The sequence below is a fragment of the Colossoma macropomum genome, unplaced genomic scaffold (assembly GCF_904425465.1).
Source record: "Colossoma macropomum unplaced genomic scaffold, Colossoma_macropomum, whole genome shotgun sequence".
Taxonomy (NCBI): domain Eukaryota; kingdom Metazoa; phylum Chordata; class Actinopteri; order Characiformes; family Serrasalmidae; genus Colossoma; species Colossoma macropomum.
The window spans coordinates 11828753-11972931 of NW_023494788.1; the positions used below are offsets into that span (position 1 = coordinate 11828753).

A 144179-nucleotide genomic window follows, 5' to 3' on the forward strand; every position below is an offset into this window, starting at 1 on the left:
CCATAGTTCTGTAGGTCATGGTACAAAAGACATGATATTTATTGTGAATCTAATAAGACATGAGGAAATGAAAACCCTTTGTAGTTTTAATATCTCCACATTCAGGCTCACATTATTCGTATAATGAGCAATGACAGTAATGCCACATCGAAAGGTCAGACAACTTAGCAGTAATAGAGGATGGACACCAAACAAAGGCAGCAACTCCTTAGCATTTGCATAGCCACTGCTACACACATATTAGAAGCAGATGAATACAATGGAGTTTAACCACACCGCTTTTGTATGCTTTCTGTTTGTGTGCATGTGTGTGTGAGAGAGAGAGAGGTGCAGCATCTGTTACTGTTTAGGTGTGTGAAATTGTGTTTAATTGTGTTTGTGTGTGAGTGTTTGTGTGTGTGCGTATGTGCGCACAGTCAGCATGCACATGCTTATTTGCTGAATTGGTTTTCACTGTGTGCAGTATGTGTGTGTTTGCATCTTCCAGACTGCTGACTTTGCTGGAATAAGAAAAAGAATTTCTACAAAATTGATCTGGTTGCTCCTCTCAGCTTTATGTCTGCTAAACATCTCCTGGCTTTACACCTGCAGACAAGTGTATTTACTCGTAAACCTCCACAGTGCATGCTTTGTTTGTTGCATGTATATATATATACACACATATACATATATATATGTATATGTGTGTGTGTATCTATCTATCTACATATATATATATATATATATATATATAGAGAGAGAGAGAGAGAGAGAGATACACACACACATATACATACATATATATATATATATATATATATATATAAAATATAATATTTAAACATTTCTGAATAATTCCATTGTTGAGATGTAAACAGTCTGATGTGAAATGTTTAATTGTAGAGAAACTTATTGTCTCATATTTTTACAGTGGTGGTGATGGGAACCAGGGGTTCTGATGTATACAACACAAATCTAGCCATTTTATTTACTATCCAAAACCACCACTGAACCTACACGTGTCTTCTGAGTATTTATCTGTAATGTAGATAGTGGTAAAATAGTGGAAAACAAAAATGATGTATTGTTAGGGGACTATTTTGCCTCACAACACCCTGCATGTACCTCTTCACCATCATTTTTTAGGACAAGACTTAATCTCAAAACTATCCTAAAAATGTTTTGGACATCAGGCAGCATATTCGTAAACAAATGTTTGAGACGTCTGGTTCCTATGGCCTCCACTGTGAACAACTTAAAATTTACTGGTTTAATTTTGAATGACAAATTTCCCTGCAACTGTTCTTTTTCTTTTATCATACATGTTTTAGCATCTTCCTTTTCTGCTTCCCATTGTACTGTGAGGCAGTAGTGTCCAAGCTGCACATGCAAAAGTCATGTGCAAAAGTTTGGGGGCCCTGGTCAAATGACACGTTTTGTTGATTTTCTAAGTGAAAACACATTCTCTACAGAGGACACACTTCTGCACACTTACTGCACAAGTACTGTTTCTTTGCTGAATTATCAACATATTGGGAAAAAAAGAAACCTAAACATGTGGCATGTACAAAGGTTATGTTATGTGTTAAGTCTTAACATATTAAATTCATCAAAATATATAGAAATTGTGCGGTAAAATTGTCAGAAAATTGCTATAGTCAAGTTTGTGTACTGTAACAGATGAGTTATTTTCACTATTTTTCACCAGACATAATTTAATCAGGCTTTTAGACGTTTGTATGCACACGACTGTACGTATGTTTGTTGTTTGAGTAATGTTTTGTGCACAACTGGAGACCAGAGACAGAGAAATTGCAATGAAAGGGAGGCAAAGAGCCAGAGAGCCAGAGAAAGACAGCAAGACAGCTGAAATCTCCCACTAGTGTGACATTTTCACATGACTGCAGTCAGTAAGCTGCCATACTCTTACCTAATATTGGGCACGTAATGATAAAGATGTCACACACAGCCTGACACGCTCAAATTGAAAAGAAAAACAGAAATACAGAGCTGAGCGAAGAGGGAAAAACAAAACCTACCGAGCCCCCTTGTACGGGGGCCAGACAGCACAGGCACTTTGCATGTCCAATAATTAACCAGTCAGCAATAGTTATTATCAAGTGCAAGAATAAGCATGTCTGACACGTAGACTTATCTATGTAATTAAAACCACCAGCCCGGAGAGAGGGAAGGAGAGAGAGAGAGAGAGAGAGAGAGAGAGAGAGAGAGAGAGGGAGTCAGAGTCTTTATGAGTATTAACACACCTATTATCACCCCGCCTCCATCCACACAGCTGACTTACTGTTTAGCCAGGGAAGTCATTACACTGGAACAGGCAGTAAGTGTGGGGGTAACACCCGGTCACACCCAGCTAAAAGTAGCTGTCTATGGGGTTCCCTGTCACACAGGCATTATTCTCCTGTTCTTAACGAATGTAGGCCATCAGTACTATGATACGGATGTGAGAATATCATCTGCAATTTGTTGCTGTCAAATCAAGACTTAAAACACTTTGCATGTTGAATGTTTATTAATATTGTTACGTTTCATGTGATTATTTATTTTATTTTAAAGCAAGGCAAGTTTATTTATAGAGCATACACTGCTGTCATTCAAAGTGCTTTACACATGAGAAAATAGTCATTTAAAAAAATAAAGGAGAATAGAAATTAAAAACATGATTAAAACAATAGATTTAAAAGAAATCATTACATAAAAAATCTAATTAGAAATTAAATTGGGATAATAAAAATCTAAGTCTAAGTCTAAAATTAAAAATGAAAAGGTAAATTAGGATAAAAATACATTTTTATACATTTTTTTCAGATTTTCTGAACTATTTGTTTTTTTCTTGTTACTTATATATTTATGTTGTTTATTATTTTCTTCTCTTTATGTACAGCACTTTGGTCAATAATTGTTGTTTTAAACGAGCTCTATAAATAAAAATGTGCTTACTTTCATTCTCCTTTTTACATCATTTGAAAGCACCAGCTGCATTTTACATTGAACATTTCATGATGAATGACTTATTCTGGACCAACAGATGTGATTCTATATTACTTTGTATAAAATTATCATCACAGTACTGTACAAAAGTCAGAGATCACCCTTAATTAGCTTAATATTCAGTCAAAACGATCATTAAGTACAAGTTATTTATTTTTTAATTGTCAGAAAATCTATATTCAGCAGAAAAAAAGCCTCAACAACTATTTTTTTCCCAGTATTTTTTAAAATGATCTCCAACCCTGGTCTTGGAGAGCTGCCTTACTGTAGAGTGTAGTTTCAACCTGTATCCAATAAGCCCCGCCCCTTACTTAACTCAAATACTTCTGATCCAGCCAATCAGGGACTTGGGAAGAGGTTGATTAGCTGGAGCAGGTGTGGCAAATTGTGATTAGAACTAGGCTCTGCAGGGGGGCAGCTGTCCAGGAGGTTTGGAGACACTGCTAAATATTGAGAGAAAATAATAGTTGTAACTTGCTTTCAGTTTTTCAAAGAAATGTGCAGGGATATTTTTCCACACCTCTAAAGTTCAGTCTTAGAAGTTGGTTGCATTTTCTGCAAGCACGTTCAGTGATGTTTAGGTCTGGACTCTCTTACTCCACATCTCAGATGTCCAGTTTTGGTGTTCTAGTGCAAATTATCTTCTTTTGTGTCTATTTCTTTTTCTCAATAACGGCTTGATGTCTACATCCTTTCAGACTCATAGTGTTAAGTTGTCTTCTCACAGCAGAAGGATCGACAGAAACTCCTGTGGATTTTTCAGACCTGAAGCAGCTTTCTCCTCTCTCTTAAAGATGAAAGCTTTAAGTGCTGTTTATCTGATGGTGTCAGTTTCAGTCTACCAGGTCTACCATGCACAGTTGTTAGGAGTCTTATTTTCTCTGCAGCTTTTGGAAAAATGTGAGCTCCGGTTTTGGAAACTCCTGTTTTTTTATTTATTTTCCTTTGACCTTCCTCTTACTTAGGCAAGTGGATTATCTTCTATCTAATCTCCTCAGAAATGTCACCTGAAAAATGAATAACTTGTACTTAGCGGCTGTTTTGACTGGAAATAAAATATTGTTCTCTGACTATTTACTATCTATACATTTTGGAGATTTTGTTATGACATTGGTGAATTACATACATAGAGTGATTAACAGGGAGCTAAAAAGAGTTTTTTTTTTTTTTTATCTTACCTTCAGCAAAAAGAAGTCTTCGTGTCCGTACCAGCTCCTGTCCTGACTAGCAGCAGCATGTTATTTAGACTCTTTGGTCAGTTCAGTGTGAACTCGTGAAGTCGGCTGGTGGATTTGACTAAAGCTGGTTCACTTTTGCTCTCAGAGACAATAAGAGCAGAACAGGAAGCTTAGTAGACGTGCTGAGATTTCTTCTTTAACATTACAGGGAGAGCTGGAGAGCAGCAGGAGACAGTAACACCCTGTAATTCCCAACCTGATCACTGGGTCACTTCCTACAGAAGTGGCAAAGCTTCAGAGCAGTGGGTACATACAGGGTGATGGAACTGACTGAGATCCTCACTGCTTTAAACGAATGGAGAAAGAATAGAATTATGAGTGTGACAAGGCATTATGATATCATTATATGGCAATATGTCAAAATATTCATAATGTGTCATATTGAAGTATGGTAGAAGAGGAGGAGACACACTAGTGAAATGTGAAATGAAAGGCACACACAGAAAGAAAGAGAGAGAGCATAGAAGGAGAAAGTAATGGCAAGAGAGACATTATATATATATATATATATATATATATATATATATATATATATATATATATACGTGTGTGTGTGTGTGTGTGTGTGTATGGGTCAAACGTCCACTTTTCTATCTATCCATAGGTGTCACTGGCGTTACCAATCCTCATTTAATAAAAAATGCATTTTAAAAAATGGCCGCTACAGAGCATCAAACCACATGTTGTCAATCAGGGAATATCCACTAATATATGTCATTTAATCCATTTGTATTCTATTTTTTCACAATTACCTAAGAATAAAGTAGGTCACACCAGTGACTTTGACTAAAAGCCTCACATGAAATCATGAGCTAAATGACAAAATGTCTGATAACTGAAAGACACAGTGGACTTACCATGTGCTTTTCTTCATAGATCTTCAGAAAATAGGTAAAAGGAAGTCAAGTGATGTCATCAGTGTGATTTTTATGTTAAAATTAAGAGAGTTTTTGTTATGCATACATTTTAGAATTTATTTGGCATTTGTTTTCTTTGTCATTTAATTTATATATTCCATAGTCATGTATAGATTATTTTAGTTAAAATTGCAGAAAAATGTTTTTTTCTTCAAAATATGGCAGTGACACTTTACACATGACTGTAAGGACAAGTAATTCTGTGGTGCTTGGAATTCTATATGATTGATTTAAAAACCAATATTGCTAAATTGATTGCTTTATTTTAAAATAATATTATAAATTATATAATATATTGTAATAAATTGTATATATATATATATATATATATATGGATAATTTGTTGTTTTTATTCTTTCTTCTATACATTTTTTCTTCCTTGACATTATTCCTGTATTAAGTATTCAGTTGTTCATTATCATTTGTGCCAATAAAGCTATTTGAATTTGACAGAGAGATAGAAAGACAGAGCGAGAGAGAGACAGAAGGAAAGCATGAAGGAAGAGAGGGAAAGAGAAGGTGAGGGGAGATAGAGAATGAGGCGGGGGGAGGGAGAAGCCAGACAGAGAGACAAAGAGAACGAGAGAAAGAGAGAGAGAGAGAGAGAATGCAGAAAGAAAGAAAGGGGTAGCAAGAGAGAAAAAGAGAACACAGAGGGAAAAAGAGATGGCAAGAAAGAAAGAGTAACAGAAAGAGAGAGAGAGAAAGACAGACAGACAGACAGAGGGAGAGATTAACTGGTGAATGTTGACCTTGCCAGCTGGTGGGTGAAAAAGCTACAAAAACAAACACACACACACCCACAGACACACAGACACACAAACTGGTGTGTATCTGGATCTAGACCCTCTGGAGTTCGCAGGCTGTCAGGTTGGCACTGTGACCGCAGTGGGGGAGGGGGTGAAGAGTGGAGGCCTCACTTTTAGCAGCTAGGACCCCTGAACACCAACTCCATCACATCCAACCCAAACAAATTACTGTGCCAGTACAGCTGCCTGGGCTGAGGAGCAGCGCTGCGATTCAATCACACTCATCATTGTAGCGCAACTGAGCTGTCAAGTCACTGGGAAAGTATAACTGTTCATACTGGAGGTGTGTTTTTTACTGATACACAAATATGATACAACCAAGTACGTGTGAAAACTCCACCTACCCCGCTATGTTCGTAACTTATTACCACAAATTGTTGCTTCTGGAAAGCTAGTCCTGTCTCTGAGACAATGAACTACATAAATTTACAGTTTGATTTATAAATACCATCAGGTGAAAAATATGTGAACGTTTTCTGTGAAATGTGTTTCCTCTAAATGTTTACTGATGGAATTCAGACAACTGCCCATTAGCTTCTACCATAGTTGTGTTTTGAATCTGTGGGTTTTCTGTTCTTTTCTAAAAGCAGGGAAACACTTTAAACTGATTTTCTGAGGTTCTGACAGTCATTCAGAACTGTCACAAATTTCTAAAAACGACAGAAAGCTTAGTAAGTAGATGAAGACCTAGTGAGGATATTAGAGCTGCGGCTTTTTTACGCTCAGTCGAGCTCTTATACATAAAGAACAGGCTCCATGTTTGGTGGGCTGAAATGAAGACTAGCAGATGTTTGAGAAATGGGTTAGCAGTAAACCTTTCCTGTTTCATATGATACAATTTCAGTGAAGATGTAACAGAAGTTACATATTACTCAGGTAACACACTTGTGGCACCATTTATAAGAGAAAGTCTGAATCCAGCAGCCTTTCCGGAGGAGATCATTCAGTGAACAAGACTGTCTTATGTTTTTTGCCTGCTTGCAAACAGATGCAGTTCAAGATTACCGGCATATGGATGCAAAGAAATAAGCAGAGAGCATATAAAGGTACCAATATATGGGCCATTTAATGTGAAGCAGAGAACATTAAAGGGGCCACATATTGGTCATCTGAATTTAAACTGGTACAAAAAGGTCATTCACTCCTCAGTATCATGTGATAGAAATGGAGCAGAAAAACAGTCAGTATTGAATTCATTGCTTCTGTGATGTCAAGAAACCAGTGCCTTTACATACATCTGCATATTCAGCCTAGAGCAGTTTAGTCCCACCCAATCACATTGAAGTTATAAGGGGTGTTTCAGCCTGCACTGCTTTTCGAATGAGGCACAACACAGGACAACCAATCAGATCAGATCACAAAAAAAAAAAAAACAGCAGCTGCTCTTTATATCGTGTCAAAGTTTCATGAAGAATGGATCAGTTAAAATGGTCCAATTTTACTCTCATTACATTGCCTTACAATGAAAGTAAGACACCCTGTTTGCCTTCTTCTGTTTTCACAGCCACAGTGTCGTCCTCTCAGAATTATATGGTCTTATCTACTTTAGATTAGACAGAAACCAGTTACTGTAATAAACTGTCCCAGCAAGTGAGTGTAGCAGGTCAGTACAAAGGCAGTGTGACATTTTGTTTTATATCAGAAATGTGACTCTAATGAGCCAAAATGTCTTATTTTGGAAGAAAGGAGAAAAAGAAAAGATGGATGAATGAATGAAATTAATGTTTATGTTGTAATTAAGACTCCATCAATTCAAATGTTTACTATTTAATTACTTTTAAGGGTTAACATTTATAAAATTTGAGACAAAGACTTTTTAAAGAGCTGTAAGAAGACAGTCAGCAACATATTTCATGTTTCATAAAGCTTTATGAACTTTTCCCGCAGTCACTGAGCAGAGCAGTGACATGACTAAGAAGCAAAACCTGATTGGCCCTCTTGTGTGTATTCGAAGTGCTGATTGGCTCGCAGATAGAACCTTATAAAAAAGTTAGAGTTTGAGTTTGGAGATAGAACCCTTTTGTTTTCTAGATCAAGAATCCAAAAATGCACACAACTTAAAAAACACCTCATATAATTTTAAGAATTTGTCACAGAATATGTGAAAAACAGTTTTGAAAGTGTCAGATAGAATCTTATAATTCCAAGGGGACGATATATTAGTCTTCAAGACAAATTATAATTCTAAAGGATGGAAAATGGTCATATAAAAATAAATGACTGTTTCTGGTACAAAAAACACACAAACATCATAAGAAAAGACAGAACACAAGAAATGTAGGATATAGGATCATTAAGAATTAATGTTTGGTTTGATGAACATCAATGTATTATATGTGTGTATTAATATAGTATATATGCTAGTCATATTATACATCACATACCCCATGCATGGGTTTGCTGTAGGGCTTTAATCTTATACTTGTCAGTATTTTTCACTTTGTGTTTCATCTGGGATTCAGGGATTCTGGCCTGTTTTGTGGAAGATGTTTCTAGAAGATGAAAGGATGGTTAGTTTTATAAAATATTCCTTAACAATTGGGGGAAACCGAGAAAGATTACTAGAATGAATGGTGCAGCAATTGGATAACTAAAAGGAAAACAGGGGATTTGGCTGTTTTTTGGCTGCCTGCCTAACATTAAAGGGGGAGGGGGGGAGTGTGTTTTCCTCTCTGAAAGCTCAGAGGAGAAAGAGTACATGCATAGTTATGGACAAACAAGGCCCTGAATGAAGAAGCTTAACAAACACTATCTGGGAAAGGTGAGGCCTACACTGCTCCCATATTCTGGAGCAGAAGAGAGGGAGCACTGAGAAAACTGGATAAAGCTGTGGCTTCATATGTCCGGTTAAGTTTGTTGCTCTTCTTTCACTGACCTACTCGATGATTTTCACATGGGTCAATTATAAATTCTCTATTATTGACAACCAATGTAACCTCCTGACAAAGTGATAAGATACTGTTAGGCTGTACTGCATTGTTATTGTACAGGTAATCCAGTAAAAATGTTCTTGTTTTTTCTGCTTTTTCTCCTTGTCACTTGAAACATGGGGAGCACAAAAGTGGCAGCGACTAGTCAGCAACAATGTTTCTCTCTGTTCTTGTTCCTTTTTCATGCATTCTTCTTTGTATTTATCAACTACAGGATACATTGTCATCATACAACAGATGGGTTCTTCATTTAAGATGTACATTTAGCGAGTCCAGGAAGCAATGAAAGGTTCATTTTTAAACATTCTATAAACTGTTTTTATAAAAATGTCACGTCTGCATTCATGTATTTCAACCGAAATGCACACAATGGGCAGCAGAAGCAGCGACCTGCAATCAAGTCATAGCAAGTCCCACATTTAACCTGCATAACAGCACCACCTGCTGGACAGAAACGATGCTGCTCCTCACCATTTAAATCTCACCAGTTTCAGCTTGGAGAGCATCAGAAAAATTAATAAATATAACCTGTAGGATGAGGTCGTGTTAAAATCTAGGGAGTGAGGGTAAACTATATTTTTCACAGGTGCCGATATTAGTTAGCTATCACATAAGAAGGCAAAAGCTATCCAACAAAAGTTTGGTTTAGCTACCGGTGCTGAAAAGTTTCTTTTTTGCCGTTCAAGCTAGGCTAACGTTAGCTTTGGCATTATTTCAGACAACATTACGTTTGTTTAGTTAAGAGAAATGCACGCCGTAGTTATTCACAGCCTAATATTCAAGTGCAAATTAGAGGCTGTAAAAATGTAATATTTCATGTAATTATTTCTTTTCCATTTACCAAGATGGAAAGTTACCAAATGTAACAACTGTAAAAATGTAACTTAGCAATGTAACAGACTAAATATATATATATCAATTGATTACTTTTTGCGGCACTGTGCCGACACCCTCAGCACCTACAGGACGGAGAGATGATTCCTGCTCTACTACACGCTGTAAGAGGAAATCAGAGAGAGGAGTGTTTGCGGCTTAGAGTACAAGTGTAAACAACAAAGAGATCGGTTACCTTAATACACCTGCATTATGCTTTGGTGCAGTCTGGGTGTGTGTGGACTGAAAGCACTTGTAGCAGAGATGAAAGACTGGAAAAGGCTGTTGATGGTGTGAATGGGAGTTCTTCAGCAAAAATGTCTTGTTTTATAGCGCCCCCTGCTGAAATAATTTGAGAATTATTTGGATTAAACCATAATATTTTTGTTTTGCCGCTGTTCAACTGACTGCTTTCATCTCAAAGAGCAAAGTCAAACTTAAAAGCTTTCGTGTGCATATGTGACCATCCCTAAATGCCCACTGTCAGAACATTACAATTATCGTGAATAGGTGGGGAAGCCCCCTGGTGTTACTACTGAAGTCACTATGGCTTGTCTTGCCTGCAAGAGTTTGATGTGGAATATAAACCCTGGTATAGGTTCAAACTGTTCTGTTCACTTTCTAGTCTATACAGTATATATGGGTGCAAAAAGAGCTTGTTTTGATTTCATTGTCTTACATGGTATCATCAAAAGCAATGCAATTTGACACAGTATCCACCTATTTAGCCCCCACTGTAAAAAATGTCACTGTAAAAAACGGTAAAGAACTGGCAGCAGGGTTACCAGGAAGTTATCGTTAAATTAGTGGTATCCTACTGTTGCACAAATGTACATTTTAATAGTATTTTTCTAAATATAGGCTATAACTGTAATTTAGTACGTTTACAGTGTAGAACTGTTAGTGCAGGGGTCAGCAACCCACAAGGAGCTCTTTTATTGCCCTGTTGCAGCTCCACAGCAGAATTAGATTTTTAGGTAAAAATAAAATAATCCTCCTTTGCAGTAAAATAAAGCTCAGCTGATCTTTCTGTTACAGTTTTAACTATAAATGGTCCTAAAAGCTGGAGTTAATGCATAACTGCTTAGTCACCCTTTAACCCTGAAGATTGCCGCACAGAGTGCTTGTCACTATGGCAATGCAGACCATAATCTCAGTTAGCTAGTAGTTAACGAAAACGCAAAGAGAAAGATTTAAGATGAACATCGATAATTTGGAGATTAATCTGAAGTCAGCTTCTGGTTTGTTTTTTTTCCCATTCCACCTTAAATGGTGCAGCAATCTTAAGGTGGAACAGAAAAAATTTTAACGAGAAGCTGGCGAATGAGAAGCTGACTTCAGCCTGGTAAAAAGTTGAACGTTAAGAGACATTTTACAAGAAACTATCCCACTTTTGAGGAAAGGTTTCCTGCCAGAGATGCGAGAAAAGTGGCTATAGCTGAGCTAAAGCTTGAAGCAGAGGAAAGTAAGTCTGTGTTTACGTTTATATTACTTTTTTAGCCCATACTAGCACATTAGCACATACTGACACATATTTACAGCCATGGTAAAATAGGCATAAAATGTTGTGGCTACCAAGGTGGTTAGATTTTTGCTTAAAAGGACAAAAACATATAAAAAATATATGTTGCTTGGTCTATCTGATGTCATGTCAGTATAAACAAATGAACTTTGACAATAATCGTTGTATAACAGTCTACAGCTATATGTCACGCTTCCTGGTTCTCATTCGGACTCCCAGACCACCAAGAACTCCACTTCCCAGAATCCTTCAGTTAGTCACGAGACTCTTCCAACCAATCACCAACCACCTAACAGATCACAGTCACCGGAATACTAATCATCATCACCTGTTGTACTCTGTATATATACCGGTTTGTTTGAAACATATCTTTGCGAAGAATTGCCCTTATCTAGTCTGTGCATACCGAGCCGTTTGTTTTTCTGATTGCTACTCCGTGTTTGACCTCGCTTGTTTTTTCGTTTTCGATTCTCGTCTCTGTCTTGGCTTTGTTGTTTTGGTTTATGTGCTATTTCTGGTTACGACCCTCGCCTGTTTTTTCGACTTCGCTTTCGCCTATGCCCCTGTATTTTGTCTGCTTGTTCTGGTTATTGGCCTGGTCTGGTGTTAACCCTGTTTACTCCCGTCAGAATAAATCTTCCGGATTAACTTTTATCCGCGTGTGTCTGATTTGCAAACCCTGCGTTACACTATAACTAATTTTGCTTTTCAAGCATCTTCAGCTGGCTTTGTGAAGTCGACACAAAATTTGACCACAAGCTTTCCTCTTCTACTTTTATTTATTATTTTTATTATAATTTACAATTTTTAATATTTATTTGTTATTAAAATTAGACCAAATCCTATTGCTAGTAGACTGCCACTGGAGCACACTTTGGGAGAGTGATGTCATCTGGTTGCACTGGACTCAGTACTTGGCTTCCTTTATTGAGTGAGAAATGGCAAGCTAAACATCTGGATACAACTAAGAAGGTTGTAAGAGATATTTAGCTTGTTGTTTCTCATGCAATAGACAAGAACCAAGCACAGTGTCCAGTGCAACCATATGACATGACACTGCAATAGTGACTCACTATTAGAGGCATTTTGTCTATATGTTCTTGTTCATTGGATTATGTTGCATGTGGCTTCTCTTTGATATTAAAAACTGAAGCTGTAGAATGTGGAAAATAGAGAAGCAAGCGTAGTCAAAAAAGTTGACTGTATGCCCTCAGAGATGACGTGTCCCTTAAGACTGACCATCAATACAGCTTGCTGTTTTCTCACCTGAAACAAAATAAATGGGGAGTTGAACAATGGCAGCAAGGATATTTTGCTAAAACGCAAAATTGTTGACTCACGCAAGTTCTTTATAAACATACAGCATACAAGCAGTAGCAGCCAAGGAGTTGCCAGTAGGATTAGCAATTAATGGGAAACTTAACTAAACCTTAGCTGATAGCAAGTTAATTAAGCTAAATAGCATGTGCCAGAATAGTATTATTAGCCATAGTTATAACTTTCATTTTCCATAATGGAGAACCATAGAATTTCAAATAGTCAATCTCATTGAACTAAACTTACACATCACAAATAACGTTAAGTTATGTAAATTTGCTTTTAAGTATATTACAAGGGGTGGTGCCACACCTCAAAAATAAATAAATAAATAAATAAAATAAGCGGCTAGCTAATTGACGAAATGCAATCATAGGTTGCACAAATGCAACCTATTCAGTGGTGGGTAGTAACGAGTTACATTTACTCAAGTACATGTACTTAAGTTAAATATTGTTGGATTTTTACTCTCCTGAGTATTTTCAAATCATATTACTTTTACTTCTGCTAAAGTGAGTTAAGGAATCTTTTTACTCAGCTACATTTTAGCCATTCATATTTAAGTACTAATTCCATTTTTTGTGTTTAATTTCAGTATGTTTTGATGGTGGCAGTATTTGTACTGCTGTGTGATTGATTACATCTCTGACTTTGGAGCTTTTTATTTTAGACCAAAAAAATCCCAAAAAGAGAAGAACAGAGCTGCATAATCGCAGTTCCTATGTTGATAAATGCTGGATGTAGTAAGAAGTTCCACTGCAGTACTCAGTACTAAAGTAGATTTTCAACCTGCGTCTTTTGTATTTCTACTCAAGTTGTTTTGGTGAAGGTATTTTTACTTGTGCAATTATTTTATGCAAGTATCAATACTTTCACAGTGTCATTGTTTGTTTTGATGTTGCTTCAGTAGGTGCAGCCTCAGATAGCAGTATTTGTTAGCTACAATCTCTGTAGAACCTCAGGCTGTTTTCATAATCAGTTAATTCTCTAAAGACCACACCTAGTTTTTTTTTTAAATCTCTTTGCTTTGGTTCGGATCGTGGACTGCAAGGACTAACAGAACTGTGAAAAGCCCGCTCGCTCGACATGTGGCCCTCTTCCTTCATTCACACTGTTGGGCCAAAACTTTCATGGCAGAATTGGCTCTTAAGCATAAATATGAGCTAAAACCATACACAGCTGTCCAGTATCTGGTCCAGTTCTGGCCCACATGCCTATTATCTATCCTGAAGTCAACCAACACTCGCATATGTAAGCCAGAATTGGCTCAGAACTGTCTACTATCTAGGCGGGCCACTAATGACATGCCAGACTTGGGCCAATAGTACTGAGGTGTAAATCAAGTGAGCATGAATCTGCCACAACTTAATTGTACCGTGGCCCTCTTCCTTCATCTATATTGTTGTGCCACAACATTCACGCCAGAACTGGCGTAGATAAGAGTCAAAACCTTACACTGTTGTCTAGCATCTGGCCCAGTTCTGGTCCACATGCCTAAATGCTACCTGGAAGTCAACTAATACTCGTGAGTGTAAGCCAATATCAGCCCAGAACTGTCTGCTATCTGGGTTGTGAAATTTGGCAAGTTTTCAGATTTACAAACATGCTACAGCACATGATAACATTTTTCAGACGACTGCTGGGCATAGTTACAGTTGCTAGGCTATGAAGGACCAACTGGGTGAACCGGTTTGCTGCAGAGGCAGTTTGCCAGTTTGCCTGAGGCAGACCAGTGCTGCTAGTTAGTTAAGAATACCAAAGACAGGTGTTGGTCGATCGATTGGTGGATGAAGCAGCTAAACAATGAGCCTTGCCTGAATTTATAATTCAGTATCTATTTTTCCCTAACAGACAGCTTAACATCATGATAAGTTTATTTTCAGGGATCCCCTTAGAATTTTGATTTTGAGACATTCAGGGGGTCTAAGAGGTTAATTAGGACCCCCTGTATTTTGCATCTTGGTTTTATGTGCCAAAAAGAGTCACAATTCAGTTTTCTATACCATGTTCAACCTCTCTTCATCACTTATAGTTAAACTGGCTGTTTTTGTTACGAAACCTTTGTTACCTTTAAGACTGATATATGTAAATGACTTGCTCGGATTGACTACCCTGCATAGCACCTCATTCAAAAAGCAGCCTGGCCTGCGGCACTCCTTACAACTTACAGCTGAATAGGTGGATTTATGTAAATGAGTCAGTTCTTGTTACATCACAGAAACAATAGACGGACAAATGGACAAACGAACGGACTGTTTATGTTGCTCAGTTTCCACACATGGACTGCATGGACTGGGGAGTGATCAGGACATTTTGGCACCTTAACAATGTTTACATTTTCCAAGATATGGGCCCTTTAAAGCTAGTTTAAAGGAAACATTTTAAAGAAATATATTCAGTCTTGCTTTAAATATTCATATTTTTGGTATGGTAACCATTGATGCCTTTGAAGTTGCACTGTCTTGCATTTCTGGGCTGCTCATAGCAGCACAGGCTGCACACTGTCTCACTCCCTGTATTTGAGAGTTTGATAAGCTTCTGAAGCACTGCAGGTGGGGCAGTATCGTCTGAGTGTTTCACTCTGCAGCACCAAGACACATCACAGGCTGGATTTAAGCCCTGACTGCTATGAAAGTCTACTGTAAAACAGCTAAGGTAGGTTTCTTTTACTTATTACCAGAGGTTTACTCAGTAGTAAAGATTTGTAGTGTTTCTCTGTAACCTTTAAGAAGTAAGTTTACTCAGCAGTTCTGGCTGGTAGGCTATCCAGACTAAGTTCCTTGTTACCTGTAGGCTCTATGATGATGTCAGGAGTCTAATTGTGGCTGAAAACATAGAGAAAAGTACCTGAGTTCCTATTTAAAGGCCTTTCTCTGTACATGGAGTTAATGTATACATCCACATACAGTGTCTAGCTTCAGTATTGTGTTTGTTCAAAGGCACTGTGTTGATCTGGCTCTCTGAAATTTCTGGCGTAAGTGCTTTCTTACTCATGTTGGTTTGCTGATCTAACAATTCAGGTTATAGAAAAGAATAGAATAGAACAGTTTTGTTTATTCAGGGCTGGGATTTTTTACTTTGATCTCAGCTCAGATACAGTCATCCACAATTCACACACACAGTCAGTCATACTACCAGTGAAATACTCCTGCTGCCTTTAATATTAAAACACTGGCGCAAAGCCCAGGACAGCCAAAAACATTCCACATAGTTTAAAAGCTAAATGTTTACCTTAGACACCTTTTCATTTCCTTGTAGTGGCTTCATTCATTGCACCTTTTTGTCACTGTAATGTGGCTGAAAGAAGAAGAAAAGCATGTGGAGCTAGAGGTGATGATAGATGATGACGAGGTTAATATGAACTCAGTATTTGATTAATATGGATTTGTATCTATAATCAGGAAAAACTCCCATATTTCAGATATCAACATAGACTCTAAATACATATACTGCATATGTATACCTAGATATAAATACATATACTGCATAGTATGTCTAGATACGCATATATATATATATATATATAAGCACATACAATGATTCTAATATGCTCGTCCTGTGCAGCTTCACAGGTTTAATACATCCAGAAAGCTGTAAATAAAACTGAAGAAATGCTAGATTTGTCCACAATGGTTGACTAAGCTTTAGAAGACTCTAAAATAACCGACACAGGTGTAGATCGTTCAAAATGAAGTTATAATACAATTATTATCTGGAATTCATCATATTTTAAAAGTGGAGATCAAATCTCAAGGCAGATCTCATTACAGTATGTTATTTATGATTTTATTCACTTGTGTTCACAAAAGTCTTGAAATACTGAACAAAACTTCTACATTATGGTAAATAGTTTGTAAGTTTTAAATCACACCATTATTTTTGCATATAAAATAACAAAAATATGCTGATATGGAAAGTGATTCCAAACTTTTGAATGCAGGTATTTATATACATAAACTCACATCTACATGCACTCTATGGAGACATACATACAGTCGTATGCAAAAGCTTTAACACCCCCAGTCGAATTACATTTAGTTTATTTTCTTAGTGAAAATAAGTTAATAAGTCACGTTCTACAGGGAACAAACTTAAATATAACGTTTTTTTTCTGCAAATTGTAAGGCAGTTATTATTTATTTGCTTTGAGTTTAATGTATTAGAAAAAAATATGACAATATGCCATAACTTTTGCACAGACCACATTTTACACACACACAAGTGTACATATGATTATTTATATGATGATTTGCTAATTTTATTGCACAAGTACTACTGAATGTAACATATTTATGTGTGTGTGTGTGTGTGTGTGTGTGTGTGTGTATTTTTTAAGTATTATATTTATAGTTTTAGTCCAGTATGCTACATTAAAACGTGCAGAACTGTGTTCTCTGTAGAGGATGTTTACTTATTGTCACTTAGAAAACGAACACAGCATTGAATTTGACCAAGGATGCGCAAACTTTCACACATGACTGCATACTTTACATATACACTCTTCATGGTTAAAACATTTCATTTGATCTGTTATCAAGTATCAACCAAACTGTGACCATTTGGCTTTGATGTCTTTCCTTCATATGCCAAAGTGTCTAAAGCCTCACTGAATGCATCTCTTTGTCAATATTGTCATGAAACTGTTCTCTAGGACTTGAATTGAATGAGAACTGCAAATGTTTTGCAAACCTTAGTCCATGCAATCCTGAAAGATGGATTGATGGATGGAGGAACACAGTAGATGTGGCATGACCCACACTGACCCACTTTCTTCCCTCTCTGTCTGCTTTATTTAAACTCTCTGTAGTTTGCCATTGAGGGTGGAGTAAGCGTTGTGAGTTTCTGAATGATGACTGTTCATGACGAGGTACCGGCATTGGGAGATTAGCTGCTGAGTTCTGGAGAAGGATCTGCATCCGTGGACCAAGAGGCAAGTACTGTTTGTTAAATACTTAAGTTCTTAAGACCTCTATATACAACAATGAGCAGGGACACAGAGCTGTTTATTTATAGCACCTTTCAGACCTGTGATTTAAACCTTAAGATTATTTATCTGATTATTTTTACTTTCACTGTAGTTTCACATTGTGAAGTTCATCTCACATTTGGAAGGTGAGCTACTACAGAGCAGGATTACATCTAAACCAAGGTTATATAAGAATAGATTCATGTAGTGCTTCTAGTTCCTAGTTTAGGACACAGTCACACATCTGCTGTTGCAACAACAAAGCCAAAATAAATCCACCCAAACAGTTGATTTAAGGATCATTATATTGACTTTCTTAGAGGAGTTGTCATGCAATGTGTAGACAATAAGGTAGGAATTTGATAACATGCATTTTTAGGGCTGTGCAGATCATCATATCCTAGAAAAACAAAGAAAAGTCAGATACCAGCCTTCATTTAGTTAATGTCCAGTCATTAAGTGCGAATTATTTAAGTACAAGTTTTTCAGCATCAAGAAAAAAAGGAGAAAACATGTATTTAACAGATAATTACACAGAAACCTAAACAACTAAACATGATATTAACACGATTAGCCTTTAGTGTGTCCAGCCTTTGCCTTTAGTACAGATTCCATTCTTTTCAGGAGATGTTTTTTTCAGTTTTTCAAAGAAATATACAGGGAAATTTTTCCACATCTCAAGAGTTCAGTCTTAGAAGTTGGTTACATTTTCTACTTTCCAAGGTCCAAATAATACCAAACACATTCAGGGATGTTGAGCTCTGGACTCTTACTCCACATCTCAGTTCTCAGTGTTCAAGTGCAATTTTCTTCTTTTTTGTATGTTTCCTTTGCTCAATAAGAGCTTCTTGACAGCTTTACCTCCTTTCTGACCCATAGCGTTGAGGAAGGATGGACAGAAACACCTGTGGATTTTTTCAGATCTGAAGCAGCTTAATTTTCTCCTGTCTCTCAAAGACGAAAGCTTTAAGGACTGCTTATCTGATGTTGACAGTTTTGGTGGTCTGCATGTTGTTAGGAGTCCCTTTTTCTCTGTATCTTTTAATCCTTTTTTCGAATTCCTGTTTTTCACTTCTTTTCCCTTCCTTATACAGTAGATTATCTTCTATCTAATCTCCCCAGAAATATCTCCTGAAAAACTAAAAAACTTGCTGTTTTGACTACAAATGAAACTAGAAACGTGCATTTCCTAAAGGAAACACAGAATGGTTGAGCAGCTTAAATAGTTCCCACTTCCTGCTAGATTGTTGCTAGTCTGTTACTATGGAATCCCAGGTGATTGCTAAGGTGTTGCTAGGCAGTTGCTATGGTATCCCATGCGGTTGCTAAATTGTTGCTACACAGTTGCCATGGTGTATGGGGTGTTTATTTAGTTGTTTGTAGGGAGTTGCCAAGTGTTAGCTAGGTGTTGTTGAAAATGAGTTAATATATGCAGTTTGGTGGCTACCAGGCAAAGGAAGAAATAGGACTGGGGTTTGGGCAAAAATAAATGGGACACTATGGGAGGAACGAGGGATGAAAAAATGCCACGTAGAGAAGTGCGAATCGGTATGGCTGTGTAATAGAGTTTGAGGTCCTACCCTTAGTGAGTACATGTAGTTTGGTGGCTGTCGGACAACGAAGTAGTAGAGTTTGTGTGGTGATAAAAATAAAAGGGAGTCTATGGGAGAAACAAGGGATGGAAAGAAATGACAAACAGATGAGGCTGGGTCAGACAACATTGAATTTGTGCTCAGGGGCCTACCCTGAGATAATATATGCGAAACGGTGTCTTTCAGTCGAGCAGAAGTACAGTAGATGGTTGTGCAACTTTTCACCCCATTCATTCCTATGGGAAAAAATTCGGAATTTAACGAAGATTGTGCGAAAACTGTGCATCCGGTCAAAAAGCTGTATACAAGCCCGAATTATACAATCAGACCGGACAATCTGGAGTTGGAACGGTGTTGATATCTCGAAAAACTGAGGGACAAGTTACATGGCAGAAAAATAACAATAAAAAGAAGAAGAAGAATATAAAACGAAAAACAATATAGTTGCTTTGCAATGTGCAACCATAATAAAGTAAGTGTGGTCTCTAACTTTTGCACAGTATCAATAAATGCTGGAAACACATTTATGGCGTACAAATCTGAAAGTGAAATACTTTTATTAGATTTATACAGTTTAATTACTGTAGAGCTTAAAGTGAAAGACATACAAAAACAGGTTAGTTCAGTAATGCTTAGATGTGCAGTATTTACGTGTATAACACTGAAACCTTCCACCTTCCTTGAATAGTACGTCACAGTGAGTCTTTAGAAACATTTAATCACAAAGTACATCTGATTAGATAAGAGTTTACAGTAGTGCATGCAAGGCAAGCAGTACTTTCAGTGTCCATTTCACCTTGCTGCAGTTGGAGTACATCGTTTTTGTTTGGCTACATCTGTGCCTAATCCTTTCTCTGGTGTCTAACAGTCTTTGTGTGCTTCTGATACTGATAAGAACTGTTGGTCCACACAGGCTGCAAGAAAAGCACGACATAAAAATGCAAAGCAATACAAGCTGCAGCGATGGTTATGAAGACCACGTGTCTGGAGTCCAGTGAATCAAGATAATCTGGTGGTCTTCTGTCATAATGAACACTACGACAGCCACGTTTACTCTGTCCAGTTCTTCCAATGGCACTGCAGAGCCTGCTGGGGCTTCCATCACCTGGAAGGGGGCCATGATTATGCTAATTACCATCCCTCTCTCAGTCATTACCATCATAGGCAACATCCTGGTCATCATCTCCTTCAGGGTCAACCCACTCCTCAGGACAGTCAGTAACTATTTCCTCTTGAGCTTGGCTGTAGCTGACCTCATCCTGGGCACCATCTCAATGAACCTCTACACAACGTACATTCTGATTGGCCGCTGGACATTAGGGAATTTGGCCTGTGACATCTGGTTGGCTGTGGATTACGTGGCCAGCAATGCCTCTGTCATGAACCTGTTGGCCATCAGCTTTGACCGCTACTTGTCCGTCACTCGACCTCTGACCTATCGGGCCAGTCGGACCACCAGAAGAGCAGCGCTTTTGATAGCCCTGGCCTGGGGCGTGTCCTTTATACTTTGGGCACCAGCCATCTTGTTCTGGCAGCACATAGTTGGCCAGAGGACAGTTCCTGAAGACCAGTGTTCGATCCAGTTCCTGTCTCAGCCTGTGATCACGTTCGGGACAGCCATTGCAGCCTTTTACCTGCCTGTCAGTGTGATGGTGGCTCTGTACTGGAAGGTGTACAGAGAGACAGAGAGACGCTCAAAGCAGCTGGCTGGGTTAATGGCATCTCAGGGCGGGGATACCAAGAAGTCGTCACAGGTGAGCTAAGAAGCAGACTGTACATTATATTTTTGAATAGAGATCAAACAATTGGAATCATTTAATGGATTCATTTTCTTTTATTTATACAGATTTATTTATTTATTTATTTACTTATTTATTTAGTTTGTTTGTTAGTTAGTTAGTTAGTTAGTTAGTCACTGTTTGTACGAAACATTGAATCTCCAAAATAGCAACTTTACAAGAGAAGCCAAAAAGAAATATCGACATTTATTGTCAATAAATTCAAGAAGATTTCATTATGTCAGTGTTATTACTTTACTATATTTTATTATATTATGTATATTATTATTATTATATTTACAACGTCATCTTGGACCATTTCTATTCATTCATTCATCATGAAGTTTCCATACAATTTAAACACCGGACAATTTAAACATTGAAATTTTAAAAATGTGTAAAAAATATAAAGAAATGACCAAAATGGTGATATAAACTTTTGTTCTGACAGTAATAATATAATATACCATTTTTTTTTTACTTTTTCTTTGGTAGTTATTTTATGTATAATAATAGTTTTAACAGTGTTGGTTCGTATTTTGCAAACTAGATGCAAGAAGATGTTTTTGTAACACTTTCTATGAAGGCTGTATTCATAAATAGTTAAAAATGTGCGCATAACTCTTTGTAACTTGGTAACAATGGTGTGTAAGCATACTTATAAACGCTAATAATGCATCAAAAGTCTGTAATAATGTGCTATAATTAATTCTTTGATGACTTATAAACATATTGTAACACAATTGTCACTGTCCGTTATAATGCCTTTAAAAGGGATAATGACCTGTGCATAAATATAAAATACCTATAATACTTGTTCACAGTTAAAAACATTATGAACATTTAAAATGCCATCACAAAGTGCTTCCAGTAAAGTGACTGAAGTTTTAGGTTATTCACACTTGAATGTTAAATGTGACTGTGTATCTGTCAGTGTGCAGCCTGTATACGGTAATATACTTCATATCATTTATTTTTCCAGGATCACCTGAAAAAAAGCTCCCTAAGGTCCATTTGATGCCACTTATGTATTCGGGTCATATTTTGATGTTGTAGAACAAACAAAAGTAGTAAATAACTGAACTTACTGTAGTCTTTTTTTTAGAACTTTAATAAGTTACAAAAACATTAAAGTTTTTTAAGTAATCATATGTTTGTGTTTTGTTTGACATTAAATGTCAACAAACAAAAAACAAATAAAGTTTACTAAAGTAAAGTTTATAGGACCATATTATATATTATATAATAACATAAAATGTCTCTCGCATTACTTGCAATTGGCATTTTTAATATTTATAGTAATTTTTATTTTAAATGTTAATATGCATTAGAGGTACTTTAGAGGTGCAGAGTTCATTATTCATTTAAAGGGTATTATAATGCCTTTAGTGACACTTGTGTTACATGTTTATGATGCATTATAAAAGTTTATAAATATGTTTACAATGCATTGTTACCAAGTTACAATGAATTATAAGTACATTACAATGGCTTATGAATGCAAGCTTAATAGAAAATGTTACCATTATATTTCTTTAACGTTTAGATATTTTGTGAACAATGAGAAGCCGATAAATGATGTACTTAAATTATCTATTTGCAGTAATTTTGTGAGAATTCTTCAGAATGAGTTTTGTTTCGTCAAGTATGTTACACATTTAAGGAATTTGTTTTGTTGAGTGCAGACATATGACTCACGTTTAACATACTGAACAGACCAGACACCCGAAACTACGCGTAGTGTCAACAAGAATTTTTTTAGCGATTCCTCAGAAGAACCATATAATAATCACATGCTGGTATGAGTGATATGAGTAAACAGTATGATATAGAAAATCTACGTTGCATAGTATAGTGTTGAGCAACAGACATATATGCAAGGTGCGAAATACAGGAGGGATCCAGGACCCCCATATTAACCTCTTAGACCCCCTGAATGTCTCAAAATCACAATTCTGGGAGGCCCTGAAAATAAGCTTATGGTGATGTTATGCTGTCCATTAGGGAATTTAGACGCTCACATACAAGTTCTGGGAGAGCTCATTGTTTAGCTGCTGCACTGGTCTGCCTCAGGGTGGCGCTGTAGCAAATTTGTTCACCCAGTTGATTCTTCATAGCCTATAACTGTAACTATGCCTGGGATACCTCTGAAAAAATTTACTATATGCCATAATTTGCAATTTCCCAAGACACTGGTGGAAAGAGTTAATTGCAACTCATTTTCCAAACCAAAGACAAAAGAGAAGATGTGTAAGATCTCAACTAATGTGAAAGGCCACGTTACCAAACTAGAAAAGAGCAATTTCTAAGGAAGATTGTTAAATCGAGCATTTTGCTGCTACTGAAGCCAGCTAACGCTGGGGTAGCCAGCCAACATGGGGTCAACCAAATACCAGGAGATACTTCGCACACTGCATATGACCCACAGCAAGAGGGATTGAAGGGTTCAGTCAAAAGAACAAGGTGTCCACTGTGGTCAGTGAGGGCTACAGCTCTGGGGAAAAAAAATATATATATTAACATGTCTAGTTGTTCTTGATGGCCCTGAATCTTTTGCCAGAGGGAAGTGGATGGTTGATGTCCAGGTTGAAAGGGGTTGGCTAAAATCTTGCCAGCACAATTCATGACCCTGCTGTTGTACATGTTCTCAAGTGTTTTGGAGACTCTTGTCTCACTTCAGGTTTCTGAATATATGGCTACACAGGAACATAACGCTGAGCTGAACTCCATGAACAGAACACAGGTCTCTGAGCTGTCAAGGTGCTGTATCAAGTGCAAGGCCAGGTTCACTCTTAAAAACAAAGGTGCCAGTAAGGGTTCTTTGTGTGATGCCATAAAATAACCACTTCTGTATATCTAAACAACTTTTCTAGAGATGTTTTTTTAAAAGACATATTTATAAATGAGATGTGTGAGGAACCTTTTTAATGTTTAAAGAAGCACCACATGATGTAGAAGTTCTTCACACTTGCAAAACACTTTCAAACATAATTCATCAGGGAACTAAAAGTGGTTCTACTGTGTCAAAGAATCATTTGTGTCACCTTTCTGTACAGAGCACCCATTTGCTCTGTACATGAACTGCAGTGGGTCCAGCAAGGGGTCTGTGATAGCCCCCAAATGGATGGGGACCAGGTTTTTAAAGATCTAATCACATGCTGGTATGAGTGATACAAGTATACAATTTGATATAGAAAATCTACGTGGCATAGTATAGTGTTGAGCAACAGACATATATGCAAGGTGCGAAATACAGGAGGGATCCAGGACCCCCATATTAACCTTTCAGACCCCCTGAATGTCTCAAAATCACAATTCCGGGAGGCCCTGAAAATAAGCTTATGGTGATGTTATGCTGTCCATTAGGAAATTTAGACGCTCAAATGCAAGTTCTGGGAGAGCTCATTGTTTAGCTGCTGCTGCTACACTGGTCTGCCTCAGGGTGGTGCTATAGCAAATTTGTTCACCCAGTTGATTCTTCATAGCCTATAACTGTAACTATGCCTGGGATACCTCTGAAAAAATTTACTATATGCCATAATTTGCAATTTCCCAAGACACTGGTGGAAAGAGTTAATTGCAACTCATTTTCCAAACCAAAGACAAAAGAGAAGATGTGTAAGATCTCAACTAATGTGAAAGGCCACGTTACCAAACTAGAAAAGAGCAATTTCTAAGGAAGATTGTTAAATCAAGCATTTTGCTGCTACTGAAGCCAGCATCAGTGCTGCTATGGTAAGTTAACAGCCAGCTAATGCTGGAGTAGCCAGCCAACATGGGGTCAACCAAATACCAGGAGATACTTCGCACACTGCATATGACCCACAGCAAGAGGGATTGAAGGGTTCAGTCAAAAGAGCAAGGTGTCCACTGTGGTCAGTGAGGGCTACAGCTCTGGGAAAAAAATATATATATATATTAACATGTCTAGTTGTTCTTGATGGCCCTGAATCTTTTGCCAGAGGGAAGTGGATGGTTGATGTCCAGGTTGAAAGGGGTTGGCTAAAATCTTGCCAGCACAATTCATGACCCTGCTGTTGTACATATTCTCAAGTGTTTTGGAGACTCTTCTCTCACTTCAGGTTTCTGAATATATGGCTACACAGGAACATAAAGCTGAGCTGAACTCCATGAACAGAACACAGGTCTCTGAGCTGTCAAGGTGCTGTATCAAGTGCAAGGCCAGGTTCACTCTTAAAAACAAAGGTGCCAGTAAGGGTTCTTTGTGTGATGCCATAAAATAACCACTTCTGGATATGTAAATAACTTTTCTAGAGATGGTTCTTTAAAAGACATATTTATAAATGAGATGTGTGAGGAACCTTTTTAATGTTTAAAGAAGCACCACATGATGTAGAAGTTCTAGGAAGTCCTTGGACTGGTATATTTTAACATTTTATGCTTCTTTAAAATTTCTTCACACTTGAAAAACACTTTCAAACATGATTCATTAGGGAACTAAAAGTGGTTCTGCTGTGTCAAAGAATAATTCGTGTCACCTTTCTGTATAGGGCACCCATTTGCTCTGTACATGAACAGCAGTGGGTCCAGCAAGGGGTCTGTGATAGCCTCCAAGTGGATGGGTACCAGGTTTTTAAAGATCTTCATGGATACATCAGTCAGAGCAACCGACTTGTAGTCATTTAGTGCTGTAATCTTTGTATTTTACAGGACTAGGGTAATAACAGAGGACCACTGATTGATGCAGTTAAATCCACAAACATTGAATTGTTTAATTGAAAATATTTTTCTAACTCTGTGTAGAGAGGAGAGGAGAGAGAGGGGAGAGATAGAGAGCAGTAGAGAATAAACCAAAGCCAGCTTCAGCTTATAACTGTGCACAACAGCACCACAGCTGGACAAACAAAATGGAACAGCCACTGTTTTGTGGGATGTTGGCCGTAGGATAGAAAAAAAATTCCATTTTTCCAAGAATCCCATGTCCTACGGGAACAGCAAGTGCAGATGCAAGAACCCATATAAAGATTTAATAAACTTTAAGCTTAAAATTAAAAATAAGTTAAACTAAGTTAAAAATCAAAGTCATTTAGAGTGTTTTGATGAGAAATGCTCTGTTCTGGAGAAACTCACTCAGTTAGAATTGTTCACAGTGGTGACGATAGTAACCAGACGTTTGAAGAGTTTAATGCCCCCAAAAGCAGAAAGTTCTAACATGAAATGGTTATGATTATACTGCATGATGCCTTTATTACAGTTTGCTGTAAATGTTTGTGAAACCAGGTACTGTTTAATCACAGCAGTGCTTTAGTGTGGATGATGAAACTGGGTCTGGGCCTCGAGCCATTCTCACCTCTTCCCTCCTGATGAGCCTGTAAATGTGCCACTCATTGATGGTGAGATGAGGGAGACGGTCATTTGCATTTTCAAATTTGCAGTAGAGCTGTTGGTGAACTGGCGATCGTTCAGAAGAAAGGGAGTTTTTCTCACTTTGTGGTCCGTGATCTCCTGGAGGCCTTTCCAGGCAGATGTTGAATCAGTAGCAGCAAAATAGCTTTTTAGCGTGTCTGAGTATTTTCTCTTTGTTGCTTTAATCCCTTTTCCAGACTGTATTTGGCATGTTAGAGGCAGAGGAATTTTGTCCCCACTCCTGAAAGCTGCCTTCTTTTTCACCTACAAAACTTCAGCTGAAGACCTGCTGCAACTCACTTGTGCAGCTGTCTCTATTGTCTCTAAATATTAACTTAGTATCTTAAAATAATGACTTGCTAAGTCAGAATAATGACTTATTTTCTTAATATTTTGAAAACATTATTCCAAGTGTTTACTTTCTTACTTACTTTTTTACTTACATTCTTAAAATTTAATGTCATTATTTTGAGAATCAAAGTTTTGGAAAAAAGTCATAATTTTGAGATACTATGTGAAAAATCTAACAGACTGCTGCCAGAATGAGTAAAAGAGAAATGAAACAGTTTATATTTTCTCTCTTGGCAAGAGTGGGCCTCCATACCCTGCAGATATTAGAGGAGAAAGATACTGAATGTGATCCAATTTTGTAACAAATCTAGCCTTTTGATACCAAGTCAAAACAACCTAGATACTTTGCAGCTTTCTCAGGTATTTTAAAACATCTACAGCTCTAATTTTTAGTATTTTGCCGGGTTTATTTATTTATTTATTATTGTTTTTTTTAGTTTCCTACTAGTTATTTGAAACCTGTGCAGTTGCACATTACATTGGAATTATTTTAACCATGTATCTCCAACCAAATTAATTTCATATTATGGAGAATGTTGATTCGAAGCTTTTGAACTTTTGATGTATTTTTACTATACGGACGATTCTACCAAATTAGTTCGAATTGTGGCCCCACATTTAAAAATATCAATGAGATATTCAGACATTTACAAGGATTATGTCATGATCTATTTAAACCTAAGGCGTTAATTGAGAGAGTAATAATCTAAATACATACTAAATCATCATGTATAGTGTAGTTTTTATTAGGAGGTGGCTGTCCCAAACCCCTAACTCCTAAATTTCAACTTGTGAAAATAATACTTAATTATTTTTTCAAAGTATTTTTATATTTTTAAAGTGAATTAGAAAAATTTTGATTTATCATGAGTTTAAATTTTAAATAAAAAAACTTAAATACTTTAAATAACTTTAAATAAAAAAATGCCATCTCATGTTTTCATGTCACTGATGAAACACAGAGTTTTAGTCCATGCAGAGAGCCTTATTTTAGCCATGACTCTGCTGTTTAGAACAGTAAGTTAGACTGAAACTCCCTCAGGGCCACATGGTGAGCAGTTAGATCTTTGAAGAGCTCTGAAGAAAACGTGTCCCAAATCTGAAAATCAGTGTGTAACGATTAGAATTGTCACTACCGAAACACAAATACAAACTGTTTTGTGTTGAATGAAAAAATATTATGATTTGTTTTTGAGTTATGCTCAAAATTTGCTAAAATTGTAACTACTACCGGAAACAGTCACTACCAGAACATTTGGTAAAGTTTTGGTAATGTTATTATAGTTTTGGTAGTGACAAAATGGAAAGTTCAAGCATTTGTTTTAATAAACTAAGCATAATTAAGTTCTATGGTCATTCAAAGCAAAAAAAGGTTTAATCTAAATCCAAGTATGAAACAGAGTTTCGAACTCTGGCTTTAAACCAATTTCAGTAGAATGATCCATATAGGCAACTGAGTAAACTGGACACAGAGATAAGTATTAAACTTGACCACTAAAAGAACAAGCAAAAAATAGGCCAGCTTGTCCTCATTAGGGTATAGTGTAACAATATTTTCTTTTTTGGATGTGCTCCTCACAGAGGTCCTCTCAGCACCAGTCCCAGTCCAGGCTTCAGGCAACTGCCCAGCAGAATCCAGAGCACAGGCCGAGAAGCCTCTGCCCCTCCATCACGCACTGCACAGCTGCATGGTGGAAGAAGAAGAGGGAGCACTACATCAGACCTTCCTCCCACACTGCCCTCGCAAACAGCCACCCACAGACTGGCACCAATGGCAGCCTCTGCAATAAAGACGAGGAGAACAACAAAATATACATTCCTCTAGTTCGGATAAGTAAAAGGTTGGATTCAGTGAATGATTCTGACATCGAGTCTGATACCCATGTGGAGGACTATCAGTCAGACAGCCAACAGTCAATCGGTCAGTCTAGCAGCTCCTGTCCAGACACAGACACAAGAACTTCTTCTCTTTCCCACGCAGCAGTGCAGAGAAGCCGCAAGCCCCGTAGCTGGTCTCTGATCAGAGAAAAGAAAGCAGCTCGGACACTATGCGCCATTCTTCTGGCCTTTATAGTGACCTGGACACCATACAACATCATGGTGCTCGTGTCCACCTTCTGTGAGGACTGTGTCCCTGAGGGACTGTGGCAGTTGGGCTACTGGCTCTGCTACGTCAACAGCACGGTGAACCCTGTCTGCTATGCACTCTGCAACAAGCAATTCCGGGTCACCTTCAAGGCTCTGCTGCTCTGCAAGGGGAAGAAGCAAAAGAAGGGGACATTTAGATGGACATTTTCACGGGGCAGCTAGTCACCTCACTGGAGTCCACATCTCTAAAGCATCATAACAGAGATGGCACCAATGCAATACCCATTATGGGGTCAATATCAACAGAAAATGCTGGACTGGGTGTTAGAGAATAAAAAGAACAAATCCAATCCAGTTTTGTAACAAATCTAACCGGAAATATGACTGTGATGTTACTTGTACTGCAACATGTTGTAAAGCTGTATAAAGTAGGTCACATGGTAACAATAGTAGCCACATGTAGCCTAATGTTAAAGGGGCGCCGGCCGAAATGAAGAAACCCAATTATTGCTAACTTACATCTGTTGTAAACGTGTCTACCTGCCTCCTACGGTGACGCCACAATAGACCCAAGAGATTTTCCAGTTTAAAGACTAACGTTTTCCTTGCTACCTGGCTAATGCAGAAGGAAGCAATGTAGCAAAGCGTTACTGCTAGGAATCTGAATATTACATCTGTATTTTATTTAGCCAGTGCATTTTTTATGGCTGTGTTGGGGGATTTCCAATTGTTGTATATGCGCAATGCATGCTGGGTATTGTAGTGAGAGAACGGTTGATGGATGAAAACACAAAAATGCAACACAGTTGTGAATTCTGTCAGCTTGATGAGGCTAAGGAATACGGTACTGCGCTACAGAACATTACATGACACACACCGATCAGGCATAACATTATGACCTTGTTTCTACGCTCATTGTCCATTTTATCAGCTCCACTTACTATATAGGTGCACTTTGTAGTTCTACAATTACAGACATTAGTCCTTCTGTTTCTCTGCATACTTTGTTAGCCCCCTTTTACCCTGTTCTTCAGTGGTTAGGACCCTCATGGACCCTCACAGAGCAGGTACTATTTGGGTGGTGGATCATTCTCAGCACTGCAGTAACACTTATGTGGTGGTGGTGTGTTAGTGTGTGTTGCGCTGGTATGAGTGGATCAGACACAGCAGTGCTGATGGAGTTTTTAAACACTGCTGGACTGAGAATAGTCCACCAACCAAAAATATCCAGCCAACAGCGTCCTGTGACCACTGATGAAGGACTAGCAGCAGCAGATGAGCTATCACTTCTGACTTTACATCTACGAGGTGGACTGAAAAGGTAGGAGTGTCTAATGGAGTGGACAGTGAGTGGACACAGTGTTTAAAAACTCCAGCAGCACTGCTGTGTCTGATCCACTTGTACCAGCTCAACACACACTAACACACCACCACCACATCAGTGTTGTGCTGAGAATGATCCGCCATCCAAATAGTACTTGCTCTGTGAGGGTCCATGGGGATCCTGACCACTGAAGAACAGGGTAAAAGGGGGCTAACAAAGTATGGAGAGAAACAGATGGAATAAGTGGAGCTTATAAAATGAACAATAAGCATAGAAACAAAGAGGTGGTCATAATGTTATGCCTGATCGGTGTAAATAACATGCTACTTTTAGATGCTTTTTAAGGTTAGAATGTCCCTTTAACAATAGCAAGTAGCTAGCTATCCAGCAAAGCATATGTGGGAGTTGTTATGTCAGTTGTGTGAATACTTTGTTTTTAGCTTTGTTATAGTTCTTAAAGAAAAAATACTGGATCCGTATCAGTCGATACTCAAACTTTCAGTATCAGTATCATCTCTAAGCACAGATTTCCAAAAGACATTTGGTCTTTCGCAAATACAAGTTACTCTGAACAATATCTACATGTGCAAAATCTACATTTGTTACAAACATCCTGCTGTATTGCATCTGATCGCTTAACTTATAAGAAAGCACTTGGACCTGGACTCAACCAAGAAGTACTAAAGCTTGTCTCATACTGTTGTGAATGCTATATCAGGTCATATTAAGTGGATGTTTTTTGTATTTTGTTAAAATAGTGTCCCAGTCTGCAGTCTTGGTTTACTGTATTTGTAGCAATGCTAAGATTTTCTGTGCTGTGTTTGAAAATGTGAAACTATCAACACTTGCTTATGTTACATGTATATTTATTGAGGAAAGAGCAATACACAAAAAACAAAAAACAAAAAAGACAACAGCATTACATTCATTACCAAACACTAACAAAGTTCCACCGTTTTATATATATATAAAAAAAAGCACATAACCAAATACAAAAAGGTTACAGTAAACAAACATTAAATATGGTTAGTATACCAGCTATATAATGTATATAATGTACAAAATTGTACTAAAAAAGATAAGCCTTCAGAAATTTCCCCATCAGGGTGTCTGTGCATGAGAGTACATCATATGCTCTTTACCATATGACTGATTTTGTTTTTAGATAATCACTGCATACTGCCCATCATACACATCTAGAGCAGAAACAATATGTGACATTTACTCTTTGAAATACCTAAAGGAAAGAAGGAACAAAAACAAAGCTGCTTTGTGAATTTGGACCTTGGCACCGTGAATTCCTGCAAGGAAAAGTTACAACAACAGAGGTAAACTTCAGATACATATAGATAATAAAATCCATCATATCTTGGAATAAGGCCATGTAGTTTGATTAATGACATGCACTGTAAACGAGCAAAATAAAAAATTTGGCAACAGATAAAACAGATGCTCAGTCAAATAAATCAGCTCCAGTATCAATCAATGAGGGAAATCTATGAAAATAATCCATTTCATTCCTTTTCTTAGTGTGCTCAGTAGAAATGTGTAACAGTCACAGAAGTACACTGAGACAGTGGTGAAGTGAAGGTCACGGAGCTTTCATTTCCAAATGGAAGCCTCCTTTCCCCTCTATCCTTTCGCCAAACTCCTTCAGCTGCTGTACAATCACTTCAGCCAAGCCATGCTTCTGGTCAGTGGCTGATGAAGGTGTTGTGAGGAGAGGGATCTGTAGAACACGTAGTGTAAAAAGGACTTTTATTGTGAGTAAGGAGGAAGAAGGGAATGTGTGTTCTTGTGTGGTTTCATGAGCAGTCCTGTCGTGATTACTCCATTGTAGTATTCTGGCTTTGGTAGATGGAAGCCTTGTCCTTCAGAAGATCCAGACACAAGCGACAACTCCAACTTCCTATATGTGCAAAAACACAAAATGACAACCAAGCTCAAATAGTAATTAGACTCTATGGTGCAGATACCAACTACAACAATGTGCCAGAACACTGGACGGATACAACAGGTTTGGGGGACAATCACAGCAGTAGTGGTACATTTGCGAGTGATAAACATTGTAATTTTTTTTTTAATACTGTTTCTGGCGTGTGAGCCTTGGTATGCAGTTAACTTCTGTACGTTTTATGTAAATATCTCAAGTTGTTTGTAGAAAACGATTATTTTTTTATGCATCTACAGATCACTGAATGAATGTATTTATTATATATGACCCAGGTGCTAAATCCATTCTGAAAGGTGCCCTGCAACTCTTTACAGATACTCATGGATTCAGCAATCAGCAGATTTTGTCTTTAGAATTTTACACAATGATACCTTAGTATTAAATTCTGTTAATGAGACAACACACAGGGCAGTGTTAAGTTCAATGTTCATTTCTGACGACGGAGATGAAACTGATGCAAAAATGCTCCAACTAAATACTTTAGCATTTATGTCTTGTTAAAACATGACAAATAACAGATAAAATGTGGCTAAGACAAAGTGTTCTTATTTTGTAAAGCACACCGGTCTCACATAAATCGGTGCTAATTAATCGGTGCTAATTAATTAACAGTCATCAGCATATTTAATTGAAGTTTATGTTCACTGCGCTCTTCAATTTCACGCAAAACAGTGTGTGGACCAGGCAATCTTAACACTAACAGTCGGTCTAGTCTATAATCTAAAGCACTCCACAGCATTAACAGTATCTTTATACAATTAATTATAGGAAGGTAGCTGCAGAGTTTCTACCAGTGAGTATAAAGGAAAAGATTCTGGATTGAGTTAATGAATGAAAATGTGCAGTTTATATTTAGAAAGCAGAGAACTTTAACCAGCTGAGAAAACTAGTGCAATAATTCAGTCATACTAACTAAAACTTACTAAAAAGGGTTTTGAATGTCTCAGTAATTATTTGGTTTGGAAAAACTGAGCTACGTGAGGAGGAAACTAACTATATACATAGCCTTAACATGAAACTCTTGGTGATTATAATGTCTCTAACTCAGTATTTCCTCTCCTCCAGGACCTCCCTTCAGGGAAAAGCCTGGAAAACTTAGAATTGAGCAGTTCAGGAATAGCATGTGTCCCCAGGACTCCGAACTTAGATCATTTTAATAACTGGAATTAGAGAATTCTTTTTTTTTAATCTTAAGTGTGATATTGTGATTTTTTTGTTCTATTTCTGTGTGACATATCTGAAAAAAAAATGATGGTAGTGTTGCGTATCTCTTTTATATGTGGTCTTAAGTGAGCATATCATGATAAATTCCAAACAAAACTTGGGGTTGTCATGGCGAATAATAAATATATTTTTTTGAAAAAATGCAGTTTTATGCATACTGTAAGGTTACTAAATTGGTGATTTCTTAACCAAAATGTATTTGATCATTTTTGTCTTCAATCAAATCAGCTTTAGTTTGGAACTACAATTAGTTATAGTAATTATGTGGTCAGGGGGGAGTTAAACAACAAAAACACCCTGAATTACCTTCAGTTGGATAATAACATTCAGCATATTCCATGTAATTTTCTACCAAGCAGGGCACTGCATGCATACAGTGGGGTCTGCTGTATGAGCAACAACAAAATATCAACATATCCCCAACCAATCCTGGTAGACTGATGTTTACCACAATATGAAGACTTGAAGTATTATATCCATAATATAGCTATAATTTAACACAACTAATAAATATGGTTATGTTGGTGTTGGGACTGTGTGAATTATTTACCTTCTGGAGGATCTGACATGGGTGGAGTGAGGCAGTACATGTGGTATCCTCGGTCACAGTCATCACAAAACAGGAGCTGGTCCTAAGTCATCACAAACAGAAGAGGATAAGTCTAAGAAGTTACATTAATCTGTATTAGTTTTGCTGTTATACAAGGTTATTAGGGATGCACAGTCAGAACTGGCTAAGACTGGGATCAGCAGATTTTTGCTCAAATTGCCAATTTATTGTTTTCTTTTGGTCAGATCTGTATTGCAGTTTTATGAGGTAAATGAGTCAGATAAGTGCACTCTTTTTGTATTTGAAAGCTGCTGCTACACCTGTACCAAAACATCTTGGCATAATTATACCTGACCCCTTGTGCTACACAGCTAGCTGCCGCTAATGTTGGTGTACTTTGATCAATGATGATGACGATGATATTTGATCAATGCTATTTAAATAGGCAACTGATTTAAAATTAAAATGCCAGTTCAGCCCATTAAAGAGCAAATAATGTGTTGGCCACTGGCCAGTTTGGCTGTAAGGAAATCAGATTCTGACATTAAAATTAATCATCAGTGCATCCCTAGTTTGCATGCATGACATGAGGGATGTGACGTGAGGGAGAAAGAGTGTGTTTATGCATGTATGGATGAGTGAACTCACATCATTCTCAGATGTGCCACAAACATTACAGCACTTGCATTCAATGCACTGCCACCGATATGTTTTCACTGCTGCCATCATTACTGCTGTAAACTGCAGGCAAGAAGGATGACCTGGGAAAGAGAAATATCACTTATGGTGCAGTAAGTAGTACAAAATAGTTCAACAATAGTACCACATAGAAAATACTGATATGCTGTATGGCATAATAGCTAACCTACAAACTCAATTAGTAAATTTGTGTTTTTTAGACAAAACCTACCTGAACGTCCACAGTCAGAGCAGGACACAAGCTCCTCGGACTGGCCTGTTTTCTGGTTCATGTTAGAGTCACCCAGGCAGAAATCACAGTAATCATTCGGTGGTGCCAAACCATTGGGTCCTTTCTTAGGAGCTGATGATGAAAGAGTTGATGTAAGTTCTCTATAAATGATTTTGAAACAGCTACGGAAGACTAATGTCTAACACGTTTGAAAGCATAATTTGCATTAAAATGGACTGAAAGGCTATCAGCTATAGTGGTCATTGTTATTTAACTACTGAGCACTTGGCACTGAATAAAAAAAAAATCTGCATATGCCTGAGAACACTTACTCTTGGTCTCCTCCTGTGGTGCAGGAGCATGGATCTCAGCCTCCTCTTTGTCCTCACCCTCTTCATCAGCCAAGTGAGAGTGGGTGTAGTGGTAACTCAGGCCTGGCCTATTCTTATAGCGCTTTCCACAGACTAGGCAGGTAAAATTAGTTCAAATGAATGTGCAAGTTCTCACAAACAGACAAAGCTTTTATCCAAGAAAAAAGCAACTTACTGTCACAGGCATAAGGTTTATCACGGTCTTCCAGCGCTGCTGCTGCAGCTTCCATTTTTTTCTTCCCATTTCCCACTCCACGACCCTAACAGACAAAGCACAGCAGTTCCCTCCTGCTTCAGACAAAATCAATCATCCAACTATTCAAAAAGGTACGAAACGTCACAGCATAAGCTACCTTAGATTTTCCTTTTCGTCTTTTTGGAGTCTCCTCTTCAAAATCTTCATCATCCAGGTCATCCAGATAATCTTCTGGTTCCAGTATTCTCTATGAAAAAGTGTGAAGAACCGCCATTAATAACAGAGTCATCTACAAATACCTAGAAACAATTGTCTAATAAATTTTTTCAGAAAATGATCTTAAAAAATTAGCTGTCTTATTAAAAATTCACACCTTTCTGACTCGTGTGGAGGTACTGTGGCTACTGGCCCCAGTGGTGCCTGTGATTTCTGCCACACTAGAGTCTTCCTCAGGGCCCCGGACTTCTGTAGGCGCTCTCTTATCCATTGGTTCTCCTTTCAGCAAGGCCTCCAGGCTGCTACCATCCAACGTCCCTAATACATCTTTCTTTAGCCCTAATTCTAGCTCCGCTTTAAGAAAGAAATAGAAGGGACATACAGAAGAACACATAAGCTATCAGATTTTATTTTTATACCAACTTTTATACCTATACGTTTTTATATATTGTGGCTCTCCAAAGAAAAACAAGTTGCCAAAATAGTAACTTCACAGGAGAAGGCAAATATGTTCTTTACTTTCAATGTAAATTAATGTGAAGATATTTTATTTCAGGCAGTTTTGCAGCATTTGTATTGGTCCAATCTCCATGAAATTTCACACAATGTAAATGACAGCTGCTAAGCTGATGCAGAAAAGTAAAAATTGAAAAAAAAAATGGAGATGTTTTTCTTTGGACAGCGACATATATGATGCATTACCATTATTATTATTATTATTATTATTATTATTATATAAGCTTATATCAAATACCTGCTTTGAGCGGGGGAAATACTAAAGCAGGATCTTCTGGGGGGTGTGCTCGCCTCTTCTTTCGCCAGCGGCGGGCAGGATATGTGTACAGCTGGCCTGGAGCTATGCCTAGTTAGGGACAAAGATTATAGTGAGAAACTACTGGGACTCAGTGAAACAATAGAGGTAAAGGGTACAAGAAGGTACTGGATAAAACAAAGCAGATCAAACCTGCACTCCTGTGTCTTTTCTCCATCCAGATGTAGCAGTTACTTTGAGCCACTCCTGTCTGGGAGTCCAGAAAAGGCATGAGGATGCTTCTCTCTGCACACAGCCGGGCATTATAATTGTGGCACTGTTCCATAGCATCTTTGTAGTACTGTTCACCCAACCTAAAGCACAATTCAAAAACAAAAGCAGGAAAAAAACTAAAACATTATGAACTCAAATCCTTTTACAAATAAAAAATTTACTTGGTTACTGCAGTCATTTTTTAAAGGAATAGTTCAACAACTCAAATGTACTCAAAAATTTGTCAATCAGCCAAAGACATGTTCGGTTTGCTTCTCTAGTTTTGCAGGGGAGCTTCAAGCTAATATAGGTTAAGTTAGCTAACAGGTAACAGTCCTCTATAATATTAGCCTCGTAACTCCACTGCAAAACTAAAGAAGCAAACTTTGGACACTGAACATGTCTAGGATAAGGGGAAAATTGTGTACATTAGATTTTGCTGAACTATTCTTTTAAAGGGAATTCCACCAGTGTTTCAAAAATGCTGCAAAATTAAATGGTTATGACATAAACAAAGTCATTCAGATTGGTTTGGTGTAAAATGCTTCGTTCTAGAGAAACTAACGAGGTCAGAATTGTTCACAGTGGTGGTCACAGGAACCAGATGTCTTAAGTGTTTATTGCCTCTAAAAGCTCCCTCACAGAAAGTTATTACATAAAATGGTTATGAATACTCAGTCTCGTGTCTGAAACATTGCTTTACAACAGTTGTGTGATAGAGTTTTGGCCTAAAACATATAGCTGAAGGGGTACACAAAAGGTGTTCTCAGGCAAAACAGTCCTCAAAGAAAACTCTTTTTTTGCTGGGATTTACCACTATTTTAGCATCACCAACGTTACATATAAAACTCAGACGACACGTCTAGATTGATTAGTGATTCAGGATAGTAACTAAATAAAATGGCTACATTTGTACTGTAGACTCGGGACCTCTGATTCCTATCACCACCACTGTAAAGAAAATCTGAATCGGTAGGTTACGTTTCTCTACAAATGCACCATTTCAGATCAAACCATTCTGAATGCCTTTGTATCTCAACCACTGAACCGTGCAGAAATTTTGAAAAATAGGTGGAATTCCCCTTTAATATCCCATTACCAGTGACGTTAAACAAAGAAACGCTCTTCAACCAAACAATAGCTAGATGAGCAAGTCTCCTACACGCAAACATAAAAACGTTCTTACCAACAACTACAAATTGCATAAAGTCTACACATTCAGTAAAGAGCACTTATAACTGTTTCCAGCTGAATATTACTCACACAGGCTAGACAAGAGAAAGGTTAATAACTAAGACCAGGGTTTGCTTCTCTTGGAAAACAATGAATGGAGAAGCTGCAGCTGGTTTGCTAGTTAGCAAGCCACTCTTTAAATCGATAACTTTACCTAACCAAATTCTTTCTCCTTTACATGGAACTTTGAGTACTGCACTATAAAACTACCCAATTCTATGAGGGTAACAACCAGTAAATTTTCATCCAAGTATTCAAAAAAAGGTAATTCAACTCACACTTTAACAACATTCTCAACGGCGGCCGCCATTTTTTGCTGTAATGGTGTGTTATGTGGATACCGCGCCTGCGCACTGCGGTTAAAGGAACTAACGCGTCACCTCCACCTCTTTATTCAAACACAGCCTGGTCTCCACTGAGCTCTTTGTTCTTTGAAGATGTCCGTCTTACACAGAAACCCTCTTGAATTAGGAATCTAGTTTTGTTTAATGGTTCTTATACATTTGCACCATAAATATCGCTCAAAACTGTAAGCGATTTACGAGACTTAAGTCAATGTTAGTAAAAATAGTCTACGAAGCTGAAGTCAGCTTCTTATTAGCCAACGTCTTGTTTTCCCGTTCTACCTTATATGGTGCAGCAGTTACATGCGCCAATGTGACCGCTGTACTATTTAAACTGGAAAGAAAAATTAAAACAACAAGCTGGCGAATTAGAGGCTGACTTTAGCTTCGTATGCGATTTTCACCAACGTTATTAGTAACACGCGACGGTATTTTACCCCAAGCACTATGCAGTATAAAGGGAGAAAGCATAAAAACATAACCCTGAAACAATTCCTGACAAAGCTATTAAATACATTTTTCGACGACCACCTGCATGAGACGTAAAGACAAGGGACAAGTTTTTTGTGATTGTTAATATAACTGTGTTCATTCATTCATTCGTTTTTTTGTTTGAACCTTAGCGTAACGTTAAGCTTAACCGTCATAACAAGAAAATGCACCATATTTCGAATAAATTTCTGTGTGTGTTTAATTAATCAGCTGTAAATATCTATAGTTTGTACCACAAAATTACCATTTTAACACTGTGTTGGGGGAGGTGCTTGTGATTTTTTGAAAATCAGGGTAGGGTACGACCTCCGGTGACGTCACCGCCTTTCACTCCGCCGCCATTTATTACAGCGTGCAACCGCCATTTTAGATACACGGATCACAGAGCTTGTTGGCGGCAACTAAACCAGCGTGGAAATGGAAAACCAACTCTGCAAGCTTTTTGTCGGCGGACTTAATGTCCAAACCACCGACGAAGGACTGCGCAAGCATTTCGAGCAGTTCGGGCAGCTGACCGACTGCGTGGTTGTACAAAACCAGCAGCTGAAACGCTCCCGCTGCTTCGGCTTCGTGACCTACACCTCGCCGGAGGAGGCCGACTCGGCCATGGCAGCTAGGCCGCACGTCCTGGACGGCAACACCGTGGAGATCAAGCGAGCGGTGGCTCGAGAAGACGCTGGAAAGCCAGAAGCCCTTGCTAAGGTCAAGAAAATCTTCGTCGGTGGTCTCAAAGACGACATCGAAGATAGTCACCTTATTGAATGCTTCTCGCGGTTCGGCCCCGTCGAGAAAGCCGAGGTGATCACGGACAAAGAGACCGGCAAGAAGCGTGGCTTCGGCTTCGTCTACTTCGACGATAACGACTCGGCGGACAAAGCGGTCGTGCTCAAATTTCACACCATCAACGGGCACAAAGTGGAGGTGAAGAAAGCCCTGACCAAGCAAGAGATGCAAACGGCTGGCGGTCGTGGTGGCGGCCGGGGAGGACGAGGCGGACGCGGCATGGGAAGGCCCCAGAACGGCTATGGCGGTGGAAGAGGCGGGGGCTATGGCGGCGGCTACGGAGGTGGCTATGGCGGAGGCAACGACGGTGGCTATGGCGGCGGCTACGGTGGTGGCTACGGTGGCGGGTATGGGGGAGGCTACGGGGACCAAATGGGCGGCTACGGCGGCGGTAACGGCTACAATGACTTTGGAAGCGGCTATGGCCAGCAGTCCTCTGGCTATGGGCCAATGAAAGGTAACGTTAATTACTCGGGCAGAAGCAGCGCTCCTTACTCCCGCGGTGGTGGTGGTGGTAGTGGGTACGGCAGGGGGGGTTACGGAGGCTCGTATTAAGAGCGCATTTTAGGTCCGAGATTAAGAGCTGCTCCTTCCCCAGGACTCGAACTCCATTCATACAAGAATCTTCAACTAATCCAGCCTAGCTACAATATAGGTAGGGCGTACCTATGCGGCCTATACTATTAAATCCAGCGATCAAGTTCTTACAGCAGCTATACAACAGTCCATCGATCTCTTCCCTAACATACTAGGCGGATTTACAGCAAGTTAATAGGACTACTACTCTGGATCTTTACTTTTATCTGACTTCCCTTGGGTGGCAGGGGCAGGTTACCTGTCGGAGAACTGTTTTTACAAAGCTTATGTCTGAATTAAGTTAAGATTAGTCCACTTGCTTGTTAGCATAGGCATGTGTTTCCTCTTTTTAGCATATTGTATTGTATCTTGTGTCTTTTATTTTTTCATTTTTTTACCTGAGTTTATGAAGTGTTAAATCTGGGACTTAATGTAACAGAGTTAGCTCTGTCAATTTCCGTGCAGTTAATTTAATTTTTAGCCCTTAGTTCTGCTTTAACTAGGCTTGTTGGTCACTAGAGGTGAGCGGGCTTGGTGCATCTTTTCGCCCTAAAACGGATGAACTCTCCCTCGAGCTCAGAACCTGGCTGTGAGCGCAGCATGTAGAAGGACCAGGTCATGGTTCGTTCTCGTGTCACGTTCATCAGATATTCTACTCATCCGTTATAGTGACTGACATGTGATTCCCAATAAATGTCAAATAGTTGATTCGTTATTATGGAAAATATTGTCATGTTAAAGTGAACCTGTGTTCGTTGAACAGCCTGATAGGATTGATCTCGGCTTTGCCGGTTTTTCTACTTTAGTTTAATTCAGAAGAGGACTTAAGTTCCTTTAAATGCTTTGTCTCACTGTATTACTGAAAGGTATTGACCTATTAAATATTGTTTTTCAGTTACACTTAAACTGTATGTATTTCTATTAATAAAAGTTCCATTAGCCATTGTTTTATTGACACGATGAGCCTCATTGGGTGATTTTGAATAGACTAAACACATTAGCTTAGTCTCCAACTTGTAGACGAGCCTGGTCTCAGCCTCATTGTCTTTGTACTTTGATCATTGCTTCATCAAATGAGTGGGGAGTTTAATATTTCCCCAGCCATTAAATAAGGATGTTGTCTTTACTTTAAAATATGTCTAGAGCTCTGTTCCAATACTTTTAGTGATCAGATAAGACGGATCTATACCTTAGCTGTGTCCACTACTACTACGTCATTGGATTCTCCAGGGGTACTCCAGAGCTGTAGAAACCCAGCTGAAAGTCCATAGGATATTCGCACCAGGTTTCAGGTTTGTAGAAATACTTTATACACAAGACATTACATTGAGTGTGTCTTAAACACCATATGGATCCACCTGGAACAACTGAACTACTTACATCAGGTATTTGCTAGATGATCCAATAAAGCGTGCATGCAACATAAGTTTAAACATTTTTATTATGAACGTAAGTTTATTTGAGGATCATGTGAATGACTAAAGTGGTAATTAGAATATACTGTTGAATGTGTGTGAAGCTGTGGTACTACGCTTTAGTTATGTCTTAATCCAATATTTTAGACAATTTTCAGTTTAAGGTCTTACCGGAGTGTGGGGCTTAGTTCCTGTTTACTTGATGCATTAGTTCCAGATATTATTGACACCAAATGCAAGGAGATCAGCATTTTTATGCAAGGTTTGTGGCTTCAGTTATTTACCTTACATCTTATCAATACCCCCCTCCCTCATCATCTCGGTGTTTTGCTTGTGTTTTGTCCCTATACATTAATGGCACACTGAACGGACTTGGATATTGTTGATTGTTCTGTGCGTTAAACTGTAGTAGTAAACCTTTCATGGCTTTTAAGTAGTTTTAATCAGCACTGGTCTGGCCTGTTGAACTGTGTGAATGTGTGCAATTGTCAAACAAAAAAAAAACTTGCATTTTACCTCCCTTCCATGAATTAAGCAATACAATTTGCCCTGAAGGAATGACTGTGAATGGGTTTGGCCAATAGGCCTATTTAGTAAACTACCTAATTATTTGATAACATAGTAACATCTCTCTATCTTTTTCCCTGCAGAAATGGCAAAACTGCTGGGATTAAGTAATTTCATGGTTTTAAATCAAGCTGGTGGATGAAGTTTGACTGACCTGATAGATGTGGAAATCTCTGCCAGTAAATAAGGTAAGCATGTCACCTAGGAGGGGTGTGTGCGTGTGTGTCCAAACAGGTATTAATTTTTAACTTCTTTGAAAGTTATTAAAATCCTTTTTTTATTTTAAAATCTACCAAAGGCAATCTTCAGAAAGCAGTTGCTCCTGCCCAGGAGTACCTGGAGAGTACTTGGACAACACAGCACGGGTAAAACCATTTTGCATTTAAAATATTAATGGTACTGGGTTTTATTTAGATGTTACAGAATTACTGTGGAATTGCTTATTCTAAAAAGCAGAAAAACAGCTGTAATGGTAACTTTGCAAATTACAATATTTGCATAAGAATATTAATGCAAGTGTTTCCCACCTAATTCTTATGTTTTTTTTGTTTTTTTTTGTTTTTTTTTGCCAGGCTGCAGAGGCTCATACCATCGTTCTGTGCAACATGCCATGGAAGTGAAAAGATATTGCTCTGCCAGATCCCTCAGTTGAAATTTGAAACTGGTTGAAATACCAGAGCTAATGGAGTTCCATGTAGAAAATGAACTGTACTTTTACATGTTTGATGATTAAATAAAATATATGAATAAAATTGCTTGTCTTTTTTTTTTTCTTCTTCTTCTGTGGGGTGGGGGTGGGGGATATCAAGAACAATGACGATAGAGGCTGATTAGTTAATGCCATTTCTCCTATGAGCTATGCTGAGTTTACAGCATTTCAGCCCATTTTTCAAGGTATTGCAGAATAAAAGTCCTGCTCCAAGAACAGTGATTTTTGTCTCGCATTGCAGTGACCTTGACTTATATCTGTAATTCGGAAATTAGTACTGGGGAGGAGGCATAGTTGGGTCTGTTTGCTTGAAATTGGCAACCCCTGATTTAGATAGTGGTATGAATTACGTGTTAATGTATGTAGCATTACCTGCAAGAATACGATGCAGTTTGAAAGCATTGACCCAAAAAGGAGCCTGTGGTCAGTTCATTGCTGTAGTTTAACATATACTGAATTCTAGTTCAGGGCAATAATTCGCACTGGTGTGGTTACTCTACATTGCGACTTTGAAAGAAAGTTTGAGGGGGTTTCTTTAGAAGCTCGCCCATGTTAGCACCTCAGCCTCCTACGCTCACTGTTTCCCGGGTGATCCTTAGTGCGTTACCCGGCAACGTGGATACGCGCGGATTGGACGGTGCTGAGTGAGAGGGCAGCGAGCAGAGAGAAGGCTGGAAACTGCCTCAGAGTCTAACACTCAGCATGTAAACATTAAGCCCGCAGACTGTCAAAAAGGGCTGCCTCAAACACAAGAAAAGACAACCGAAAGTGCAGCGATAGATGGTAGTACTTGCTGACCACTAAACGGTCACTACAAGGGGAGTAGGGCGGAAAAGAAATCGAATAGTTATGGGCCTCGGAGCCGCAGCGGGATGAGCCATGTAGCCAGCTAGCAATTTTAACATCGTTAGCCATTTGGCTAGCTGTATAGTACTCCGGAAACATGGACTTTGTCGGGTAAGTGCTTGTCCTGAGGGCAGGGATACTGTCAAACGTCTTTAAAGAGTTCAGTAATGAAAATAACGAAACATAAACTTCTTTTTGAACAACTTCATGGGAACGCTTTTTGTGACCGAGTGTTGCTAACGTTAACATTAGCTAACTTAGCCAGCTAGCTCGGTGCCAGGTCTGTTTATGGAGACGAGAGATGGATAAGTACTATAGAGAAATAATTAAGTATATTGGCTGAGCCCGTTCCTTCTTAAATATAAAACTGCCTTTATGTTACCAGCATGTTCAACCTTAACATTAAGACTGTTACCTACAAAACAATGAGCAATAGTAACGTTGCTTCACATGTATTTAAAAAAAGCAAACTTAACAGACGTTGGGGAAATTAGTGGCCAATGATTACCACACACTGACAGTCTTGCATGGCACACATTGCATGACGAATGTACGTAACTCGTGTGTAAGTTTTTCCAGGTTGCCAGATATCTCATTAGTGCAGGACTTTGTGTTCTTGAAGAAAGTTGAAGTTGCAGCTGCTGTTTGCGTGCGCTTTAACTCAGTTAGCTAGAGATTCAGTTGATATATGCTGACAGCAATGTATAGAGTATGTATGTACAGCAGTGCTCATGTCATTACCAGGAGGCGAGTTACAGCTCTGCCAGGGTTTGATTCAGAGGAGGATGGTAGAGACCCAGGGATGCACACCTTCACGCATACGCATATGAAGAAAGCCTTCAGGTTAATGAACGACTTGAGAAGGTTTGTGCATGGCATTTAAGCGTACCCATTAAGCACATGTTTTAAGGATCACCAGTGTCTTCTACCCTAAAATACTCTAATGTAGGTTGATGACCTGGATCAGTTATATACTAAAATTCAGTCTATTCATTTTTTGTTGAATAATATTCAAAATATATTTTATTTCTTTCCACTTATGATCACAGCAGGAGGATGCTTTGCGATGTGCTGCTAGTAGCTGGAGAAGTGGAGATTCCTGCACACAAAGTGGTTCTAGCTTCCTGTAGTCCCTACTTCTGCGCTATGTTCACAGGTACTCTGTTTAGTAGGAGCTGTCGGTCACATCATGAAACGCATACCAAAATTAGTGCAGTAAATTTAAATAGCTCAGCGTGTTTGTCAAAATGTGATGAGCCATAACTTTAAGAACTTGGCTAAGCTACCTGCTACTGGATCTTATACATAGGATGTTTCCGTGTCTGCTTGTGTACCAGCAGTGAACAACATTAATTTAAATTCTTACTAACTGAGCCCATGACATGTGTCTGGTATATTTTTTAGAGATCTGTGTTCTGCATGTGAAGTCTGTCACTATGACCTTGAAAAGTGTTTCATTATTATTTTATGCCAAGGCTCTTTCCATGGTAGTGTGTTGATTCTGTGTTGTGTTTGCTGTGCCCAGGTGAAATGAGTGAAAGTAAGGCACCACGTGTTGAAATAAGGGATATGGATGGGCAGACACTCAAGAAACTGGTGGATTATATATATACGGCACAGATTGAAGTATCAGAAGACAACGTTCAGGTAGGTTAAACACAGTCGTTGACTTTATAGTTTCAGAATCTTAATGCACACTAATTCTGTACACAGTGGTCTCTATGCTTGTAAAGTTTGGCTTATCCACTTGCACATGTTCCCTTAACTCTTTGGGATTTTGATTGTGCCCTCTTTCCTGACTGCTCAGGCTTTGAGCTGTTTGAGGCTTGGCATTTCCTGTCATTATTAACAGGGGAAATGTGTAAAGAGCAGAGGAAAGTCCTGCCTGTGTTTACCACAGTTGCTGTTGTGCACTGATTGTTCAGGAGTGAGAGTGTGTTATTAAATTATATAATGCTTTCTTGCTTTAATTTGATTATGTCTGAGTACAGGGAACTGCTTTGCTACATGGACTACAGCTGTAGAGAACAGATGCTCTGAAAAGCCACATGGAGTTCTCTCCTGAGATTTAAGTGTATCATGGAATAGGCTTTGTGAAGCCAAGGAAAACAGCCTAGTTTTTTGTCTGGCAGTATGTAGAAATGCAGCAGTGGGAAATGTGGCTTTTATTGAGGAAAGCTGTGTCTGTCTGTGTGCTTTTGAACAGTGATGGGCATAGAGCATCTCTCTGTGGCTGTATGCTTTTTTTATATTGTGTATAACCCTACAAAGAGGATGATTGTGACCAACATAATATAGGGCTGAATGACAAAACGTAAAGCGCATTTTTAAAGATTGCAAGAGCTGCAATTAATTACATTCTACATACAGAGCTTGTGAACTGGCAGTCTGGCACACTACATTTAGCATGCAGACCTCAAGCCCATAAATATGCATGTGCTGCTGTTCTTGAGATGAAAAATAACATTAAAATCACAATACTGGTCAGAAGAATCACAGTTAGATATTTTCCCCAAATCGTTCAGCTGTACCATAACCCAGTTGGCCTCTTTCTCAGAATGATCAGGAAGTTATTTCTAATTGACCTGTACATGCATTACATGTACATTTAATTTCCATGAATCTGTCTTACCAAACAAAAAAAGTTGTTGATTAGAATTCTTGAACAATACTGACTGCATAGCAGAAATTTCAAGAAGCTATGCTGGGACACTCTGATCACTTCCTGCTACTTTACTTCCGTATCAACAGAAAACCAGCCAAAAACTGTTAAATTGTGGTCAACAGAGGCTGTGGAGACTTTAAAGAGTTATTCTGAGTGCACACTGTGGAGGGAGCTTTTTAATATGAGTGTAACTCTTTGAATTTGTGCTTGGACCTCATCATATATTCACTTCTGAAAAGACCTGTGCATTACACTGAAACTGAAAATCCATGGCAACAGCAAATCTTGTTTTAGTAGAGAATTTTCTCTATGCAGGAAGAAACATGTATACAGGGAGATATTAATCTATATAAGATTGTATGACACTAAATACAAACTTGATGTGGCATTAGGAAAGCACTAAAGCTCGTTCAATCAAATCATTTTTTTCCTTTGAAAGCAGAACTTCTCTCTGTTATCCCCCTTCCCTACTTATGAATATGTCTCCATTGTTCACCATTGCAGAAGAAGAAGAGGTGGGAACTACTTTCATTAGGCTAAACAAAAGAAAGGCAGCTTGAACCCATCACCTCTCACCTTCAGCAGAGTAACTGTGTTGATGTGAAGACAGAAGCTAGCACAGGAATCTTTAACATCTCTTTGAGACAATGCTCAGTTACACAATATTTTGAGAGGTGTTTCATCATTTCTGTTCCAAAATCGAAAAAGTAATCACACTTCGACTACACACTTCAGGCCCATTGCCCTTGTATCTCTGGCTGTGTAAAAGTTTGAATGCATCATGAACTGGAATTATGCACTTCACCACATATGGATCAACCGTAATGCAGTAAGTGAATTTGGATAAAAAAAAATAAATATATATATATATATATATATATATATATATATATATATATATATATATATATATTCAACATTTGGAGTCTCAGAACATGTATGCTTTGATACTGTTGATAGACATCAGGTCTACATTTAATACAGTTCACCACGTGCAACTTCTTCAGACTCCTGATTCTGTCACTGAGCTATTGCAGCACATGCAATTCAACATCCAGTAGCAAAATCACACAGTTTTCAGGGTGAACAGTACAAGCTCTCCTATACTGTCACTCTTCATAGGGAACACCCGAGGGTTGTGTTGGGTTGTGTTCACTTGCCCATTCTTTAGTCTTTTTTCAGAAGGGATACGGCAGTTCAAAACAGTGCTGTCAAGTTTTTCAAATATGCTGATGACGCCAGTATTATTGGACTGACCTCAGGAAAAAATGAATCCTCCTGCCGTGCTGGTATATGCTGTAACGTGATGCACGAACAATGATCTCATCCTCAGTACCTCCAAAATAAGGCATCTAAAATAATCAGATGTGACCTGTTATCCGTACAATCTTTGTGTACACCATATAACTTCAAAGGGCTTCAAAATCACCTCTGACACTCTAGTATTTTATCTGCTTCTGGCAGACAATACAAATCATAAAAGTGTGCCACTTCAGAAACAGTTTCTTCCTCTCAGCTGTCAGAGCACTCAACTCTTAATTGCACTTCAGTGACTGCTGCTTGACACTAGTTCTTTCAGTTTGCACTATTGTAATGTTGACACACACTACAGGGCATTTTTCTGCGGTATTTGTACAACTCAGACAGGAGTAGTTTTTATCATCATTATATGATACATCAGCATCTATTATGTCATTACTTTAAACATGCCCTGTCCTGCACTTTATTCTTACACTATATTGTTGACCTAGTTGCTTGTTCTTCATTATAGATTTATGTGCAAGTTTAGGACCAAGTCACATATTGTATAATCTTTCTGCCCAGGTGCTACTGCCAGCAGCCAGTTTGCTGCAGCTGATGGACGTGAGGCAGGTGTGCTGTGAGTTCCTGCAGGCTCAGCTCCACCCCACCAACTGCCTTGGCATCCGTGCCTTCGCCGACCTGCACGCCTGCACAGACTTGCTAAACCATGCCCACGCATACGCTGGTGAGCTTTTGTATAGCTGTTCAGTTTGGAGCATGTGGGAATGGAGCTGGAGAATAGGGCAGCTGAGTAACACGTGTTTTTATGTGTTTGTTTATGTGCTAAACAGAGCAGCATTTCTCAGAGGTCATGCTGGGAGAGGAGTTCATGAGTCTTTCCTTGCAGCAAGTGTGCAGTCTCATCTCTAGTGACAAACTGACTGTGTCCACTGAGGAGAAGGTAGCTTTTATTTTTTGTGTTTTAGGGCATCTTCACATTTGTCCTGAATATTTTAATACACACCCAGGACCAATTCCAGGCTCCTTTTGGGGGAGGGACTCATCAGAGATTTTTCACACAGGAAAATTTCTTGGAACTATGAATCATTTGCACAATTCATATGTCACTATTGTGCACACAGTTTTTGGGTAGTAAATGATTGGCAATTAAAATAGGACCATGCCTTTATTGTTGTTATGTTCCTTTGGTAGGCTGCCAACAATCAGTCAGTGATGAACAGTGGTCAGTGGATGACTGGCAAGTCCTAGTGCTTTCTGGATCACTCCCAGGCTCTAAAACAGCTTTCACACTCAGCCAAACATATCAAACACTCTGGGTAAACAGCCCAATAAAAATCTGTGTGAAAACGCCATAAATACAATCGTCGTCTATTCAGCGTTGTCTATTCATTGGGTTATCCTCCCAAAGAATAGACACCAGTTATTGATTGACACCGATAATCATCCACCAATTATCAGTTGCATCACTCTGTTAAACCCAATTACTCAGTTAAAAAATGTACCTTCTCAGTGGTCACTTGGCAGGTGCATACTGATAATGTATATGTAAAACATATATCTAAAATGTTCCTACCAGTCAGTCTTGCAGTAAAAAGCCTGATGGACACATCCATTTATACACATTTTTCCCCACCGTGTCTTTTATACATACTATTTAATGAAGTCTTTTTTGATCTTTTTCTAATAAAATATTTTATATGTTTGAAAGTCTGTACATAGTTTATTGTTTAGTTATGTCTTATTGTTTTTGTTGTTTGTTCCTTATTGTTTGTTTCTTTTTAAAAACTTGTGATTACTTGATTAATAGTCAAAATAATCTGTAGCTTACTGGATAGGTCTCTTAATCATTGTGTAGAGCTTCATTGTTGGTCATGATCCCAGCCAACTGTTCAGTGTTGGTATACATAGTTTGTTGAAGAGACTGCTGACTGAAGGCTCTGTCATAAACAGTCTGACTCGCAGGGCCAGCATGCTGTGGTGCAGAGGAAGATGAGCTGTGCATCAGTCAGAGCCCTCACACAACATTAGCTGCTCTGTGTCTCGCCTCCCAAGTTCATGCGCTCAGCTGCTGCCAGCTGTCATCTGCTATCGGCGCCAGCTCAGTGACTCTTGCGTCATGGAGCAGGAGATGTTGGAGCTTAGAGCTTATGTCTTTTTGTTTTCTCTTGCAGGTTTTTGAAGCCATGATTGCATGGATAAAGCACGATAAGGAGGCACGATTGGAGCACATGCCAAAACTCATGGAGCATGTTCGGCTGCCGTTATTATCGAGAGATTATTTAGTTCAGGTAGTTCCTGAAGTTCGCTTATACCATGTTCTTTGATAGAACTTTGACACATATGTTTTATTAAGTTTACCCTAGAATTATAGAAATATGGTGTTCTATGTTTCCTTGAAACCCCCTGCTGTATAATTGGGATATGTGTGTCTGAACAGATTGTAGAGGAAGAGGCTTTGATCAAGAACAACAACACATGTAAGGACTTTCTCATTGAAGCTATGAAGTACCACCTGTTGCCTGCAGACCAGCGGCATCTGATAAAGACAGATAGGACACGACCACGGACACCAGTCAGCTTACCTAAGGTGTGAACTGTTGTTTGAGGATACACACTCTAGCGTGCTCAGCCACGTAAAGTTACATTGTGTCTAGTTGTTCTCTTGTACCTCCTCTGTGAAGATAAATTCTTTCACTCACAGTTTAGGTACTAAAAGCTTCTGATTAGGTGTAGGGATTGCCTATCACTCTGTGCTCCTGGCTTCCATTTTTTTTCCCTTTTAACAAACCCGTTTGGTGAGACATGGAACTTAACCGACCAACCAGATTATGTTGTAGTTTGTTAACATTAACCCATGACAATACCTGTTGTGGTGGTGTGGTGACTGTGGTGGTCCCCACTGCTGAGCTGGTGCACTGGCATCATAGATGCTGTTCAGTTCGTTAGTTTGTAGCTGTCACTCTTTAAAATAATGTCTTTAAGTTAAATAAGCTACCGTTACACTGAGAGGCTATAACTGTAGTAGCTAAACAGTTAACTAGTGACAATCTAGATTGGATGATGTCAGGACAGGCCAAATCATCCTCACAGGTTTTTGGTACTGAAGGATGCTTGTTAATTGTAAATACTAAGAATATACAGTAAACATGTTTGTTGTTCTGGCCACAATTGATTAATTATAATTATAAATTTTTGTATCTTGTCTACCCCTGCTTCTGATAGATGGAGTTGTGAGGAAGTAAAATCATTTCCCTGTTTCCCCCACCAGGTGATGATAGTGGTGGGTGGCCAGGCCCCTAAAGCTATCCGCAGCGTTGAGTGTTACGACTTTCAGGAGGATCGTTGGTACCAGGTGGCCGATCTGCCTTCTAGACGCTGCCGAGCAGGTGAGTCTCCCTTTTGTGCTCCTGTCTTTGCTCAACGCTCTCCATGTGGCTTTTTGTCCTTCTGATCCTTTGTGTGCATGTGTATATGCTGTACAGGTGTGGTGTTCATGGCTGGTAAGGTGTATGCAGTGGGGGGCTTCAATGGTTCTCTGCGTGTGAGGACGGTGGATGTGTATGACGGTGTAAGGGACCAGTGGAGTGCGGTTCCTAGCATGCAGGAGCGCCGCAGTACTCTTGGGGCAGCCGTGCTGGGGGACCTGCTCTACGCTGTCGGAGGGTTCGACGGCAGTACGGGTACAGCTAGTGTTTCCACGTTGTTATTATCTAGTCTTTCCCATCTTTATTATTACTGTACTAACACAGAGCATCAAACACCATGTTCTACACTGAAACATAAGTGGTGATACTTTGTTTTCCAAAGCCATTGCTGCACAATGCAAACTTTAAACAGATTACTACAAGTGCCAGCAATACAGAAGCGTTTGAATAAATGTAGGCATGGATGTCACTAAGATTTTATTGATACTACTGCTCTTATCAGTAAAGCTTATCTGTTTATCTAAGCTTATCTAAGCTACTCTTATCAGTTCTTGTTTTATTTTATTTTTATCAAAAGTACACTAACAGCACAACCATGTACACTGACTTTATCGTAGCCAGTGTTTTCCAAATTTATAATCGGTTCCCATTCAGAATCGGATACTGGGGGCATTTATAGTTGCATGAAAGGTGTTTATTGCTTGGCTTACTGGAACCGTGCTCCAGTAATATGAGCTGTATTAGTGACAGTGGATTACACTGAGCCTGGTTCAAGGCACGGCTTTGCTCTCAGAAATGTGATGCGTCATTGTTTTTGTGTATCTCTGATGTTTTTCAAGTGACGTGTAGGCATTACTACACATACGCATGCTCACTTGCTCCGGCCTCTCTCCAGGCTTGTCCTCAGTGGAGGCGTACAACCCCAAGACTAACGAATGGGTGTTTGTGGCTCCCATGAACACCAGGCGTAGCAGTGTGGGCGTAGGAGTGGTGGACGGTAAGTGTTCATTTTAATTGTCTTTTGCTGAACGACCAACTGTAGTCATAGTCAAGGCCTCTATGTTATCATAGAGACATTTATTTTTACGTGGTCATTTTTAACAGGACTTTGAAAGTTTTTTTGATGTTCATCAACATTGAATTTATTTCAGTATGCCATGCTGTGAAAATGGGTCAAGGTGGGTCAGATGATGTATGTGTTTTCAGGAAAGCTGTATGCGGTGGGAGGTTATGATGGGGCATCCCGGCAGTGTCTGAGCACTGTGGAAGAGTACAATCCTGTTAGTAATAAATGGGGCTACGTTGCTGACATGAGCACCAGGCGAAGTGGAGCAGGTATGACTGGCTGATTTGAAATGTTAGCACCAAACTGGAGTTAAACGAATAACAACTGGATTTTGTACTTAGAACTTGGTGTAGATATCTTCCATTTTTGAATAAGGAATTGACTCCTAATGACTGACATGCTGTTAATTGAATGTGTATACAATTTGTTCTGTGTGTGCAGGGGTTGGAGTGCTTAATGGACAGTTGTATGCTGCAGGAGGACATGATGGTCCCCTGGTGAGGAAGAGTGTAGAGGTGTATGACCCAGCCACCAATACTTGGAGGCAGGTGTGTGACATGAACATGTGCCGGAGGAACGCAGGTAAGCAGCTCCACCACCATGGAATCAGCTAAATACACAGAAGCAGGAAGTCCAGCAACCCTTTGAGCTCTAGTTAAGAGTTTATTAGTAGTACTATTACAAGCTATGTGCATCTTCTAATTGGACTTTGTTTGTATGCAGGAGTGTGTGCCATAAATGGCCTGTTGTATGTGATTGGTGGAGATGATGGCTCATGTAACTTGTCCTCTGTGGAGTACTACAACCCTGCTACGGATAAATGGAGCCTCATTCCCACCAACATGAGCAACGGACGCAGCTATGCAGGTTAGCTTCGCTCACTCTCCATAGAACCCCGGTTCTGAAACTGTCCTTTTTTTAAAGTAAGGTATCGTTTACAGTTAACAGAATAAACAACACACAAACAGAGTGACAGTAATCAAGCTGGAGGGGAGAGGTACATGTTCTGTAAAATCTTTTAGCCACATGAGAAAATTATATTTAAAAAGCTTTTTAATTGGACTGTTAGTGTTTCTTTTCTCAGAAAGAAAGCCACTATTAGAATAAATGGACACAATATTAATACAGTAAGAACTGATTGTATGTATGTATTCAACCTTCTCCTTGTGGCAGCCCACTATTAATTGTAGAAATCATCCTATACCTGGTTGGTCTACACAGCTCTTCATTAAATTACATCAGGTGTGCTGGTGGCAGATTTTAACAAATATATGCAATAACCGGGAGCATTGGGGAAAAGTTGTGAACCAATCTTAGTTCTCTGCTGACTAGCTCACAAGATATCAACTACTGTTTTTGGAAACAAATTCTTGTTACTTTGTGCTGCTTTAATGTGTTTCTTTTATTAATTGTAATACTATGCAGTAATATTACAAGCAAAACACATTTACTGCCCAGATAAATGTTTTTTAACTAAGACTTAGTTATGTACAGTTGCACAGTACTGTTCTGTAGCTTCTGTCTGTTTGTACGTTTTTACTTATTTCATTTCTATTTCAGGGGTGTCAGTTATTGACAAACCATTATGACTAAGGGCTCTGGTGAGCAGGACCCCACTGACATGCGTAGAGAATGGCTGTAGTAGACATACAGTCATTTGAAGCTAGTCTGTGGGAGCAGGCGTGCTGGGGACAGGCTCTTCCTGCTCTGGTCACTCTGACCCTGCGCTCACCATGAAAACAGCTTAAAGCACACCATCACGCAGACTGACCGCCAAAATGTAAGACCAGGCACGCACATGCTGAGCCCTGTGGCCTCTCTCTCTTCAAACGGTGCCATTTACCACCACTGATTATCTGAGAGGCCACATGCCCCCCTGCCCGTTTTCATGAGTTCACAGTCAGACTGAATGAGTTCTCAGATAAAGCAGCCTGCCTGACTGGAGCCAGCGGGTGCTAAAGGATGGTCTAAATGAAGTGAGACAGCTGGGGCTGGATTGGTGTGGGAAACTGGACTGCAGCTACAGAGCATGCCAACTCCTTCTCTGCTCTACTACTGATTTACAACACACTGAGGAAACCACTGCCTCTCAACCCGTTCTAAAAGTGATGAGGGCGTTCGAGGGCAGAGCCTAAAAATGGGTCCTCACGGTCTACAGCATAACTACAGTCTTACTCACACCCACAACTTTGGCACCTGTTCAGCCATCAGGAGAAGCATGTATCACAGCATATCATTCTCATAACATGACTGAGCTGGATCTGGACTGAAAACGCTACCATCACTCTGTTTCTGCTCTCATAAAGGGATTTTACTTTTCCTTTCTAACCGTGTGACTGTTTTTGATTCAGTGATAACAGGGTTTTAACACAGACTAAGAAGTACTGTAGAAACAACACTGCAAAGAAGTGAACACTAACTGGAGAGCGGTTTAAGCCAGCTGCTTTTTGTGCCATTATATATTTAATGCATAGTATATCGAAACTGGGACTCAAACACCTCATAATTGTGGGAAATGTGCCAAATATAACATGGATATGTCAACTGCATATAAGCACTTTTATTAACGAGGCTGTCAGTAATCATAAAACCAGAGCAAGACATCAGACATACGATGCTTAGATACATTACGGGGTCCAGATATTTGTTTTCAGGTTGATGGTTCACTCAGTCTCTTAAGTTACATACTGAACAGCAGTGACTTGTCTAATGATATTGCACTGTAATTTGATATGAATTTGAAAGAGCCAGTACATGTTTTAATGGCAGTGAAATGTCACTGTAGGTAAGGAGGATAATGCAACGTTATTGTAAGCACAATGGATTTTAAGCATTTTTTGGCCTGTATCTCTTGTCAGGTATTGGTTAACATTTTAATGTTCTTCTAACGATGTTAATTTTCATAGAAACAGGAGGTTCTGTTGCAGTAACAATAAAATCAATAAGGATTTGGAAGTCGCAGTTCACTAATGAGTTCTGGAAATCTAGATTTTAGACAGTTTTGCTATTTTAAGAAAACAATTAATAATTGAATTTGCTTAATGGTCTTAAAGTTTCTTGAATTATAGATTTTGGCTACATTTATTTAAGTGCACTGAAGAACCTGATCTTTAAGTGATTACATAACTGGAGCAAACTGATCTTTAGTTGTTAAAATATTTATTTAAATATAAATTTTCACTCCTTCCACTTCCACACTTACTAACCCTAAATCATGCAGGTTGGTTCACTGCAGCCTCAGCCGCTTTTTGAAAAACAGTATTAACTCAGTCCTTATATTTTCAGCACAGCAAGACTATGCAGTTAATATCACTCTAGATTGAAAGCTGCTGGGCCTGTCAGAACTGATGAAGTGTGACATAGATGTCTTAAATGCAATTATCAGAGGCTTCCCAGCTCTGTAAATGGCGTTCCGCTGTATAATCTATGGTTTTTGGATTACTCTAAAGTGGTGTGCACAATAGATTTTAATGTATTTCTAAATCAGTGTATCATTAAAAGAATGATTAAACACTGTGCTTTGCCTGGAGACTTTTCTTAATTAATCCATTTATTCCCATATTAATGTAATGTGTATTCATTATATTATGTTATGTTGAACACTGAATTTCAAGCCTCACAGCAGTGTTGCTGTCATCTCATCTGTTGGCCCCTAGAGGGCAACAGTCAGCTCTGTTTAATCATGAAGGTTTCTGCCACCAATGCTGTTCTTAGCATGAATTCCATGCCAGTTATGCAGAAATCTAATATATATGTGTTGTGTACATATATGTATCAAACACTGGCTGTATATGCATAATATATGGATCATACATATACGCCTGTTAGATGGGTGAACACACCCTGACCAGCCACTTCATTAAATACACCTCCTTGTTTCTGCACTCTTTGTCCGTTTTATCAGCTCCACCTATCATATAGGTGCACTTTGTAGTTCTACAGTTACAGACTGTAGTCTATCTGTTTTTCTGCCTAATTTATTACCCCTTTTTCACTCTGTTTTTTAATGGTCAGGACCCTCAGAAGACCACCACTGAGCAGGTGTTATTTGGGAGGTGGACCATTCTCAGCAATGCAGTGACACTGGCATGGTGGTGGCGTGTAAGTGTGTGTTGCGCTGGTACGAGTGGCTCAGACACGGCAGTGTGGATTTTTTAAACACTGTGTCCACTCACTGTCCACTCTATTAGACACTCCTACCTTGTCATTCCACCTTGTAGATGTAAAGTCAGAGACAGTAGCTCATCTGTTGCTGCACAGTTTGTGTTGGTCATCCTCTAGTCCTTCATCAGTGGTCACAGGACGCTGCCCACAGGATGCTGTTGCCTGGATATTTTTCGTTGTTGGACTATTCTCAGTCCAGCAGTGACACTGAGGTGTTTAAAAGCTCAGCACTGCTGTGTCTGATCCCCTCAGACCAGCGCAACACACACTAACACACCACCACCACATCAGTGTCACTGCAGTGCTGAGAATGATATGCCACTCAACTAATACATAATCTGTATTGGTCCTGTGGGGGTCCTGACCACTGAAGAACAGGGTGAGGGGGCTAATAAAGTATGCAGAGAAACAGATGGACTACAGTCTGTAATTGTAGAACTACAACGTGCTCCTATATAGTATGTGGAGTTGACAAGAAAGTGGACAGTGAGTGTAGATACAAGGCGGTCGTTGGCCAGTGTACATGCATAATATACGAATCATACATATACATCTGATGTGTGGTTGAATATATGCTAGTATAGTTATTATTGTTCCTGTTTTCCATTTGATTTTTAATATTAAATTATTAAAATTCATCAAGGAATTATATAAGTAACTTAATTGATTGAGTAATATGTGCCATCCATAAATCAATGTTTTCTATGATTTATTGTCAAATATATGTACACACATATGCTTGTATATGGTGATACATGGCTGAAATATGTCCCATATTTGAAAATGACCAATTTCAAATAAGTTGGCATATATGTTGTATATGTCTATGTGTGACTAATATAATTTAAATATAAGGAAAATCCATTAATGCCACTATACATCATATATTTGAAATCTATATATTGCCATGTATCACATTTCTGTTTGAGCTAGTGCTGGTTTAGCTGGTTATGCTGGTTAACCAGATACTAACATCCAGAAAACAAACTAACATCCAGCTATGCCAGTTTCTCCTCACTGCTACAGAACTGCTTTCTTGTCTCTGCCCTGTCCGTGAGGTCCAGCAGCCTTAATCATACCCTGCTATAAAACCTTTTCTATAAAAACAGTAGGGATGCACCAATATGGTAATTCTGGGCCGATGCCAATATCCAGTAACTTTCAACAACTATTGATGTGATGCCAATTCATAAACATTTATAAAATGTAGATATTGGGACTAACGTAGACTAACATTACAGAGAAATGTATTATTTATTTCTGTAGGGTTACAAATGCAGAAAAAGAGTAGACTGCAGACATTTTATCATAGAAGCCCAGCATCACCCACACATACTGCTCCTCCAGAGTATCATTTTGTTAAACTGTTTGCAATGTTAGTCAAATGCAGATAAAATTTAACAAATAACTGCAGATACTGATGTGATTGTAATATCTTCATGTGTCCCTGAAAAACACTCAACCTCTAGTTTTATGAAAATGGTCTTGCCTAATCTAGAAAAAGGCCAGATCCTAGAAGTAATGGAGGATATTCAGTCTGCTTTATTGGTACATATTCTAATTTTGTGTCAAAACAAAAATCAGAGCCAAACAGTGTCCCAGTGTCCTATGCAACATTTCTGCATTACTTTCACAATGCTTGCAAATGCAGTAATGAGTTATAGTATATATTTATAAACGAAAACAAATCATTCTGAAGTGTATCTGTAAGTCGAAATATAGAAACACACATCACTAAGCTAATAATATGAAATGAGTGGGTGGCAGCAGAAGGTTACAAATAGTTACACAACCTTCATTTTATCAGCCTCATCAAAGCCAACTAAAGAGCTAAGATTTGTATTTAACCTCTGCTGGACCTCTCCTCACTTCAGCTCTTCCTCATTTCTTTTACAAATCTTAGAAATCTACTAAAGGCCATGCAGACTTTCAATATGAATCTTCTGAGTATCAAAACAGTTGTCGTTGCCTTTTCTTATTTTCAGTAACTTTAGGGACAATGAAGATGAAGAAAGAAAAAAGAAAATAAAAGGATTGAATCACAAGCCATTTATTGAAAATGCACATACTGGATACAGAAGGCCTCTCATTCTGTTGATAAAGACCTCAACGCTAGGTTATTGCTTCTTTTCCATGGCACAAAAAATAGAAACACAAGTTTTTGCCATGCGAACACACTACTGACAAGCTTTTACAAAACAATAAGCAGATGCTTAGCAAATACAGGTACTACACTGTATAGATGCATCACTGCAAGTGAAGGTTAAAAAAAGTACAAAATAATGCTCATTACAAAAAAAGAACATCCTCATATGACCATCACAAAGTGATACACAGGGGCTTAACATGCGTGAAATTACCAACACGTCCTTCAGATACATGTAGTGCTTCAATATACAAGAAACAAGTTTAACAAAAACAATAATAAATGGGCTGCATTCTCAGAATGCTGTGCAAATAACGTTCATTAGCTCCCAAAGCCGCTCTAAACCCATCCTGTTTCGACTCACTTCAAAGCAATATGCTGAATTTAACTCAGGCAGTAACCTAACAGCTGCTAACCCATCGAGTGCATCTTTGGAGTACGGCTGCTCCCTACCGTTTGCCTTTTTACCCCAAGGAACGAACAGACACAGGTCACAGACGTCTTTACAGACCAAAGCACTAACATTTTCCCAGATTCATGACCATTACAAGTGTCCACTGTTTCTTCCTTAATGCCCAGATAACCTAATGTGAGTATTTCAACAGTGCCTTTCACTTTAGAGTTGCTTCTACACAAGCGAGGAAAGCTTAAACATGAACACATCTATATTAATGGTTAATGATTTAACTGACAACATGATAAATACATGACTGCTGCCCTGGCAAGGCTGCGGATTTGTGATTACCAACTTTAGGACATAAAAGGTCTCCAAGAAGCAGTGTACAGTAAAAAGACAGAGTGAAAGGTGGAGGGTCTTCCTTCCCCTTAGCTGGAGTTACAGTGGAACTGCAGAAATAGACTGAACTTCAACTCCGAATTATTCAAAGTGTCCTCCAAGAGAGCGAAACCTCAAAAAATCATCTGTTTAAACAGTCAACTGCAATAAGCAAGTGAAATTAACCGCAGGGCTTGGCATGCAGTCATGGTGCTAAGTTTCATTCTTGCTTAGCTTAAGTAATGTTGATGGAATGTAGGTTTAAGGTGAGCCAGTCATCAGTAAAGTCACCTGTGACTCCCGTCTCAAGCATCTGACAGTGTGCGCCCGTTTTCAGCTACATTTCTGAATTCTTAAGCATGACTGCAAGCCTTCCCGGATCAAAGTCGCTTGCTGACATTAAGCAGGGCTGGGAAGGGTTTATTGAGCGCCTCAGGAAGGGGGTCAGTAAAGCTGCTCCGTCCCAAAGGACACAACACTGTTCTACACTTTGAGTGCAGCAGTGTGGTCTTGTACCAGAAGTGCGTTTAACGACAACTCAGGAGTGAGATAGGAGTGAATACTCACTCCCAATTAACTCTCTCACTGACAGCGTGAACATGTCCTCTCCTCTTATCAATCTCATGCCATCTGCACCTGTACATTTGGCATATTCATGTTTCCAGTCTGTCACTTCCATTAAAGTCTTATACAGATATATCAGAAATCTGACTACTGAGCAAGAACACAGAAAAAAGGATATAAATTAAATACACATCTAGTTACATATCGTTAATATACTAATCAACCATGCAGCCAGAGAATAACAAATACTATATGATAGTCTATCTGGCTGCTTCGTTTTTTTTCGTCAGTCTGATACAACGCTGAGAATCCACGTGTACATTATTAGAAAACAAAAGTAAAAGAGCACCAACATATCCTTATGTATATCTTGTGTTAGAGAAAAAGAAAGAAAGAAAGAAAGAAAGAAAGAAAGAAAAAACACCGACATTCATTTACAGTACCGTGTCTGTCAGTAACATTTAAAAAAAGAGGACATACTGTAATATAGAAATATATGCATACATACAGTATGAATTTACATCGTGAGTTTAGAGATACGTATAGTTCTGTCCAAAAGAACGCACGCTGATAGCGTTAAAGCTCCCCGGTGTTCGGGGAGGTAGCTTGAATCCATGGCATGAGTCTGTAAAAGATGTTGACCGTTACTGCGGTCATAAGTTCTGCTCCAGAGACATTCTCGTGAGCTGGTTCCAACACCAAGCGTGTCCCTCTTCATTCCGAGCATTTCTCACTACAACACAACAAGGTCAACGTAACGAGAAAAAGAAAGAAAAACTAAAGTCTGAACACCAAATGTAGACGGAGGCAGAGAGTAAAAGGGAAGACAGAAAAGTTGAGTTAGATGATTGTTAAGATTGTTGGATGGTAGGTTGAGGATGTGAAATGTTCCCCTTCTTCAAGAGCACTGATGGGGTTTCTTTGAGATGATGGGGCAGCGGTAACGGGCTGTTGGCTGCAGGGGGATGGCGCAGGGCCAGGCTGATGCAGCATGATTGGCTCCCTGCGTTCTAGATGGACTTGGAGGAGTCTTGCTTGCTGATGAGGACCTCAAGCAGACGTAGTTTAGCTTTGATGCGTTTATACTCCTTGTACTCGTCCATCATGGGCATGCGGTCCTCCTTCTGTACGTTTCTGTGGAGACAGTAGGGTCCACATTAAGTGGCTTCATCGCTTCAGCTGGCCTACTGTTTACTTCACTGTAAGAGTATCATCCTTCTTGAATAAACACTACAGTGGTGCGCTGTCCAGAAGCTGGAACAGGGATAAGCCAATATCGCACTAATCTACTGCTGACGCTGTCTGCACTGGAGCTCAGAGCTGATGTGTGTCTATGTAGTTTGCGTGAGAAGACGCCCTCAACTTCCTGAGACAATTCTGTTTGTGCTCGATGAACCTGCTGACTGATGCTCATTCTAGAAAGCCTGATTCAGCTGTCGTACCCTTTGTACACATGATCTGTGACCTACCTTCCGTTCCGTTGGTAGAACTCGTCCTCAAACTCACGAATGGTCCTCCTCAGCTTCTTCTTCTCTGCTCTGGCTTTCCACAGCTGCTCCAGGAGCTCAGGCCTGCAGGACACAGAAGACGTTGTTACTTAATGTTTGGTGTCCGTCTATTTTAGAACAGAGCTTCAAGTCCATCAAAGTATCCTCAGATACGAAGAGTAAGTTTCCTAAATGATGAGCTCAGTCACTCCTTTGTTCGCAGGAAAAAAGGCAATTTATAAACTGCTTTAAGTTTAATATGTTGTAAGGGACATTCCAGTCAAAATGAAAAATGTAAACATTACTGCATCTGTTGTAAACATGCCTGCTTGATACCTAATGGCTGTATAATATGTACGTGTAAGAGCATGCTGGGTGCTGTAGTGTGAGAACACTGATGAACAAAAAACACAAAGGACACAAAATAAACAATTATGTCAAACCACTGAAGCAGAAGGATGCAATTCTGCTCTGCAGAATATTACATAAGATTTTTAAACGCTAGGTGTCCTTTTGACAGGCAGTGTACATGGAGCTTAATTGTTCAGGAGCCTTACACTAAATCAACAGGAAGTTGTGTGGACTCTAAGCTTTGCTGAGTAGTAAGCAGCATGACCTCCTGCCCACACAGCAATATTAGGTGTCAGGTGAGATCAAAGTGTAGTGCTGTGTGAGGATAAGCAGGTGACGAGGCTGTGTGGCACTTGAACTAGCTGGACTTGGGCCGAGCTGTCTATGTAGTCCATTTCCTTCTAAAGGGATTATGGCCTTATCCAGCTTGAGGCTTTGAGGTCAGTGACTCTTACAGACGACCAGGCCCTCGGCAGGTGCTTTAAATAGGCAGTCATATGATTTGTGCGTGAGAGGATTGCGGCCATGCGCTCGGGGTATGCAGGCGTGCAAAGCTAAAGCTAAGCAGCTTTAAAAACTGGCGTCTTGCACTGATCATTAACAATTTTGTTAAAAGGTCAGAATGCAGTTTGGCTGATTAATGACTGTATTGCTTATTTGTTGGTATTAAAGGGTCAGTGCAATTCTTCAAACTTACATGGATGAAGCATTGGAGCTGGACAGACGCAGGTCAAGGGTCAGCTTGCCCGAGCTCTCCTCCATCTTGGGCCTCAGGATGCTCTCCGGCTGAGGCTGCTGGGAGCTGGGGCGAGCTGCTGGGTCCAGGGCAATAATGACATCTGACCCCTCACTTTGCATTCCTCTGATTTCTAGATCTCCGCCACCATCCTCTTCCTCCTCTTCCTCCTTGATCTCATCACAGAAGTGGGCTGTCTCACCCTCGATTATGGGCTGCAGGGTCTGGTTGCGTCTCTTGCTTGAGGGGGAGGCCTATGAGGGGAGCGAGGGAAGGAGGGGTGAGGCTATTTTGGTTTTAAAGGCCCCAAGGCAGCTCATGTGAGATTTGAGACACATTTGGTTGGAAAGCATTTATTAGCAAAAAGATCAGGATAACTAATGTAGAACTGGCATGCATGCATGCATGCATGCATGCAAGTATGCATATGAAAGAGATGAAAAAGCCTTACAATGATGGGTGTGATGCTGACGCGAGTGAGCATCTGCTTCACCAGCCGATATCGGTCATATAAAGGCTTGACAATGAGACGTTCCTCACGCGTCACCTGCGGAAATATATGTGCATAAATCAGCACTGTTCTAAAAGAGAATATTGCACTTATACTGTGGGATCATGCTATAACCTCTGTGTGTTTGAATATAGTCATGTGTGGTCAGTGAAGCCATTTCCTGCTCAGGGTTTAGTTCCTTCCTCTCTGGGTTTATGAATGTGTGAAAGGGAGAGGAAGAGACACTTACAGGACGGCCATGCAGTCCCTCATAATACAGCAAGTTCTTCTGCAGCACGGTCTTCTCACAAGCAAGCTGCTCCTTGGTCATTTTCTGTCCAGAAAACAAATTACCATGAACAGATACTCCACATTAAATTCTCAATAAATCTTTTTCTCCTTATGTGGCTTTGTTAAACGTTAGATTTCTTCATACTTAAGTCAAATGGAAATCAAAATTTTTTGTTCATACCCGTATACCACTATGCCCCAGTAGGCAGAGAAAAATAACATTAATCAATAAAACCATACTTCACCGCCAAATCTTACCACCTCCACCAACCATCGAGTGAAAATGCTCAGCTAACTTGGAAATAATTCACAGTACGACTGCAAAATGCATTGTGATTTCTGTTGCAAGCTGACAAAGATTTCAGGGGGTCAATGACAAATTAGGCTTTTAATTCAAAGGATCATCAGTTCAACCACACATTAATAAAAAAAATGTACTTTATTTACCCTACCTCTGAATATGTGTTTGTACAAACTTGTGTAAGCTAGTCTTTGTACTTACACATGCACATAAACTGTGGTCCCTGAGTTCAAGTTTATACAAATAATACCTGCTCTGTGGTGGTCCTGATAATTAAAGAACAAGGTAAAAGGGGGCTAACAAATTATTCACAAAATGAGATGGACTGCAGTCTGTAATTGCAGAACTACAAAGTGCACCTATGTGTTAAGCGGAGCTGATGAAATGCACTAAGAGTGTAGATAGAAGGTAGGTGTTCTTAATGAAGTGGCCAGTCGATGTACGTGGCTAGACAGTGTGAGGCATGTGTTTATATTGATGAACTGAAAATGTGTTTATATAAAAGGTGGTTTTGTAGATTAATGTGATATGTGCCATGTATTTATTAAACTACTTAATAGGAAAATAATGGACACAAACATCTTTAAAAGATACTGTTAATGTTTAGGACAAAGAGTACATTGAATAGTTACAAAGTCACTGCAAAATATAGAAGCACTTCAGACTGTAATCTGAGTGTTGCTAACAGCAGCTATCAGATGACTGTCAGCATTATGCAAATGGGTTCACACTGCTAAATGGTCTCCACTGGCCTCTGCTCACTGTTCGCACTGATAGCATTTTGGATGAAGTATAACTCTAACAAGCAAATGACTGAAAGCTTGACTGAGCAAAAAAAATACAAGAGCATACAATGTGAATGGAGTGTAAGAAGAGAAGATGGAGCTGTGTGCTGGTACTCACTCTGATGTCCTCTGGCCATCCGTCCTCCTCTCTCTTGCTTTTGATACGCCGCTGGATGAGTTCAAGCGTCTCTTCGTGGGTGGGTCGCCGCCCCCTTGCCTCGCCCTCCTTCTCTGCAGAGCCCTCAGTAGCCGAATGCTCCAGCGTGGAGCCGAAGCTTTTGGGCAGCGTGTTGCTGCGCGGTCGTGTCTGTGGAGTCAGCTCGCTGTCGGCCTTGTGTTTGGCATCTGCGCCAGAACACACACACATACACAGACAGACAGAAAGAGAGAGAGAGGTGAGGGATGTTAGAAGTCAAGAGAAACAGTGTAGGCTGCCAGGATACAGCAGTGTAGCTCCATAAAATGGCTACACCAAGAAAAGTACAATGTTCACTTATTAAAAGCCACTTTAGTGTCTCAATCAGCAGTGCCACTGTTTACTTAGTAACAACATTTGAGGGCACACATATGTGTAAAGATATGAAAACTGTCTTAGAAAAACTGTGAGTAAAAAGAAGAAAAAAGTCAAAAAAGCACATCACTGGGGGTAGAGCGCCCCTAAATCTCACCCCCTTAAAAACAGGGCAAAAAAACACAAAATAAAAACAAAACAAAAAAAGAAGCTTTCTTCACATTAGACAAAAGAAACCATGACACGTGGCTGAGATTGTCCCCATGCAGGGAATTCGTCTACAAGGCCGCGGTCAGAAGCACAACCAAGGAAAGAGCATAGGAGAGAAGGCCACAAAAAAAGCTCAACAAGGCAAGGTCTCATGTCTACTTACTGCTGCTTGAGTGTACTTACAGAAGTGGGGTGCCTGTCTAGAGGCAGTGAGGGGGCGTGACAGTGTAAAATGGGGTGTGTTCGGGGCAGAGGAGTGACGTCTGTGTGACTGAAGCACTGCCTGGTGCCTCAAGGACCCTTTTGGTAAGAGGTGCTGTCGTCCTGCCGATGTGGGTCGTCCGGGGTTGGGGGTTTAGTTAAAGAGAAAGAGAAACTTATTCGGCAGTGCACCTCTGACGGGGCGTCAAATGGAAATGGATAATGGAAAGGGTGGGGGAGGCCAATCACAATGGACCAACACATGTGCGAGCGGGTGGGTCCCGTGTGAGATGAAGCAGTGATGGGGAGACGACTCCGCTCTGTCTGAGGGCCACACCGCCCACTGACAGCACACTACTGCTAATCACCAACCCGAGCACCAACCCGAGACCCAGCACCCCCTGCTCTCAATGAATACACTCACTCGCTTACTCACTGAGGGCTTACCTTTAAGCTGTTTGCGGATTTTGGTGAGATCAGTCATCCACTTCAGGACCTTGGGATTAGCTGCCTTGTCAGCATGAGATGGCTAAATTGAAAGGTGTAAAGAAAGGAATTAACATTCTTGGGCCTTACAGTTTATGTACCATTATAAGAGAATGCAGGACTACGATATAACAGTGCCAACCATATAGTTCTTGTCTTTCTCAAACTGCTCCTCGAACTGCTTGATTTTTTTCTTGAGGTTCTGAAGTTTCTTGGTGAGCTGCTGAGAGACAGAGTCTCCCTTCACACTCTCTTTGGAACTGAAGGAGGCCCTGCGAGGCCTGGATGAGAATGTAGAAAAAGATTCATGAGAAAAATCACAATGTAAAATTCTCTCTGAATTCTGAAGCTTGTTTATAAATAGTGAAGGATGAACTTCTACACACTGAAGGTTGTCTATGAATTGCTGATATCTGAACATTGTAGGCTGTCTATGAACTGTGTATATCTGAATAATGAAGGCTGTCTACATGTCCATCTGAATACTGAAGGTTGTCCATGAATTGTACGTATCATAATGGTCGCTTTACCTCCCACAGGACAGTGCTTTGCTGGGGGAGGTGGCGTCAGAGTCCTGCTGTAGGAAGCGCTGGCTGTGGCCAAAGTCCAGGAAACGTCGGGCCAGCAGTGGCTGAGCGTCCTCCTCCAGAGGCAGTGGCAGCATGCGACCTGCCAGCGGAGATAGTTGTGCCTCGCCTGACTCACTTTCCTCCTGCCATGACATGAACACTGGCACGGGGTCTACAGCACACACAGACAGAAACATAGATGCAGAGTCACTAAATAAAAATACTCAGCCTCTAAATGAGTTAGCAATCTCAATGTAATTCCAAAATTCCCTGGTTCGCAGGGATACACTAAAGCACTAAGGGACAGCTCGCACACAAAGCCCCAGGTCAGGGGGTCAGAGGAGGGTGAGGGGATCCACTGCTTCAGAGCCTGCGTAGGGTGTTTAGAGAGCAGTAGTGACGGTTATTAAGGGCCAGGACAACAGAATGAGGACCAGGGGTATGAGGTGGAAGAAAAAGAATCCACTGAGAGCAATGACTGGAAAAACAACCCAAACACGGTACACAGGGGTAAAGAGTCACAGTGTGGATTGGGAGTTGAAGGACACATGTTATTTGGATCTAGCAATGCTTAGCCCTTTCATAACAACTGTTGCAAGTTTGGAAAAGTTTTTGAAATTGTTGTCAAAACCTCAACCTAACGAGAAAGTGCAGTGCACAACTCAGCTTACATCAAAATACATGCATTTGAAATGCACTATTAGTTTCAAATTACATCTATTTTGTATAGGTGTCAAAGGCCACATTATTAGTATAGACTAGATGTTTTTTGGCTGTTTAATTATCCTGCCTTACTGCAATAGCTAAGTATCCATGATGGAATCATCTTCTTCAACTTCTAGAGGCTTTTAAATGTTAAAACAACTGAAGCTGGTAAGATTTTCTGTCTAGCTTATCAGACGTTAATCCCTAAAGATCTTGATTATACTCAAAAAGAATACCCTGCTTCACCCTAATAGTGTGACCGCCAATCAGTTTAAGAAAAACTGTACTTCTACAATTCAATGCTACAATTTATCATTAAGTTGAATGAGATGAGATTTCTTCTAACGATCTACAAAACTTGTTCACTCTAGCAAGTGGGCAGACCATAACGGGCAAAATAATTACTGCACATACACAAATCAGTCAAGGGGGAATGGAGAGAAAGTTCAGTGCTACTAAACTAGAGCCAGCAGAGGGCTTCAACAGCCACAGTAATGGAGTAAAAATCCACTTCTGCTGTGTAGCACCAGGCGCAGTGAAGCATGCTAACACTGTCGCTTTGGCCTGCAGGGAGATCTAGAGCTACATTCTTTGCCAGAGACAGAGAGGCCCCCAGAGCTTCCATGAATAGAGAGAATGTACTGGCCTGCGGCCCACCACTATGGAAACTTAGCTGGTCCACTTAACAGTTTCCATGTCCGAAACGGGCAATTCATTAGGGGAGAGCTAATGGGTTTGAAAAGGGCAGACTGAAACCAGTGGGAAACAGCAGTACTAATTGGGTGTAAGAAGAGTGGAGGGGGACACAGGTTAGGTGTGATCTCAGAGGGGGGATTAATGCCCATTAGAAGGAGGACAGAGATTGAAAGGAAGAGGAGAATGGCTGTGGAGCTACTACTTACCGTGCCCTTCCCTCTGCAGGTGCATACATGTGAAGTCTATGAGGGGGAAAGTGTTGGGGCATGATGCTGACCAGGCATGGGTGAGGGGACAGAGAGAGAAATAAGAAAGAAAAGAAAGAGAGAAGAGAGAGAGAACAGAGAGAGAGAAAGAGAGAGACAGGGAGATAGCAGAGAAGACTGAAGTGAGCTTATGTGTCGCCATCTATCACCATCAGGCCACACAAACAAGCAAAGACACACATATGTATGTAATGATATGGATTATGGCCGAAGTGAAAATGATTGACAAATTCTTCCTGTCAGGACTTCCTATAGGCATGTACTGCCTCTGGAAAATGCTAATGAGAAATTAAGCAAGGATACTTTATGTAAAGGTCACTGACAGCTGATCCATTAAAAATGGATTTGCCCCATTAACCTTTCATTAAAAGTTGATCTATTAAACCTGTTAAATCTGCCTGTTTACAGTTCTGGTGTCAAGGACAAAGGGTCACCTTATCTATGGGTCCAACATACACACAAAAAAAATACACAGGTCCAGTCAATCTCACTATTTGACTATGTGTATGCCTAAATGTGCCTTGTTATGTTTCGCTCTAGCGGGCATGAATTTACATGCTTTGTTAGCATTGGACCCTGTTCACAGTGCATTTCCAAAGGGGAATTTCCTTAAGGCCAAAGCTGATCCAAAGTAGGACTGTTCATAACAAGCATCACTAACTGGACATGCTGAGTTACCTTCCCACTCTCCATCAGTGAAAACGGAGCTGAGCTGGAGGTGGCTGGCGCTGGCCTCCAGGCCAGGCTGCTCTGCGGGTGTTAGCATTCAGATCACATATATCTGGAGCAGACTCCTATTATAGGGGAGAGTGGATTCAGTCATGTGGCCAAGCCACCTAGTACTGGTGGATTAGGGTTTGTCTAATGTCTGACGGTATACTCACAGAGGTGGTAACATCAGCCTGGTCCATGCGCTCACACTCTTGGTAGGTTTCTAGCCTGTGTTAAGTTAAAAGAACATAGGCTTGTAAACAGTTTTAACGACACTCATAAAAGTGTGCTTTCTTTATTGGTCTACATTCTGTACTGTGGTCACTGTGGAGCTCATATCAAGATATACTACTGGAGTTATCACCTGAAACATGAATAGAAATAGATGCAGAGGGGCATGAAAAATTGAGTGAATTGTTTAGTTTTTACAGCTCACAAAATCATAGATACTGATTGTGGATAATTATTCATTAAAATTACAAACTAACTTAAACTAAACTTTGTAAAAAAAAACAAAAAAAAACCCTTACACAGAGTTGCCTAATGATGGGCAAAGTATTTTAGTTTTAGTGCTATGAAAATACTAAATAAAAAACAGTATTACTTATTCCCTATAAAGACCTTATCAAAGACTTTGAGATTTTGGAGCTTAGCTGCCTCTAAACTGCCTTAGCAGAAGAACTAAAAAAATCAAAATTTAAGCTTCTAAAGACTAGCACTGTGCCAGTACTTCACGTCACTAATACTTCAAAGCTAACCTTGCAGTTGTTTTGATATTGTTCTCAGCATCTACAAGAGCCTCTGTGTCAAGGTCCATTCTGGAACTTTCCTCTGCTGCAAGGCTGCAGGGCTGGGAACCTTGAAATGCCTGGAGAAAGAGAAAACATGATTCTGTTTTATGTAGAAAGAGAATCTGTAAAGGTGTCTATTTCTGAAAGCTTAAGGAGCAACAGGAATTAAATGCTTGGGTGACTTTATGGGGGTACATATAAACAATGAATACAGATGAGATGGAGCTCAAGGCAAACTGTTCCAAGAGTACCTTAAATAAAGCAAGAAAGATATAACTGAGCAAAGGCCATGCAAATTGTCAAGGTCTACTAGTGATTAGAAGGTTCTGGTGGCACGGCTGTGTGTGTGCGTGGTGTTGCTGTGCAGATGCTGCTGTCAATTCCTTGGGGTGGTCTATTAAAAGAGGGTGACCCATTTCAGGGATGTGCAGACCTGGAGGCAGGCCACAGGTTTGATGGTGGTGGTGTAGAGAGAAGTGAAGCAGGACTAGTGATGGGGCCAAGCTTACGTTTGCTTGCTGAAAAACAGTGTGTGGCCTGTTTATCTGACAAAATGGCCCTTGTCTCACTCTCCTTTGGAGGCCAGCATGAAGAACAACAACAGCTTTGTTGTGTCCTGAGGCAAGGCTAAGCCTTGCTGATAGAGAATTTGTATTGGTGAGACATTGTGGCTACTGTGCAACAGTGCTTGCTCCTGGAGGCCCATTTCACAGGCATGAACGTCACGACTTTTGTGCTGCTCTGAAAATGCCCTACGCCTAAGCACTAGTGTCGATTTATGATTGTTAGAGCTAGGCCTTCGGATCCGGCCACAAATGTTAAAACTTTTTAGAAATGCTAACTTCTGCTAGTGCCACTATGAGATTTCTAGCAGTATGTTAGAAATAAACTAATGGGAATTCACATGAACATTTTTTGCTGTTCTAGATTAAACACAGAAACTTCAAGCTTGTAAAACATTCCATGCTTTATCTGAAGCTTGTAACAGACATTAAAATATTTACTCCACTGTAAAAAAGCCCTGGCACAGAGCTGCCACTGTTAACAACTGATATACCGCTCATACTGAAAGTAGGACTTATTTAGGACTTCCAGAAGGCTTAGAGAGACGTTTTATCCCCCTCCCAACTATTGGAAATCAAAAACACGACTGGTTGATTCCAGTGTCAGTTGCTAATTATATTAGCGGTCATCTGAAATGTAAGGCCTTCATTTTAGTTCTTGAAAGCATATCCAATGGGGGAGCTAGCTTCGTTGCATCTACCTAGATACCACAGATGAAAAAAAAATCCTGGAAATCCTTTTTCATTGGCCGGTTCAAGAATTTAACCATTTAATTTAAACAGTATTTCTACAACATTTGCAGAGTTCAAATACAAGGATAACGATTCTGTTCAACAAAAATTAACAAAAAATTACAGATATTTATGTTTTAACTTCACAGAAACCATAACGTTCACCATCCGTCCACAAACCTCATTGCCTTCTATAGACTGGTCTGCCTCTGTACCAGATGGAGAGTCAGCTTCAGCCTGATCTTCCTCAAGCTTTTCTGACCTTGTCATCTTCTCACTGGCCCCCTCTCTGTGGAGGCACAAAAGAAGGCAAATATGTTATAGCCAAACATACTCACATCTACAAAGACCTGAGATAAGCACCTGCCAAGAAAAACAGCCTTCCTAACATATTTTTAAACCCAATCAAGTGCTTGTACCAACAGAAATTAGTAAACATGTCAGGTTCTGCTGGAGTGTTTTTACCATGTTTGTTTGTACACACTCACCCCTGGTCAGGTTGGCAGGATGAACTCTGGTTCTCATAGCTGCTGAGGCCCTGGTCTATAGAGCTCTGCAGATCCAGTAAGTGCTGCTCCACTGCAGCACGGATGGTCCTCTGGAGGATGCTGTATAGACAAACAGCCATCATAAGAGTATGTACACGAGTAGTTACTAGTGGTAGGCATTTCCGTTCTTTTCAAACTCACTGCAATTGAAACGAAAACGAAAAAATAAGATTTCTAACATTACATTAAGACAGTAAATTGCTGCAAGACATGTTGATCATTTGCGTTTTTTTGTGTTAGGCAGTAGAGTGTTTCATCCTAGATAACCCGATCATAAGTATGAACAGGGTACATTGTGTTTCAGAGACATGTGATTCAATCTCTTGAATCACCTTCGCAGGTGGGCAAAGGCGCACTTAACCTCTGTAGTATGAACGCTGAAGCATCTTGATGCGTCTTCGAGCACAGATTAAGGACCGCCTTAAGCGGAAATGACAGCAGCAGCTTTGTAGTTTATTTTCTGCTTCCTCTCCTGTTTGTTTAGTAACCCATGCAAATCGAAACCTTACATTTATATAAACAAGAATTTTTGTCTACAAACAAGCACTGTGAGACTGACGTTATAAACGTGGGCGGACCCTTTCCTCCAGCCACAAAATCTCAAGAGATGTGAACAGGGCCAATGTTTCAGTATTGATATCCACATTAGAAATAATATGGCATCACAGACCACAGTTTCACATATGGTTCCTAGGTTTGTCATCATGCAACCCCTTTAAAGCTTCACAGCCAAGTTCAGTAAACCTTGGCAACATGTTCTCAATGTGAGGAAGCAGCCGTGTGAGCGCAGCCTTTAGTCCATAATGACAATCCGCCACCATAAGCAACTCACTCTCCTGTGCCTGGCAATGAGGGTATGTTGGGCTCGCTACACTTTCTCAAGTTCACAGCCCAGTATTCGGAGCTTGAACTGCCCATTTAGGGCAGAAGCCTGCACAGCTGCAGAATGAGGCGTGGACCTGGCTGTCGAAAGATCACGAGTCCTCCTGGTTTCCTGCGCTTTGTGCAGAACATGCAAACCCCAGCCCGGCCCGCCGGCCTCACAAACACACACGTGTCCAACAGGGCCATAAGCAGCTGCTGGGTCATGCTGCCACTTTGCGTGCCAAAAGGCCCACAGCACAAATCATTACTCATCTCTCAGAAAAGGCTTTGTTTACTGCCTGTAATGCTGTAGCAATCACTAAAGACCTGGGCCCAGGCCAACAAAGCCCAAGGCCTCCTGTGTATTCGTGCAGCACTGTCCCATCTAAGGGTGAGATCCACGGGCTTTGCTTTAAGCTACACTGTGCGCTGCAGCTACGCACCAGCTAGAAGATTAATGTACTGCTTGCACTGATGGCACAGCCCAGCTGAAATAGCAATGCACTCCCTGCTGTGATGGTGCAATAACTGCAATCTCCCTTTTGGAAAACAATCCATCAGCACATGCATTGTGCCACACATTTTTCTTTTTTGTTGCTATGGACCAACACCACAAAGATGTCTAACCACTAAAACCTCATATAACACATACAGTAGCAACCACTCCTTAAAATAAACACTGTACTTTTGTTGTTAACCATTACCTAACTGTCATACTTTATACTACAGCAACTCTCCAGTTCATGCAGCCCTCCCTTTGTTCTGTGACTAAGCTGTTTTACTGTGACCTTGAACAGTATTACACCTCAAATGAGGTCAAACTATTCTGAGCCCCTAAAATATGAGCCATTGCAAATGATTTAAAAGTGCATGGTTTTCAATTCTCATCACATTACTAACCCCTCTCCCACCATACCCTATTTGTTTTCACAGTGCTGACACTTTCTCGTCCCCTGCCTGAAGCCCAAGCTTATCTGGGTTAAGGTCTATAATCTCATTTATTCAGCTTCATCTTGTCTTCCATTTCAGGAATGTTTATGGTTTAATTCTGTGCATTTGGTCAAGGTCAACATCATAACTCAATAAAACTATAATTAAGCATAGCTGCAAGACATTGTGGCAGAAAAGATGCAAGCCGTATCGGGCGCTGTTTGCCTAAAGTCAGCATTAAAGTATTTTAATTTTGCATTATGAAGCTTTCTATAATGACCTTTTACTTCTAGAATGATTTCTATGACAAAAATGTGCCACCATCTTTTTCCAATTACCTATTTAATTGACTAATAATTGACTTGCATTTGCTCAAGGTCATAATTCAATACAAACATAAAAAAACAGAGCTGTCTGAAAACTGCTGGTGCAGGGGCAAAAAAAAAAAAGCAATGTCAAACGTGTTTATCTCATGTCTAACAATTTCAATCAAATACAAAAAAGAAACATAAAACCCAATGTTTGAAACACTATACTGTTAAATAAAACTAAATAAAAACTGTGCACCTATTTTAACTGTGCTTTTGAGGCTTGTTGACGTTGTAATTCTGGGAGACTGAAAATGGAGACATACTATATAAGGTCTTGTATGAGGCATTTCAGGCATATCATTTATAGCACTTAGTAATAGCACAGTGGTTAACACTGTTGACCTCTACATGGCAGACTGTGGTTTGATTTTCGGCACAGGCAAGTACACCTCGCTATAGTAAGACAGTCTTTGGGCAGGACTCCTAATGCTACATTTGTTATCTGTGTGTAACATAATGAAATTCTAAGATAAACGTTACAGCTCAGTTTTCAAAGACATGCTACTTTGTAATCTTTTGTCTCTAAACTATTTTTGTATTTATATATAATCAGAGCTCTGTAGGACCAAACGCTTTAAACTTACAAAATATTGATAATGTAATTAAATGTTGACCTCACAATAGAAATTGAATCAAACTTACCCATCAGTTGAGCTGTGTTCTCTATAACAACTACTGAAACTCTGTTAGAACAAGCTGTTCCCGATGACCCATTCTCATGACTAATATTGAGTTCAAGGTCATTACTGATTATGTGCATAATTAAGCTTAGTTGCTTGAAAATTGTGGTCAAAAAGATACCAATTATGTTGGATCCTTTTAGGGTCATATTAGTTTTAATATAAACTATAGAAAGCTTTACACAAATTATTAATGACTTGTCAAAATAAGCCTTTTCTAGTGACAGGATTGGGAAAGCTGCAGTCTAGAAAAAATAGGATGAATGAGCACTTACTCTGCAGATCCTGGAAGAATGCTGATGGAGGAGATGTGTGAGCTGAAAAAGAAGAAAAGGAAGGGAATGTTAGGACAACGTCACACTACACTGCCTCTCCATATATGTGTGTGTGCATGTGGAAGAGAACCTTGACCTTATGTAGCCAGCCTTATTATATAACACCCTGGCAGGGTGGAGAGTGCAGGTGGGTACTCTTGAAGGACAGTGCTCCTAAAGACTCCACTCATGTACTTCTGTACATGGGTCTGTTATACGCACTAATGCCACCTGGGGCTGTTCAGAATGCAGGAAATTTCATCCTTCCCTGTTTCATGTACATGCAAATGTTACAGTGGACATATCAGGAAGAGGGTGTCTGACAGGGAGGTGGGGGGTGCGGGTGATTCAGCAGTCCACTGCATCCTATAAACACAGTCTGGCATGTGAAGAATGCTGCTTACATAAGTGGGCAGCTGAGCGCCTGCCATTGCTGTTAGCGCCTGGATCGGGTTCAGGGGTCCCTGTGGGAAAAACACGGCCTTCGCACGCACGATATGAGCTCTAAAACCAACCATGACACTGTGGACAACTGCAATTTCCACATAAATAAATACTTGTGTACAGACATTACTGCCCTGTATACTACAGGTCAGTTAAGAAAGTGATTTATGCTCTTTGCTGTATTTGGGAGGGCTGTGCTGCTAGGGTCTGTCCGATATGAACATGTTGCTGCCAATGCCAACTCTTTTTTATAGGAGCTATAAACTCTACATGCCGAAAATATGAATGGCTGATTTTATATGATCAAAAAACAGAACCAGATAGTTTTAAATTTCCTCCCCAATTTAACCGTCTCCAATTCCCGCCGCTAATTAGGACTCCCCCAATCACACAATACTATCAATGCTAGGAGGGTGAAGGCTAACACAGGCTTCCTCCGAGACCTGTAAAGTGCCACCACATCTTTTCGAACTGCCACTCACACAACGTCATTGGACAGCCAAGGGGCTCGGAGGAAAGCGCCAAGCGCCAGTTCTGTTACGTCAGCTAACAGAAGCCTGCGCTGACTAGCATCGCGTTGAGTGATGGGGGAGAAGGAGGGGCCATCCTACCCACCCAGAGAGAGTGAGGCCAATTGTGCTCTCTTGGACTAGCGGCCACAGATGGCTGTAGCACCACCAGGGATCGAACTCGCGATCTCCTGATGCCACTTGGGAGCCCGAACCAGATAGTTTTAATTAAACAGTGCTTCATAGACTGACTGCTAAAATTGATAACTGTAAATTGCTAAATATGTGGCAAATTGCTTCAAACAAACAGCAGAAATGAAAAGCAAAAAACTAATAAGGGAAACTGAAGTTTTATAAGTATGCCAAGACTTCAGGAGATTTGTAAGTCTTACAGAAAAAAACTAATGAGTTCTTAAGTATTAAAAATGTGAAAGCTTTTCCCAACAAGAGATCAGAGGAAACTGCTGTGCCTCCAGCTACCAAACAGAAGTGCATGACTATTTTCAATGAAGGGAAAAAACTGAAAGAACCCACACAAAGTTACTCGGAGTCCAGAGGTGGGTGGCACAGGCTGGTTTGACATACAATGTCCAGAAAACATCATCATAGATAGATAGCATCTGACTCAGACATGTTTATATTTAGACTGCTGAAGAGACTTCAATGTGGGCAAAGGTGACTAACAACTTGGAATACATATAGATTTAATAACGGTTTAAAACTAATTTATCCTTATAGTAAGCATGAAGAAACTGGATTCAGCACTACTATCATGAATCTTTGCAGGGAAATTTCTTGGTAAGCAACATACAACTCTTCTATGTCTTTTGCTATAGAGAACAAAGAAATGTCAGTTTTAATGTTTCTAGTGGTAATTCTCACTGAGCTGGAACACAGTGTAATGGGTTCCTGTATTGTTGCTCCCCATGGGCCATGGATTACTCAGCAAGATTTGGACTTCTGTGGAAAGTCTCAGAATAGGAGTACTTGCTTAGGATCAGGTTTTTGCTTTTCAAATGAATATGACCAAATGGACATATGAGGCTAGTATCACTGTAGTGGTTTTGATTTATATGGATCTGTTCTCTTTGGAAAAACACCTTCTTGGCAAGGACAAATCCCCTGAGCAAACTGACTTTAAAACCCAACTGAGGCGGAAAATTACAGAAAAAAAATCCCTCAAAGGTTAAGAACTCCAAAACTATTCCGTATCGACCAAGAAGTGTCCTCTATAATGAAGTGAAAAGTAATTCAGAAAATATCCAGCTCATAAATGCACAGGGGTTAATATGTACTGGTGAAAGGCAGAGCTCTACAGGGAGCCAAGCTATTTAAAAGTTTTTTGTTTTTTTGTTAAACTATACTTGAATCCTTATCTCTTTTCAAGTAAGCTCTCATCAGAACAAAATCCTGTTGAAACATACTAGAGCTAACAAACAGTTCTTTGTCTTACAGAGACCTGCTGTTTCATCACGCGAAGGCAGAGTAGGAAAAATCAGGAAGAATACGCTTCCTCTGACTCTGCACTTCAGCTTATCAACAGCACATCTACTCACACACGTATACTCCCAACCAAATTATGTTATAAAGCATAAAGCAGTCAGATCCAGAAGCTGGGAATGATTCAGCATTTTTACAATTCCTACCAGTGTTCTTTTCAATAGCTGAACAAACAAAGCTGTAATGAGCAACCTTTTACCGCAATACACATTAGAATGATACTCATTCTCTTGTGCCCTCCCCAAGATTATATCACGCTATAATCAATTTCTTGTATGGGTAACCTTATCTGGCCAGTAAAGCTTGATTATGATTCTGATCATGCATGTATAGACATAGGGCTTTGGCTTGCTGAGAAGCCTAGTTAGTGGGTAACCTCACATAATCTGATACAAATGACAGCTGAAACCTTGACCAGAACAGAAACATCAATGAGCCATGGCCTAGAGATCCAGAGATATGAGGAGCTATAAATCGACATGCCCCGGAGAGCAGTGCTCTGAATGAGCAGCTCTACTTTAATATCCATAGCCTCTCACAAGTAATTCAGCACAATTATGTAAGCCTTCCTCCCTGGAGAAACCCTCGCTCCCCCCCTCCACCAGCTCCTTGGATACAATACCTGTGCAGAAGGACTTCACAAGCCATTTTCGGTGGTTTGCTTTACGTGTCTGAGCCGTGTTTGTAGCTGTTTTCAGCCAGGCGTCTGGTTATCCGGACTGGGCGCTCTGCGGAGCTAGAGTCTGTATGAGCAGGTCAAACAGTAAACACAGCCTGCCGGCGCTCATCCTGCAGACTCACGTCTGTGCTGGCTGCCTGCTTGCAAGGCTCGGCACTTCTGCTGGAAAAGTGCTGCAGTAAACAAGCTGGACCCTCGCTCAAATACAGGGCTGTATGACGCAGCACTGCTAGCAGCCCTCCAGGCCAATGGCCACACCCTTGGGGAGGGCCCTCTCACAGCCTCCTCCACTCACAGAGAACCTCTAACACTGCAGAGCTCACACAGCACAGCACCTGTCAGGCTGTCTCTTTTATATAACCTGCTCATCACCAAAGCATCTGCCTTGTACCTGGATACCACTCAACCTTAACCCCTTACTGGAGCACCCATATGGTTCTGACACTCAACCTCTTCCACCCCTGCAGAAAAATACAATTGTATTTCATGCACATGTAGACAGACACAAACACATGCAGATGAGATAGTCCATTACTTTGGCATTGGATTTATTCATTCTTAAACAGGTCACACGCTACTCCAGAAAGATCACACAGTTCTTCGTCTCCTCTCACAGAGACCAGCACAAAACTGCTTGTACTTGCCATGACCCACTTATCATAGCAACAGTAGCTTCCTTGAGATAAAGCAAATTATACTAAAAGCATTAAATCTTTGTTACCTTAAGGAAAAGAGATAAGGAAGTCATTTGAGATGATAACACTATTCAAGGACCACCAATAACACTCTGATTGTATAAGTCAGGTTATGTAGGCCACATGGAACATACACTGTGGTATGTACTGTCACGTGGGTTTAAAGTTACATGAAAACTGTGAGGGATGCATGTACATGACATGACAAATGATGAGTGGACATGAATTATCAGCCACTCCATATATGGACAGGCCAGAGGCCCAAATGTCGAGTCAACAGAGAACATGTTTTGATGACCCAACACATGATCTGGTGGCCAAACTGCAAGCTGTTAAAAACACTTCAGCCTGGGCATGGGCAAGCAGGTTGAGGGTGTCACTTGTTTTGAGAGACTGATGTTGTATTGGCACAGAGAAGAGTGGGAAGTTAATTTGGCATGCACTTTACATAGTCCCTTCATAAAAAGTCATAAACCAATTTAGCCTGGACTAAAGGAGAACTGAAACAGCCCAAAGGTAGTAAGCTATAATTGCGGATCCTAACTTAAGTCAGCAATACAATGTAGATGTAAACCTGACGAGCTGTGTTGGTGGTGGAGTCAGGGTGAATCAGTGACCACTCCACCTCCCATGTACCACTACCGCTTCGAAAAACAGCTGTTCACACATTCCAACAGCCGGGTCACAGCCAACAAAGTGTCTCAAGAACACCCCTCTATATCCCTCCGTTTATTTTGGGGACAGACGAAAAATACTTTCCATAGCAGTCGAAAGGGATATATGGCGGGGCTTAAATTTAGCTTTGAAGTGTGTTGGCCTGTCAGAATCTGCTGGGGTACAAAGGAGGAGAGCTGCTGGATTTGGACGAAAACAAACCTGGACTGCCCAGCTTGACTTTCCTTAAAACACGACTGTTAACCGAAACTTTATTTACTGCCACAGTGGGCATTTTATTTACTGTCTCAGAGGCCATTTTAGATGTCTTTAGGTAATTAAAAGCCCTGGCTTTTTTGATGACACACAGTATCACAGATGTGAAGAACCATTTTTGCATAGCTCTGATGCTCAGCCAGACTGATTTTTAGTAGGGTTTATGTCAGCATACTGAGATGCCCACTAGCTTGATTCTGTAGTCAATAAGCCATTTTCTGTGGGATTTTGGAGACATATTATGGATTGTAAAGCTGGAAGATCTAACCACAACCCAGACACTAGCTCCTGGCAGAGGACATCAGATTTTGATGTAAATAAAGTGCATGAATTCTTACATGTTTCTTGGGGCCTTTGTAGGAAAATCAGCTTGACAAATTCACAAATTTACCACCATACATTACAATGCCAATAAAGCTTTTTTGGGATGAGTTTCAAAAACAGTGAAACAGGAACTTCTAGCATGTTTAAAAAGGAAAAATATAAATGGCAATATATGTAATAGACGGGATGCTGTTCAGAAGAATTTCATCATGTGCCAATAGCTGACAAATTTTCTATAAAAAGAGAATAATGTTCTCTTGAATTTACTCACATCTACCTTAAGGACCATATGTAAATTCCTTATGGAACTGTGGCTTCAAAATTCACAGATATCCACAGATATCCAATTATTTTCGGTGGATGAATTAACATGGGAATTCTGGGCCGAAGGCGATGTCACATACACATACATGTTTCATACACATATCTGCCCATGACAACACAAACACTGATAAATATATGCATAAATATACAGCAATACATAGTGATACACCATTTATTGCTGGAGGGTTACAAAAGCATTAAAATGAATTAAATATATGCAAATCCATATATTTTAGCCCAGCATTGCCTAATCATTCTGCTCTGCCGTTATAAAATTTCGGCTTAAAATATTGGCCAAATATAGTCATCTATCCAATGTTGATAGATGTAAGCAATTATCTGTCAATACTAATATGATTCTGACAACTTTGTGCATCCCTAATTATGTTGCACTACTGAAATGGGACCAGCGTCTTTAATCAAGGAAGAACAACATAAGCCATTATTTCTTAAAATAGACTTTCATGGTGAACATCAATCACTTACCAGTTCCACAGTGAAATTTTCAGACATTGCTGACTCAAGACTGCTTCAACTGAGATTAACGTTGCCAGTTACAATATTAAGAAGGATTTGAAAATGTTGGCGTGAGTCATTTAAAAATGTAGCCTACCTCTAAAGAATTTTCATACTTCACATACTGGTAATATTAGTAAATACTGCACCCTTCAATAAAGACCAGCTTTGGTACTGAAAAGTAAAAGCTAACAGCTAATCTGCAATGGCACTACACTAATAAAGAGATATTAAAAGCAGAAATGGCATTAAGTTTTAAATCTCCCATTAAGGGCTAGGCTGGGTCCTTTCACAGTGCCACACCACCACTGATTAAGGTACATAATACTGGCTGCATGAGCCTGTCTGGGCTTTATTTCTACAGCAGCTGCCACCCAAATCCCCCCATGCCTTCATAAAAGCATTCTCACTTGACTTTTCTCAGACTCCTCAACACACAAATCAAAGGTTCTGGTGCAAATATAGGGCAGGAGTAATACAGACTGTTCACTACCAGAAATCCGTGGCTACAGCAGAATTAAATTATTAACACAATGTAATACTATGTAAATCATTAATACCCACAATGTTACATTACCATGAAGCTGAAACAGACTTTCCAAGATTAACAATATGTGGGCTGCAACATAAATTCAAAATGTCACAATGTTTTCTATAGCAAAACAATGTCTAAAGGTTACTTCTCCCCAGGCCAGTGCTCATGCCAGCCTGTTTGTGCAGATTAGGGATTAATGTACTTAATCACCTTTAACACTAAGTGACTGGGCCAAGTGCTTATGATGCAGCTGTGCAGAAGCTGCAGTAGTTTTGTAGGCTTCTTTCACGGCTGAAACAAATTCTCAATAATATATGACAAATTATTATATTCAACATCTGAAAAGTCATTACAAAAAACAACTTCTGTGGGCCCATGCACTTTCGTGGGGAAGCAATCGCTTGTTTAGAAAGCCAAAAAAGTTAGCTGATCACAGACTCTGAATTTAAGGCAACAGTGCAGACCAACTTGGTGTCCTACTGCTCCAGATTGATAGCTAGCCAGCATGTGCTTAGTTTCATTTATCTCTAAGAATAAATGAAAGCATGCTGGCTAGCTAGCTGTCCAGAGCTCTATGAAAGTTAATCAGACTGCCCCAGGCAATGAAGCAGACATGGCTGATTTTAGCACATGCTCTGGTATAAAGAGGTTTTGACTGTCTTACAAATCTTGATCACCCACCCCCCCAAAATCACTGACATGACCCAAAAACGTGTTCTAATTTAAAGACGACGATTAAAAAGGCAGAGTTTCCTCTTCTTTCCTTTACTGCTCATTGCTTTTCAAACAGGGTTGGGCAGGATCCCTGGTTCAGCATTTTAATGCCACTTGCTATGAAAATAAGCATTTATCAGTAATGTTTCTTTTTTTCATTACCTTGTAGTATTACATGTTATTAAAAAGCAAATAAGCAAATGAAATAAAATACATATTTCTGCAATTATGCACAATAATAATAATAATAGTAATGACAATAAAAGCAACAATAAGAACACAGTGCTCTGAAATACAGTGAAAGTACTATGTAGAGAAACAGTCATGAATGCAATGCTTCACACAAGAATCTAAAATGCAATTAATACATTACCAGTTTAACTCCTGTGCCAGGCAGTTATAAAAATAAACCAGCCTTAGCCTGTTTCCGCCATGTGTGTTTTTTGTGATTACCCAGCCGACTTTCCTGGAAACGCGTTGCAGGACACTGATACTCATAAATCCTTCTCTGGTGTCCATCGTAAACAACATGTTCAAAATGTGAAGCATGTCTATAAAAACAGCCATACAATAAAAAAAGCTGTAAATGTAAATTACTTGCATTTTTCCTATTCGAACTGGTCTGTCACATACCTGCCTTTAATGATTTAACAGCACTGCCACACCATGACAGCCTGACATTTAGGCAGTCTGGGGCATCTCTCAAAAGGCCCAGACCGCTCACCTTGCATCAAAGCAGGAACAGGTGCAGAGCAACAAAAGGTAAGGGAGATCAGGGCTCAGACAGCCAATAGATTTGTTCTGGTCTAGACCTCCAGGCTCAACCCACTCCTTCTTCAAACGAGATCACATCCTTTTAACCCAACAGGGATCACAAGAGCTTTGACAGGGAAAAGAAGCTAGCCCAGAAACAGCAATGGCCCAAGCAGAAAACCTGCCTCTACAGATAAAAATAGATGTCCTTGAAACCCCTGCAGCACAATGTTCAGACATATTTATAATAACAAATGATAAAACAGAGATATATAACTATTTTTTGACTCAGCTGGTTAAAAGCCAACACTGAAAAGACAGACAATGACTCTACTACAGCAATGAGCAGTGAGAAAACATCAACAGGAGGCCAGATCAACTGGGGTGGAATGTGACATACATATGAAGGAGATGTTTCTCAAGGCAACATCTGTGTCAGTGAACTCCACAAATAAAACATTTACGTGGCCATACTGGGTTACACAGGGGGCAAATGGAGAGAGCATGTATCAAATTGGGTTGAGGGAAAGGGTTGGCAACAAGACCAAAACATTATATCATGATATCTAATGACATTTGTATAATACATTGGTATTTATCACAGTATTTTGTTTATCTAAGGTTTGATATGTTTGTACAAGCAAAAAGCAGGAGAACTTTGAAAAATGCATTTGAAAATACCATACATTTTAAATAAATAAATAAATACATACATACATACATACATAGACACATACCATTACAACCCCATTTCCAAAAAAGTTAGGACGTTGTGCAAAATGTAAATAAAAACTGAATACAATGATGTGCAAATCATTTAAACCCTGTAATTAATTGAAAACAGTACAAAGTCTTCAAATCAAATGTTGAAACTGAGAAATTGTATTGTTTTTTAAAAACAGTGGTAAACACGCCACCAACCCAACTTTTTTGGAATGTGTTGCTGGCATCAATTTCAAAATGTGCATATATTTTTCAAAAAACAAAATGTTTCAGTATCAAAATTCGATATGTTCTCTTCACAATGTTCAATTAAATACAGAGTTTACATGATTTGCATATCACTGCACTCTATTTTTATTTACATTTTGCACAGCATCACAACTTTTTTCGAGACAGGGTTGAAAATGCTTAATGAACTGCACATCACTGCATCCAATTAATCAGGCTTTTTAATTAATCATATCTAGATCTTGTCTTTTACAAACTCAGGGACTGTAACACAGTACAAAATCTAAAAAACATCTGTATAATACCAAAACTGTGTATTATAGTAAACATCCAGCAAAGCTTCAAAGAAAAAAAGGGATAAAAATATGATAAAACTTTAAAACCTGCAGATCTGAGAACTAGTTGGGTAAGGTCCTAATATTCTAAATTGCACATTTCATCTATCATCAAGACATCCCTCAAACCAAAATCCCCCACCTGTTCTGCTGCTCATGCTGAACTTAAAATAACAGCAAAAGCAGGAAGAAATGAGTAAAAAGGGCTCTACATCTGCAGGTCGTGTCATAGACTACCCCACTGTCTCACTAAACGTCACCCAGCTTTGATATTGCAACGTCTTAAAGAAGGAAAGTTGTTATTCACTTTACTGCTGCATGTACATCCACAGAATGCTGGTATGGCCAGTTAAACAACGAATGAATGAACAGACAAACAGGCAGACACACGGGCTAGCTTACACATGTTAGTTATGGGCATCTACACATTCAAAAATAGGCTTACGAATGCAAAAACTGGAAATCCATTTGCCACTTGTGAAGAACAGTACACTGCTCTGATCAATTCAGATGTTAACGCCAAGTGTAAACGGGGCCTTTTCCTCTCGGTATTACTTGGCAAACTTACGATCTCCTAAAAACAGATGTACTCTAGACAGCTATGCCATCTCTTTTTAATGAAACATGTAATTGCTCAACGTTTACATACCATCAATGTGCACAAAAAACCTTACTGTAATGTAATTTATTACGATAACATATAATATTATATATCACCGAACCCTAGCTGAGAAATTTTAAATGTGCGCTCTTACCTGGAAGAGGGGGTGACATGGGGATGTTTGGTGGATACTGAAGAAGGGCCATCCTCGCCATCCTGCGGGAGCTCCTCGCAGGCTTCTAACTTCTCATCTTCCAGCAGCTCAGTGATCTACGACAGAGTGGGAGACATTTTAGCACCAAGTTAGCTACCACCATCTGTGGAGTGACTTCAGATCACATGGTCAGGGTTTACAGACATCATATATAAAAACAGAAAGTCTCCACAAAACATTATGGAAGGCTTGGCACTTGCTTGGAGCTCTCCTTTCCGTATTCCCCTGACCAATGAGAGCATGCCTGTGCTTTATCATGATGATGTGCTAAATTGTCATTTTTGGCAGAACATTCTGATATGAATAGCTATTTCACTCAGCTGATAAAGTATTTGACACAATAATACATCACATTTCCAACACAATGCTATTTTTACGCAATGAAGGTTAAACCAATATGCAAGTTATGCTAAATCTAGACAATCTAAAAATTATTACAACTTTCAAATTCATTCCTGATTTTGTTATTTTATTTTCTGCAATAAAGCCTGTTTCTAGCACAAACCCGAAATTTTTTTAGATGAATAATGACTGCATTAGCCAGTGTGGGTTAAATAACACCTGCAGTAAGGTATAAAAATACATAAGACTTGCGATAAATACACCATAGGTCAGCTCTTGTATGACACTGAAAGAAAAAGGGGAGTATAAAGCTTTTTTGTGTGTATGTAACCTAAAGCCACATAGCCTGGATGATTGCATTCTCCATCGTCCTCTACATCTGCTGCAGTGTCACTAGCCCGTTGCCATGGTGACCATTCTGGCAGCTTCTGATTGGCCGAGCAGGGTTGCTGCTCATCTTGTATGCAGATATGAGTCATATGTGGTCAGTGTAACGGGTGGGCTGCTGAACAGGGGAGAGGATAACCTGGGCTCTTTACAAGGTTCTATAGGCTTACAGCCATTTCCCACTCGCCCTAGTCTTGAATGCTATGTTACAAAATGCTGGAAGCCCTGCAGATTCCCTGAGTCTCCCTGCCGGTTTGTTAGATTCATCCTTATGAATTCAGTTGGACTGTTCTGCATTTGCCCGCACTGCAATGTTATCAAGTTATCAAGCTGCTGCATTAATGTAATTAGGTCAATATGATTATTCAGATGTGATTATCCATTATGCCCTTCCCATAACACATCTGGATGCTGGTAAGAAATAAATACTAATGCACAGTCCTAAATCACTGGGCTCTGGCAGTTTTTCTCTCTACGCAGCATGTGCAGTGAAAATACAGCAGACTAGACCAGCATAGAACGACCTCTAAGGTTTATATCTGCTGGTTTATTCTTCACTAAACCTTCAACAGAGGTGGCTATGTGTAGGTTCAAGCAAGTAGCTGCAGTATGCAGAGACTGCACCTTTGTACGGCCCAGGAGGCATTGTTAGTGTGTGGTAAAATTCTTGATTATGCAACATCTGCATTAAAAGAAAAAAAGCTTGAGCTTGGTTGTCTAATTAGCAGTTGCAGTGATTAATTAAGTGCTCTTAACAGCGCATGTGGAAAATGCTGTCAAGCAAACAGGAATCAACCCACACAAACAGAGGCTGCAGTGCGCTCACTCTCTGAGGAATAGAAGAGCGGGCTCTGCTGCCTGCACACACGTGTGGAAAGTTCCAGCGGCACTGGTGGGTGACCCACTTCCCAATTTTTTTAAAAAAAGAAAGAACACTCTCTGTGTATGTGTGAGTTTAGCAATGGCAAGCAAACAAGTGGGAAGTGCTAAGAATGTGAGGAACAAAAGGGCATGGCCTTCTGCAGTTGCTCGAGTTCAGAAAAGAACCTGCAAGGAGTTGCTGGGGAGACTGGAGCCTGGGCAGTACTCAGCAATGTGTGCACCATTCCTTAGAAGGGCATGCTGCATCCGTCAGGTCTGAACATAAGATTATTGCCTTAAAGAAGACAGCTGAGATATGGCGCCGCCATGATGGCGAGAGCTTGTAGAACTTGAAAGGTGCTTTCCAATAGAGGGATGTCTGAATTTACAATCAGCTATATACCTCTAACCCAACAAATACATGGTTTGGACCATCCACCAAAGCAGCAATAGAGGCAATCACCTGCCCTGGCTTATTTACACAACAAACTCCACCCACAACTACCTTCTGCCGCACAGGTCTAAAACATGTCCAGCAGTGACGCTTCACTGGACATGCTAGGTCATGAATTTCAAAAAATGTTAACTGTCCCATTGTAAAAAGACTGGGTACTAACTGGTAAGACATGTATATAAACACTAAAGTCAATTCTGCCTGTACTCTGCCCACCGTCACCTTATTTTCATAGAGTTCACGGTGTAGGTGTGTCCAACTGATATTTTCAAATGGTGCAGCATGTACTAATGCATGTTGTGTTCACAATCTCACCTATGATCAACCAAAGCACCGTTTAGACAGTACTTGCAATACCGGTTATATAAGGATGCTCTCAAAAGCCCCAGCAAGAATACTGGATATCGGTCCAGAACTGCCATATTGGTGCATCCCCCTTTTTTAAATAAATTCTGGCAGGGAGACGCATGTCAGGCATTGTAAGGCAAAACAGTACCCAAAAATGTTTGTTTTTATTTTTCACTATTTTACCATTGTAAACATAACGAGGAACATGCAGGTTCACTGGTCATTTTGCATAGTACATAAAACGGCTACATTTGCGATGTGACCCTTGATTCCTACCTTCACCACTATAAAGAAAACGAAGTCAGCACATTTCTGTATAATGCAGCATTTCACATCAATTGACTGTTTACACCACATTGACTAAATTCAGCAGAAACTCACAAATTTATGTCGAAGTCTTTCATTTTAACGTAGGACTGCGCAAGAGTCATGTGCTGGCAGTGAGGGAAGTGAGAGGGGACAAAGTGATGATAGACAGGCTGGGAAAGTCCCCAAACAGGAAGAGACAGGACCTCATGATTTATACACATATTATTTACAGCAGACCATTTGAAAGCTGATGCAAGCTCACGTCTCTGGCCTGGACCCAGATGGGTCGATCTGTGCCCACATGCTCCCTCTCTGACTTTACTGCAGTATGCACTACACAAAGATGTAAAGAAGGCCTGTGTGAAATCTGTGGCCTTGAGGCACGTGGTAGGATGAATCCCGAAAGCTCATATCTCATTCAGGCTTTTGACTGTTCAGAGTATGAAACTGCAGACTTCAGTTCCTGTTAATCTAGGCCAGGCTCTCAAAGTGGCACAGGCTTGTGTATGCCAGTGTAGCCCAGGGTGGCCATATTCATTAAATTAGGGTTCCATAAGCAAACAAGGCATCTTTAGAGATTGTTGCAGATGTCAGTTTAAACGTTAAATCAGCAGATTATGTGAGTCTGTGGTTATCCACTGTTTTCATTCCTTCATTTCTTTCCAATTCCTTTTTACTGACCAGCCTAATAGCCATTTCATCACTGCTGTAAGAAAAATGGCATGAGGAGTGTTTCTGGCTTTTCATCAAATATTTCCTCTGTCTATAGGCTTGCGGCTGGCCTGCATATTTTAAGATCCACATTCCACTAGATGTGGCTTGTGTGCTATGGCCACAAAGGAGCGGGCATGGTAACAGAAGGTGAGTCAAACAAGTCTCATTCCACAAGTGTTACAGAATGTCCAAGCTGCAGCCTGCAATGCTTTGCAAAACAGACATTAGAGAGACACGCCTTTGGATGCCACTCAAAGGTATGGGAGGAGCGTTACATAAGCCTAGAGACATAATAACCTCCTAACGCTGCCTTTCTTTTCTCCTGCTGCTCCACGTCCGCCTGGGTTTAATCCTGCCTCAGCCTGGTCTCATGATAGATGCAACAGACTTTTAAACCATTTGAGCAAACATCAACCAGTAAGCTGCTTTTCAAGTTTAAGAAATCACTACAATGCGTGCACCAAACTACTGTTTCTCCAAGAACACTTCACCTACTTCACAAACAAACAACTCAACCTGTTACAATAACCATTACAAAATGTTCCAAAGGCAATCTTATGAACTCAAGTTAAGGATCTTGGATGAAATCAGCAACAGAATATCAAGTCATTGTGACCGACAGCACATGACTCCTGCGCAGTCCTAGTGTGATTACAGATAAGAATGCTCTACTGATACTAATGTTATCAGTAGGGTGTTGTGAATTTAGGTGATTGTGTTGGCAGAGTGGCCATGTGTACCTGTTCGTTAATGGAGCTGTAGTCATTAGTGGTGGAAATATCATCCTCCTCTGTGTCAAAGAAGTCCTCCTGGTTCTCCAGCAGCTCAGCCAGGATACGGCTCACTGACTCCTGTTCCTTGAGGTCCTCTACATCCGTATCTAAGCTGTAGGGCACAAGAACAAAGGCTATCAGAGCTCACCACAGCTTTTTAATTGAATCATTTCAGGCAACTGAAATATCAAAAGTAACTAAGAGACAGAGCAGACGAATGATGATAGTTTCGGGAAATGCTGATAGATTGCATCTATTCTGACGGCTATCAAATTGGATGATGTAATGTCCGAAAATGCACCGGCCACAGCTTTAAAGTGCACAAAAGGAAAGTATATGTTTCTGGTAATCTGTTTCTGTTCTTTTCATGTGTCGTCCATGCCATACATTAGCCCTCATACACTGTCTGGCTTGAGAATATCCTAAAGCAACACGAGGAGGCACTTTGTTTTCTTTGCCTTTTTTTTTCTTTTTTTACAGTGGTCATGCTTGCTAAAGAGATATAGCTGTGCTGCAGCGTTCCACAACAGAAAAACATGCCTTGTGAAACATGCACGTTGAAGGGGAATTACACCAATTTTTCAAAATGTCCATACTGTTAAGATATAAACAAAGGTATTCTAAGTAGTTGGATGTTAAATTGTTAACTCCAGAGAAACATTAATTTACGATTCAAAACAACCAATGAACCTATAATGTCTTTCGAGTTTTAAATGTAATGATGATAACATCAAAAGTGCTAAATCAAAAAAACAAAACAAAACAAACAAAAAAAAAATCAACACCCTGCATGTACGTCTCCATCATGAAGGTACTTTAAAAAAATCTGTTTTACAGCAACAGCTTATCTCAAAGCTATCATAAAATACTGTCTTGAGCATCAGGCAGCATATTCATAAGCATTTCATGTAGTAACTTTCTGTGATGGAGCTTTTAGAAGCATTAATTTTTCAGATGTCTGGTTCCAATCACCACCTCTGTGAACAATTTTAACTCTAACCTTCTCTAGAACAGTGCTTTTCACATCAAAACCCTCCAAATGATTTTGTTTACATCTCAACAACTGAATTATGAAGAAATTTTGAAGAACTAGTGTCATTCCCGTCCAACTGATATTGTGGCTCCACCAAAGTTGATGAAAACTAGAACACTTTATATATCCCAGCCTGGTAGCAGGCTACAATAACAGCTGCCTGCAGGCTAAGTTAACACAGCAAGATTTTGTCATTTTCTTATTTTACCAAAAAAGCTATTTATAGGCCGTAAAGTGTGATTTCACCAAACCATATGAAACAAAGTTAGCTTAGCCAGTTAGCAAAGTTTCTAACAAGAAACACAAGCATTTTGTCCAGTTTAAGCACGCTCCTCTGTGGGATTATCACATTACCTGACATGCTGAAATGTTTTAATGGAAAAAGGTGGAGCAAATCTGAGAGGTTCCTGAGTAGTAGCAACAGCTCAGGCAACACTTTAAAAAGGCACTGAAAAGGCGCTCAAGCGTTATTTTTGTTTGTTTATTTCTGGGAAAGCAGCTCGACTGCCTGCCACCACTGTCTCCCCACCAAAATACTATTGTCAATCACCAATGTCTGGAGGTGCAACTGGACGATGCCATGTTGCACATGAGCCTACTAAAAATCTTTATGGTCTAATGATAAAGCAAATGTGAAGCATCTCAATGTTTTCTGGTGCAAACTCAGTGTCAAAGAGCATGACAGTAAATTGGTAAAGCACTGAGAATATTTAGGATCTGTTTATAGCCATACTGAAAAATGTCAGGGCCAAAGACCGCAGCGAGGGCACCGATGCTCCAGCTCTCCTCCTGAAGAGAGGCCACGTTGGACAGGAAGCGGCACAGGAAGCGGAGCAGGCTGTAGTTGACCTGGGGCAGCTGCTGCAGGAAGTATTTCATGTTTCTAGCCAACTCCTCCTCGCTGCTATATTCTAAACAGGGACAAAACACAGGCATCCGACTGAGGATGAAACATGCACACATACAAATTCATCAGAGAGATCTGAGATGATTTCAAATGGGAGTGAGCTAAACAAGACTGCTGATGCAAGGATATGAAAGAAAGGGTGTGACTATGGCATGATGTAAGATCAGCATGCAAAAGCGAAACAGTAACAAATCCACATAATCACCCACAGACATGGAATGGAGAATATATAAACACTGTAGCCCATCTTAGCTGATGATTCATATCTGAAGCGAAAAGGATGACGTAGAAAGCAGGTGGAAAATTTAACCGATTAAAAAAAAAACCCTTGGGAGTAGGTGTAAGCCTAGTAGGTGTTAAACCCTGCAGGCTTGCATGTGGGCCCACATTTCAATTCCTTCCTTTCATAAATACAAACCATTAGATTCATAATAGTTAATAATTTATAGTAGATACAAAATAATAAATATTAGGCTGGCTTTACACTGTGCAACCTTCATGCATCATAATTTCCATGCAACCTGACAGCAACAGAAAGCAATTCAAAAACAAAGTTGCATGCAACACATTCAATTACTCCACTTGTTAACCAAATTAGCAGCTCATGTTTCGATGCCTTGTATTGTTCTTGCTATATAAACTCAACTGTAACGTTGCAGTATTTTTTTAATAATCTTCGTAAAATTATAAAATTTTTATAATTTTTTATTTATTTATGTATCTGTGGTTCTTTATTTGCTCATCTTAGAAGCACTGCAAGTTCATACAGGACCACATTTCTGTCTCCCCTTCTGTAGTGATTTTCACCCTTTGGATCCCAAAGTAATCTGCACTCCATGTGAAATTAGGTGTTGTCAAAAGAGAAGAAAAATGTATATTCTAGCAACGTAATTCATAACAAAAAAAGGGTAGGAAAGAAGAATAAAAATGCTGGCACAAGCAGTGGTTTAAGAAGCTGTTGCGATTAACTGGCAAGTTAAGCCAGCTGGTTACAAAAATGCCTAAAGAACTTAATGTTTGTTTGTTGGGCTCATGACTCAAGTAACTGACAAAATGAAAAACTAACAAAAACTAACAAATTAGGAGGATGACCTTTTCAACCATCTAACACACTTTATGTTTTATTTTCTTTCCCAGTGATCCAACAGAATTAACTGTATAAAATGATGTCATTCAACATGATCATGGGATGTGATATAAGTGTTTTGATTAGCTGTTTCATGAAACTTGTTTCACAAGATGGGTGCAACTGTTGCCGCTGGGTTTCCAATGTATTGCAGGATTCTCTATATTATGCAACTCAAGTGCAATTTAGGTTCATGTAAGTTTCAAGCAACTAAACCTTCATGAAACTTTCACTTTAACATTGACTCAAAGAGGGGTGAGGCTGTGAGAGAAAGAGAATAAGGGAAAATGACTGTGTGAGAAGGAGGCTTCACCTTGGTAAAGATGCAGTATGCGTGTCTGCAGGCCTGTGGGTATTACAGGCTCTGGGAGCTCCTGTAGGAAGAGACGCAGCAGGCTGACGGCTGAGGCCAGGTCTGCCTCCTTCTCCAAATTCACCTTCTCACCACTGTCATAACGCTGCCGCAGCCACTCCACACGCTCCGCGTTTCCATTCACCAGGAACAGACCTTCCAGGTCCAGTCCCCCTACAGTACATGCAGAAACACATGTATAGACACGTCACAATCCCACACCACAAACAAAACAAGGCCAGGGTCTTTGCTGCTAAGGAGCTATGGAGTATTTCTACAGCAGCAGGAATCACATTCATTTACACATCACACTATGCAAAGTTGAGCAAGACACAAGCATGAATAAAAAGTTGGTATTAGCATTTAATCTTCATCTTGAGTACTTTTCTGGTATAAGACTCTTGATATGATTTCCATCAGTGGAAAACAAAGTCTGGACAAAGCTTATTCAAAGCTTCTCTGAATTAGTGTAATCATGACTGTCAAACTTGAAAAGCTGAGTAGCCTAGCAAGGCACGTGCGTAGTGGTTAGTTTATAACTTACTAAATCTGAGGGCTTCGCTCAACAGCAGAAGTTAAGCTAATCAGTCATAATGTTTTTGAAACCTCTACAAACCAGTAAAGTGCAAGATGAAGCTCAGAAACGAGTCAATCCAAGAGCTACTGCTGACATGTACGAGTTTAAAAGGGATGTGAAATTTAGTCCCACTTGGAGGGATGAATCTGAATGTCTGAGCTATGACAAAAAGCAAGGGATGTTTTGTGTTACCTGCCATGAGCAACTATTTGGCTGAGAAGTAAGGAACTACATTAGCTTTGCTATAGGATGCGCAGTAGGTGTGTTTTCTTTGGTAACACTAACTTTAAATAGTGATAAGAAACAAGACTTAATGTTAACTAAGCTGGTTAACACAGAATCTTTATTTTAACGATTTTTATTGAACATTAGGACTCCAGCCACTCATTTAATTGGACAAGTAAAATGTGATGCAGTTACGTGTTGCAGGGGTGGAAAAGAACCAGATTAGAATCAGAAATGCAGCTTGATTTGCAAAACTGTATGTGGTTTTTAAGAAGTAGTAATTTAGCCTAACTGCACTGTGGCGTCACTGTTTGTAGCTCTGTGTACTGACAGTACTTATTAAACACCAAAGTTTTCATGACATTTTGGCAAACAGGCTCTCAAAAAAAGTAGCAAGGAAAATTAAGTATTTTGTGGATCATTATATTTTAGTGAGTAAAGAGTACAGACCACAGTAAGTTCATTTTCAAATGCAGTATGGGAAATGTAGTGTTGATGTTCACAATGGAGGACTTAAACTACCAGGCATACGCTATGCCTAATAATCTGAAGGCACATATAATGTGCTAATCTTGTTCCATCTGTTGTCCTTATGCTAACAATAAATCAGCCTACATTTTCAGAAACAGCCTTTGGCATGCACGCTTGGCCGTCATAAGTGCCTACTATGTCTTGGATGCAACTGCTGAAAAAATGTACATTTATATCCATAAAGTTTTATTCAAAAGGCCAAGAGCTGTTTTCACTGCTGAATTCCTGTTGAGTCTGAACTGTAGTTTTTTCTACAACATCAACAGAAATATAATTAGCTTGCAGAAAACATTTTGCCTGTGCAGCAGTTGCTTCCTCATATTCCAGATGCCACACAGAGATAACCACTCACGTGCCTGGGTATCTGAATAACTTCTCATGTCTGATTATTTGCGTGAACTTCATGCTTCTCCATTACAGGAAACTATAGCACCTGTCGTATCCGATGGTACTTCTCCTGCACCATAGGCTAAATATCTGAGGGGAGATGCCACTACTTTAAAATCAGGGAGGGGAACCTGCAAAGGCCGACTTATACTGTATCTGCATATCTGTGAACATGTGCGGGCACTGTGCACAGATGTTTGCATAAGCCAGGGCTGGTGTCTGCTTGTCAGAGACAAGTGAAAATTTTTACTGGACAAGTGGATGCAGAATATACGATTGGACATGTAAATATGCAAGGTAAAAATAACAAACAGGCTGGCAAACTGCTTTACAAAAGCAAAGTAGCCTACCAAGGCACGTGCATAATGGCAAGTTTATAAGTTCAAATCTGAGGGCTTCACTTCAGCAGCAGAAGTTAAGCTAATCAGTCGTAATGTTTTTGAAACCTCTACAAACCAGTAAAGTGCAAGATGAAGCTCAGAAACTAGTCAATCCAAGGGCTAACACTGACACGTACGCATTTAAGAGGGATCTAAAATTTAGTCCCACTTGGAGGGATGACTTTGAATGTCTGAGCTATGACAAAAATTAAAGGGATGTTTTGTGTTTGTATTTGGCTGAGAAGTAAGTAACTATGTTAGCTGCCATAGTAGCCAACAAACCACACAGCTTTTCTATAGGATGTGCAATACATGTGCTTTGTTTGGTAACAGTAATTTCAAATAGTGTTAAGAAGCAAGACTTAGAACGCAAACTAGTTAACAATGAATCCATAGTTCAACGATTTTTACTTAACATTAGCACTCCAGTTGTTTATTTAAAGGGACAAGTAAAATGGGATTTACTCATACACAGGACAAGTTATTGAAAAAGCTTAAGATCGAGCCCAGCTTAGGTGTCAACATACTTGCATGTAATGTGAACGTGCATTATTGGGCAGTGCCCAAACTAGAATGTACAGTTAACAAAGAGAAAAAATCTACACTGTTTTCGTAAAATTCTGAAAATGGATCCTCCTCTATCAGCCGATCCTAGAACTGCTCTGTTCTATGTCTGGTTTGGGCCAAGCAAGGTTTGGGTCTTGTCCTGCCCCTTGTGCTACTGGACAGCCAGTTGCCTGCTTGTTGTGCAGCACTGTGGACTGAAAAAACACATAGTTGAGATTTTGGTGTGCATGTTGCGCCTCTCTAAGCCTCTGGGAGCTACACTTACCTATGAACCACTTTTCTGCACCGTAACATAGATAAAATGAAATGCATCTCCGTAAAAGTATAAATCAGCCTTAACTGCACAGGTGTCAACGCCCTCTAGTTCTCAGTCATGCCACCATCCATTCATTTAAAGCCACATCAACCACATTCTAGAAGAGATTAAAGATAATGTTTTTAGAGAACAAAGCCACTCAAATGCCTCTATTATGATTTTTGAATCTGAGGCAGGATGCCAAAAACCCAGATTAATCACAGAGTCAATCCTGGAGTGTAAAACCCACTAGCATGCTGTCATCTAAAGTATCATTTACATGGTGACAGAATCCTTGATGTGAACTGTGAAAGTAAAGTACATCGGGCACTATCGCATCATATGATAAATCTAGCCTGTTCTTAGCCAAGTCATGCTTTCATGATAAGAAGGAACTAAGACTGGTGTAACGTTGTGAAGGAGAGAAAGGACATTGTGTGAGGTCTCGCTTATCTGATAGTCACAGCAAACAACATTTGTGGTTTTATCAAAAGTACAAAGCATTCTCATGGAACCTTTACAACTTAAACAAGGATAACTAATCAATAACTGTTCAATTAGTAAATAATTAACCATAAAATAATGATTTGAAATATTAAACAATTAGACTAAATGAGCAATATACAAGTCCATCAATCTACTCAAATCAGTACAGGTGAAAATTAAGACAAGTACATTTCTTCACAAACTAAATTCAAGTGTAAAGAATCTGTCCAGGACCAGCACTGCTGAACATGAGTCATATGTTCTGCGTTTTAACAGCAAAACTGTTACAAGGCATGGTTTAAAAAAATTAATTACGGCTTTACGAAAATTATGGTGACCGAGTATTAGAAGTCACATTAGCACTCACCGTGCTCCTCAATGTACTCTACAATGGTCCTGACCAGTAGGGGGACCTCCTGCCCTGGCTGGCCGCTCTGCTGCACCTCCTCCAGGGGGATGCCGAACACCCTGGCTGTGTTGAAGGAGTCACTGAGAGAAGGAGAGAGGCTCTTCCTCATCGCTTCCACAGCCAGGCTGCTTCAGTCGCTCTGCTTGGCCGAAAACACAGAGAGCAGAGTCAGACCGACAAGCCCACCAACACGCAATCACCAGGGCAGGCGGGGCACATGCAAACACTACAAACACAAGAAAAAGAATCAAACAAGCTAGAACTGGAGTGGGGCCACTCCCATCCTTGGAGTCGGAGTTCTTATCTTGCCCAGAGTCCAGGACGGAGAGGGGTTACATAAGTGAGGTGACTGTCATGAACCAGGATCTGATGAAATATGCAGGCCACACCAACAGTAACAGGTGGGCAGCTGAAGACCTACTGTTAAGACGAACTTTCCATCATATAAAGAAAAACACATAACTACAGATTACTATTACCTATAGAGCAGGGTCAAATGAGAAATTATATACATATAAATCTGCAGAAAGATGTAATAGCGCTCAGCAACATGCATAAAAGAGTTCATGTGAATTGAATCCGGCTCCATTAGAATGTCGGCTTGATGACCTCTATCAGATGGCCTTGACTATCAACGTATGTTAATAAAAAGACAAGGAATGGGGCCTTTTTCTTCTATGAATGTGTGAAACAGAATATTACTGACCTTGTTTTACTTCAAACGCCCAGAAGTTCAACGTATCTCCTGCTCCACTCACTAGCAGTGAATTGAAAGATCTATGGCTGCTTCAGGTTATGGCAAAAGATGAGCCTGTAGTTCCTCATTGACGGACCGCAAATCCTGTTCAGGACGTCAGTGGTTAAGCTGTAGAGAGGTAAGAAAACAGATTCTTTAAATGTGTTGTAATACAACGACCCACTAAACCATCATCAGCTGTATCATATTTGCAATCCACTAATCCAAGCCAGTAAATTCCGAAAAACATCTTTGTGTATATGAAGAGGAATCTGTGTATATGAATTAGCTCAGACTAAATCGCAGCATTGTCTATGTGGCATCACATGCATTCCATCTACACAATAATGGCACTCCTCTGCATTTAGCATTTAATCTGATCGGCTGACTGTCCTACAAGCACATTAAACTACCTGTCATTTAACTTTCAGGTTTTTAAACCTGAGTAAAACAAAGTTACAGCTGCTTTCAACACAAAGATTTTTTAAATATTATGCATAAGATGTAAACAGCCATTCAGAGTGGTTTGATGTGAAATGTGCAGCTTGAGAAAAACTTCAGTCACAATTGTTCACAGTGGTGGTGACCAGACCAGACATCAGAGAGAATGAAAACTACTCTGCAGTAGTCAAAAAAAATTTTTATTTAACGCTATTTTTAATAGTATTTTAGAATTATCAAATATATATAGAACTCACAAGAATGTAATTTCAATAGTCTTTTCGGATAATAAATAAAATGGCTATATTTGTGTTGCAGATGTTGCAACCCCTGGTTCCTATCACTAGCACTGTAAAGAAAATCTGAATCTGTGAGTCTCAACCACTGAATTATGCAGAAAAAAAATCAGTAGAATTCCCCTTTAGTACAAGCTGAAAAAATCTTATTTCTCTTATCTACACATTCTCAGCATCTTGAATATCCCTCTCAAACCTCTTTTTACAAACAGTATCAGTCCATAGTTACTGGATTACCTCTATTTTCATTTAAGGCTCTTTTGTGGTCAAACTATCCCACTCCACATGCATATAAACTGCTTAATTATACACTCAAGTTAGGTTTCAGTAGATCCTCTTTTTTCATTATAATTCATTACCAGTCTGATATCAGCCGTGTAAAACGGGGACAAAATGTTCCCAAAACTGAACAGAAAGATATGTGAACTGACCCATAAGAACGAACATCTTGGCTTTCGGGCAATAGAGAGTAGCTCTGGTACTAATCCCACACAATGAATGCAGTGACCTTTCAGTTCACAATGTCGGCCATTGTTGGAGAAGTTCAGGAGGCAGACAGACTGCCAGTGGAGTGAGGTGCACTGCTTCTTACAGACAATTTCCAGAACTATTTTCCCCTTTATATATACATATTTTTTCCATTGTTCAACAACGCAGTTTATGCAAACAAACTAGTTCAAACTCTGACAACTTCAATCCAAGCTCCAAAACCCTGGTGATAACCCACAGATTAACTTCTATCAACTGAACCCTCTGACTTCAAACAGTTGTACTTGCCCATGCCAGTTATAGAGGCCACATCTCCCATGCCAGTAATTAATTAGTAATGATGGATCTCTTTAGGAGACAGCAGTAAAAGGGCCATGTTACTCACACTGGGGCAGGCCATGGAGATGCTGAACTGGAGCGTATTCTAAACTTGATTTAGGATAAGCATATGCCGCAGTGTGTAGACACATGCTTACAGAATTGCCAACACCAGTCAAATTCAAAGGCAACTTAGATGCGTCTCCATGACATATTGTTTATACAAACAACATAAAAAAAGAAATGTAGATGTCTGTATTTTATAGAACACAGTTTTAGAGAGATTTCAAGTATCTTGCTTTAGCTGTGTATTAGTCATGTGTATATTTGGGTGCACTGAGGTCTTTCACCCACCACACACAAAAACTATGGCAATGACAAAACTACACATCAATCTTTGTTACAAGGATCTCAGCACATCTATGAATGAATAAGGAGCAATTCCAACTTTCCTTAAAACAAACCCGTCACACTTCAGGTGAATTCTGACAGCTCAACAGCATCAACTGAGCTTGCCTTTACAGTGACATTGGTATGATTGATTAGTAAACTTCCTCCTTTGCTCTGCGGTAAATGGAAATTTCCACACTGTTGCACTAACCCCCAGGACGCTTAGACTATGTGGCCAAGAGTCTGAACTGGCACTGTGGTGGTCCCTGGCAACACAGAATTAGGCACTAATCATTAGTATGCAAGCAAAAGAAGCAGGGAAATTTTGCTGATCAGTTACTGACAACATTCAGGAGGGACTGCGACGAGAACAGCAAGGGGAAGCAATAGATTAACATGAAACTGGACAGGCTATCTGCAAAACAGTTTGCCATTTCATACTTTCACCCTACACTTTGGAGAAGAGATAACTTTTCCAAAAATTCTCTTTCTCTTTCAGTATATCAGAATAATTAGGATATAGAACGTGTTACAATCTTCATTTTTTCTAAAGTCCATAACTCCATAGTTCCTGTAAAAAAACTACATTGTTTTAAACTTTATGAGGAGGGGGGCACCATTCTGCATTTGTAAGTGGTCAACTCAACCATCTGATCTCCTATGCAACCTAAATCTATCTGATTTACTGGCTCCAGTAGTATAATTACTGGCAACAGACTCAACTTTACACACCAAGTGAGATTTATTTGTCTCAGATGACAAACTACTCTGAACATGTGTACCTTAGATGACATGAACTCACTCAACTAATCACTTGTCTCTGGTGCTGTCTTGGCAACAATCGATTGACTGTGACTCAGCAACTAGAACTTTTTGAGAAACAGCACAAGGATACTGCTTTGTCATTGATGGTGCTAGCACCTCCAAAAGTAACTCAAACTGGCCTTAAACTGGGCTACGGACATCTAAGTTATATGCAGAAGCACCAAGTTTCAGCTTCTGAATGAAGCAATGAAGCTCTCCATGCTTCTTCCACCTTTCCAAAATTCAAACTAGCCTGCCCAACAACAGTTCACCTGTTTTCTGAGGTGTGTTTTTTGTGGCTTGAACAACATGGCAAGATTCACAAAAATCCTACCATATCTGCTGTGTATATGTCTGATGTGAAAAAATTATTTTACATTTTTATTTCATTTATTTGTGTTGAGTACAGGGCTGCCAGAACCACTGGGGAGATTGGGCATTTGACTCAGGCATTTGACTTTTCAAAGTACTGGGGCGAAAACCCACCACTATCTGACTGTTCAGAAATAGCTTATATCATGAAGAAATTAAAGTACACGGAGTGCTGACCCATAGACACAAACAAATAGACTCAAACTCTTTGACAGAACTAATCAGAATCTCTACTTCAGCCAGGGGGCAGGACATTTAACAGTAAAGCCTTCGCAAGTTCGTTTTCAGTGAGAGGAGCTTCAGCTCATTGATCTGGTAAAAATTCTTACTACGATACATGAACTAATGCACAGCCACAGTTTCTAATTGTCAGTTTGAATTTTTCTTACTGCTACATTGCTAAACAAAGATCACTTTTAGATCTGCAGTGGTTGCTACGGGCCTATCGAACTTTTTCTTTAGTTCGGCCCGTTTTAGTGTGAATCTATTCCAACTGTATTCTAACTGAATAACTAATTCATGAGGGGATTCAACACCAGAGTGTGTCTCCTCAGTGCACATCAGCGCTGTACTGTCTGCACAGTCCTCCTGCTTTAACGGTTTACTGTTTATAGACGCTCATGTCGTCACTGCAGCTCAAGCTGTGGTTAATAACATGAGATGAGCAATAAAACAACAGCGAAGATGTGTTTGATTTTAGCACATGGATCGCAGAGCTTATTTTTGACCAAGCATCTGCTTACACTACAACCGACAAACCAATCATAAACAAGAAGATATCAAGCATGATTTATTACTATTGCTATGATTGTGATGCACATTTTTCTATTTTCATGGTGGCAAATATAAGAGTAACAGAGCGCTTGCTTCCCTGCAAAATTCTTATTGCAATGCTATTGTAGTTGAATCTCCCCAGAATAGAGCCATTGTTTCTTGATGTCTTTTTTAACCTGCAAAAGAAGTTAACTGTTGTGCCACTAGCACTACAGCACAGCAAGATTTAAAGATTGTAATAATATCAGTTACGCTATTAATCATCACTAGCTTTATATTTATTAAACCACATGTGAATCACCCAGGAAATTAATACATTCATTCTCTAGTTGTAATACATTCGCTAAATAACCAACTAGAGAGCGCTGTTTTGTGTGACATATAGAGGCAGGCCGTTTTTAAAACAAGTCTCTGACAAAAACAAACCCACAGGAAACAAAGCTGTATGTATCAGTGAACACCAGGATATCTTGCTTATTAGCTTTCCAGCGTTTTAAAGAAATGCTGAACAACTTATAAAGATGTGATTCTATGAACTTCACATGTTCTTAAACACAGCTACTATATCTCACTCCAAAAGACTCGTCATGTCACAGGTACTTTGCAAAACTGTGTTTCCTATTGAACATGTTAAAAAAGTGCAAGGAAGTGCGTACACACAGGTGTGTGGCAAGCCAATCTGAACGCAAATGACAAAATCACGCCAGTTTAAGGTGCAACAGATACAGACATCTGAGGCTGAGAGTAAGCAACAGGTACCAGATGTAGTGTACTTGGAAGAAACATGTCAATTAATTCAATTAATATGTTAAGAATAAAATATCAAACAGCTTTATTAGGATGTGTTTGATTCCCTTTCAAAGCAGAGGTCATGTGGTCGAGAGTGGGGTTATTTAGGAAGTCCCATTTGAATAGCTTCTATTAGGAAAGGCTGAGTCATGCTAACAAAGACGATGTGCTACACAGACAGATCATACAACCTCATCTGTGTCATCTTGTATGTGCAGTGCTAACCACATTAAACATTTTACAGGCAACATGAAAGCCTGTTCTCTAGCAGAAGAAACTGATGCACACACAAGACTGGCTAATGCATTAGATCAATAAAACGCCTTTTGTTTTATTTCTTGAACTGAATAGATTTAATTATTTTGGCTTTTGTTTGTGCTGGTTCGCCAGCAAACTGAGTCAAACACTGCTCTGTTCTGATCTGTTCTCTTGGCAGAGGGTCTCTGCTTAATGTCTCCAGACAACAAACCACTCTCTCCCAAAGACAACAGGAAGTGTGGTCATATTTCACTTTCGTTATCAGAAAAAATACGCCAAGATTCACGTGACTGTTAACACCCACTGCAGTCTGCAGCCATAAAAACAGGTTTTATAACTACATTCGAATAGCACTAATTAACGTATGTAGTCTCGATTTGAATAGTGTTATCACAGATAAGTGCTAACCCTTATCTAGCACACACCCATATGGTGCTCCAACTGTTTCCATGGCAGACAACAGGATGAGTCGGAGGAGAATCTGTCAGTTGGTGAGGAGGCCAGAATCTGAGCCAAGTAACAGCAGAGAAATCTTCTCAAGGACAGCTGGCTTTATCTATAATCTGTGTGAGACACATTCAGCATGTTCTAAAGGACAGGACACCTTTGCCCAGCATCTGCTACAGGCATCAGGCAGGACAATGTCCCTCTCTCCACACCCAGGGGCTCCACGAAGAAGTTATTCCAGCATCCGCTTTTCTGTTTTGGGAAGCAGGCTGATTTCATGCTGGTGTGAACGCATGGGTTTATCTAGTCTTTCAGACATTCTGTCCTTGGCTCGACGGGGGGTTTTGGCTTTGCTTGGCTTTGTTGCACTGGAACACAACCATCTTTCAGAAGAAAAGAGAACTGGAAAGGGTTGGGGGCTTTATTAAAAATACCGAGTTTGTTTGGTTGTTTGTCCTTCACTAAACCACTATGCCTAAAGTGCCAAAGGGCTCTGAAGTCAAACAGTGAAAAAATGATCAAGTATTGTGTGGTGTCAGTCATCTATTATTAAAAGGCATTTGTCTCATTGACTGACATGTGTTGACCAATCGGTGCTGAGTTATAGCTATACCTAAACTTAAAACTGTAGCGATCAAACTTGTGCACGAAAAACAGAGCAGGACACGTTCACCATAATATGGATGCACCAATTTGGGCCGATAAAGATATACAATATTTTTCCAAGTACATTTCTGCTGATGCTGATGCCGATACTTCAGCATTTATAGAATGATGTTATTGGGACAAGAGCACCTAGATTAGTATTACAGAGAAATGTAACATTTATTTGTAGGGGATTCCAAAGGCAGCAAAACTAATCAAACACAGATTTGTTAGTGTTGTAGCCCAGCATCGCCTAAACCTTCTGCTCTTCCAGAGCACAAAAAACCATTATCAAATACTGGTCAAAACAAATCAACTATTCGATTTCAATATATATTTTATTTGTCAGTATTATGGCTCCCGTGCAAAACTATAGCAGAAGCAGCAAAATACTGACACCAAAAGTCCTGGCTGATGGACTAAGGTAAGGGTTTTTAGTGAACCACTTCTTTAAGCTTGGTTCAAACTTAAATATGACCTTTGATACCTATGACAATATATGGCGAACATGTTTACACAAGCACATTTTAGGGTCAAGGTGTGGGATTCTGGACTTGTGTTGGAAACAACAGTGTGATCTCGATTAGTCTGCCTTCTTAATATGGTACAATGGGTAATTAAAAAACACAAAGGGAAATTCCACCGTTTTTTCAAAATGTCTGCATAATTCAGTGGTTCAGACATAAACAAAAACAAAACAAAAACAAAACAAAAACAAAGTCATTTGGAGTAGTCTGATGTGAAATGGTTAATTTGTAGAGAAACCTGACAACTCAGATTTCTTTTCAGTGGTGGTAACAGAAACCAGGGGTCTCAATGTCTGACATACAAATACAGCCATTTTACTTACTATCCAAAACCACCAGTAAACCTACATGTGTCGTCTGAGTTTTTATATGTAATGTTGATCATGGTAAAATACTGGAAAATCTGGGAAAAAAAAAGTTTTCTATAGGGACTATTTTGCCTTAGACCACCCTTCATCTCTCCACCATGAATAAAATAAATCGATTAAAATACGTTTTAGGCCAAAATGTTATCACAAAATTACCATAAAACAATATCTCAGACATCAGGCTGAGTATTCATAACCATTTCACGTTATAACTTTCTGTGAGGGAGATTTTAGTGGCATTAAAGTCTTCAGAGCCGTCTGGTTCCTGTCACCACTGTGAACAACTCTGACTCAGTGAGTTTCTCTGGATCAAGGATTTTACACCAAAGCACTCTAAATGACATAATTAAATGAAATTTAATTGTGCAGAAATTTTGAAAAAAAAAACAGTGAAACAAAGGACAATATATTGCGCCTTAAGAAAATATTCATGACGCGACCAGTTTGGACTGAAGCGGAGTATCGCTTACTTCACGCATCCTGACCAAAGCAGAAGGAAGCCTAGTTTGGTATTCATTCAAACAATGATGGGTTACTCTACCCAAGTACAATGGCACCTGTATACAGAGACTACAGAGACAACTAAGGGCATTTCTGACCTTTGCTACTAACTAATTTAAGTTACGTTAGCCAAATGTGACAGTTTAATGAGTTACACAGGTCATTATACAACTACAAAAATTATACAGCGTCATATAAAAAACACTTCGTGCGTTCCAGCACAGAGCACCCAGCGTCAGCTAATTAACGACCAATGAACTGAAACCAGACTAACGTAACTCAGCTAACGTTAGCTAAGCTTTTGCTAGTTCGTGAAGTCCAGATAAATTCCAGTTCAGACACGTCCACATTTTCTACCTGACCAGTTAGTTACATAATGGTTTGCAAACAAGCAGCTAAGTAACTTTGCTCATTAAGCACTTAACAGATATTCTGTCATTCCTCATTTATTTATATTATTTACCTAGCTATCTACATTCCTGACGCTGGCAGAATTACCGCAGGATTAGATGTCTGTGATAATACTTGAACTGTGTCAGTCAGTTTCTCTTAGCTGGCAGATAGCAGGCACAAAGGCATTAGAATTCGGTATTAGCAGGAAACGGTTTTAATAACCACACCGTTGGAGAAAAAAATGAAAAGCACGACGTATAAAACTGGCAGATTATCAAAAATGAGGCCATTAAAAACTAGGCGTCCTACTTTAATTGGTCTGTCAAGTCGCAAGCTAGCATGCTAGCTAGTTACATAGCTACAGCACAAGCCAGCTAATGTTAGCTAGCTTAGGCAGGCAGCTAGCTAGCGTTAGTCAGTCCGCCGGAGCATCGAATAAGCTAGCTATGCACTTACCAGGTCAAATCCGACGACAATCGACAACAATAAATTGTTTCTGCAATTTTCCGTCCGCAGCAGACTCCTTTAGACAACCGAAACGGAAAAAAACACTAGCTAATATATTCGGATGGCATGCCGAGCTTCTGTAGCTGGTTCCTTGTTTGCTCAAAAATGGAGATAAAGCTTCAGAGCTCGTCGCGGAATCGTGTACAGTAGAGCCTACACACCCACAACGGCCAGAGAGATGCCAAAACTCAGACCCCGCCTCTCTCTCTCTCTCTCTCCTCTCTCTCTCTCTCTCTCTCTCTCTCTCTCACAGCTCTTCCTCCTCCTCCAGCAACAGCATCTCTCTCCTAACTTCACAGGCTCGCTGGTGTTTCTAGAAATTTCGGTTGCAGTAACTCAGCCTGGACACAGAAATCTGTTTATCTCGCAAAAGTGATAGTAAGAAAGGAAATGAAAACTCCAAATCCTCCAGCTGAGCTGACCCTAAAAGACGGAAATGACGCTGCGGAGTAAATTCTCATTTAATTTACATCTTAAACACTAAATACAAAGTAAACAAAACGGCTCCTAAATTGCTTCTGGTTTTACACTTAAATATCGTCAATTCTTTAATAATACAAAAAATAACAAATTCTTGAAATTCTTGAGAATATTGCATGTATCCCTTAATCATTTTTTGGAAGTTGTCTTTACCTTTTATATAATTTCATTTGTTGTCATATATGTGTGTGTCTGGTAGGTTAAGTGCGACATAACTACACCTATTTGAGTTTCTAATATATTTGGGGTTAAAATCTCCCCAAATGCTGTACGGTTTATACTTCTATATCCTGTTACACGTTTTATCCTCATTTTTGAGATTGGAAGTATTCCTAAGTATTCCAATCCCCTGTGCTGCACCTGAAATCTGGTTTCTTGGGGTTTTGTGTGTGTTCAGCGCAGATGGAGCCGAGCTAGGAAAGACAAAATACGACCCTGCAATCTGAACGAAGCGGCAGCTCTGACTCGCCTGTGTTGAACGAGGGCGCCACCCAGCGTTGAACTCTGAATATTGCAAACAAACCGTCTCTTCCTCTGAAGTGAAGGCCTTTGGACCCATGCACTGAATATTTTTGTATTTTTGCTGCACTAACAAATCCATTTAAGGTCATAAAAGACATCTTCATTTGTGTATGGTTAGAGACCTGTCATGCCTAGAATATGGGGCTGCTTCTAAAGACACATACTATACAATCATACGCTATTCTGCCATACTATGCTACGCTATACTACTGAATGTACTACTAATGACGGTTTGACATATTATTCAGTACGGCGGTGTGCGATTTCCTACACAGCATGGAGAACACTGGCATTGTGGAACATGAGCTCAGTCAACATACTAAGTGCTGCAGTACTGCCACCTGCTGGCTCTCTAATTATATAGCACTCTTGGGTACCTTAACGCCACAGTAGAGCATAAATTCACTGCAGTATGTGACAAACAAAAAAGGGATGACTACAGTAAGAAGTGAACACAGATCCAGAGTCATTTAAATAGTTTTATTGCTGTAGATAACACTTCTTGGAATGCAACTGAAGCAGTGTTTGGTGGATAAACCCAAACACAAAGATTTAAATATTACTGTTATTGAATATTTAAATAGTGAAACAACAACTCTGTAATACAATACATAGCTCCACTATGAAATTCTAAATGAACTCATCTAGGCAAAAATGTTCTGTATTTACAAGATACTTAATTGTATGCTCACACCAGTTTTCCAACCCTGGACCTGGAGAACCTCTACCCTGCACAGCATTAGCGTTTTTCTGTTCTAACTCACCCAGTTCAGCCTAGGGAGGGAGTTGGATCACCTATTGGGACTAGGGAAAACATTAGGACCTCTAGGACCAGAGTTGAGAACCACAGACTTACGCATACAGTTTACATGACGGAAAAAAAGTTGGAAAAATAACATTCCTTTATATTTCAAATATGACAAAATAACAGAAAAATATTACTCCATAGAAGAGTAATGATGGTGTGGTGATGGAAGGGCTATTATTTAAAACAAAGTTTCAAGGTAAACAAACAGATTTACTGTAGGCCTCTAAGTTTATGTGCTCTTATTTCAGAACCTGTGCACATAGGAGTAAACCATAGTGTTTCTAGGAATAACTTGAGCAGCATCAACACATGTTGCATCAGATACTGTAATTTAACCATCTGGGATGTTACGTGACACTCAAGTGTGCATAACTGCATGGAATAACATTGATACTTACGTTCATCAAGAGAAGATCAAGAGATCACAGATCAATGCAATAAAATAATGTGGATAACTGAGAGGGTTAATATATCTGTCTTGATGGATTTGCTCTTAGCAAAACAAAATTAAAGTACCGAAATCAGCTTTTCACTCCTTTTACCAGCAGTATGTTGGCACATAATAAACCCTTACAATAATTATTTACACAAGTTACCTCAGAATCTTTCAGTTACCTTTGTGTTTTCTATCACCCCATATTAAAAGTAGCTTCACTCAGATGTCAAAAGGTGTGATCCGTATTGATGTATGGAAAAATAACTTTCGATCAGTTTCTTTATGTTGTTTGAACCATGTGGACAGCACTCTACAATACAACAGCATCTCTCTGGTAGTAAAATAACGTGTGGTAAAATCCTTTTACATACCACAATACAATGAGTCAGACCAGGAACAGACAGACACATCAGGATAACATTTCCCATCTGAAAATGCAGCGATCACTCTCGCATCTAAATCTGATTCACACAGACTTTCTTATGCTGTCTTGTTTGCAAGTCTAACACTTGGTATAAATACATAGTGCTTGTTTTGGACCACAATTATGTTTGAAATATAAGCAATGATATTTTGTACAGATGTCTTTCAAGACATTGTTCCTGAAGAAAAGGTCTCTTGTGCTTCTTAAGCTTGTCTGAGCAAATGCCTCGTAATTCTCTGAAAACTGGTCCTCTGCCGATCCACAGTTCCACTGGTGGTGTTGTACATTCCACAGAGTTTCAGCCTCTAGCTCCTCACACTATGTCATTTTAGGCCTCATACACCCTGTAAAACAAAAGAAATAACAGATCTAATGAGAGATTACAAAGCTATGTTTATTGTAAGATGTACAGTATACTCTCATTGATGTTTTAGACACTTCAGTTTATATAAAAGTGTACTCATTATGTTTTATACGCTTTAGTTTATATAAAATCATACATTTTAAACGTTTAGTATAAAAATAAAAAAAAAAATGCAAACTGAGCTGTTGGGTGCTATGGATTCAGTCCTGGCAAGTTTAGCTCTTGGTCTCACCAGCAGGCCAAGATTCTGTGTTTTATGTATCTGTCTTTAGAGCACAGCTACTTCTCAATTGTTTAGGTGAGACAGATACATTTTTTTCTTGTAAATCTACTGAATTTTCAAGAAAAATAACTAAATAACTAACTAAAAAGCTACAGTTTGTCAATATTGACCACCTCTTTCCATCATTACACTAAGTAAATTTGTAGCAAAAATAGGCAATTTGTTCAACTGCTTCCTGCACTGTATGTTAATGTTGTGTAACAGTCATTGTGTTATACAACAACTTTGTAACCTGTATTTTGAATATAAGTAAAAAAAAATATTTTTTGACAAATCTCTCCTTTTATAATGTACAAGAGTGTTTACTGACTGCTATATATAAAAATGAGGTTGTACTCATGAATCTGGAAATATAGCTATACTGCTCTGTGTTACTATCAAAAATGACGTGATCGTACAAAAGACGAAGGTACAAAAAAGCAAAGCAGTCTTAATGTTGGCATATACACACACAGGAGATTTTGTTCTCTCGCAACATTGGGCAATACAGTCCAGCCAAAGGCAAATGCATTGTACCTCTGACATTCTCCTGTTGCTTGGTGTAGCTTACCTGTGCTTGTCCTTCCAGATTCTGAACCACTTGACCAGGTTTTTAGTGCTCTGCAGTCTAGGATGCAGGCAATATTCCTGACCTTTGAAACGGGACACATTTTCCATGGTGACGCTAAGTAAAAGAGACAAAAAGAAAGGAAAGAAGAGAAGGAGAGAGAAGGTCAAAGGGGATTTGAGTCACAGCTCAAAAATATAATTAAAAAATATATAGTTACTTAACACTGCAGTGATCAATACATACTTTCCTGTTAGTCTCATATATTGTGGCTGTCATATAAAAAATAAACTCCTTTTTTTGTGCCATTCAAAAATGGCAGATGCACTATACATTATGTGAACGTTTCATAATAAATGAACCAATATAAATAGTTTCAAATTACTTAAAATAAAATTTTGTTACGTTAACAAATACTTAAGAATGTTTCTGTTGGGAGAGAGCTGAGATGCACGCAGTTCCCAGTCTATTTATGAAGTGTCTAGCTAGGGGAGATTGTTTGCCACATGATGTAGCACATGCTGTGTAGGGACTTAGAAGGACATCCTAAACAGGCCAAAGGGGGCCTGTAGTGAATGTAGTTAAAGCTGGCTTTTTTCCAAGTAGTGCAAAGGTACTCAACTCTGTCCTCAGACTGGTACAGTAAACAGTTGCTGCTTAACAGTTATTATCCAAGACAGCAGCCAAGACCACAATCTTCCATTTTCCAATTATTCAAGAGTCAAAATAATCCAAACAGCAAACTCATTAAGACTTATGTAAGTCTGTGAAATGCTGTCCTTTTCCACAGGAAGAGGGGCTTAAACTCTTCTCCAGTTATTGCATCTTCTTCTTAAACTATTCACCTGTGAAGCCAGCAGGACATTCTGTTGACTCCAAAGCCATGCCTAGATTTTGAGAACAGAAAGAGAACTAATATGGGGCTGAGGAGGCTTCCAGAATGCTAAACTTTGGGACAGAGCCTGCTGCCAGACACACAGAGAGAGAAAGACACTCTTTCTGCAGTCTGCAGGGTTGTTTTTCATTCGGACCAGGGCCTATCATTTCAGACAAACAAATCCGAACATCCTACGCTGCACTGAGTCACAAACCATAAAAAGAGAGACTAAATTAAATGTAAAGCATAATTGTTACCACAGATCCCATTTTGTTTGGGCTATATCTGTTCTAATTCTCATTAGCCTTATTTGTATTACCATTTATCATAATTATAAACTTGCAGAGAAATCTGCAATACTTTATAACCCTTTATAACATTTTCAATGTCTTTTTTGCTTAATAAATGTTTGTACTGAAATGATCCTGTATAGCATGTAAAAATCCATATCACTACAGAATGAAACAGTGAAATCTTGGTCTCAGTTTGAAATGCTGGAATTTCATAACGGATCAGATTTTCACTCATTATTTAATTCAAGTGCACCAACTATTATGGATAAAGACTCAGACACAAAGCTTGAAAGTATCCACAATTATACCATAAGCCAGACCTATTGTTGTTATGTATAACGTTTCTCTTTCACCACGATTCCTTCCAAGAACAGCAGATGGCAGCAGTGTGCACATCCGTAATCAGGATAAAGGAGATCCGTCTATTTACATCCAACTTGAATTGAATGTAAACAAAGTAAAACCACATATAGGTCTCTGTAAATGAACCCTGAACTATCCTATGCATCAAATCAAACTACTGGGATGAATCAAATAATAAAAATTATGTACTGGCAAATGGGTGAAAAAAGTGGGTGATTTGTTCTGTATTTCAACAGTTCAATAATATTTTACTATGATCTAAGCTTTAAGCACTTAAGTGCACAACATGATCTCATTACCACTCACAATAAAAACAGACAATGGGAATCAGTAACTAATTCCTACAGCAAGACCATAAATCTGAAACACCTGTGACAATAAGTTCTAATGAGATCCCATCTGGAGTCTCAGTAACTTCACTGTACAGTCATATCAATAATAAATGAGGTTTCCAGCTCACTGAGAAGTTTCACAGCTCTCAGGGATGGACAGGGCAGTTGTGCTGCAATCTATAGTAAACACATTTGCTGACTCCATAGTGTATAGTGTAGTCTGTACTTTTGTCTTTGTATGGGAAAATGACGAAGGAACCGGAACCAGCAAGGGAAAGAGAGGGAGAGTTAAAAAAAAAACTTACAATATCATTTTCTCTTGGCAGAATGGATGTTTAGGCTTAATCTCAAGCTTCTGCACATCCTTGTACCGTATCTTTGGGCCTTTCCTTGTGCATCTGCACTTGTACGCTGCAAAAAAAAGAAAATACAGACTGTTAGAAATACATAATCATATATCATTTAGAGAACCTCTCAATTAACTTCTACCAAATGTCTCATTTCAACAGTTCCTTCAGAAACGCAGAGCTGTTCAACATCCAACTACCAACAATGGAAGAACAGACAAAAATACACAATTAAGCCAAATCTTTGCGTTCACGGGATACGTGGAACCTCCAGCTACATGCATCAACAACACAGACAGTCCATGAAATTTCCATTTAACGCTTTCCAGCACCTTCCACCATCCCACCATGAGGCCAAGTGAAAGGTGAGCGGCTGTTTGTGCTGCTCCCACTGAAAGGAGTTAATGCGTGACCCACATCTTCTACTTCATCAATATTCCCCTGTTCCGTTCAGCATCATCCCTCTCCAGCCTCAGGACAGGGGCCAAGACCAACTCATCCAAAACAGAGTTACTAGAACAACGCTAACTTTTGTACGACAGATTTGATTTTGTATCAGAGTTGCAACGAAGTCGGTTTAACATCTCACTTCTTAGGCTAACTGGCTTCACTACAAGGAAGCAAACAACAGAAAAAAGATCATGCTACTTCTCCTCTGGACGTTAACCGTTCCCAAAAGTAAATAAACTGTGGTGCACTTGGTAAACTCTTAACCGTAAACATATTTCGTTAAAAAAGGACAGAAATAAAAAACTGAAAAGAAAAAAAAGAACACATTTACCTTCTGTGTTCAGCGAATATATAGCAATGACCAACAAAAGTAACGCGGCTGTGCAGCGATTCATCCCAGTAGCTGTTGAAGGAAGACCTCCTCAAAACTAACGTTAACGTTAGCCGCCTGGCTTCTCTTCACAACGCAGTTCAAAACGCACTAATAATGTCGATATCCTTTCACCGAGTAAAGAAATGTCGACTTTCTCTCTTCACTCAGGGTTCTTTGTGCTCCTACAAGCCCGCTAGTTCGGCAGGCAGGCAGGTTGAAGGCGCTGTGCTAGCAGTGAGTCGGAGGACCGTTGAGCTGTGAGCGCAGTGTGAGGAAACGCCGCTGAGCGGTTGGCTTTTAAAAAAGCTCCCTCGCGCCTCATTAATATGCAGAGCCGGCCGACGAGTTCAGCGGCTATATTTCTCACAGAAGCGTCCAGGCTAAGAGGAGGAAGAAAAGCAGTGAAATTGAATTAAATAAGTTCATTGAAAGAGTTAGTTCGTTGTTATGGGAGATAATTAGATAGGATTTTACGCCTTTTGTTGCTCTGGACTTATTTCACTCAACTCAATTCAGAAAAGATTACGTACGCTGGTGGTTTGGCACAGAAGACGTTCATGTAGGCTACTGACGGTTGGACACCAGGGCTAAGTGATGGACAGCGTAAAGCTTCATATTTTTAACTCAATATATGTCTGGACAAAGTGTCTTTGAAACAGTAGTGTGAAATTTGATAAGATAGTTAATCACGTCCACCTTTACTGTGATTAACACTTCCACATATTTACATTCTTGTGTTATAACAGGGGAAGATGACGTCACTGATTTTCTTCTTAATCCATTTCTAGTAATATAATATTATTAGTAATATAAAGACTAATCCAGATACCAATACAGATACTTTTAAAAGGCTTCATACACACAGACATTTAATTACTGGTGTAATTAATTTGCTACAAGTAACTTTTCTAACTTTTTTTCCACCATAAAATATTCAGTTTCATTCATATATATATATATATATATATTAAACTGCTGGTTAAAGAAAACTGTTTAAAGCAAGGATAAATTCCCAAAAGAAAACATCAGGATCAGACATACCAGTACCCCAGTATTTATCCACCCCTCCCTAGTCCTAAACGTCTTTCCATACTTCTGTTGATTCCATGCATTAGCATTAGGCAGCAATTTCCTATTCCAGTCTCTGACTGACTAGTGAATGGTTTGCTTTTTTGTTTACCTATCATTGGAGTTGTATTAAGCTACATGCAGACATGACCACAAAGTCTACAATGGATATTTTATTCAAAACCTCTTTGCATTTAGCATTCAGTGTCTCACACTTTCACCTTTTTTCTTCATTATGATAGTTATGATAGCGGCATTCTTGCATAACCACAATTACCTTTTGAACATCCCTTATGTAACTAACAGAAGTGTGTTTTATACAACAATTTTAGCTGCAAAAAATGCACCTGTAGTCACAGTTGATTGGCCCCCGTCTGTTATGCTGTACATGTGACTGCTGTAAATATAAAACTGTCAGCCTACACATTGGCACCATGATGACTATTGTGCAGAGTTGACAGTACTCTTTCCACCCTTCCTCTGAGTCATCACTGGCATTTGTCATACAGAATGTTTGAATTGCTATAATGATTAGGAAGCCGCAGTAGCCAGTACAGGACTTTCATAACTAGCCTTTGTTTCTATAGTGTGCTGGTAGTTTGAAATAAACCAGCTTATCATGGGTTCAAAGAGGCTCAGTTCAGTCGAGTTCATACCAATTAATGGATTAAGAAAACCGGCCTGCCGTAAACAGGCACCAGAGAAAGGCTAAAGGTTTTAGGTGAGATTATTGTGTTTGTTCATGAGAGTGAGTAAATATTTGAATGGGAAGATTATTGGGGAAAATTGATCCAAGTGTATGTAGTGCAGATTAGCAAAGTGATCTGGCACTATTATTTGTGTGTTAATCTGTTTACATTAATCTAGATGAGAGGAGTTGACCAACTCTAAACTCTGTTGATATAAACTTAGATGGTGGATCATATTCTTGAGGCACTCAATCATATGACTCAGCAATCTATTTTTACAGTGACAAAAATTTGGTGCATGAACCTGTAATATTCACCTCTGTTCACTCATGGCACTTTCCTTTCTTGAAGCAAGTAAACAACTAAGGTCAATCCTGAATGGAGCCGTTATGTTTTTTTCCCCTCATGTATCTTTAGCAGAGTTTCGCCCTGTAAAAGATAGCCCTGAGAAGAACAGTGCCTCACTCCTGTCTCTGATTGGAGGCACCAGAGTGAATCATCCGGACACACCGTTCCCCTGCCTGGGTCTGCAGCCAAGCCCTCAGCCCAGCTGTCCACAGCCATGCCACAGCCCATCAGACACCTGTCTGTGGCCAATCACTGGCTCAGAAATCAGAAGCATGACAATTCAATGTGAAGCTCCCTGTCACTCACCATTTGACCCTCAAGATGGGTGCCCTTTTGGGCAGGAGGATTACGGAGAAGTAATGGTAACAGACAGCAACACTACTCCAGCAAAACCCAATCAACTAGAACTGTCAGTAGTCATCAGTTTTATATGTTCGTTCAAAGCACAAAGGCAGTTCACTGTGGCTTTCTCAGGGGTGAGGTCATCCTCAGATTTTGGACGTGGAGCAAGGTTACATTCATACACATTCATATTCATATTTAGATATAGAACATGGCATACAGTCAAACAAATAAATAGTTTGTAGCTTGAACATACACTTCTAGGAAAAACCTTTAATTGGTAACGAAGTGTGCAGGTTTTTAAACAAGCTTTTTCACACTTACACATCTCATTGATAAAAAGGTTCATTGTTCAATTTAGTTATTTATTACTTCTACAAATAACTTGTATAATATGTAGAATATAATAAAAAAAAATGTTTTTTCTCAGCACAAGTGCATTATCTGCCTGAGAGGTTTGTCTGTATTTACACTGACCTCCTCTCATTTTATAAGAACCTCCCTTACATTTCTCCACCCCCATCGCCATTAGATAACATGCACAACCTGCACCGCCAGAATCTGAAATGGTCCCCTGATTACTATACCCTACATTCAAACATCTGGATCACTATATAGAACACTATAGGAAACAAATTTTGTGATGGCTGTACGTTTTCAGACACTGCGTCATATGGGTTTACTCATTACTGTGTGACAGCAGATTTCTTCACATAAACACTACAAACGTCATGCCACCCGTCCAACATAACTGCTGAGTTTGACTCCACACCTGAGAAAAGCATACTTACCTCTGTAACAGGTCTGAAAAGAGGTCTGTTGAGATGTTGCCATTATAGCAGGGCTCGGTAATCCTTCTCTGGAGAAGCTGCACGTGAATCTCTACTGTTGGGGAAAAAACACATTGTGCTGCCAAAAAATGCAACAACAAGAAGTGTTCTAAAAGAAGAAACAATGTTGAAAGTGCTGTCTAAAGATAGAAATATTACATGTTTGAATGGGTAACTTTACTTAACAAATCAAGTAGTTAAATCTTTATCACTCATAGAGCTGGGTAAATTCATGCTTTGAAGGAATCATCTTCATAGAGTTTTATGTAATACTAGTCAACTGCATCACACTCCTGTGCAGGTAATAAAGTTACAAGACTGAAGTATTGGCTTCTTATTCAGACTTCCCGTTCCACCATAAATGCTGCTGTAGAGGCAATATTTGCCTCATTACAGCTCAATACAAACAAAAACATGACAGCGAAGACTATTCACGCGGGTGGGGAGGGGCGGGGCCCGGGCTCCTCCGAGTGGCCCGGGTGACGGCGGGAGGAGGGGGAGGACGACGACAGCGCAGGCAACGAGAGGCACCAGGGCAAGGGGCGAGTCCCGAGCTCCGCCGCCTGGGCCCCGCCCCCTGTTACGCAGTGAGGCCGCTCCATTACACCTCACGTTCGACCCGGGCGGCTGAGCTGCCAGCTGGGGGCAGTGACAAGGGGGTGGAGCAGCGAGCTCTCGTTCCCTCCCGGCTCCGGTGCTCACGCTGCCCTTGATGGGAGCCAGCTGATGCTGATCTGGCTGGCCTTTTAAAAGAGCTGAGAGGGAACAGAGACGGAGGAGAGAGGGACGAGCAGCAGCAGAAAGAGACAGAAGAGCTGAAAAGCTTATTTAGGAGAAGGACTGAAAAGTCTGGCTGAAGCCACTGAAAAGTGGCCAGCCTAGCATAGTTTGGTTGTTTGAGTTGTGTGAATAAAAGAAATATGGCTGCTCCGACACTGAACCCTGCCTCCAGCGTCCTCCTTGAGCCCGGGGTAGCACATGCTGTGCTACATTAACATCTTGTGAAATTTTTGTTTTAGCCATAAAACGAATCACACTCAATATCTATACCTAAATAACATAGAAAGGCAGTACCCATAATAAACAGCCTTCCTCATCACTAGAAAGTGAAGTCATGACAATACTTGGTAATGCTGGCAAACTCTAAATGAACTCCATGCTAGGCAAAATTGCTTCTACCGATGTGGTTTGTGTTGATGGGCAGGAATGTGAGGTAGATCAGAGTCTGAGTCAATATTAGAGAATTTGAATGTAATCTTATTATTTGCTGCAAGCATTGCATTGTACAAAAGTGAAACCCATACTTAAATCAAATAATGGGCCTTTCATTAAAAAAAAAAAAAAAACAAACTCAGTCTACAGGACAGAACTGAAGCACTGCATGCAGTAAATTCTGTGCTTAAAGAAGAGGCAAAACAAACAGCTGGTTATCCTGTAGTTTGTATAATAATATAAATTAACAGCTACTCCAGTTAAAGTTTTATTACATTTTAAAGGAATGTGATCTGTAACTTAAGCTAGATAAGCTGGTGTACAGCTAAATACGTTCTTGCACTAGCTAGCACAGTTGTTACATACTTGCTATTGAAACTACACTAACCAATTGTTTCAAGTTATATCGTATCTTTTCTTTAAATGCCATGTATATTGTATGTAGTGTTTTGTTCGGTTCATCAGACTGAAGGTTTTTCTATATTGAAAAGCACTTTTCTTGAATCCATATTGAACCTGATACCATTGCAAGCTGTAGGAGATCCTTTCTGCAGTAATGACTGCGTCATAGCTGAGAGGCATAGTCACATTTGTAAAGTTGAAAGTGAAAGGTTTTATTCATTTACTGCATTAAGGTTGATGGTCCTTATTTAATCATTTTTGTTTGTGTTTTTCTTAGGCTGAAACTTTTCTCCGTTAGTCTTAAGTCCGAGTTGATTAGCGAGTCCGCTTCTCTGGTTCACATGGATGAAAAAGTTTTTCTTATGACAAATGATGTTCTGTGGTCAGTTGTAAATATTTAATTTCAACGTACATGTTCTTATCAATGCTGCTATACACTAGGACCTCAAAGACAGCTCTCATTGTCAGGTCACTGTCACTGGCTATGTTTACATGAATACAATCCGATTACAGATTCAGACTGAGGTGTTTATATGCACACTCTACTCAACAATCTGATGGAAAATCTTCGTTTATATGCTCACTACAAGTAATCTGATGCAAAATGACGCGCATGCATGGAGTAGCGCTTAGAGTAAACGTTACCATGACAGCTAACATCACGTGAGGTCCAGTCCGCATGAGATGAGTTTCCAGTTGACGCGCTTGTGTTTTAATTGCTTTAAAATGAGGTCAGACTCAGGAAAACGTGCTTCACATGTCCTTATAAAGGAAGCGGCGAGGGGAAGACGTCGTGTTCTGAGACACATAAGCTGGTCGTCCGTCCCACCGCCGTCTTTTAAAGATCAGAGTATAAACCTCGTCTCCTCTGCAGACCAGTTTCTGCTCCACCATGCTGAGCGATATAAACTTTCGCCATGACGCGACGCACATGCGCAGAACATACTTACACGTTCCGATTGGAATGTAATCGGATTCAGGCGTTTACATGGCTATTATTCTTCTATTTAACGGATTATTTAGAGGTTTAACCACCTCGTTCAATCGGATAGAAACTGTATTCCGAATGGCCTCAATCGGACTAGACTATTCCGATTGAGGTGTTTACATGGACGTGTTCTATTCCGATTGAGCTATTAGTCGGATTATTAATGGATTATCAGGCCGCATGTAAACGTGGCTACTGTGAGGACTTGGCATTGGCACATTCAGCACTTCAGAAGTTGGATTATCTACATACAGAGAGCTGACACAGTGCACATCTCTGGTCTAAGAGGCTTGGGCTAAATGATACTGAAGAGCAGTGATATCAGAGAGACATTTCCAGGTCCAGAGTAGGCATTAATGAACCAGATCCACAGGTTCTGTCCACCGCAGTCTACTGCTGCCCACAGAGCCGCTTGCTGACTATTGATCACTGCCACGGTTCACTCTGGCTGAAAGACCTTTGTCTGACCCCTTGTCTGTGCTGGCGAATGACTGAGGAAATGCCAGACTCCTACTCTGTCCCCACGAGATGCAAATCATTTCAGCTCAGCTGGTGTACGAGTAAGACTACCCGCAAGTCCTGAGTAATCAAAGTGAGGTGGTTTTAATGGGGCTTTGTCTGAACATTACTGAAGTGTGTTTTGGCATGCATGTCCAGCAAGCCTGTACTCAGAGATTTCGGCGAAATCGGCCATGAGCCGCACCAGTGTTGATACTGGCAGGAAAGTTAAGCCATTCCCTTGGCCTCCTAATTGTTCTGGGCAGGGGGAGCCATAGATCATCCTGTTTGTTAATTAGGCCTTTCTCCGTGTGGAACAGTGGTGTTCTCATCAGCCATGTTGGGAAGCTGCTATAATGTCTAATACAACCTACTAATGGTGTCACACTCTGATAAACGGTACTATCCAGCTGGACAGCCAAGGACATTATGATCGTCAACAAGAATTCTGGCTATTCTCGCATTTGTTGAACAGCCTGAGCCCTGCACAATGTGGTGTTATTGTTGCTCTAACACACCTGATTCATCACAAGGCTAGTCAGACCAGGGAAACAATGTAGTTCTATATTTGCAGCTGCTTGAAGTTGACTGGCACATTGACATTGGTTGATTGGGTTTGTATGGGTTTATATAATGATGCACAGTTGGTCCATGTTGGTGCTTAATCTGATAGAAAAATCCTGTGTTTCCCCCTGACTAGGCATTAAACTACTACAACCCCATTTCCAAAAAGGTTGGGATGCTGTGCAAAATGTAAATAAAAACAGAATGCAAAACAATAAACCCAATATTTAATTGAAAATAGGACAAAGACAACATGTCCAGTGTTCAAAGTGAAAAGTATTACTGTTTTTTGAAAAATATATGCCCTTTTCAAATTTGATGCCAGCAACACATTTCAAAAAGACGGGGCAGAGGCATGTTTACCACTATGTTGCATCACCTCTTCTTTTAACAACACTCTGGAAACATCTGGGAATGGAGGAGATCAGTTGCTGTTGTTTTGAAAGTGAATGCTTTCCCATTCTTGCTGGATATAGGATTTCTGCACCCAACAGTTCTCCTTTGTTGTAATTTTCATTTCATGATGTGCCAAATGTTTTCAATGGGTGACAGGTCTAGACTGCAGGCAGGTCAGTTTAGCACCCGGACTCTTTTACTATGAAGCCATGTTGTTGTAATATGTACAGAATGTGTGAAATAAGCAAGGCCTTCCCTGAAAAAGACGTCATCTGGATGGCAGCACATTTCTCCAATACCTGTATGTATCATTCAGCATTAATGATGCCTTCACAGATGTCCAATTACCCTTGCCATGTGCACTAATGCATCCCCATACCATCATGGTTGCTGGCCAGATTTTGATTTGTCGGACCACGGGACACTTTCCATTTCATCTCAGTCCATCTAAAATGAGCTTGGGCCCAGAGAAGGTGGTGGCGTTTCAGGATCCAGTTTATATATGGTTTCTTCTTTGCATGGTAGAGTTTTAACTTGCATTTGTGGGTGCAGTGACAAACTGAGTTCACAGACAGTGGTTTTCAGAAGTGTTTTTGAGCTCATGCAGTGATTTCCACTACAGAACTGTGTCTGTTTTTAATGCAGTGCTGCCTGAGGGCCTGAAGATCACTACCAGCCAGTATTGGTCTTTGGCCTTGTCCCTTGCATGAAGAGATTTCTCCGAGTTCTTTGAAACAGCATTAGCAGTCTTTTGTTGTCCCTATCCCAACTTTTTTGAAACATTTTGCTGGCATCAAATTCACAATGGGCATATCGTTTTTAAAAAACAGTACAATTTCAACATTTAATATGTTGTCTTTGTACTATTTTCAATCAATACAGGGTTTAAATGATTTGCACATTGTTGCATTCTGTTTTTATTTACAGTTTGCACAGCGTCCCGACTTTTTTGGAAATGGGGTTGTACCATATAACACACTGCTAAAACAAATATGCTGCTCTCAGTCAAACTGCATAGTTCTGTCTAAACAACATCGTGGTAGAGAAGTTCATTTCCATCAAACATGTCTGTACAGAGCACCTGTGGCAAGCAGGTGATCTGAGTTAATTGCACATAATGGTTTTAGCTGTGGCGAGGGAGTAGCCCATGGGGTGTGAGATTCTTTCTGTTTTCTTGTTTGTGTTTGCCAACACATGCCAGTGAGGAATTTTGCCTCTGAATGCCCTGAAAATGACATTCAACATGACATGCAAAGACCTAATCCATGACACCAGTTTCTGCTCCCTTTGGCTCCTTTTCCTTTTGTACGCGTATGTGTCCTGGCCAGGTGGAGACTGGCCTTTGTCAAAGACTCAGGGGGACCTTAACTTTCACTTGCCAGGCTTTTATTACAATTGGCAATATATTTCTGTCTTCATAACAGTTTATTTCAGGGATCACAATTTAGATTTCGCTCGTAACCAAACTGTTCCTACAACTCATTTGACACATAAACAGAAGGAGCATTAGCACATACCAGAAAGCAGCAGAACTGATCTGCTCTGTGCTGCAGAGCACTGGCCAAGTTTCCATATGTCTTGCCTATCTCTGTATTTCTCATATCACTGAGAGTTTTCTTGCTGCTGAGTGGGTTAACGTGTGATGAAGAATGCACTAATCACTGATAATGTTATGTAACTGCAGCTTTAGCCACCGTGGATCTAATCATCACGCCTCAGCTCATGGATCTGATATTTTCGGAAGGTATTTCCGTGTTTTTCAGCACAGGTTCACTGTTGTTGTTACATAAGTTAGCTCATCTAAAAATGGACCCAGAGAGTAGGGGAATTTTAAGGCTCATCTGGGACGAGAAAATAAATCAGGTATTTGATCCTTTTATATTAGTTGATGTTTGCAACGGAAAGGAAATGATACCAGAAAAAAGTACCTTTGACGACAGGCTTTGCAATATCACCGAAGACAACCAGGTTTCATTAATCATGTAATAGAGAAGTAAGGAGGCAACAATGGAAGCTTTCATGCGAAACCTGGAATGGGTAATTTCTCCCATGATAATTCTACCCCCCAATCCCCACTTGTGATATCATATCCCTGCCATTCTGTCAACAGTCACCCAGAGAGCCATAATAAGTCACAGGAGGCCATAGTGCTCTGATACTGCAGATAACACTCTGTTACCGCTATAGAGGAATGTTAGGTTCATGTCATTACACACAGCACTAATGTAACCTTGCTGCACAGTGAAGGTTTTATAAGAGGAGGCAGGTATGAGCCGAAGGGAAACTTTGCATGCTTTGAAGAAATTTGGCCCACAAATTAAGACAAAAACATGTGAAGAAGAACATTGTGCTTTTTCATCAAAACAAGAGAGTCGTAATATGTTTGAGCCAAAAGACGCTTATTTGAGCGAACTAGGGATGATGTAATCCATTGGTGTGATGTGATAAAGCCATCTGTGTTCGAAACCTGTGGTCCAAACTTCGCACTCTGCTCTCGTCAAAAGCTCTGGAGTGCTGTACTAGTGCGCTAGCACCTTGGCAAGAGCGAGGCCTGAAGGCACAGTGCCCCTTGCAGGCCTGTGCTTTATTGGAGAGGGGCCCACAATAATCCAGCCTGCATGTGTCATGAGCTTAGCGAGGCTTGTGGGAAAAGAAAGCCCTGCAGGTTTTAACTGTCAGAGAGGCAGGCCAGAACGTCATCACACTACAGTGTAAATAAACAGTAGTTAAAAAACCTGATTAATCCCACTAGGCCCAGCCTTCTATACAAGGTCTCTGTCTCACATAGACATAACTGTGTTGTTTGGAGACCAGCTCAAAAGACTGTTTTATTTGGTGAGAGCTTCATTTGTGACAGTGTGTCCAATAAGTGTCATGAAATTTATATGTGGAATGTGTAAAGTCCCACATGGACACTGAATTTCACGTTATTTGGTCAAACCAGCTGCGTCAATAAGCTTTAACAATTTTAATCAATGTACTTTTTTAAATTTCTGTTTTGTTAGGTTTCTTGTCAAAAAGCAATTAAGGTTTATTTTTTTTAAACTTTGCTAGTCTTCAAAAGTGTGAACTTCTGAAACTCAATACTGAAAATGACTGAAATGAAAGCACAGTTAACTATGAATAGGATATGGGTCAACAAGACATTTTCTTTTCCAGCCAGCAGGAGACAACACAAGAGTAACGTGACTAAAGTCTTAAATAGTTAACATGACATGTAAAAGGATATCCATAAAAGGTCTGGGGCAGCATGGGGATTGCCTCTGTAAGGTATACAACCCAAAGAAAAAGTGCTGCCATCCAAATAAATTGCTCTTGGCTGCGCAATCAGCTCGTTGTTCATTGGCTATTCATGAGAGCGGTGAATTTTTAAAGTCTTTCTCCTTGTCCAACCTCTCTCGCCCAGAGCTATTTTTGACAACACTGAAGTCTGAAAGACAGCCCTTTTCATGGTCTTTCGTCACTTGACTCTGCTATACCATTACCAGTTTGACGTGATGTCACGCATCTCTGAAGTGCTCGGTCCACGTGCATCACCTGTTTCCTGCTTGAGCTGTTAACAGATGAATGTATGTGTCTTCTACAGTAACTGCTCACAATGCAATTATCTGGAGCGCAGGTAAAAACTTCCACTAAAAGTGCCGATTTCTGCAGCGGAAATAAAAAGCATGCACCTTGTCTTTTTAGCTCGCTGCCCAACCTTGGCCGAGACGTAGTGGTGCTAATGGGCAGCCAGAGCAGGATCTTAGCAACTGCCATTGACCTGCTGCGGAAACTATTTGTGAATGAGACACAAGTCCAAAGACAAGTTTGCGGCCAGGGTGGAGGGCCATTTCTCCGTGGGCCATAATGGCAGCTTTGTGCACTCATTATCTCTAGGCATGGGGAAGCCTACTTGGAATGGGTGGCACGGGGGAGAAAGCAGATGCCCAGTGGTGTAATTGCACCAACAGCAGCATGCCGCTCTCGTAGAGTTAGCCACAACTATTGCATAAGGTGCGTACATGTGATTTTTGTCATTTTTGCAGGCTCATTCTAATATCTTACAGATAATGAAATAGTTTATGCTAATGAAATGCCAAGTTGTGAAGCATTACTTGTTCTGATTTCTCCCCATTGTGAAAAGGACATTTTAAAAATGACCCTCCTTTAACCTCCCTGATTGTGACTCAGTCATGAAGCATCAGTCCAATTATCCTGAGATGCAACGCCTTCCACTGTGTAATCACAGCTACGTTATGAAAGGAAAATGATAGGAAACATAACTTCAAGACAAAGGCCCCTTTTATCACAACTGAGAGGGAGGTTCTGACGTCTTTTAAGTCGCAAAATATTCCCCTCATTATGTACAGTGCTGCGTGACACGTTTCGATTACAGAACAAGAATGAAAAAGACATTTGAACACCCATTCTGATAGCTTTACCACAGTAAATGCAAGAATATACTTAGTCCAGCTATCCGGAAGCCTCAGATCTTGATGTCAAATTTTGCTATGGCAAAGTGTATCATGACAGTTAATGCTATATGCTAATGGAACCTAAGTTTCTGTCTGCATTTCACATCCTTCATTGTTTTCCCCTGCCGTCTTCATATGATGTATGGAAATCTAGCCAGCAATGCAAAAAGTAATGCACTCTGTAAAACACTGCCTGTTGGATCAACCATCTCAAGATTCATAGAACCATGCCGAGTTTGAACAGGCTAATCTCTATCCACTCTACAAGACTCATTAGTTGACTAATTACAGCAAACTGGGCTTGTACCACTTGAGGAGAGTGCTGATTTAAACCCTAAATTATTACAAATATAGACTTGGTTGTGACATTTATAGTTTGTCTGTGAATTTTTGTGTTATAAGTGTGGGTTTTATACATGCTAGCCCTCAGTAACTGGACTGAAACATTAAAACCCCCCTCCCCCAGCTCTCACAATTACCCAATCTGGCAATAATTCAGGGGAAGTGTGTGATAAATGAAACACAGTTTACACAATGCTAATTGGTGGCTATAAGCTTCCATTACTTGTTAGCTACATTAGCCTTATAACTCCAGTGCAAAACTAAAACGTCTAAAACCAAACATGTCTTTGCTGATCGACAACATTTGGGGTTGGGGAAAAATGCATTTTCTTTCATACTATCGCTTTGAAAATCAAAAGAAGGAAATCATCTTAACTGAATCAATGTACTGTGGGATAGTCACAGGGGTTTAGTGAGTAATTACCTTTACTAGCTGTAATCCTCTTATTGAATGACTCAGGATTAATTTCCCTGAGATTATGTGAAATGTGCAGGTTTTTTTGTGCTTTGGATCAAGGAAGCATTGAAGCAAAAAAAAAAAGCAGAGCCCCAGTGTGATTAGATAACTCTGAGGCAGAGATCTGAAGCTCATAGCCTGTGAAAAGACACAATACAAAGACAATGGAGATTTATTCCGGTTTGAAGAGCCGCATAATCCACGTTACTGCTTTGAGAACAATACGGAGCTGAGATGCTGCATGCCATGAGTCACTGCTAGAGACTTTGTGTGCGTCACTGCTTGCCTAAAGCTCGACAACAGAAAACTTCAAAGGTAAACCAAATGAATATTGTTCAAACTCAATGGAGGAATTCAAGAGGACTACAAACACTCATAGGTCAGGGATCATGGAAAACATGTTTACGTCCATTCTATCATTGAATCACTGACATGTCAGGTCATAGGTAATTGGGTGAAAAGCTAGGGCACAGTTTAGCTTAGTCATCACTATGATCTCAAGATTCACTTCATTTGAATTCAGCTGATTCAGTCTGTGTAGGTTATTTTCTACAAAACAGGTGTGGCCTGTAGGAACAAATTTGTTTTCTCGTGACATGTAAAGGCCACACCTGGTACAGCAGTTGGAGGACAGCTCTTTCACCAAGTCAAGCTGCTGCATCAGAAGGGATATTGTTCCCAGTTACTCTGGCAAAGAGTAGGCAATTTTCCATTGGCAAACAAAAAGTCACAGGTGGAAGAGTCACAGGCAAAGGTGTGGACAGTTTAACTCACCGCAAGAGGGGACATGTTCCTTGTCCATTCAGACAAGAGAAACACACCATGTAGCAGCAGCAGCACTGTTTGCTTGAAAGCTCTCTTCATTCTGGAACATCAAAAGGACTTTAAGCGCAGTAAGGAATCATCTCTGCTGTTGAATAAACACTATCCATTAGCTTTGGATTAAAAAATTTCAAACAAAGTAAATGTAAATGAAGCCAGAGCACTGTCCTTCTACACACAAACGTGTTTAATTGACTTGTAAAGAAATTTTAGCAACAAAAACGGTGATACAATGTGGGCCAAACAGCAGGAGACTGATGCAGTGGAGGCATAGTTCCATCTCAATGTGGAGAGGTGATGGTGGAGGCAGGACGTTCATACCCTTCTGCACACAGCAGGGGAGACTCCCTCAAAGCCACCGTCCGCAGTAGGAAGCTAATTACTCTTTCCACGCATGGCATGGATGTGTATGAGCCCCATCCTCCACTCTGAAGATATGGTGGAAAAGTAGAGCAGCAGCAACAGAGCGGCTCCTCGTGTTAGCATGGGAGCGTGGCTCACGTGCAAATGCTCATCACGCTCTCTCAGGTCTCGAGGTCCCTCTGAGGACTGTGCCTCTTCCATCTACTTTAGCTCTTCTCATTTTCCCAGCAAACAAATCAAATTTGCATCTCAAACGTGAATGATCAATGATCTCTCAACCAAGACGTGTAGCAGAAATCATGAAGCCTGAATTTTGTCTGTACCTTTGTCCACTTATACATACAGTGTCAGAAATTACATAAGAAAGTCTCATAAGAAAGAGATTTCTTAACAATTCAACAAGATAAACCTAAAGAAGAAAACACCAGACACCATCCATGGCTTGTCTATCCACATTTGGAGCATTAGGGAGCCCTCAGGGCCTTCTAGGTCTCACTCATTGTATCTAAACTCTAGTACTATGGTACTACACTTATTTCATGATGGTTGGAAACAAAAGAGTTAAGATCGTGAAACACCTAACAGAAAATGGTCTAATCAGGACTTTTTTCTGTGGTATGTACACTCTTAAAAAAGATGGTTCTCAAGCAAAGGGAATGGCTATATTTAGAACCACGAGTTCTATGTAGAACCATTTTATGCTTAAATGGTTCTTTGCATGGTGAAAATGTGTTGTATGTGGTTCTATATAGAACCTTTTTCAAAACTGTACTATATAGCACCAAAAAGGGTTCTTTTATTGTTACAAGCTTGACATTGTAACAATACCAAAATCCTTTTGGGGTTTGTTTTACTAAAGAACCCTTGAAGAACTATCTTTTGTATGTGTGTAGGAAGATTGTTGGACCTTCAGGAGCTGGACTGAAGGCCTTGTGCGTCCAGTTGACCACCAACATAATTAGGAAGTGGCAGTGGAATCAGCCAGTCATGTTCTTATTTACAAGGGGTAGGACCAGGTTTTTAGAAAATAAATGTCACTTCTTCCAGCAATTCCAGATAGCATTATCATAGCATTTTGTCTTGTTTTAACATTTATGGCCTGAGTTTTAAACTCATTTGGAGTAAGTTGTGTACATTTAGATTTCCACACCATTCCTTTAATATGTCATATGCTCTTCAAAAATAAAGGCATAAAAATAGAGATACATGTTTTTTTTTCAAGCTAGGAACTATTTAGGAACCTTTATTTGTAGATCCTATCAGGAGAGGGATCTCTAATATAGACTTAATCTCTGTTGAAGATACCGCACATTGTATTGTGGTTCAAAAAGTTGAAAACCGCTTGACTTACGTTTGTGTTCAAATTGAGATTTGATATCTTATGGTCAAAACTCTTTCAAACCACCTACTTCACTGAAACATTTCTACCATCTATAACTACAGTAAGCTAATATACTAACATCTAAAACTCTATAAAAGCAGAGAAGTAGTAGGTTGCAATAATGTGAGAGGGGAAAATGCTAGCCAGATTGATCCACTGGTACTTTCAAGTACATCATTACGACTTAACTACACAAAGAAAGGTTTACCTGGAAGGCTCCAGACTGTTGTTATGTAGCAAGAGATGGTGTTATGCAATCTATGCTGTGAGCTGAGGTGCTGAGTCAGAAGACTCTCCTGAAGAATGCAGTGCATGGGCCAGCAGTGAAATGAATGAGGGTTTGGGAGAGTGCAGGTTAATTTTGAGTAAATGCTGAACTAAGTGTAGTAAGAGAAAAGTTGAGGTTGAAGTTGAGGTTTTAAAGCCTGCGGCCATCCCTCTACCATCTGGAGCCAAGAAGAGCATGTAACCTGTTTCCCCTCCTTCTTCCAGTGTGAGGAATCACTGAATTCATTGTACACTAGAAAGAACATGGGAATCCATTAATATTGCAACATGTTCTTTATTCAGTCAGCACGTCCTGGTCTGGGTATAGTGCTTTTAGGAAGAGTCGTCCCATCTACTGGAGTGCAGAACACCTACAAATATAGATTTGAGAGGTGAAAGAGCGTGTAGACTGAAGCATTACTGGATAATTGCTTATTACTATTCTAAAGTTCATGGAACACCCTTTGCTTTGAAAAGCACGTCAGTGAGTTTGGGGCGGGGTTTCAGTATTTTCGGGTCTTCTAAACTGAGAGCAGTTCCAGCTCATTACTGGCAGAACCGAGCTTCCCTCAGGTAAAACTGACATTTAGCAGAATGCACCACAGGCTAACCACAACTGGCACATTCTTCCCAACACTGCTCCACAGGCAAGGCTTTTTACACTGATCTAGAACCAGTTTCCATGACTGTGTCATAACTGTTATAACAGAGCTTAGATAAGCAGAACAACGCTGTTTGGCCTGAAGCCTCAATGTGGTTAGCAGAGCTGCGGGACAACAAACCTTGATGCTGTCTCGAATGAGAAAACATGATATCTCTCTCTGCAACCCAAAGCAATGATTAACCAATGCCTACTCATGGAGTTTCAGAAACATGAACCACACACAGTGGAATGTGGAATTTGAAGAGGTTGCGGTGAAAAACCTGTTCCAAGAAATTTTGTAGAAACAGGAACAGTCAAGTACTGTATCTTGTATCTCTGACTTCAAAAGAAAAGCAACATTAGCTTCTGTAATTATATTTCTTAGGTACTATACTAGCAATGTACTAGCAATGTCAGATTATTTTTCATAATTTGATTGAACTGATTTAGCCCAATTCAATTTAACTTTTATGTGGCATTTAGTCAGTGTTACAAAATCACAATTAAAGCCTTTCACAAGGTAATTTTATAAACTACCTCATTAAGAGTCAAATCTGACTCCATCTATGAGTGAAAATGGCATCTGTCATACTCGCCAAACTTAAAGTCATCGTATATGGAAATGAGAATAAAGTTGACTTTACAGTGAACTGCTGAATTGATTCATTTAAACGCACAGTTTAAAAAACTGGTCCAGTAAACTGAATTGAATCAGAATCAGATTCTGATTTTGATTCAGAATCAAGATTTATTGGCCAGGTATGCTTACACATGCAAGGAATTTGGTTTTGGTTACAGGAGCTCACAGTGCACAGTATCAGACAAACATTTACATGTAGTGAATAAAATAAAATAAAATAAAACATGCATTCCTACCATCACTCACTCATTCACACACACACACATAGTCATACCTGTAACCGTTACATTGTGCAAAGTATGTATCTTAAGTTAAAATGCTGAGTGCAGCAGCAGCTAATGCGTGTATAGTGGCAAAGTCCCATCACTGAACTTTAACTCCTTAAATGGCCAGAACTCACCAGAAGTCCAAACTATTATTACACAAACAATATCTTAGCAATTGTGCACTGAAATCTGTGTAGTTACTGAATAATTAAGCTTTATGATGTGATAAGCCTGGATTTTAAAGGGTTAAAGGATACTTCTTCTTCAGAGAAGTTATTTTTAAATCTTCTGAAGTCTCATCTCCTTCATAGGCAATTCACACAGCATACGGCTGTAGCTGCAAATTCAATGGGTTGCTAAGACAGTCAGCATATTCCTTTTATGGCACTTTGCTGCAGACTCATCACATACACTATATGTACAAAAGTTTGTAGACACCCGCTCATCTAATGTTTCTTGTGAAATCAAGGGTATTAATGGGGTGTTTCTCCCCTCTTTGCTGCAGTAACAGCCCTACTGTTCTAGGAAGGCTTTACATTGGAAGTTGGAACATTGCTACACAATGCTAGGGCTTCAATAATCAAAATATGGGAAAACATGGCCTGTAACATCAGTGAACTGCTTAAAACATGAGTAAAGTGTTTGGAAACTGAAAATAAAAGATATAGAATACCATAATGCATGCTAGGATAGCATAACAGGTTAATCTCTCTGTGTCATTGCTCTCTTTATTCCAGCAAAAATTTATATTACATTTTTAAATTAAATATATCTATTTATATATATGTATGTGTATATTTGGGCCTATGTATGTATAGGGATATTTCTATATAGATATGAAGAAGTGAGTGTTTTTACGTATTGATTTATGTGTGTAGAGTTATGTATGTGCATGTGTATATTAAGTTAGCTTTGATTTATGGTGTTTATCTTTTGTTTACACGTAAGCTTGTGTTGACATGCCAACTGAGGGTGGATGGGAGGGAGGGAGGGAGGTTGGTGTTATCATTGTGCATCTCGTTTTCTGTTTACTATTTTTTGTTCACAAAAAAAAAAAAGAAATATAGCCGCAAGCGGCAATGAGCGGGTTCAAGCACGCATAAGCACAAGAAGCTCTCATGCACCTTGAGCCAAATAGGCCTAATCAGGCCTCATGCAGTTTGGGCCTTCGAGGCAGAGAGGCTGAAAAGAAGTCTGAGTTTATCACAGGCCTTGATTTGTCATGAACCATTTTACTTTCAACATATCTTTACATTTCTATGGACTGATCTACAAAGGTTTGTAGAACATGCAAAGGATTATCAACATAGATGTCAAAAATACATGAGTAATGGTGAAATATCTGTCATAGTTGTGTTTGCAAGGGTTTTTGTTTCTCCATGTTTAAGCTTTGATAATCAGGCCATAATGAGACCCAGTGCACTCAAAAGGGGCCCTTTTGGCACAGAGGAGCTCACTGAAAGTGGTTTAGAATTGGTCAAAAGGTCTCCACATGTTATGATAATTGATCAGGGAACTTGATCAAAGCTGTTCACTGAGTTATGTTCAGATTGACCTTTTGACTTTAGTATAAAAAGCTGTAATTTTTGAAGGAATAACTCAAAATACTACACAAGGAGTGAAATATTTGACATAACATGTAATTACAAAGTTATTCGGGTCAGTGAACTGAATCAAATGGCACCCTTGTTTATCTGTAGACTTTGTAATAACACTGTAATAGCATCTTTAATGATTTTTGAGGTTTTTGACAGCTATGGCGCCCTCTAAAGGTCATATCTGGACCAAATTTTGCACACCCTGTCTGAGTCTCAATATTTATAAGTGCTCAAAGTTTTGAGAGATGATACAACTAAAGACTGATGAGTTATACCAAATCAAGCTGGCTATGCCATGGCCGCAGTGATGTATTGAAGGAGCAACACCAGGTTGAGTGAAAAAGTCAATATTTTTTTGATAATTATTTACCTAGAGAGGCCACAGAGTATTTCTAGACCAAATTCGAGAAGTTTGGATCAAAACTCAGAGACTAGTTCGAAAAGCATGGTTTTCAAACAGTTAACGATTACAAAAAAACTATGCATTTTTATAATAAACATGCAATGGTAAAATTGTTTGCCATACTGTACTACATAAGATTCATAAAGAGTTTGTGTCAAAAATAGTAATAATATGTTTATATCATGTAATAATATATGATTTTTTATGAATAGCACCCCCCAGTGGCCAAATCTGTTGAAACTTCACTGGTTGTTAGAAAGGGGCTACATGTAGACATCACTCAAGTTTTGTCATGATTGGTCAATGTTAAGCCTGTCAAAAGCCTGCTGAATGCTGATTGGCTGATGGCGGCCATAAATTTCAATGAATCAAATTATCCTTCAAGATTCACTTATAGTCTGTCTAGTAGATGCTACATGCCAAGTTTCAGCTCAATCGGATGCACGGATGCTGAGAAACAGTTCATTTGCAAATGCCCCGCCCCCTAATGACGTATGCCCACCAAAATTGATATGCTACCACAGAATCTTGTCATAAATGTGCTTGTCAAGTTTCAATGTTTAAGGGCAGAAGCATTCTCCACTTATAGAGTTTTAAATGAATTATGAGCTATGTCAAAAGGGTTTATTAGCATATGGCAGCCATACTGTTGATAAAAGTCAACATTTTTTTGATAATTATTGAGGTTCAGACTCTGATTTTTTGATACCAGACACATGAGGATTGAGTGAAAACCCTAGAACTAGTTCGCAAAAGTAGGTTTTGCACATTATGCAAATTAGCAAAACATCTAAGTGGGCGGAGCTAAATGGTCCAAATTGCAAAGTTGTTTGGCTTGACCCAAGGAATCAGGCAAAAGAAGAATTTTGTCTCTACACACCATGGTGTAGAAGTTATGAAGCAAAACGTGTTTTGATGCTCTATAGCGCCCCCCTTTGGCCAATCGGGGTCATTTTTGTTGCCTGGCGAGATGCACACAAACTACATCTAGCCACCAAGTTTGGTGTCTCTAGGCCTTACGGTCTGTTCTCCACAACATGTTTTTCAGGAGAAAAAGAATAATAATAAGAAGAAGAAAAATCCGAGCAAAAACAATAGGGTTCTACGCACTGCGTGCTTGAACCCTAAAAAGAAGTTGGAACATTGTTGTGAGGATTTGTTTGCATTCAGCCAGAAGAGCATTAGTGAGGTCAGGTACTGATGCTGGATGATTAGTTCTGGATCACAAATGCTCCATTCACTCTAACTCGTCTCAAAAGCACTGCATTCTCCATCACTCCAGAAAATGCTGCTAGCCAACATTGGAAGTCAATAGTTACCCCAACCATTTCCATAAATACATGCCCACAACTTCTCTTAAAACTGGCCTTAATTCAGATCACGCACACAAGTTGATGTGGTTTAGAACACGGTATGATTTACTATAACACAGTATAATTTACTAAAACTATAAAAATGAAAATAAATGTGGAGCTACAAGAAGGGGTAGTCACTTAGGATCCAAAATCACTTCTTTCCTTAGCACAGTTTAAAAAAATTCCACGCAAGATGACCAAAGACAGGGCAAAGGTTATTAAAAACACAGGCTAACACAGGTAGAGTTGCTAAGTATACTCAGAAAATTAATACAGTGTCCAATTACAAATTTGAGGACCACATTTCCTACACAAATGATCCTCAGCAGTAAATGTTTGAACTTGAACATACACTCAAAGAAATATGTCAATTGGACCCACCAGTGATTCCCTGGACCACCTCTTAGCTACATATGATGTGACAAACATACGTAATTAATGCTTAGCTTGGATATCCCGCTGAGTACATCACCACATAGACTTCTCTAAATGTCTCTTTTGCTGGTTTGTGGTTTATTGCTGAAAACCACAGTTTGCAGGTGTCTGCATATGTGGTGATGTGCCATACCTGGAGATTCCTGTGTTCTGCTTTTGCACAATCCGACATAACAATCATTTTTGTAGGTTTATTTATATTTAATATGCAACTTCTAACTCTTTTACAGTAAGCAAGCCTTAGGAATTACGGTGCTAATGCTACGTACCTGCATAGTGATGTTAATCATGTGCTTCTGTGCCTCAGCCTCCCAGAATTTAAAGGCAAAATTGTACTACAAAAGAGGGACATTATGTGAATTATAACATAATTCCAATTTTAGCTTATATGTAAATAAGGTCTGTCCATGCCATTTTACCATTTTTTTTAAAAACAAGTTAAAGTTTCTCATCCACATAGTTTGAAGCAAGTATATGAAGTTTTAAGCATGTGTTTTTGGAAACGTTTTTTTGTTATCACCGTTCGCCTCCCGTTCTACAGAAGCAAAACTTGGACACCAAACATGCAGTAGAAAATCAGGTATATTAGATTTTTTGGCTGAAATGTTCCTTTAAGGTACCAAATAAGTACTTGACATGATGCTGAACCAGATGCAGAAGGACATGATAATGCGCATTGACTATAAAAAGAAAATCATTTGTTTATGTGTTTGAGAAGGACACAATGTGTAGCATCTTAAAGCACAGTCTTGGGACAGGAGATATGTAGGGCAAGCAGCAAGCCAAGGCAGGAGATCAGAGAGTTATGCAATCACTCGGTGTAATAATAAAAGCATGGAAAAGATCCAACCCAGCTGTTACAGACATACACGCACAACGGCTCCCTCTCTGTATGTACACAACCTCTGGCCTTATGCACAGCATGCTACACAACACAACTCTCCACATTCAGAAAGCCAGAAAGCAGCAGAGTTACACAATCCACCACATCTAAAAAAGGAAATCATCTATTTTCAGTTCAGCCCAGATTAGATAATTGATGATTCATAAAGCTGCATGGTAAAACGTCTGAGAGACTGTGGAGCCTCTTTTGAGTAGGACGTGGCAGTTCTCCATGGTCTAGAAGCAGAGGAGGTGGAAAACTCATAATGCATTTACACCCTGCTAAATATCCTCTAAATACATGCCATCTGTTTCAGGAGAAAAACTAAAAGGGACGAGAGAAAAAAATGTTTCGTATTGTCGTTCATAGCTTGAGTTTTTTTCTTTAGTGGCTGCAAGTAGGAGTGGGCAATATTATTGTTTTTGTAATAAACTGCACCATAATATGCTTTTCTGAGTGTTCATCTGCTTCAGTCATGTGGCTTTTTTCTTGAGGCGGCCATATTAATAACCATTATTACCATTATTACTGCATTTCAGTGGGGAATCAATAGTGAATAATTGGGTCATTCTACAGAAACGTCCATTTTTGTGTCCCTAGCGTTTACAGATATATTACAACAATAAGTTATTTTAACAATTACACCTTCTTGAGCCACCAATTTAGCAATATTGTTTTTTGAATCAGTTATGTAGAGTTCCAAGCATAGAAGTGCGCGTCCCCACAGTCATGTGTAAAGGGTGAGGCCACATTTTGAAGTAAAAAACACATTTTTCTGCAATTTTAACTGCAATAATCTGTACATGACCATGGAATATATGAATTAATATATATATATATATATATATATATATATATGTGTGTGTATATTAAAATATATGACATATACAAAACAAATGCCAAATAAAAGTTATAAAATATATAATGAAAGTCGTTGTCCCCAGGAGTCGTGTCACTGGTGTTACTGCGTAACAAATTTTTTTTAATATTTTTTATATTTTGAAATACAAATCACACTGATGACATCACTTGACTTCCTTTTACCTATTTTCTGAAGCTCTATGAAGAAAAGAACATGGTAAGTCCACTGTGTCTTTCAGTTATCAGACATTTTCTCATTTAGCTCATGATTTCATATGAGGCTTTTAGTCAAAGTCACTGGTGTGAACTACTTTATTCTTATGTAATTATGGAAAAATAGAATACAATAGGATTATATTACATATTTTAGTGGATATTCCATGATTGACAACATGTGGTTTGATGCTCTGTAGCAGCCATTTTATAATGGATAGATAGAAAAGTGGACGTTTCTGTAAAATGACCCAATTAACTATTAGCAAATCTCAGATCTAAAAAAAAACAACAGGAATGTATTTGTGATTAATATGTAGTTCCCAGTAATAACTGATTTAGAGTCTTTAACAGTACAGTGGATAACACTATCACCCCTCCTCCCCCCCGGCACACACACACACACACACACACACACGCAGGGGGTCAGTCGTATGCAAAAGACTGAACACCCTTGGTCAAATTACATATTTTGTTGATTTTCTAAGTGAAATTAAGTATATCTACAGAAAGTAATCTTCTGTAGGGAACAAACTTAATCATGGCTTCTTCTTCAACTTTAGTATATAATTACTATTTATTTATTTGTTTAATGGCTTTAAACTTTAATGTTAGTGATATTACTTTCCAAATATTGAAGTAAATACTGTCATTACGGGGCAGTCAAGGGCTGGAGGTTAGGGAACCAGCCTTGTGACTGGAAGACTGTCAGTTCAATCCCCTGAGCCGACAGTACCTGACTGAAGTGACCTTCACCAAGGCACCTAACCCCCAACTGCTCCCCACGTGCCGTGTATAGGGCTGCTTACCGCTCACTAGTGTGTATGTGGTGTTTCACTGCACGGATGGGTTAGATTGCAGCAGTGAAATTTTTGCGTTATGGGATTAATAAGGGTCTCTTAATCACACTTTTCTGTACCATTTTTCATATAATTTTTAAAAGAATTTTCCTAGCAAGAATGTTATGTTTTTGCCATCTTGCCTACCATTAGTTACAAGTGGATCCTCATGTGCTTTGTTGGATTGACTGGTTAACCAAATGATGAGACAGATGGCATAGATGGCAGAAACCACCCGGACAGAAGACCAAAGCAAACCTTCATGGGGGGAGGATAAGATAAAATGAGCGGGTTAAGATACAGCTATACACCCAAGCTTAAAGCGTCTGACATGACACTGCTACAAGTCCCCTCAAAGGCCTGACCTGCAAGGACGATGGACAGACCCCCCCATCCACTGTTTTCACATTTTGAACTTGACAATGTCCGAACAACTAGACAGCTTCTGTTGTGTAAGTAAAGCTAATGGCACTTCTCTGACATCAATCTGCTCTCGTTTGGAGCTCTTGCTTCGCTAATTATCTGCTGGTACAGAGTTTATGAGGTGCTTAGTGTTGTTTCATAGATAAATGTGCTGGATTGGTTTTGGGTTGCTGGGCCAGATGGCTGAGCCTGGAGGGCGACGTGGGAGAGTGTGGCGTCTCACACTTCAGCCCTGCTCCAAACAAGCAGCGACAACCACGCTTACACATACACACGCTCACACACGTGCACGCATGCACGTATACACACACGCACATTATGCTACTCTGTTCAACACCTGCAACACCTGTTGTGTCTCATTTCAAGTTAACCTTAGTGAGTGACTGCTGGAAATAATGCTGTGGGTTTACTTGGACATGCCAGCTTTCTGTGTGATGTGCTGAACCTGTCTGGAAACGTCTCTCATTAAGAGCACGAGACCCATCAGCACATTCCTCAAGCGGAGCAACGGCACGTGCTGGGAAAGTGAATAATGAATAAAAGATAAACAGCTAAAGGATCCAAGAGTATAAATAACATTAAAGCGCTGCAAGCTTTTGAAATGAAACAGTACACCCAAAAATGCTAATATTGCACATGTAAATTATAGCATGCAAACTGGTCCTTACTAATTCTGTTTGCATGCTGAGGTCAGAAATCTAACCAGTTCCCTTCTAGAAAAAACAGCATAGACCAGCATGGCTAGACACCAGCAAAACCAGCATATGATAGGTTTTGGATGCTGGTATGCTGGTCAGCTGCAATGGAAGCTGATATGCTGATCACATTCAAAACCAGCTGTTGTGTTTTGATGCTGGTCTGCTGGTCACCCTGCATCACCATGCTGGGTTGACGAGCTAAACCAGAACCAAACCACCACTAGACCAGCACAGACCAGTATGGACCACCTTACACCAGCATAGTCCAGCTTAGACCGGCATAGTCCAGTGTGAAATGCTTGCTGGTCTGTGTTGTTCTTTTTCAGCAGGATCCAATGGTGTGAAGAGCCATTAGCCCACTAGCTAAGCACTTATTGGAGTAGAGTGGAGCACCAGGAGTTGGCCAGGTGTCAATAAGGGGTTGCAAGTGATGGCTTAGCTAGCAGGCTAACAGCTCAAAAAAAAAAAATCCTTACAAAAATCCCCAAAAAAGCTCACACAAAAGTGGAGCTTCTTTTTTAAAACTTACATTTTGCTCTGGCTGTATTAGTATTTTGGTTAGTAGAGGTTTTCTATTACAGTACAGATACTAATTTATACTCCCAATTAGATACTAATTTATACTTCAGTAGATACTAATTTATACTCCTGAATAGATACTAATATAAACTCCAGCACAGATACTTATTTACGCTCCAATAAAGAGACTCATTTATACTCCAATATATAGTAGATACTTACGTATACTCCAGTATAGACACGTATTCATACTACACTATATATGCTTGACATATCGCTGCTCACTTCCAGAACAGTACAGGTATCTTCTTTAAGAAGTGCCTACTGCTAGAGGAGTAAGAAGGTCTGACAGAATATCACATAATTCAGGGTTAGTAGAGGAGAGAATGGGTTGGCATGGTGGCATGAGCCGTACTGTCCAGTCAGACAGGTGCAGCGTATTACTGGCATCACACAATGGGCATGCAGTACTGTTATCACTGTAACAGAGGAAGATAGCAGCAACTGGAGAGCAACACGCTTCTCAGTGACAGTCTCGTAAAACGGTAGATAAATCTGGCAGCGAGGCACTAGAAGGGCTGGAATTTTCCAGTAAAACAGCTTCCTTTGAAAATTACCTAGAAGTCAGTGATTATGTCTGTGTCATAAGTGCAGCTTCCATGTAGAACAGAAAAACAAGTTTTGTTTTGTTTATGGCAAGTACTCAAGGCTTCTGACATCCTAACATTAGAGTTTCCACAGACTGCAACTATAACAGTGGCACCGCACCTTACACTGTGTTTCCAAAGCAGTAACTGCTTTCTAAACAATATTCATGCAATAATAAACTGGGACAAAAATATATGCTTGAAAAAACTAGCACATTTCAGTATCTGAGTTGTTTTAAAAACAGTATATTAAGATGTCAAATCTACATGAATAATAAGTACATCTAATACTGAAAGCAGCACAAGAACAAATTATTTTGAAACTGGTACAAATGACTGTTTATATGAGAATGATGCACAAAGAGGGCAAGCAAAGCAATTTTCCTCTGGTGGTTGAAATCGTGAAATCTTCAAGTGATAAACAAAGCAGTTGTGTAAAGGTTTAGCCACAAGTGTTTAGAGAAGTCAGCAGTGGGATGTTTTTGAGGGCAGGATTTGCCACTAGTGCAGGTGGCAGCTGAAATAGCTAATGGGGAGCTTTGTTGGGTCATTGATGCCTGTCTGCTTCAAGAGACGCCAAATTAGAGGGGAAGCAAACCAAGCAATTGCTTGAATTCTGTCCTCTGATTGGCCACTTGAATCATGAACTCTATTTGGCTAGTTGGATCCTGCACTCTGACTGGCTAGTTGACTCCTGAAATCTGATTGGCTGGTTGAATCCTGAAATGGTGTCTTTAAGCCAAGGATGCAGCCAGGGAATTTAATGCTTTGAAATATAAGATTTAAATGTATCTCATCGCTCCCGTCAGTAAGCCATGGCATCGCCTGAGCAAGGACTCATCAGGAGCCCTTGTATATCAACTACTCTCTCTACTACCACAACTGTAGCCTTCACTTTGAGACATGCCTGGCTACCTGTATCCTACATGCTGATTGCTTACCTGAATCCTGCAAGCTGATAGGCTACTGGGATCATGCGCTCTGATTGTCTGAATGTGAATTCTGTACCTTTGGTAATCCGATTTTCATTTCAAAAGCCAGTTTTGAAATATGTGAAAATAGGTTGATTCCCATTTTTGGTTCTGTTATTGTCAGTGGAAAAATCTATAAATAGCTTTGCTTTGTAGTTTCACAAACCAATCATAAAATCAAATAACAAACAAACAAAAACGCAGTAGGGAGTCTTATCACTTCAACCAGAAACAAACGTGCAGAGTGCACATATGGTCGCAGAAGCACAGAATACAGGTGTGTTACCTAAAAGTCATGGTTAAAAAATGATAAAGACAGGAAAGATCAGGCATATGATGACGTACCTCCTGTTGTTTGGGCATACTGGTAGGCTACATTATGTTTTGTATAGGTTTTTGTATATTTGACGTGCATAGCTTTACCTAGCAAAAAAAAAAAAAAATACTTTATGAGGAAGGGACTCCCATATTGGGGCGTTGGTGCTCGCCAGATTAGTTGCTGATGTGCTCAAGTTGAAGTGGCACGTTGCTGGGGTGTTGTGCCAAATTTCGACTCTACAAAGGGGACCTGAACCAGGCAGCCGGAATTCAGCACAACAACTGATCTGGAGAGCACGGATGGCCCCAGTTAAATAGTGGGAGTCCAATACGCCAGTCCTATCCCCATATCATTTCATTTTTTTCTGCAGATAGAGCAAAACTATGCATGTCAAATATACAAACAACTATAAAAAATGCAACATAGCCTACAAGCATGCCAGAACAATAGGAGTTATTGTTATCATGTTCTATACTCATGTCAGATTTTTCCTGTCTTCACAATTTTTTTTGAACCACAATATGTATGCTGCACTATGCATAGTTTTTTCCTGTTGAAGTGAAAGGAAATTTTAAATTTGAATAAATAAAATACGACCCTGGTTTTTCTTTGTTATTTGATTTTATGATTAGTTTGTAAAACTATAAAACAAAGTGATTTCTTATAGTAACCAAGCCAAAAACGAGAACTGACCCATTTTCCTGTTTTTCAATAGTGGTTTCCGAAATGAAAATCCAGAGGGTACACAGACCGGGTTAGCTATCTGAATACTGTAATCTGATTGGTTAACTGAATTCTGCAATCTTAGTAAGGCGTAGGAACAAGATCATGCCTTATTAAGCTGTGGTTAAGGCTTAATTATCTCATTCCCACGCCTTACTAAGTTGTGGCCATGCATCAGGATCTCGTCCTCATGCCTTATTAAGTCATGGCCACAACTTAATTATCTCGTTCCCATGCCTTATTAAGTCATGGCCACGCATTATTTTTATTTACATAGCAAGTCACCAGCAGGACTCCATAGACAAGCTGAGGGTAAATTATGGCATTAATATATTTTTTATTAATTATTCTGTCTTAAAAGAAAAGATACAAGGAATTATTATTTGTTAAACCTAGTAATATGTCAAGAGGCTGCTAACTTTTCGTCTGTCTCTAGTAGCAGATGTTTCTGCTATCGGCTCTTGCTAAATGCATTAGTACGTCACTGGACAAGACAGAAGGGATCTGGTGGGGGATCCAGGGTGGGGTTTTGCTTAGGGCCCTCAAAAGTTCAGAAATAAAAAAGATTAGTGGTTATTTGTAGCTTATGATGCACATGTTGGACTATGAACTACATGTAGATCCCTGTGTCACCTGTCAGAGATGATAACTACTAAAAAACAATTTAGTCATTTGAATGTTATTTGAAGGGATTAGGATTAAATTCCCAGTTCTTCCTCCAATGCCAGTAAATATGCTTTTCTTTTTTCAGGTGGGAGCTGCTGTGTTTTGTAATCCCAGACTTGATTAGACAGGCCTCTCTCCCTCTTTCTCTCTCTCTCTCTCTCTCTCTCTCTCTCTGTCTGTCTCTCTCTCTCTCTCTCTCTCTCTCTCTCTCTGCTCCAGGCCCTCAAGCCAAATGCAGCACAGCACTTACGTGCTGACAGGACTCAAAGATTGTAAGTGCCAAGATGTTCAGTGGTAATGCACCGTATCAAACAGCTTGGTTCTTGAAAGAATTTAGTCACTGCTGATTGACAGCCCTTTAAAAAGCTTATCTGACTGCTCTAATCTGAGCTATGCTCTGTTCTTCCGCTCTCACACCCTGCTATCACTGCATTTTAGCTCATCACTCTCTTCACTCATCATCAGATGAGTGAGATGAATTAAGGTAGCTGGTAGCATGTGACTCCACATACATTGGCAAATTGATATTAAACATCCTGACTAATATGAGCCAAATCACTTACCAGAGCACTCTGTGTAACAAACACTAAGGGAAAAAGGTGAGAAATAGTATGAAAGATTGTGGATAAGAATGGATTACTGATACAAACACCACATGTGATAATGCTTTTTTATGTTGTTTTTGCTGTACAATTAAACTAAAATCATTTTTTGTTTGTAAATAACAGTAGATAACATATTTTGCTGTTGTTCCTTGACAAACGAGGACACACAGTGTCTCTGACACAAAGCACCAAACTCTGTTCAGGTAGGCACGCCACTGTTCCAATGTTAGGCACCAGCCCCAACATTACATTCTCTCTGATATAGTTCTGTCATGCTGATGTTTCTCTTACTGCAGGCCTTTGAAATGAAATTATTACAAAAACTCACATAATGATGAAAATAAAAATGCAACTGCTAGGGGCCTAGTGATAAGACAGTTGACTCAGCATGGACTACCAGAGACAGAGAATGCACCTATAAGTGTTTAATATCTACTTGCTATTGGCTTTATTGCTATAATAAAGGCAAAGTTACATCCAGGTTTGTTATTTCACTGATACAGCTATCAGGCAGCAATAACAGTGTTTGAATGTCCACTCGCCAACAGCGAGGAAAAACTGGGCCTGTTTTGTGAGTACATTACAACTGCAAAGTAGAGGACTGAGTGAACGTAAATGTAAATCGAGCAGGAAAAACGTGCAGCCTGCAGCCATCATTATAGGACTGTTTTACCCAGAAAGCAAAGAGCAGCAGAGCTGAGGCACTGATCCAGCAGACGAGAGCTGGGCTGAGGCAAAAGAGGTTATGATAAATACAAGCTTATGCTTCCTAAAAATAGCCCTTGTTGTTAATCATAAACACAGCCATTTAATTCTTTCCATTTTAATCCTAGTTTTAAGGTTTAAATTGATATTAAGGGGCTAAGAGACTGAAATTACAAACAAAAAAAGCCACAATAGAATTAGTTTGAGCAAAAATAATTACATTAGAATGCATACTGAGAAACACCCTTGGTTCTGCCTTGGGGCAAGGCATTGCTCTGGTGGTGGTACTGTGCTGCTCACAGACTGGGAATAATTAGGCAGCAAAATGACCAATATGTCTTGTAAGTGGATCAATAAAGTATACTTTTGCAGCCGTACTGGTTACATTATATATACTTATAGTGCAATAAATAAACTGTTTTAATTTTTTGACCATTAGAACATATTTTTTTCTTTTATACAGGACTTTTGGTCCTGTATTTTGTAATCACTAATGTACCTGACCTGTTGATATAACTGACTGGCCATTTCATGACTGCAAAATCCAGGATCAGCAGTCTGAATTTAAAGACCATTGCATCTCAGTTATGAGTGTTGTATGTCAAATGCAACTATCAGTGTAAAGTTTGTACTGGAGCATTTATTGTGACAATTTTTTCATTTCAAATTTCAGCTCTCATGCCACTAAAATTCCAATACTGTCCCACCACTGGTGGTAGTCACCGCTCCTTCAGTGTGAACACTGGGAGCAGCTGGCTGGAAGGCAGGTGCCTTTTCTGGGAGATTAGGGGATAAATCAGAGACACACTGAGGAGGAACCGACGATCTATCAAGAGGCGTGTCGAGGGGTCGCACTAACAGAGGGCACTCCATCCTTGACTGGGGGCTGCACGTGTTACCGGTCACATCCACAGTTCAGCAAATCCATACCCAGTGAGGACATGCTGTACTGTGTGGGAGATCATTAGCTAATCCAAGATAGATCATTGGCTAATCAGAAATATCCAAGGAAAGGCAAAAAAGAAAGTACAGAATTCACATCTCCTTGCATTTTAAATATTGCATTTAAAACTTCAGAAGTGTGGGGCATTTTAAAATATTAAACACATATAAAAAAGCACTGTACAGACTCCTCCTGCGGAAGACTTCTGTTGTGAGACGATGCAATATTCACACATCGCTCTCTACAGTGAGACCAAGGCTCAATCCCATTTCAATCCTCGCCCCTACCACTTAACCCTTACCCCTTCATTTTACGCGTTCACGTCTAGGGGTAGGGTGTGCCAATTTTTGTTGAGATAGAGGGGTAGGGCTGAATGGAGGTTTTTCAGAGGCACAGTCCAAACGCAGTGATATGAGGAAAAAAGCTAAATTCAGCTTCATACCACCGAAGAAATAGGGGTGGCGATAATAAATAATTGTCGCACCCCCTCTTTGAAGGCATATGATGCCCTAAACGTATCTAAAGCCCAGCAGTGAGGTTGCTGAACTTTACCCTCCTCTGTTATCACTGCAGACTGGCAGGGTCGCCTACAGTGCACCACTAGTAGCCTGTTAATGAAGCATTATTCTTCTTTATTTGAAGGTCCCATTTCGTAGGGGAAGATTTCAACCACGATCCCTTGTAACTCAGTTCCAAGGGGCAAGGTGACACTCAAAAACAAGGGTGGGGTAAAAATAAGAAATGGGATTGGGCCTAAGGCTACCTTCATAGAGGCCCTCACAAAGACTTGCCTGGGCCCCTAAAAAATTCTAGTGAGTAAGTGGGTCCCCTTTTCTCTGTCAAGCCAAAGATACAGACTGAGATTTTGCACTTAATATGGACTGCACTGTACTGCTATTGACCTCTGTAGTCATGCATCATTCTGCAGTATGCATCATGACCATGTTAGGAACTCTGGGTCTGAGCAGATTTTCACTAAGGGAAAACGAATGGTTTCGAAAATCTCTGCCATTGTACCCTATGGTAAACAAAACTGCTCCAAATGCGAAACATTCTGTCCTGTGTACAATTTTAATTCCAAAGGTCACTGGATCCTCTGATTTAAGGAAATATGAATAATGCTACAAGAAAGCTAACACTACTGCACAATGAAATGATGTTGCATGAAAGTCAGTCTTCCACTAAACTTCAACACTATGAACACTAGTTAATACTTTACTGGCTGATACTTTACTGGTATGATGTCAGTCAAGTGCACACCAGGGTTAGCTTGCATGTAGCAACATTCACATTAAGATTACCTAGCAGCCTCATAATTTAGAGGATCCTGTGACATTCATAGAAAAAATGTATCAGGTTTGGAGCATCTTTGTTCACTACAGGCTACGATGCAGGCGAATCATCTTTCCCACAAAGAAAACCTGCTTATACAAAGAGTTTCTAATATGAACATGATGGCAACTACAGAATGACAACACAACTTTATAGCTCTGCTAGTCATAGCTGTATGTGCCTGTTTGACCTTAGTATGTAACATGACATCATGCATAGAAAACTAAAACCTTTTTAGAGAATATTTGTTGCTCTATGCTTATGTTTTAAAGGAGTATTAGCAAAATATCATCAAATACAGCTGAGCACATACACAACAGTTCCATTCCAAAATGCAATACATACTATATTTACTAACTTTTGGTAATTACATTGTGCTGCATTTTACTTTCTTTGTGCTTTATATGAAGGATTCACTTTCTTCACAATGTTACAATTTGCCATTTAAGTTGAGTTTCATTTTGGAATAAACCTTTTGACTTGGATATGGTGATATGG

The 144179-nt window shown here is 39.7% G+C and overlaps 6 protein-coding genes across 6 annotated transcripts; 3 read left to right on the forward strand and 3 right to left on the reverse strand.

Moving 5' to 3' along the window:
- The first annotated feature begins 20072 nt into the window (after positions 1-20072).
- Positions 20073-29705, forward strand: LOC118806401 (muscarinic acetylcholine receptor M1). The gene is made up of 2 exons (XM_036567816.1): positions 20073-20906; positions 28230-29705. Exons 1-2 carry the CDS (start codon positions 20181-20183, stop codon positions 28956-28958), a joined length of 1455 nt encoding a protein of 484 aa, XP_036423709.1. The 5' UTR covers positions 20073-20180; the 3' UTR covers positions 28959-29705.
- A 1269-nt stretch (positions 29706-30974) lies between these two features.
- dpf2l (D4, zinc and double PHD fingers family 2, like) lies at positions 30975-38124 on the reverse strand. Its single transcript, XM_036568475.1, has 11 exons — positions 38017-38124; positions 36446-36606; positions 36236-36343; positions 35639-35835; positions 35423-35512; positions 35245-35329; positions 35031-35162; positions 34699-34830; positions 34437-34549; positions 33789-33870; positions 30975-31969 (listed from the first exon to the last, which is right to left on the reverse strand). The coding sequence occupies exons 1-11, from the start codon at positions 38046-38048 to the stop codon at positions 31887-31889; spliced, it is 1215 nt and encodes a 404-aa protein (XP_036424368.1). The 5' UTR covers positions 38049-38124; the 3' UTR covers positions 30975-31886.
- A 787-nt stretch (positions 38125-38911) lies between these two features.
- On the forward strand, positions 38912-42667 carry hnrnpa0a (heterogeneous nuclear ribonucleoprotein A0a). The gene is made up of 4 exons (XM_036568476.1): positions 38912-39814; positions 41999-42103; positions 42214-42280; positions 42488-42667. The coding sequence occupies exons 1-2, from the start codon at positions 38992-38994 to the stop codon at positions 42055-42057; spliced, it is 882 nt and encodes a 293-aa protein (XP_036424369.1). The 5' UTR covers positions 38912-38991; the 3' UTR covers positions 42058-42103; positions 42214-42280; positions 42488-42667.
- Positions 42668-43234: 567 nt separating this feature from the next.
- Positions 43235-55407, forward strand: klhl3 (kelch-like family member 3). The gene is made up of 15 exons (XM_036568477.1): positions 43235-43581; positions 44215-44334; positions 44520-44626; positions 44996-45117; positions 47960-48122; positions 48229-48338; positions 49570-49686; positions 49836-49985; positions 50667-50784; positions 50881-51078; positions 51719-51820; positions 52030-52158; positions 52331-52471; positions 52613-52756; positions 53450-55407. The coding sequence occupies exons 1-15, from the start codon at positions 43568-43570 to the stop codon at positions 53476-53478; spliced, it is 1764 nt and encodes a 587-aa protein (XP_036424370.1). The 5' UTR covers positions 43235-43567; the 3' UTR covers positions 53479-55407.
- Positions 55408-58087: 2680 nt separating this feature from the next.
- Positions 58088-104854, reverse strand: fam13b (family with sequence similarity 13 member B). Its single transcript, XM_036568479.1, is given in 25 exon segments — positions 58088-60672; positions 61008-61109; positions 62074-62366; positions 62564-62659; positions 62853-62936; positions 64098-64324; positions 64884-65024; positions 65349-65430; positions 65530-65668; positions 65918-66128; positions 67564-67629; positions 68302-68375; positions 68377-68417; positions 68508-68562; positions 69093-69202; positions 70601-70709; positions 70909-71028; positions 74089-74130; positions 84092-84207; positions 88307-88451; positions 90106-90283; positions 91719-91931; positions 95573-95753; positions 96321-96479; positions 104619-104854. Coding segments are annotated over 23 exon segments (2919 nt in total). The 5' UTR covers positions 95724-95753; positions 96321-96479; positions 104619-104854; the 3' UTR covers positions 58088-60548.
- A 1278-nt stretch (positions 104855-106132) lies between these two features.
- Positions 106133-111843, reverse strand: cxcl14 (chemokine (C-X-C motif) ligand 14). Its single transcript, XM_036568480.1, has 4 exons — positions 111527-111843; positions 110704-110809; positions 108537-108650; positions 106133-107683 (listed from the first exon to the last, which is right to left on the reverse strand). Exons 1-4 carry the CDS (start codon positions 111588-111590, stop codon positions 107668-107670), a joined length of 300 nt encoding a protein of 99 aa, XP_036424373.1. The 5' UTR covers positions 111591-111843; the 3' UTR covers positions 106133-107667.
- Positions 111844-144179: the final 32336 nt, after the last annotated feature.

Excerpts from the sequence above, each read along its gene's own strand:
- LOC118806401 (XM_036567816.1), top strand. The coding sequence starts at position 20,181 with ATGAACACTACGACAGCCACGTTTACTCTGTCCAGTTCTTCCAATGGC. Across the intron at positions 20,907-28,229 it reads ATACCAAGAAGTCGTCACAG|AGGTCCTCTCAGCACCAGTC; the intron begins GTGAGCTAAGAA and ends TGCTCCTCACAG.
- dpf2l (XM_036568475.1), bottom strand. The coding sequence starts at position 38,048 with ATGGCGGCCGCCGTTGAGAATGTTGTTAAAGT. Across the intron at positions 36,607-38,016 it reads GTTGAGAATGTTGTTAAAGT|GTTGGGTGAACAGTACTACA; the intron begins GTGAGTTGAATT and ends ATTGTGCTTTAG. Across the intron at positions 34,831-35,030 it reads ACCACAGGAGGAGACCAAGA|CTCCTAAGAAAGGACCCAAT; the intron begins GTAAGTGTTCTC and ends TTTCATCATCAG.
- hnrnpa0a (XM_036568476.1), top strand. The coding sequence starts at position 38,992 with ATGGAAAACCAACTCTGCAAGCTTTTTGTCGGCGGACTTAATGTCCAA. Across the intron at positions 39,815-41,998 it reads TGGCTATGGGCCAATGAAAG|AAATGGCAAAACTGCTGGGA; the intron begins GTAACGTTAATT and ends TTTTCCCTGCAG.
- klhl3 (XM_036568477.1), top strand. Across the intron at positions 51,821-52,029 it reads GGGCGTAGGAGTGGTGGACG|GAAAGCTGTATGCGGTGGGA; the intron begins GTAAGTGTTCAT and ends ATGTGTTTTCAG. Across the intron at positions 52,159-52,330 it reads CACCAGGCGAAGTGGAGCAG|GGGTTGGAGTGCTTAATGGA; the intron begins GTATGACTGGCT and ends CTGTGTGTGCAG.
- cxcl14 (XM_036568480.1), bottom strand. The coding sequence starts at position 111,590 with ATGAATCGCTGCACAGCCGCGTTACTTTTGTTGGTCATTGCTATATAT. Across the intron at positions 110,810-111,526 it reads ATATTCGCTGAACACAGAAG|CGTACAAGTGCAGATGCACA; the intron begins GTAAATGTGTTC and ends TTTTTTTTGCAG. Across the intron at positions 108,651-110,703 it reads TGCCAAGAGAAAATGATATT|CGTCACCATGGAAAATGTGT; the intron begins GTAAGTTTTTTT and ends TCTTTTACTTAG.